At 40.6% G+C, this 144,179-nt stretch overlaps 1 protein-coding gene across 3 annotated transcripts; it reads left to right on the top strand.

Moving 5' to 3' along the window:
* The first annotated feature begins 23,360 nt into the window (after positions 1-23,360).
* tafa1b (TAFA chemokine like family member 1b) lies at positions 23,361-135,616 on the top strand. 3 transcript variants are annotated; one of them, XM_030729591.1, is made up of 6 exons: positions 23,361-23,901; positions 26,113-26,249; positions 112,080-112,220; positions 125,910-126,034; positions 128,803-128,894; positions 133,643-135,616. In XM_030729591.1, the coding sequence occupies exons 2-5, from the start codon at positions 26,126-26,128 to the stop codon at positions 128,827-128,829; spliced, it is 417 nt and encodes a 138-aa protein (XP_030585451.1). In that variant the 5' UTR covers positions 23,361-23,901; positions 26,113-26,125; the 3' UTR covers positions 128,830-128,894; positions 133,643-135,616. The 3 variants fall into 3 exon arrangements, with proteins under 3 accessions (XP_030585451.1, XP_030585450.1, XP_030585452.1); XM_030729590.1 differs by lacking the exon at positions 133,643-135,616 and adding an exon at positions 130,087-130,263; XM_030729592.1 differs by lacking the exon at positions 128,803-128,894.
* Positions 135,617-144,179: the final 8,563 nt, after the last annotated feature.

The raw sequence follows: 144,179 nt of genomic DNA, 5'->3' as shown, positions 1-144,179 counted from the left end.
CTGACATTTCAGCTCCACTGATATGGAAACCAGAAGCGCACAGATTCCATTAAGTGTGCTGGGCACGTGGCAGTGGAACACGGGGCACCCATGGGATTCCTTAAGTGCCATTTTCTCGGCTTGTCATATCTTCTCTGCAAATAATGAAATCAGTTTGGTTCTTCTGGTCCTGGCTCGTCATATATATTGTGCGGTTTTAGCTCAGAAGAGAAAAAGAATATACTTGTTTGATGTGCAGCAAGGGCAGCGCTAAGTTCAAAAAAGTTTAAATTCTGATTTAATTGTTGCTTTTGAAGCACACAGCTTTGATAAGACGGGAAACGCAGCAGTTGGCTAATTAAAGAGATGTTTCCAACATTTCCACCAAAGAGACCATTCTGTCTCCTATTTTACAGTCTTGTTTATTTCCATGCAGATAATATTCAAAGCATGCAGGCTCCTACAAAGTTCAGCACACCTGACTGAGCTTCCATCATTTCTTTTTCCCCCACCTCATTAGAGAGATGCTTTCCTCACAGCTTGCATTAAAGGTTAAAATGGCTTAATTTAGAAAGTACTCAATCCTTAGTGCCAGAGTTTTAATATTTTTTCTCAATAATGTTTTTTTTTTACAAGTACAGTTTTAAAATGTCTGAAACCTATATGATTAGTGTTGCTAAGTAAGATAGTGAGGCAGATCATAGCATAAAACTAATTATCCTCAGTTGCAGTTTTAATCAAAATTAAGACCTGCAAGAGATCTCAGTGAAGTGAACAAAGTACAATGAAGACATTCCAACTAAGACCTTGGAAAACAGTCAAAGAAGCTTTAATAACGCAGTGCAATGATGCAGTTGAGTGATTTTTGCAAACACAATGTTCAGCTTACTAATAGCAATGAAGCTAAATAAAGTTTTATGTTAATGCCCACGAGCAAAATGATTCCACCCCAAAGTAAATATTTATTATTACTTGGATTTTTAGAACCTTTATTATTTTCTCATAAGCTTTGTCAGCCTATTCTTCATTTGCAAAATCATATAGCTTACCAGTCTTTGATTCCCATGCTGCTACTGCTTTCCTTAATTTCCATTAGAATTCACATCTGAGGACTGAGGTAACAACGTAGGACCATCCCTGGAAAGATTCCTGACCAAAGGTTGACTTGGACATGCATATCCTTTAAGCCAGTACAGCAATCACCAAGCTTCAGTTACATTGGGGGCATCACATCATTTAGTGTTCCAGTGAATCTAACATCATTATTAGCAAAAATCCCTACAAGTATATAATTTAGATGCCATTATTTGCAAACTTTTGCCAGTCTATCTGAGAGTGACTGGTTTCTTGATGGCCACCCTTCCATTAAGACCATTTCAGTGGACAGTAGATGGATCAACTGAAGGGCCTGATGCATGTTTCAGGTCCTTGTTGGATTTGTTCTAACAAAGTACATGCCTTTCAGATGCTGTTAATCAGCTGTAGGTAGTATTTTTATGCCGGCCACTTTGTCCTTCATTTGCCCAGTTTTCTGTAATTTTTAAGGACATACTTCACATTATGCTGGAAGATGCCAAGATTTTGGCTGATAGCTCTTTGGGACTCATCTTGTTGGCGCAAAAATACTATTTTATGTCTGTCAACTTGTGTTGATTCAATTAAAGAAATGGAAATAAATTATATGCTTTTGAAAAAAATTACAAAGTGCCTGAAGATACAATTTAAAAGTGGTGCTTTGTTAAGTTGCCTGTTATGTGTAGCCATGCTTGAGAAGCAAAAAAGCATTCCTCTGAAAATGTTCAGGTACGAGGACTGGACTGAAAATGAATGAAAAAGCAGCCGATGTCCAAAGAAAAAAATTAGAAAGACCTTCAGAAATCCTGGAGAACTATTGCTCAAGACCACTTTAAAAATGACAAGAAGGTCTGGCTCCTTGGATGCAGAATCTAAAGAAAGGAAGGGTGACTCATGACTTTTGCACAGGATGGCACATTTAAAATACCAGACACCTACATAAGATTTCTGAAACGAGAATACTCTGATAGCATAAAGTCTCAGAAATAAATGAACCCCAACAGCACCATCCTCAGATAAGATAGCTGTATCAGCCAAGCTGTCAGAAGAGCAGCTGGAGTCCCTCAGAGCTGAAAGTCTTGAAGACAATTGAACATTTTGTGTGCTATCTCACTGGAATGAAGCTTGAAGTGGGATTATCTGGTTATCTGCTTATGCCCTTGATATCTGCTATGTCTGACTCTGCTGCCAAATGAACTGATGGCTCCACACAGAAGAAATGGTTTTGTGCTGCCTCTGAAGCAAAAGCTAAAGAGAGGCTGCTATATGGTGTGTAAAGATAAATTCTGCCAAATCTTTCTCTAGGAAATACAAAATAGCTGATGCTAACTACGCGAGCACATTTTTTCCGATTTTCCAAAGGCAGACAAAGGAATTTTATTGCCATGGGTGACGTGTGTGAGACACACTATTTTACATCTTGATGTCCGGGGTATATGTACATATGTAGTCCTTACACATTTCGCCAAATAAAGGATGTCAGTCTCATGAACCTGGCGCTTACTGTCGGACGCATTTTCTACAAGGTGAGTTCAAATCTATCACTCTGTCCCATTTTTACAAGGAAAAGCTCCTGCCAGGATAAAAAAAAATGTCTGCCAGCTCAGTGTCCTAAATTTCACTGGGCCTTGACAGGTTGATGCCATATTTACTGTGTGAAATATAATGCAATGAGATGTGGCTATTAGAATGGCTGTAGCTCTTTTTGATCAGAGCCTGCAGCTGCACAGAGCTGTCAACGGAGTTCCGTGAGTTTTTTATTGGAACGGAGACGCACAGCTCATCAGGGAGCTGGAGTAGCAGATAGATGGATCCTGTGGGGATCGTGTACAGCAGTCCAACACAGACAAGCTCAATAGGTATTTCTGCAGTGCTGCTTTAGTTATTGTTTGACAAGTCTTTCCTGCATGTAAACGGTGATGAACACACTCTAAACTTTGTCCCCGGTCCTTTTGTGCTCTTTGAACAAAAACAAGTACCACATGTAAAGAATTTCGTGCAGTAACAAGAGTGTGTCTGCAGTCTGAGTGGGACAGACATACAGATTCAGAATTATCCTAGAAATGTAACATCAAAATTGAAAACAAACAAAAAAAACAGTTTTAAACATTTGTTGATTGGTGGTGCAGAAAATAAAACATGGTGTTATGATATTTCATACAATATTATAATATTATTACAATATTGTTCTAAATGGATAGACCAGTGGAGAAATACATGCAGTACATGAGCCAAGATCAGAGCACTCCTAATTAGCATAACTGATTTGTCACATGGCACTGACAGCTGGGGTTTTCCAGATGGAAAAGCGAAAGTTTATTGACACTCAGCGTTTTTTCTTAATTTAAATTTTGTGCATTTCTCTGAAAAAGCAGGAGGCCAATTTATAGTTTTTCATGTCAAGTGTATACAAAGCAGTGTTGTAGTCTCTGGGTATCACTTGTAAAAATGTGATGAGTTTATAATGTTTCTAATGGACAGCAGAGAGTAACTCATTTGGATGCAAAAGAAGATCTAGAGAATTCTATGAAAATATTACCTATATGCTATGTGATTTATTACCTCAGAAATTATTTCCTAATGTGTTTATTGTCTTAATTGCTTTTGTTGTTGTTTTTAAAAATAGCATAAAGTTAATTTTGTAACTATTAGCCCATTTATAATAACACAAGCAACAAAACATGATAGGTTTTAGGGCATGACTACCTTGTGTTTGACAAGTCACTATATTATATGCATGCAGTGTTCTCAAATTGTTTTAAGCTAATTTTTCTTTTCTTTTCTTTTTCTTTTGGCCAAAACAAGCACCCCAGTTAAAATCAGAGAAGAATAGATGTAATTTTGCTAACTAAGCTAACTCATTAGCAGTAGCGCTCACAAATCACCTTCATTTTCTTGTACAAACATTGCCCAGGTTTAACCCTCTATACCACAATATAATTCTATTTAAATGTTTCAGATTCATGAGAAGTGTGACAGAAAGAGGAAATCTGACAAACACACCAAACACCTAAATTTTGCTAAAACTATTGAAAAGTACTAAATTTGTGGTATTTTTCATTTAAAGATCACAAGTAGCGCTTTCAAACTATATATGACCATTTAAATTTTGTACATTCTAAACGGTCTCACAGCGTTAGATCCACTTCAAAGAACGTTTCAGTAACAGCGGCTAACAGCAGCAAAAACAGCAGCAACGCTTACTGACAGAAAAGTTCAGGATACCCTTAACAACTCACCTCAGTATCACTGTCAAAGGTCAGAAGTGAGCTTCATTAACTCACTGACCCTTAGTGGACTCCTTTCACAAAGTTTTACAGCCTTCTCAAAAGTAAATAGAGATGGCTGCTTCACACCGGGCATGCTGATTACTGAGCTAAGCAGTGAACTGACAGGGTACACTTAACACAGGTGATTACTGACCAAAGCATTTGAGGTGTCTCAGAGTTAAAAGTATTGCTATTCTTCAAAAACATTCAAATATAGTCTGTGCAAAAATGTTTTTATACACAGACAATAGAAGCTTGCTCGCAGAAATGTCAGATTAGAGGTTTTCAAACAAAAGCCCATGCCCAGTATGACAACTGGGTCAGTTGCCTAGTGTTTTTGAGGGTTTTTTTTTTCTTTTTTTTGGGACTTTGCTTTGAAACTATTCTAATGATTTCTGGTTTGCTTAGTGTTTATATTATTTATTGTATGTTTTCCTCTTAAGTATATTAATTGTGTTCTGGTTTGAGTCGATCAAGTTTAGGTTCTCCCCCAGTGTTCCTCCCTTCTGTGTCAAATCTCCTGTATTGTTTATTCATGTGTTTGTGTTTTTTCTGCACTTCCTGTTTTATTTTGCTAGTCTCATCTCTTGTGTGCTTTGTATTCAGTTTTGCTTCCTTTGTCTCATTAGTTAGATTCCTGTGTCTTGTTCCCCCTAATTGTTTCCACTTCCTTTAATTACCTTGTGTGTGTATTTAAGCCCTCAGTCTTCCTTAGTTCGTTGTCATGTCCTCCCCTCTTTTCTGCATTCACCTGTTTGTCTCTGGAGTTTCTGTATTTCTGGCTCTAATCCTGCCTTGTTATTGTATTTAATTTTTTTTGGGAGTGACTTCAACATTTAAGCTGCTTTTTGAATTTAAGTCCTGTCTCCTGAGTCCTGTGTTTAGGTCCACACTCTACCTGACACACAGCCGTTCCTTGACAAAGGATCTTCTTAATTATTCTCTGTGTATTTGCAAGTGGCTAAATTGTTGTAGATTTTGGCTAGACTACTTTTTTTTTTCATTCAATTTTGGATCATTTGAGGGCACTATATAATAAATAATGTGACAAGTTCAGAATTCACATGCTCTAATATAATACACAGTAACAATGATTTCTAACTCTTTAATTATAGGGACAATAATAGATTAAAAAAGAAACACAAACATGTAACTAAAATGCATTTAACAAAGATATGTACAAAACAGTAATGCCAAAAATGCTAGCCAAGTTTAGATCTCAGTAGAGTTACAAATTATAAAAAATTTTAACAGTCAAGCACAATTGTTAACATACTTGAATAACATGACAGGAAGACACACTGTGAGACAGAAAAGGACAACAAAGCTGCACCTGTCATGTCTTTGGAGATATATATATATATATATATATATATATATATATATATATATATATAGCCAGAAGAGAGAGAAGAAAAAAAAAACATAGTCTGAACAAAATAACAATGAAATAATTGACGAATTCTCCAGCCCATCCAGCTCCATTGTGCCAGCTGACATTGACAGAAGCCCCAAGCCTTCCTATAAGAGGAGCTTCTAATACCTTGCAGCCTGCTGATGACTGTGCCCTTTCTTCCCCATTTCCCCATTGTGTCCAATCCACAGATTCGATTTACAGGCCTTTAAAAATGATTCAAACTTTTATTGCACTACTCAGTGAACACAACACCACTAAAATGAAATATAGGAGGAACGAGGCAGACATATTTTATTTGAAAGTTTTACTTGCTTCTAATGTCACAGCTGGTACACAGTGTGAGGCTGGACTTTCATTGTTTCAGTTTTTATGCTTGTTTTGCACAGGCTTTTTAAATACATTTTGCTATTTTAGAAAGGAAATGGGCAGCCTGACTTTTAAAGGACACTGATAAATGTTGGCGGTCATGAGATATTCACTGTGTTCTTTATTTGTCTCACAAGTTGCCTAGAAAAAATGAACAAAGAAAAAAAAACAAGGCATTCACTTTGTCTCAGAAATAGACTAAGGCCAGATAGAGATTTATTTAGGCCAAGATGCCAATAAACTCAGTTATGATGCATTTATTTATTGTACAAGTGAAGGCAAATGGTTTGAAAGTTACCTCTAATGGCATTCTCATTATGTGGTCAGACACATCAAGTCATTTTTTTGCTTTTAATGATTTCTTTGAACTGTTCTTTTTCCAGGCTGGAATGATTGTACAGCATACATTTCAGTTACTTTAAAAAAACAAGAATTGGGTGACTACATTTGAATTTATTTTGGATTTTCTCTAATCCACACACACTAAGCATAGTCCATAAAGGTTGAGGTCCAGGCTTTGGGAAGGCTATTCCAGAAGCTTAATATCAGCCTACTTTATCCATTCCCAGACCAGTTTTGATGTGTGTTTGGGATCGTTTTCCTGTTGGAATACCAAACTGTGTCCAAATTTCAACCATTTATCTGCTGATTTAAGGCAGGGATTCTCAAATCCAGGCCTCGAGGTCCAGTGTCCTGCAGGTTTTAGATGTGTCCCTGATCCAACACACCTGAATCAAATGCGTGAATTACCTCCTCAGTATGCAGTCAAGTCCAGAGTCTTGCTAATGACTTCTATATTTTACTCAGGTGTGTTGAATCAGAGACACATCTAAAACCTGCAGGACATGGGACCTCGAGACCTGGATTTGAGAATCCCTGATTTAAGGTGAAGTTGACTAACGATAGTAGAGGTAGTCCCCCTCCTTCATTAAACCATCCACTTTGTGCGATGTACCAGCACTACTGGCAGCAAAACATGATGCTACTACCACCACCATGCTTGACAGTTGGTACAGTGTTCATCGGTTCAAAAGCCTCACCTTAACTCTTCTTGTCATATAGCTCAATCTTTGTCTCATCTGACCATTAAACTTTTCTCCAGAAGGCATTTGGCTCGTCCATGTGGGCAGCTGCATGTGGGCAAATTTCAGTCAAGCTTGAAGGTATCAATTTTGGACCGGGGGCTCCTTTCTTTGTCGGCACCCTCTCAGTCCATGGTCATGTAAAAGTTGCATCATGTTGAAAGTGATGCTGTCTCAAGCCTTTCCAGTTCATGGCAGGCTTGAGCCTCGGTGGTTCCTGGGTTGCTCCTGAACATCCTGACCAATTTCCTTATTACATGACAGCAACAGTTTGGGGGTTCTTCCAGATCTTGGCGATCAAAGTGGTGGTATATCCAAATAACTTGCACCAATGTACAGTTGTTTGAAATGATGACCATGGAATCTGTTAACAGGCCTTGGCCTTGTCAAGTTAAAATACACTGTAGAACCTTCAGCACCACTTATTAAAAGATTTAAGTGAGTGTCTGTAAATATTTGAGCCTATATGTTTAATATTGACTCTGTGCGGATTAGAGAAAATCCTAAATAAATTCAAACTTGGGCACCCAATTCTTATTTTTAAAATCATTAAAAATGTATGCTGCACAGTCATTCCAGCCTGGTAAAAGAACAGTTCAAAGAAATCATTAAAAGTCCAAGTTTACCATGATATCCGTGGCCATGATGGGTGTATGTAAGCTTCTGACCACAACTGTATATTTAGATAATTATTCAGTATAAAAAAACTAAAATTATTTTAAGAGCAACTGATGATACCCAGCCTTGCTCAGGGGCACTGCATTATTTCTATACTATAGCTGATTAGCTATTCAGAAATATACAGTGAGAAAGAGGTGTGAGTAGTTTGTTTAACTGGGAGTGAGCAGTAAATACATTTCAGCACCTTCCAATGTAGCATTGCAGTGAACTCATTGATCTGCCCACTTGGGAAATCATCTAGGATCTAAAATGCCACCAATTTCCACACGTTAAAACGGGCAGCTGAACCGAGTGTTAGGAGAAGAGGACAGCCTTGAGAGGATTGTCAGCATGAATTTCCTGGATTAGTGTTTGGGGGCAGTGGTGTGGAGTGGCTGAGGCAGTGTTGATGGCCACAGGAAGGTAATTAATTAAAAATGCTTGTAACGCTCCTACTTATACTGTTTAATGCAATGTATCTGAACAGCACATGTCCAGAAACCCATTACATTACACCGGCACAGTCAGAGAAGAAGCCTCTTTTCTTTGCATCTCGATTACTCTCAACACATCTGTCTGTTGTAAAAACTCTGGACCAATTGTCTTAAGAGCCTCCAACCTCCACCACTTAAGATTTATCCCATTAAAGTCCAGAGCAGTCAATTTACCAGCATGCCTTAACAGATGAGTCAGGACGCAGGCCTTAGCAGGAGATTGGAGCTGATTACGCCCTTGTTCTGTTCATTTGCAAAGACCCTCGTTAATTGACTCCTGAGCAGCGATCCACTGGGCGCACACTATCTGCTGCCAACCTTTTCCTGACCCCACTCACGGCAGAGAACAAAAGAGCAGCACTTGTTTAAACAAACTGCTTGTTTTCGTCTGTGTGTATAAAACAGAGACAGGGACAAAGAGAAAGAGAAAGAGGCAACAGAATGTATTTATCTGCTGCTGGAGAGGGCTCAAGACGAGTTAACGGGAAGATGAGAACAGCAGCAGAAAGTGAGAGAGCGAGAGAGGAGATTGATGTTAGTTGGAAAATGTGCTTAATATAAGTCAGCAACTGATTCATAGCTCTATAAAAGGGGGAAATATGCAATGAGCATGTCTAATTCTCTGGTGATACATAGACAGCTACAGCCTCTTCAGTTGCAGAATCAATTGCACATGTGACAAAGACAAAAGATGCAACATATGTGCAACATATGTGAAAGCACTGGTGTAGACCAAGGGAAAAAGGGTAATTAACTTTAAACCCTGGTCCTGTTTATGTTCGCAGTAACTTTGCACAATCCAGCGTATAAACTAAGTAAAGTGAAAATGAATTCAGTGGGACTAGCTGGTGACTCACTGATGTGACATTGTGCCATCCGTGCTATGTAGAAATGTTCATTAGGATCAGGTTGCTTAGTGATACACCATCTATGACACATGCGCACCGTCCTGTTTTAAGCGTTTTGACTTTTTGATGAATCACTAAAAAATAAGGACACTGAAAAAAGTTTTGCCATAATTAACCAATGAGCATAGACTCTATTTGGGTTCTGCAGTCACGTGACCGCTCACCACATGATCTTGCTGTGGGGTCCAGAGACTGATCAGTGACCATCTGACAACCACCAGTTGTGAGAGACAAATGTGTGTTCCTCATCTGGATGGTGAAAGGTGAACTGCTGGCAGTCACAAGGTGAAAGAGGTATACGGTGCTGCAGTGAAAACCTCCTTGTCATTGCTTTGGTCACTAGCAGATTACCACAGTCGCCCATAGTTTGCATGGCAGATGTTGTTTGTCTGCAAAAACCTGCTAATTAGTCTCTGAGTGGTAGTGAAACTGTGGAAAGCACAGCACAAGCTGGAAATGGAGACTTTTCATCTTTAAATAAAAGCTACGTCTTTTGCAATATGCTGGCTGCAGCGCCTGGGCACAGCTTTTACTTTGAAGGTAAATGTTCTCATTTTCTGGTTTGCATCACGCTTTTTCAAGTTTTGCAACCTCTTGGTTAGTAGTTAGGGAGTGTTTGCAGACAAATTGGCATCTTCCATGCAAATTACAGGTAACCAAGGCAGTCACAAGGAGGTTTTAGGTGCAGCATCCTTTTTGAGACTAATTTCACCTAACAACCTCCAGGAACCACTTGCCAGCCAGTAGAGCAATGCACATTTCTCCCTTGTGTTTGCCAGATGGTTACCAACCAGTACCTAAAACCAGTACTGTGAGTGGGGCCTAAGTGAGAGATAAACCTGCCAAGCACTAAATGTAAACAAAATAAACTATGTCAACCATGTGTGAAAAAATAAGCATACACACCCTTTCTGACAAAGTAAAACACTTGCAGGCTGAGCATTTTGCCCATTTTGTGATGAAATTGAGCACAGGAGGGCTGATGTCAGACGTCTGCTTACTGTCGCCAGGTTTGTTTACTGATGCAATGAAGTGCAGATCTGATACTCTCCCTTGTGCCATTGACAACCCCTCAGATTGTACAGGACAAGATCTCAAGGCCTGTAGAGCATTACATTTTGACATTGGCATGTCTAATATGGTGGAAAACTCTTGAGCAATGTGTGTACAATGTCACGTCAGAAGCCTGAATATATAAAATAATAATAACTTAGATTATCTAGCCCCTTTCAAGGTAACCCAAGGTCGCTTTACACATACACACGTAAAAAGAGTCAAAGGCCGAAGGCTTCTGGTGCAGATCTCAGGGAGCTATTTTGGGGGGGTTTTCAAAAGTGAAGCAAGGAAAAAGTGCCTTAAACCCGAACTCTGATGGCGAGCAGGGGGCAAATCCCCAGGTTGCAAAAAGAAGTCCATTTGCATTAAACATTTGACTAATGAATTTATAGTCTCGAATGTTTGTTTCACATTTTATTTATCAGATTTCTTTTTTCAAATGAATTAACTTAAAAGAAGACTACAGCAACTGATAATGTCATTGTGATCACTGTGGAAATGCACTTCACTACATCAGCGGGAGCCCCGTGCTCAGTCCTGATTGTAAATGTCTTCATTTCAGAGGTATGCTCTGTCAGTTGACTGCCCAGACTCAAGTATTCAGTTTAGCAGAAAACGACATTAGCACGGCGCATAAGGTTAAAGCTCAGCAGCCTATTATTAACAACTGAACTATATTATGACTATTTCTATGGCTTTCATGGTCTTTTAATAAGCTTTTAATGAGAAGGTAATGTACTGTGGCTGAACTGACAATGGTGCTCTCAGTCACCATGTGAGGAGAGCTGCACTGTTAAAAACTATTAATTAGCTCAGGGATGATAGTGACAAAGGTAGTTTGATTTAAAGAGTCAGTGTTAAAGGTGACTTTGTTTTAATAGAAGCAATCCAGTTAGGTGTGAAGGCAGTTCAAGTCTTCATTAGATTTCTCAATCCCATCGGCGGCTAAACACGACTTCTTGGTAGTTCTGCTGCTGACTGCAAGCCTGTCAGGTACTATGGTCTTCACTCTTGCTTTCACTCTGAAATCACATCATACAGCAGAGACAGATCTCAACAGCTGCCGAAAATCCTGCCAGAGGTCAAAGGTGACAGATGAGCTTGTGACAGGTGAAGCAGGCACTTGTCAACAGCTGTGCCACAGACGCAGAAGCAGACCGGCATGAACATGTCAGCTCTGGAAGCTCTGAGACCCACTGTTCCTACTCTTTCATTACTCTGCTATGGATATGCCAGCTGGAGAATGTGCAACACAGTAGCCAAACAAAAAACACAGCACATCTTGTAGAGTGATGCTGGAATCGATGTAGCTGTGCTGAGTCCAAACATTTTCCACTACTTTTTAGCATAAAGCATAAATCTGCACTCAGTGCCTCTGCTTAGTGACTCTCAATTTTAGAAGCGGGGCATTGGATTTCGCTCATAAATGTTTTAAAATCTAGCAATATTTATGATCATCCATTTTTATGGCTAATCTATAGTAGAACCATTAGGCATGCATTAGTGAGTGAAGTATATCTGACCTAATCCTGGTCCTCACTGAGAAGTCAATAGCCTGCATTAAGCCTGCCTAAATAAAAACTATGGCCTGGCAATGTTTTTGAACCAGGCACTTGAGTACCACTTTCAGGACCCTCTCCCTCCACCTCCTGGTAATTAGGACATTCATAACTTGAACATGATCCCTCTGTGACTATTTTAAACTTCAAGGACTCAAACGAAGAGGTGGGAGAGATGGGGCGGGACAAGAGACACACAAACAGTGAGCGAGACAAAGAGGACAAAGACAAGTAAAGACAGTCACATTAGAAACAGATGTATCGCCCGTACATCCAGTCCATTCCACAGCAGTCCCAAGAGCACCCATTTAACCACATCTCTTTCACATGATCGTTATATGGCGACTGATGGACTTTAAATATTATTTCAGCTAGACTACTGCTGGACTCCTAAAATACTCTGTAAAGTCTTATTAAATTTGTGTTTAGATAATTACGTCAAAGCAAGGAGCCAGTGTATAAAAACTGGATTAGTGGCGCCACGGCAGCTTTTATGAAAACAGCCTAATAGGCAATTTGGCATCCTGAGTGCACTTCTAAGGTACAAACTAAAATATGAATACAATTGTTTTCAAATGCCACAATGTCCCTTTCGAGTGCTTACATCTGAGTCACTCACAGCTGCGGAATATAACAAAAGTGTCCGCCGAAAGCACTCACACACGAAGGAAGAAATCTTCTCTATTAGCTTCTGATTTCCACTCCGGAGAAAAAAGCGAAGTCTGCCGGCTTGGTTCCATCACGTCTGCTTTGACAACCGAGCTGTAACAAACCAAGCTTGGTGTAATATTGTAGCTTTGGGCATGTGTGCTGTGTTTGTGAGATAAATGGCGACACGTGGAAGACTCTCCACAACACTCCACCTCCTTTGTCACCTAGTCAAACTCTGAGGCTGCTCTGGATCAGCTGTCTGGCTGAGGTGAATGCAGACATGAGCAGTGGGACAGCTGTCAGGAACTGTTCCCAGCAGCCCTCAGCCATTGTAGATTATCACACCCTCAAGTGCTGTATATCTCCGCTGCTCTCATCATGCCCCAAGATCTACTGAGAAGTACAAAGAAGAACCTTCAGCAAAATTATTGCATCACTTCAACTAAAATTTCTCACATGGTGGCCTCCCAAGAAAATGCACCATCTAGGTTTCGGTTATGCCAGCACTGTCAAGCCGGACTAATGAGAAGAGACACATTAAACTGCTTAAAATGCAAATATGCTTTGCATTTTCCCCAGAGTATTAAAATAGTTTCTCCCAGTGCTTTTAAGTGGTTTGAAATGTCATATGCCCACAATCTGAATCCAATTTATAGACATATTGACCCTTTAAAATCACATGCAAATGGGATCAGTTGTGCACAGGTTAAGTGAGCAATTTTGGCAGTGGGTAAGAACTTTATGGCTTACAAACAGCAAACGGATGGCTGATCTCGCTCTCTTTCTCTCTCTCTCTTGTCCCTCAATAACTCAACCCTGACATGAATATAAATGGAGACCGGTGAAGAGCAGGGACTGGGTGTCAGTGAATGGCTTTCTGCTCGGCCTCCGACAGCAGCGCACCCCTAATGGGTTCAGCCTGACTGGATTCAATCATGTCCCCTGATACCCTCTGAAGAGGATGCAAATTGTCAATCAGTCCTCTCTCTCCTGTCCACGCTCGCCCATCTTTTGCCGCTGTCTTCACCTCGTTCCCCGTGATCATCTTGCCATCATTCACCTTGCTCCTACTCCACCAATTCATCTTCTTACGGTATTTTGCATATTACCCCCGCTTCCTGCTTCTCTGTTATTTCTGTTTTGATCTGCCCCAACATACTGACATTAACATCATTCAGTTTCAAAAAAAGGAGCGCAAAGAAGGTCATCTTCAAGCAAAATTCATCAACTTCTTTTTTTGATTGTGCTGCATTAATGCCTGTGTCATCCTTCCTCTAAGAATGAGATGAACAGAAGATTTTACGTGGGCATTTCCATTTAAGAGAGCGTAGTAACTAAGGGGGCCACTGACTCAATAAACAATAGGCAGCTAAGTACATGTGAAAAAAAAATATAATTATGTTCTGTTTAATCCAACCATTTTAGGCAAACAGCACCAGCTCGAAGGAGATGACATGTTTTGATTTGTAAAGGTTAATGTATTTCTTGGATTGGTTCATAATGCAATTGTTTTTCATTAGCTTCATGTGAAAGCAATCAGACTGTGAAAACACTTTCTAGGGGGAGGGGATTGGGGTGGGGGGTGGCAGCCACATTGGGAGCAATTCAAACGTATTTCCACAACTTCATCCAGTCTGTGCACTACAGGTGTGCTGAGCTTCTCATAGTGGCAGGATTTCATCATGAGTGTCATTAGCAAGCAACGAGATATAAAGGGATGCACATGCTGGGGTGTCCTTGTGATCTAATGGACTAAAACGAATACCGACATATCTAAACACAGCTGGATACCAGCACGTACTTTAGTTTCCAGCATGTTATCATATCTAATGAATACAACATGTAATCCCTTAGGACCGTTTTAAACAATTACTATGTGTGTGATGTCCTTATGGCATCCTTATATCTCTAAGATAAGTTTGCCGAAGCGCCATCGTCCATTTCCACAAACTAAGCATCACTACTGTTTGTCAGGTCTCTGGTGTCACAGGCAATGATTTAGAAACCCCGAATGTTTTCAGCCTTCTTCCTAAAAGCAGAATTAGATAAAGTCAAAGCCTTTTAAAAATGTCTGTTGCTAATAACACTTTGCTATTAACTAAGTAATCCACGGTGATCAAACTGACTGAAAGCTGGTGTTTGTCTAATGGGGGCAGCTTCGTCTTCTAAAGGTTTGATTCTCATCAAACATATTTCCTCCTTGATTGTGATTGACTGCGACGTGTCAAAAACATGTTTGTGATCAACTTGCTATAGCTTTGCCATTTATTGTCTCGCTTTTCTGCTGTCACTCCCTTTGAAAGGTCACCAACAAAATGGGATGAGACTTTGGAACCTCAGTAAATAAGGCTTGTAACCTATTCTAGCCGACAATTTGATGATCTTTTTCCAAACCAAAAGGAGAGAGAGAAAGAAATCAAGCTAAAAGGTGAATGAAAATGAAATTTAAAAAGTCAGGAATTCACTCTATCCCCTGGGTGAAAGTCTTAGCATAGAGATCAGCACTGCATAATACTAAAGACACGAGACCCCAATAAAACTAGTTTCTATTTTACTTTATTCTGATATATAAATAGTCTGATGGCATGACAGGTCTTATTAAAATGCATTTCCACAGCACAATAAACAGCGTGAAAACAACGACTGCCATCTAAAGTACAAATGATTGATGGATTTTTTTTTTATATCATGTTTGGGCTGATGAAAGCTAAACTGCTGAGCTCACTTTCCACCATTTCATAGCTCAGAAACATTCGCCACTTTTCTGCCACGTCAAAAAAATCTGAAACAGAACGAGATGGCGCTGACATGATCCACGACCGCGGTGATGCACTGAAATTGGCTATGATGAATTGTGAGACTCTTAGATACTCTGTAAATAATTGATTTTAAAGAGAAACATCAGATGTAGGCATTCCAAAACTACAAGCATCAGTGTCAGCAGGTGATGTATGGAAGCCCAGTTAAGAGCCCATTTCCCTCCCATTCCACCGGGAGAGGAGAGGCCGCAGTAAATAACCACTACATTGCCAGAGGGAGAAATGGAGAGAGCAGAGAGGAGAAAATCCCCCTGTGCTCTCACAACCTCTTCTTTCTCTTTCGGCTCCCTGCTTACAATACTTCATGCATTCATTCTAGCCTGCTTCCTTCTCCTGCACCCTCATCTCTCCTCTGTACGTCTCAATCTCCTTTACTTTCTTGCCCTCTCAGTCCTGCTTCTTTTATTCCTGCGTGCCTGGTGGGTGATTGCTGAAAGGAAGGTGGAATTGGATGCCTCCCTCAAAGAGCTTTCCTTTGAGACTTGTAGGAGATTTTGTTTTGTTGGAGTGAGTTGTTACAGCTCACTGGCTCACCATCATCCAAAACATCAACTGTCAGTCACAGTCAGCTGTGGTCCTTAGGAATACAAAGAGTTCAGGACACGAGTGATCATTTTAGTGTGTAAACTTGTGATGTGATTAAGATCATTTCCACGTAACATACTATAGTGGATTTTCACTCCTTCTTCCAGGGTTCTGATTTAAGCATGAAGAAAGTATGTTTCTATAATTGTTCTGCAGGTTATACTCAATTTTTGAGTTAAATGGCAGTCATTATGTAGATCTGGTGAGTCAGTCGCTAAATCTGTGCACTATAACAATGCTTTTAAATATGGCTGAGTCATCCTTAGTATCTTTCAATGAAGAGTTGGAAGTTCCTTTCCAGCTCCCGTGAATCACATTGGAAAATGCAATGCTTTGTGGGTGGAACTCAGGACGTTTGGCATTCAGTGGCTCTCCTCAGGCTTCTCTGCCACTTTTGATAGATTATAATTGTCAGCAGAGGGAAAATGTTGAACAGCCTTGTCTCACAGTTGATGAAAAAGGTCACTTCGGTTCCTCCATATTACCCTGACCCACTGAGTCACCGGCACAGACGGTGGCAGCTGCAGTTTCTGACAACTCAGTTGCGGATCCCTCCCTTTCCCCCCCACATCTCTCCACAGCCAAGCAAAAGAGGGTTTAATCCCTTCCCACAGGTTGAAACCATCTCCCCTCTTATCTCTCTCTCTTTCTGCTTCTCTTTGAGTGACGGACAGGCGGCTTGAGCTGTTATGGAAGGCAGCCAGACAGGTCAAAGGTGACTAAGCGGAATAATCCGTTTATGAAACCCTCCTCAACTGCTGAAGTAAAGCTGGTCAGTGTGTAGGCTCTGTCCCTCCTCAGCATCAGCCAAAGATTGTACTGCTCTATTCACTCTCTTACCTTGAGAAGCACACAGCTGGCTTATCGCCCCAGAATTGCCTGTGCAGCATGAATGCAGGAGAAGAGAGAAGCCAGATGAATGTTTAAATGGGGTTTGAGAGTGAATGCCTTAGCGTTTTTTACTCTGTCTGCCTGCAGCTTCTCTCTATCTCTTGTTTCTTCTTCTCTGCACTTCCTCTTATCTCTGTCTGTTCTTCCATACCTTCATCAGCCCGATGTGCACAGCGTTGAATCCGTCTCCTGGCTGTGATCCATGTGGGACCTGAGTGACTGTAACTGAAAGGGATCACACTGTAACACTGTGTCCAGATTCATACAGTAACAGACAGACAGAATATTTGAGTAACGTGGAACTCGTCTAAGGCACCTCTCACATCAATTTTAGCTTTGCTCCTACATTTAAAAAGGGAAGTCCTAGCAGATAAGCTTAAAGATAGGAAGACATAAGCTTCAAAGCTGCACTAATCAGGGTTTTTACATCAACAATGAATTAATTGTGTACACTGCAAAAAGGGCCTCCTGTTTTAGATACTTTAAGCTCTTTGTTTTCTTTGCAACTTTTTTATGGCAGAACTAGCAAACTAAGAAAAAAAAAACAATAATGTGATATTTTTCAAAAATGAAAGCAGAAAATCCCTGTTTTAGAAAAAAAATACCTCTGTATGTGTGAGCATAGTCTAGATTGATAATATTTGAAATCAATGTTAGAGCACATTTGTGGAGCATGTAGCACTTAAATTAGCTGGTATATGGAAGTGTGATGTTTTAAAAATGATTGCGTAATGTGACTCACACTCCCTGAATAAAGAAACAAAAACAAAAGCCAACCTTGTATTTTTTTTAAATCATGTGACCATGCCATCTAAAGTGTAATTGATAAAGGTAAGTTCATTGTTATGTTTAGCAACTTGGACTGTCCTGTTTCATTGCTAAACAAAAAGCTTGATGATAAAACCCAAAAAACTATCTGGCACGAAAAAAAAAAAAATTCTCATTGATGCCATATTTTCATGGGAAAGTATATTTCTTTCAAAAAAAAATCCCACTTGTTGCATTCAAGTGCTTTTTAATTTCATTTTTAATTATTTTGAAATTGGATTCAGATCTGGATGATTGCTCTTGTCACTACATAATCCCAGCCTGTACTGGCAGATAGATTAATTTCAGTCCACTCAGTAGTTTTGTGGAACTCTGACAGCTGTCAGTGTGAGTAAGCACTGAGCAGTTTTGTTGTAGTTGTTTTGTCTCCTTGTTCTCATCAGCATCACTCTTTTTGCCATGCTTTCTTCTTTCTTTTTTTTTTCTCCCAGTGAGTCCCCTGCCTCATCAGCTTAATAGTGGTGTATTGAGCAAAGCATTTCCACAGGTGGTCTCCTTGGGCCAAAGCCCAACCCCACTGTCCCTGGTCCAATTACAGCAAGAGGGAGAGGACATTTTTATTGGTCTGTGAGGGGACATTTCCATGGCCGTCGCCGTCTGCAGGAGTAGAGTCATCTAGTGTTCAATTACTCCTCCATCCTGAAACAGCAAGAGAAGGAAACAGTATCCTGCTGAGACCTGCTGAGTCCCATTGCATCACCAGCCCAGATTTTCTGACCTACTTCAAAACACAAAAATCTTATTATTATTTTCACTTCTACCTGTAGTATATGATTAAATACAGTATGTGAGGAGTAATATTCCCCAGGAGTTTGACCACAGCGGCACTAACTGAAAGTCTTTAAAAAAGGAATTTGAGGTTAAGCACGTGGATATCACTGTAATAAATGATCTGTAAAATGAAAGCCGATTTGGTAACAGCATTAACGTTCATTTGTAAAACAAACCAAAGCAAGCCTGCCAAAACTTTTTAGATTCAAAGAAACAGACAGCTTTGCTGAATCTATACACAGCTGAAGTTTTCTGGGGTATTCAGATCATTTGCTTATGTTGTCTGATGTTTCTATGTATGTATATGTATGTAAAGATGGTGCTGAACAAGCTTTAGTTATAAAGTTATTATATTAATACAAGCGTTTGTTTGTTTGTATTTTTACCAATATCATTATCTTTAATGTAAAAGCCTGCTTTCTCACAACTTACTCCTACAAGTAGCTACAGGGAATGAAACTAACTGGTCATCAGTGATAAATGACTGCAGTGCCAGTTTAAGGGAATTTGACTATGGATTATTTAGCCCAGCAGCAGCATACAAATGCAAAACTGTAGAAGATTTGGAGCAAAAACATAAACAAATCCAAAGCTCAGTGTCAGTTTTACAGCGATAGGGGATCAATCACTTGACAGGGATGTTTGACTCTCCCTTAAAGTCTCAAAGTCAAGTAGAAACGAATCAGATCCCTCGTCAGCATTAGATCATTAGTTAAACAGCACAGAGTCCAAATGAGGTCACGCTGAAGCATTTGATCAGTTTTTAAAGTTTCTGGCATGGACCACCAGGTTGGTATACTGTATATACAACAACAGGGCAGCTGTGTATATACATCCAGCAACCAAACCCAGGGCGCTGAAGTGACAATGTTACGCTGGCTGAGAAAAAGTGGAGCACAGGCTGGTACCAGTACCACAACTGAGTGAGGTGCCACAGCACATCCCTTAACCTGCCAACAAAGGCCAAATAGCTGTGCAAGTTCTCTGATACCTTTACACCAACATCAGTGAGGTCTGCTGTCCTGCTTTCAGGCGTCTCACAAAGGGGGTTCATATTGTAGTAGAGTGCGCCTTTGGAGGATCAGATTGAAGAGGCCCAGATATAAAAAGGAAATTAGACAAATATCAGGTGCTGGTAGAGTAAAGTCAGAAAAATTGATTGAAAGCTGACTCATATGTTTGATAACAGAGGCCATGTGCCCCGAGAGTCAAGATTCATCTTTTCAAGGGAAGGAATGCTAAATTGTGCACACAATAGGCAGCTAAAAACTCAGATAAAAAAAGCTCCAGAAACAGGCTGATAAAAATCAAAAACCTTAACCTTAAACCTTTAATTAGTCTAATCTCGCCTTCAATACTGTGTTTTTGGACATGCCTGGAAGTGCCATTGATCAACCCTGTAATTATGTCTCTGTGCACTGCGTCTCCTCCTGCCAACTTTAGTGAAAATGCAGAGATGCAGATATTGTGAGATCGTGCTGATTTGGCCAAAAAAAAAAAAACAGAAAAAAAAAAAACACACCCACGCTTGCCAGCATATTATGGCGTGCTGGCTGTGAGCACCTCAGGAACTCCAAACTGATGGCCTCAAACTGCAAAAAAAAAAAAAACTGGTCTTGATCCTCGACTGACCCATTGCCATTTGGGCGTGGAAAATTACTACTCACACTGCTGGAAATACAAAAACAGTTACAGCTGCTGAAGTCAAAAGATTTCTAACAAGCAGATAGGCCGTAATAAGGGTGTCAGGCAAACACAGCTTAAAATAGAAACTGAATTGGACAGATGATGGTTATTTACTCCAGTCTCATGCGTTAATACACCCTGATGTTTATATAACCTCCTCATTACAACATACAGTTGCAGTTGTGTCTGCTACTGAACAGGAATCACCAATCAATAAAAAAATAGCTCCATTTCACAGATTTAAATGTGTGTCAATGACTAACTGACTCGAATTTGCCTAGTAATGAAAATGAGAATGTAATTAGGGACATGACAAAAAAAAAAAAATCATTTATCTTTGTAGCTGTGGAATAACTTGCCTGTGTGGAACAGTATCTCTCCTCCTGTCAGAGTTCATACTTACATTTTAGTGTTTACTTCTCACAGGTTCTGCTGACACAGGAGAAACAGGATAAACCTAATGCTTTAAAGGCTTATGTTTGGAAAACTGTATATCCACTAACCTGATATTTGTACACTTTGCTGTTACAGCGAGGTGCCCATGTGAGGAAGAGCACACAAAGGATGCTCTGATAAATGTGAAATAAATTATTACTATATATCAGATTTCTTCATTTCATTAATCATTCCTTTCCCATTACCATCCATCAGTGAGCAAGAGTGCTGCGGCATAGTTCCTCCAAATGAATTTTCCCGCTTGCCTTAATCTTCACTTATTTTTTTTTTTTTTTTTACTCTTTTATTTCACTCCTCTTCTCTGACTCTCTGTGTCACTCTAGAATAACTCTGGAGAAAAGGTTTACTAACACAATGATGTCTCACATCAGATGAAGAAATTCTTTGTTTTTCCAGTCTTAAATGATGAAAAGTACGAGGCTCATTTAATAAAGGAAAGCAGAAAGCTTCTGGGGTGGGGGGGCTTTTTGGTACAGCTAGCGGGTACATATTGAAGCTTGTTGGCTGATCTGAAAGGAAGCTTTTTATTAGCTAGAGGGAAAAAAAACATAAAGGGGAGAAAAAAGAGAATGACAGAATGAAAAAAGAAGAGGATTGAGAAAGGAATACTGGCAAATGCTGGTGTTTAACAGGTCTGCCCAGATCCAAACACAGAGTTGGCCAGTGATTGGTCGGTTGTGGTTAGGTCTTGGCATGGACTGCGGCGACAGCTGTTTGGAAATGATGGAAACCCCTGAGAAGGGAGACAGGAAGGAATGAGGCTGCGACAACAATCCGGAATTACTGTGAAATTCTGTTGTCCCAGTCCATTCTTCCAACACAGCTCAGACTGACACAGAATGAGAAGCAGGAGACAACAGCAAAAAAACACCCACAGAAAAATAAAGCTATAAATGGGAAACTTGTGTTGCACAGTGCTGAAAAGAAACCCACAGTAACTGGATGCCTTCAATTCTAAGTTTTCCACTGAGGCTTGTTTGTAGGACTTTCATTTCACGCCTTCAATTTAGTCCAGTGGGACAGATCATAAAGACATTAAGTAAATGAAATCCAAGCAAGCATGCTATAAATACCCCAAACAAAAAAATAAATAACCTAATACAGAGAAGTACAAATGAGCCTGTTTATTAGTAATCAAGCCGTTTTGTGCAAGTGTGCGTTTACAATGTAGACGCACTAATCATTGTGGTAATTACTCTGCAGTTTCTGCTTAATGTGAATCTGGTCACTTAACATGTGGTGTGCTTTACCCACCAGAGATCCAGATGGCAGCGCCACTATTCATAACTGTCTTCCCAACAGATTATTATAGAACTATGGGAAAAAAAACACACCAACACATGGCTTAAAACACAGCCACAAAACGTGTCTGCTTTGTGACGTTTTTCAACCTTTAGAGGAGGCGTCTTAACAGCTATTTTACCCACTCAGGTACTCGCGTCACATGTTCACCTGCAGAAATAATATCCCCGTGCAGCATTTTGTCACTCTGTGTTTTTCGACTTCAGCCCCTTTCCTGCAGACTTTAACTCTGTGGGGCTGAGTGCATCTGGCTGTCACATCCCACTATGGTGTGTAAAGAACAAGCAGAGGTGATAACACGGCAGCACAAATAAGCCCAGGATGCTCTGTATCATGGCACCCTGACCAGCAGTTAAAGCAAAAAAAAGTCCACCCTGTATGGATGAAAGCTATATATATATATATATATATATATATATATATATATATATATATATATATATATATATATATCAAAGCTCTTATACAGAGAAAGACATGGTTTCACTGAATTCACACATCAGAGAATGCAAGGTGTAGGAAAAGATCTGAGACAAGAATTATCCAGATATTCATCATCAGGTTCACCTGTATTACTCCTCCACAGTGCCAACACTCTCTTCACTGTCTGCAAGTTTATTTAGCCCCTCAGAGTATTCTTGTGAGTAGCATACGGTTGATTTGAAATATCACACTATGAGTGAGTCAGTAATGGCAGGTGTGTGGGATTGGCATATACTGTAAATCTCTGGTTAACATTATGATGAGTTAAAGGGGAGCTTATCCTTGCAGAAGGAAACGCAGTATGTTGGAGGAAAACGTACTCCACACAAACAAGACTGACTGCTACACATGACCCGTGCCAACTCACATGCATACAAAAAAGAAGAAGAAGAGATGAGTTTCCTTTAAAAGCAACAGTTTTAGCTTTTGAGCAAATGTCAGAAGGCTACTCAGAGACTCTTTCAGATGCAAGTTTGTTTCAGTGGTGGGAAACATTTTCTAAAGGGTTCACGGTAAAAAAAGAATAAAACAAACCCTCGCCAATCACTGTGAAAATAGGTAAAGAGGAAAGCCAGCTCACAACATATAATATGGTGATTGCAGAGCTGAGACGAGGCACCCTGCCTTCTATTAAAAGTGCTGTGCTTGGAGCATTTCACTTTCACCCCTAATTTGCTAGAGGCTGATGACTAAAACAGACACACTCTCTCCAACTCACATTCATGCACGTGCACACGGATACAAAGAAATTCAAAGTGAGCTGAAGGCTAAACTTGCACATCTCCTGATGCTGTGGATGGGAAGCTGGGACGTAAAGAGAGGTGGGTTAATAAAGCGCGCCTCATTTGCCAATGAAGTCTTGATGCAGAAGCGGGTAGTCTTGCTTTAAGACGTGTGATCTGACTCTCTCAGCTCACTCTCTCTCCCTCTCCCTTTCTTTCCAGCTGGGCTACATTGTAATACACACACACATGCACGCTCACTCACATTCGCTCTGCCTGTCTGACACAGACTCTCTACTTAGAGCGCTGGAGAGAGGACTGAAGCTCACACTATCAGCACAGCTTCTCAATGGGGGGATGCAGCCAAGAGCAGACAGAGCAGTCATTCCACTTCCGCTGCACGCGTGAGAAGGAGACGACAAGTGAGGAGGGTAAATTAGCTCCCTGTCAACAGAACATAGGAGTTTTACTGACGGAGAAGAGGCACTGAAGGAAGGAGAGCAGATCTTGACGAATGTGACTGATACAGCAGTGACATGATCAACCTTCCATCCCTCAAATCCTGGCCAGTTTGTGACAAAGACCCCTGGGTGTTTTGCTTTTGGTGACTGTTTGTGTTGTCAAGGATTTCAAAAGACTCCGAGCAGCAGGGGTCCAAAGGATATATAGGAATTGAAGAACAGCATTTTAGCCTCTTTTGTGCAGCTTTTGGCTTAACTGGCAGTGGAATTTCAGGCTGAAACCCTGGCTCCCAAGTATGGATGGATTTAAGACTGAGGAGTGAGTCTACTGGGCAGGCAGTGATTCTGATTGAACTCCTTTGCTTCTGAACGCAGTGCTCAGGTAAGGGTGTGGGGACTTGAATGGAGTACCTTTGGTGTTTGGGGATGGGATAGGAGGGGTGGGGAGTTGATTTAACCCACAACAGTGCACATTTCCCACAGTATGCTGCCTCCTGAAAAATGCATCTGGGTTATATGAAGATGTGTCCTCCAAGTAGACAAGTATGAAAAACTGTTAAAATAATCCTGCAGCATATTTATTCTCACAAATACATTTTAAGCTATATGCTAAGTTTCCTACATGTTTGTAATTAAAATAAACAGGTTCACATTGATCTTACACTACACAGCAGTTAGTTGTATTCCCAAATAAACACTGCAAGAGCAGTGCAGGCTGAACGCTAAATAAATACTGTTCTTGGAAAGATGCGCCTATTTATAAGTGAGGGGGTGAATGATTGAATGATTTCCTCCTCTTGTATTACAATCAGGTAGATAGGGCTGTGTTTTAGGGAGTCGCTGCTTAACTTGTCTCCGCAGCAGAAGACGTGCGGTCTCAAAAAGCGCCTTACTTTGTTAAATCCACGCTGCACGCAGGTGCATCAGTAGGTTATGCGCCCGCAGGTGTGTCTGCCGCTTCTACTCCGACCGCGCTGAAAATCTCCTGCTAGACTTTAGCAGTTACGCACAGACGAGCTGTCGCCTCTCGTTTTAGGCGACATTATAAAACTGTAAGCTAAATGGCTTTTATTCGTTCTCTGTTTCCCGCGAGGAAAACAAGATGCACGTGAGTTTTCCTGTCTGCTTTTCCTCAAAGCTGCTTTTTTTTTTTTTTCTCTCTCTTCTTCAAGTTCCTTTAAAACGATGCTCCTGCCTCCCTTTCACTTCTAAGCTGTGTGCTCCTGTCAGGTGAAGCGTACCCGGTAACAGCCCCGTTTCAGTTTCATTAAAAACGTCGAGCTTCAACTCGGTGCAATAAGCAGTAAAGTATGCAGGCGCAACCTTTCATTTTAATATATAAATGCAGGCCGGTAAGGAAAACACGCTGCTTTTTTTTTTTTTTTTTGTAAATGAAGGAAAACAAACCCACAGGACCAGTTCACATTTCCACCAAACCGGATTATGGTGGATTTAGTGCAGGGGTGGGGATTTACAATGTGCTGCTAATAATTATATGCTTAATTTTTCGCTGAATATTAAGCAGCCTCAATGTCACTGAGGGTAAAGAACACATGGGTAACATTTAATATCTAAATGGCTTTAATCTCACATGCATATCAAAACACACAGAGGGCAGGCAAACAGTGGCTTTGCTGCTCTCTGGAAGTAACTCATTGGATCAGACCAGATCATGCCACTTAGTCTGGAACATTGGAACATTTAGATTTTTGTAGATCACTCTGTTATTCAGTCTTGTAGAATGTATAGACAGCTGGAATCAAGCACTGAACGAGCACTAAATTCACAGTCACACTAGAGTTAAGTCATCACCTCAAAGCATGTGATACAGTATCTGAATAATTTGGCTGAATGCACTAAATTTGCTCCTGGGGTTAGTAAGTGTTAATCTTTCTGAAAAGGCAGAAACATCTGAGGCAGGGAGCCTGAACACACCAAGCCACAGTTTTTGTTTTGGATGAGGAGGGGGCGGTGCTGTGGAGAGAGGCCCCAATAACACCTGGAAAGGAGGAGAGCCTCATTATTCAATAAGGGCTAAGGCGTGTCTCCATATGCTGGCCCTCACCAGCCATTAGGCGGTCGCTGAACAAATCTGCAAGAGGGCTGTCTGTGCTTAGAAACGCAGTCTTGCTGTTGTTTTTAATAACTCTAGTTTTCCATAAAGGGGTGAATCTTGCAGTCTAAGACTGTTATTTTCCTTCTTTTGTATTTCATTGCTCTTCTTTTTTGTGGTGCAAATCTTTTTTAGAATACAGCAGGTTTGGACAAGGCAGAAATTGGCATGTTAAATTTTGTGTTTGATCATTTGTTTGAGTCACTTGTCCTCAGGGATTTCCCTCTAAGCCTCTTTGTCGTCCTTTTTCTTCCCATTAGCTGTGTTCTAAAAAAAAATAAAAAATAACAGTGCACACAGGTCTTAATAAGTGACAGTACTGGTCTCAACATGTATGATTGATATGAGCATTGTTTGTCTTTTTTGGCACATGAAATAAACTGTGTTGTAAATGTGTTGTAAATACATGGAGACATGCTGTAATACAACTCTGCCCCCCGTCCCCCTGTTGTTTCTCCCCCGCGGTGTGCCATCCTGCAGACTCGGCCTTACCATGTCCTGGTTGTTAGCCATGTGGATTAGCCTCGGCTTCCTGCTGTTGTGCCAGGCAACTCTCTACCAGACCATCCAGCAGCACCATGTGGCCCGGCCTGGTCGCACTGACATTCTCACCCTGGGTATGTGTTCCTCTTTGTCAGATTTCAGCTTCACAGCACCACGTTACAGTGCAACATGGTGCCCTCTCCATGGGGCAGCAGTTGTCAGCTTTGGCTGTTTAAAGGCAACAGCAAGACGCTGCTGCAGTACGTCAGAATGATTTGCCATGGTACTGTACGAGATGATTCACTCTGCTCGCAGTCACACAAGAGAAGCAAAGACAGCTACTTCTAAAGTCCACGTTACCTATATTAATTTAGTCACATCTATCTCTAGCTCTCCATAGACATTTTTGCTACTTATTGCTACACCCTATGCTTCTGTGTGGACCTCATCAAGGACGATGTCTTTGAATATCGTCAGTTAGCTAGTGGGAAGATGATTCACAGATGCGATGTGGCATTCTTGACTACTGCACCGTGAATCTTGCTGGCATACTGTTACGAATAGGGCAAGCTGTAGAGAGAAAATCCCCATTACTGTGCTTGGTAGCCAGGGGAGCTTTGATCACTGTGGCGTAGATAGAAATGACAATTATGTTCCCCTCTTTTATGCTGGAAACGTTTGGCAATTAAGCCCAACGCCTTGCTGCACTGTAGGGGCAAAAGGGGAGGTAGACGCAGAGGTGAATCTAATTCACTGATTATGGAAAAGCTTCCCAGAATCGCTTATGGTGTATGTAGAACTGTTACATGGGAGGCAAAGGTTTTTAGAGCAAAGCGAATGCTTTCCTTAAGCTTCTAACAGTAAGTGCGACTTCTGTGCTGAACTCTTGTGCAGAGTGGAGCTTTCCGTGGATGCCAGGCGGCTGTTAAACATTGATGCTATCTTCTGCTTGGTTCCCTTTTGTGTGTGCGTTGCATTGCCAGGCAAAAAGACAGTAATTGAAGCACAGAAAGGGGGGGGGGGGGATCCAGCATTGAATTCTCTATGCTTGTGTTGAACATTGGTGACTTTAAGCAGCATGTCAGAGAGTTGGCTTACTTCTGCTGTGGAACAGCTGACACATGAAAATCCCAGCTATGATAGATAGAAAGTTCTCAAAGTATCCCGGCCCCCTTAATTGGAACAAGACAGTAAGGGATGAGCAACAGAGAGCTCAGAATGAATTTTTAAAGGCTGGCTTCTTTTTTTTCCCCTCTACTTCTTCTATTTTTTTTCCCATTTTTTGGGTTTGACTGGTTGGCAAGTCAAGCTTGGTGCCAAAGATGTACAAGGAAATGCATGGCTCAGTAAGTGTCTTTTTTGAATAATGCAGTGATCCCAAAGGGGCTGAGGGGAGGAAAAAAAAATAGTGGTTGGGCCCACACCCTCCCTGTACATCTAGAAGAGGCATCCAACCAAAAGATGGTGATGGGGAAGGGCTTCTCCTGTCACACAGATCGACTCACGCGCTTACTGCACTGAGGAGGGATGTAAATGAAATTTTCCTCTTTAAGGCCGTGTTGTTACTCTAACACAAGTACTTTCTAGAAAACCTTTAAAGTTAACAAACTGAGACAAATGGAGAACAGTGCGTAGGCAATCTTAGTCTGCCAATATGTTATGAAATTTTACAGTCTTAATCAGCAGGCTTCCCAGAGGTATCGTTCAATCACATCTGGCTGCTCACAGAATGCATTTCTGCCCCCCCCCCCACCCCTGCTGTTCTGTGACTGTACAATTTACTGTATATCATGTTTTTTTTTTTTTTTTTTTTTTTTTTTTTTTAAAGAGGATTAAGCCGACATCAATCTGACTCAGCCATGAAGTGGCGTTAACCGATCTAACCAGAACTCCTCTCTCAGAATTGAAATGCTATGATGAATATTTGAATTAGAATTGATTTTATAATTTGTGAAACTCTCTGGTTTCATTGAGGCCAGAACCCTCAGATATAAATAGACATGGCTATGTAGGACGTGGCAAAAAAAAAAAAAAAAAAAGAGATGTCTTGCCTCGAAAAATCCTTTGGCTTTCACGCTCTGCTATTTTCCATAATCAGATGTTTCTGTGTTCCTAAAGAATGATATTATGTGCTGCGTGTCATACTCTAAATTAAGTTTCTGAAGAGTTTTTCCTAATGATGGATTGAAACATGTTTTGTGCAGATGAGAAAAGATGAATAGGAATATAATTTTATATATTAGACTAACATGCAGTCTGTTTGCTATTTATTCGCTGTTATTTAAATTTCACTGATAACGATAATGCTGCAATGGGGGTGGGGGTTGGTACGTTTAAAGGAACCATGCCCTGAAATGATTTTCTGTGGCTCTGTGAATGCAGCATGGCAGACAGCCTGAGAGACTGCGTGGTACAAAAGCTAACAAACATAAACACAGAAGGAAGGGGCCTATGTGGGTATAGTTTGGAAGGAGGGGAAGTGAAGGTCATGTTATCTTCCAGCCTGTTGAAGCATCTAACAGTTTTTGAGGAATCAGTTTTTCTGCCTCCTGCATCAGTAAACAGACAGTATGCTAAAAAAAAAAAAAAAAAAAAAAAAAAAAAAGCGTTGTGTACATAAAGATTTCAGCTCGCACTTGTTTATTTATTTATTTATTTTTTTCCCAAACGTTTCCGTGACAAATCAGCACGGTCACAGCTGATGCGGAGATTGAGTAACGAGTCGCCTGACTGCTTCGTCACCTGCTCGGGAAGCGGCGCCGCTCTCCTTCCCGTGAGCCTCCGCTTCACACAGCCTCCCCGCGTGTCCTGCGCGTGCGGCTGAAGATTGATGGCGCCCTGATTCTGGGAAGCCAATTCTGGTCTCTCAAGAAATAATCCACTACATTGACAGATGAGCTGAATGTGACATGACACACACAAGCATGGCTATGCGCTCTCCCCACCTGCCAGCACAGTGAGCACAAGTTCTCACTGCCAAGAGTGCTGCTGAACAAACCAGGCCACTCTTGATGAATAGTACTGGTTTTCAGTGTAACCAATTTGCATTTACATTGTCAGTGCATTGCTGGCAGAAGTTAATGGAGAATTTGTGTCTTCTAATGATAAAATGGAAGTGCTCTCTAATGTGCTGTCTTATAAGTGTTCAGTCATTAAGTTATACTTAGCAGGTACTGTACCTATTTACCCTTGTTGCATTCATGAAGTAAGCATACAGTTCACAATGTATCAGTGCCCAGAGGGGCAGTCTCAATATAACAACGCCTTAGCTGCTGTTTTGTTTTATTGGGACTCTGACAGGGCAGTTTAAGAGAGACTCAGATCTAATAGAGCAGGCACAGCTGTAAAACTAACTAGACTGTTACACTTTGACAGCATTCTGTTTTGTTCTACAAATTCCTTGTCAGCCACAGCAGTGCAGCATATCTGCATTGTTACAGAGCTGTACTTGTTACTATGTAAGTTACCTGGTATTCATTAAAAAAAAAAAAATCATAATCAAAAGCTGAAATCAAGTGTGACTCAACTGTGAGTGTCAGCCGTAAACATACCGATTTTTTTTATAGACGTGAAAAATGTTACACGCGACAACACAAAAGGGGGTTATGAGATAGCTCAAAAAAGGTTGATAAATAATGCAGCGGTGCTGCTGTTATGCTTTTATTCATTGATCTGAAATGGCCTGTAAAGTCTAATCCCAGATGATTGGAATGCATTTTAATGAGCTCATTGTTCAATGTGGCATGATGCTCTCTCAGTGCAGAAATTTTCTTTGAGGTGGAAAAAACATGTAATTACTTTGATTAGCCAAGATGCATCATATGGTCAAATGGGAACAACAGCATAACTGTAAGCAGGGATGTTTGTTAAATTAGGAAGCACATCTTCAGCTTTAAGAACAGAGCTTAACTCTAACTTTATATAACAGTAAGGTCTATGGATAGGAATTTTTTAGTGAGATGAAAACAGACCAGATACAGGGTGTTAAACCTAAACTATGAAGTTGATTTAGGAAACCTGCCATTTTGGTAAATGAGGATAGCGTTGACATCTGGAAGCCGTATTCACAGTATGAATTGATTTTATTTAATTTTTTCTTCAGAAGATTTATGATTCCTCTTACAGCGTTTTGGAATGCTAAGAAATTAACTTCACAGATTCACAAACTAAATGCACACACATTCTCAACTTGGAGCTCATTTCCATAGTTGTCATGCTCCTCATTACAATAGCTCAGTGTCAGCAGCAGAAACATGGTAGGGAACACACACTTCTTCTTCACAGTCATCCTCGCAGTGGTAATTCTTGCTGCTTTTCTTCTTTAGAACAGCCGATGCATCCATGCTACTCACAGGAACATAGGAGCGCATGGGCTGTATTTTTGTCATCAAATCAGCTTTATTTGCATCCTCATTAAACAGTGGGGACTAATTAGTGTGAGAATTTATGGTAAAAGAAAATTCAATTTAATTACAGTCACTTGAATGGATAATGCCTTAATCGTATTTTTGTAAAGTGGATGAAAAGGAATTGTTTGATCTTCTTGGCAGCATTGGTGCATTGGTACATGTTGAAATACAACATAGTACAGTATAAGCCTCAATCATATGTTTACACACACACGCGCGCGCGCACACACACATTTAAGTCAGTAATGTGTGTGTGTGTGTTAATCCGTGAATTTTTTTAGTGAGTGAATATTCAGTTGCGTGTGTATTGCATGTAAAATCACCTATCCTATATTGCCAAAAGTATAAACTCAGCTGCCTTCACACACATGAACTTGAGTAACGTCCCATTCTTAATCCATAGGGTTTAATATGATGTCGGCCCACCCTTTGCAGCTATAACAGCTTAGGAGGGTTTATGGGAATTTTTGACCATTCTTCCAGAAACACATTTGTGAGGTCAGACACTGATGTTGGATTAGAAGGCCTGGCTCACAGTCTCCACTATAATTCATCCCAGAGGTGTTCTATCAGGTTGAGGTGAAGACTCTGTGCAGGCCAGTCAAGGCATCCTGACGTATTCATTAGAGTGTGAATCTGTGAGCAAATGTTAGATAGAAAAGCACTTTGATGTACAAGCAAGTGTTTGTATGAATGGGTGAATGCAAATGTGTTATATAAAGTGCTTTGAGAGCTTAAGTAGAGTAGAAAAGCACTATATAAGAACTAATCCATTTAACATTTACTATGCGTCTCAGCATCCACTGACCCCGCTGTCATTTTACGTGGCCTAACACTTTGTGGTGGAGTTGCTGTCATTTGAAATCGTTTCCACTTTGTTATAATATCAATGCCAGTTGACCAGGGAATATTTAATAATGAGGAAATTTCATGACTGGACTTGTTGCACAGGTGGCATCCTATCACGATACCACACTGGAATTCACTGAGCTCCTGAGAGCGACCCATTCCTTCACAAATGTTTGTTGAAGCAGTCTGCATGCATAGGTGCTTGGGTTGATACACCTGTGGCCATGAAAGTGACTGAAATGCCTGAATTCAATAATTTGGATGGGTGAGTGAATACTTTTCGCAATATAGCGTATTTAAAAGCTAAATTTAACTACTGGTGATGAAAATCATAAATTACATATCACACAAATTCAATTAGAAACATTCATTTTGTGAACATGACACCTACAAATCCGGCCTTTTGCCAACAAAGGAACTGAAATCCTATAATCTACCTCCACATGGGATTATAATTGCTTTGAAAACGGCAGGCTTAGGTGGAGAGCTCATCAGCACTATGTGATCACTCACATTTTATCACACAGCATGCCCTTCAAGGTAATGAAAGCAACCTTTCTAAAAACTAGGCAATAACTGCCTGATCATTTAGGTGCCGAGCAGCACTCTCTTCACACTAGTCTCTCCCCCCACCCCAACTCTTCATCCTCTTGCCGACCATTCCCCAGCCCCTCCTTCATCTCCTCGTCTCTATCGGCCCCTCAGACGATTTGTCATGGATCAGATGAGACAATTTGTCATGGATTAGTGCACTTAAATGTCTGTGTGATAGTGGAAGCAGTCACTGGAAAAGCTTAGGAATCCTATTACACTGCGTTTTATGGCCAGCAAGAGGGGAGAAAGGACTTGAGGTTGAACTGGTGCTTTCTGGCGCTCGTGCACCGTTTCTTGACTTTTTCCTCCACACATAATCAGATATTCACTTAGAGGTGAGCTTCACTAATATGTCAAACTGGAAAAGTAGATGAGCATCTCTGTGTTCTTTCTCAAGTAACCACTTCTGAAATGACCACCAAGTGTCAAATAACTGTCAAGCTTTTTTTTTTTTTTTTGCACAGCACAATTGCACTGTACAACGGTGATGGACCGTGCTTACCCGTTTCCCACTGATACATTTGTCACCAGCTGTGGCTGCATTTTAAATGCCACTTTGATCTGTGAATGAGTGAGTGAATGTTCACTGCTTCGTGCGCTCTCTTGACAAACAGAGTCAGATTCACCTGTGACAGTGCTGCCGTGTCATTGGGATTTCTTTGCTCAGCGGGCGGTCTTTCTCATCTTAAGCCTTTAACTGCATGTGCTCTGGAGCATTTTCACAATCCTTGAGTGATTAGGTGGTAGATTAGATCCTGTTCTTTTCTGATGTTAGATAATTGTGACACACTGAGTGAGCAGGTGCTATTGAGCATAGGTGGCTCACTGCACCAATTATTTTTAAGAATGTGAAGAGCGTTAAAATAGACAAGTCTCACATTGCCCAGCTGTCTAGCAGCGTGATGAGAATGTGTCCTCTCCTCCCATTTGAACTTTCCCATCTCTGAGTAGTCAAGTTACATGTAGCACATCCATTTTATTTATATAAAACACGTATTTACTATACCATACATCACTGCCATCTTTATTCATACAATAGCTACAGTATATGCGGTTTCTCGATTGCCTCCAGGCTCCTCAAGCCCTTCAGCAGCATCTCACTGAAGTCAAACAGCTTGCTTATGCTAATGGAGCAAAAAGACACATTGCCAGGTAATTGTAATGCAAAAGAGCTACTCCGTGGCATCAGTTAAAACCACTGCAGGGGACAAATGTTACTCATTCAGTGTTTTGTTTGCAGAGGACTCACTTTGCCCGAGCAACTCATTTATCCAGTGGCAGTCCAATTAGGTTTGTCTTAACCATTTTACAGGTCTAATTTTTATAAGAGATCTTAGTGAGGCTTTTAAACCGTGCATTGCTTTGCAGTTTGTAGTTTGTTTGTTTTTTATCACTGTCCAGGAAATGTGAAAAAAACAGCAACAAGAATCTAAAGACATCTTTCATGATATCATATCATTACTGTTTTAGTCATGAACCTGAATGGGTTATAATGTACACAGATAAAAACATGGATTCTGAAACAATTGATTCTGTTTGTGTTTCATTGTGGCGATAGGGGTGGGGGAGTTTACCTTTAAACACCTTAAATAGTTACACTTGAAAATCTTGCTTTAAAGCTAATCGTGAAATACTTTGAAAGAATTATTACACAATTCTGCAGTTTCTCTGTGCTCAGTAGAGTTTTACATGTTTTTTTAATCCTATTTTTCCATTTTACTGCACCTTTATTGTAACTTACTAGACACTTTATTAGGTACACTTAATAAAGGGGGTTGGACCCATTGTCTGAACTCATTGTCATGTTCAGAAAACCAGATGGAGATGATTTGAGCTTTGTGACATGGCGTGTTATCCTGCTGGAACCAGTTATCAGAAGATGTGTACACTGTGGTCATAGATGGATGGACATGGTCAGCAACATTACTCAGGTAGGCTGTGGTGTTTAAATGATCCTCAGTTGGTACTAAGGGGCCCAAAGTGTGCCAAGAAAATATCCCTCACACCATTACACCACCAGCATCCTGAACCTTTCAAACAAGGCAGGATGGATCCATGCTTTCATTTTGTTTATGCTGCAGAAATCAAGGCACATCAGACCAGGCAAAGCATTTCCAGTTCTGTCCAATTTTGGTGAATGAGTACAAAGTCTGTAGCCTCAGTTTCCTGTTCTTAACTGACAGGAGCAAAGTCTTCTGCTGCTGCAGCCCATCTGCTTCAAGATCCGATATGTTGTGCATTCAGAGCTGCTCTTACTGTATGTATACCTTGGTTGTAACGAGTGGCTATTTGAGTTACTGTTGCCTTCCTATCAGCTCGGAGCAGTCTAGCCAGGTTCCACTGACCTCTGGCATCCACAAGGCATTTTCGTCCAGAGAACTGGCACTCACTGAATATTTTCTCTTTTCAGACCATTTTCTGTAAACCCTAGAGATGGTGTGATGTGTGGGAAAATGCCAGTAGATCAGCAGTTCCTGAAATACTCAGACAGCCTCTTCGCTGCCAACAACTTAAATCACCTTTTTTCCCCATTCTGATACTCAGTTTTAACTTCAGCGGGTTGTGTTGACCATGTCTACATGCCTAAATGGATTGAGTTGCTGCGATTTGATTGGCTGATTGGATATTTGCATTAATAAGCAGTTGAACAGTTGTAACTAATGGAGTGGCTGGTGGGTGTGCATTGGGTTCATTCTCAGGTTTCTAATAATGTTTTCGCATCAGGAAACAGCTTAACTACTCTATGCTACTTTCCCTGCACCAGTAAACAAACAGTGTTTGCTGCCAGCTAGTGAATGCAGTGAAAAGTTGTCAGCTAAAAAATAAGATATTTCCTCCAGGTATTGGAGGAAACCAAAACACAATGAATATTGGACTTCAAGTGGACACGAACGTGACTCCAAATGAAAGCTATCGTGTTGTACCTTTATAAGCAGACCTTACTTCTAGGCACTCACACCGTATTCATATTTAGACCTTCTATGTTTCAAAATAGTTTTCACACTTCTATTAACATGAAATTTCAGATGCATATATTCAATTTGTTGCCAAGGAGACTCACTTTTTCAGTCCAGTCTAGTGAATCACTCATTCAAGCCCTGACGGGGGACGAAAATGGATTACGGGGTTGGAATTATGGAAACAGAAATCTCTTGCTTGAATATGTCCCCACATGTCAAACGAATGATTGAAAGTCTCTCTAAATTTTCCACCCGGGGTGCTCTGTCAGCATTAGCTGAGGTCTATTTGTCTTGTCTGATGTGTCTGGATGAATCTATGCGGCTGCTGGACCGAGGCACCACCGTATTGTCTTATCACAGCTTTATCTGACAGCAGACGCTCTAATGATGGAAGTTAGGTTGAGATGTCACAGTTAACTGTTTATCACAGCTATGCATAGTAAGACACAGGAGATGGACACAGTCAAATGCTTGTATAAACAGACAGGAAATCATATTTTAATCTGCTTCAGCCACCATGTTGCAGAGTTTTCCCGCTGTTATGGATCTTGTATTAATATGCCAGTCACTCATACTGTACGCAGTAACAATGGTGACAGACTGCTGAAAAAGAAGGAGGAGAATTAGTGTCCATGGGCCCTGTAGTGTATCTTCATTTGCCACAGTATCTGCAGCACATGTCAGGTTCACTGAACATGGCTCAATACCCCAGTGCCTTTTGGCCAGGAGAGCAAGAGAATGAAGGATGAGGTGGCAATTGCATGTGTCTGTCTCTAGCCTAATGACCCAGAAGAGCTTCGTATCTCACCCTTTTTATTTGTCCTGCGCTGGACATCCTGCATTTGTTTATTTGCTGTATAGCTCTGCTTTCACTCTTATTAGTTTTATTCTTATACACATCAGTCTTATTTGTATACACATAGGCTCCCCTATATGTCAGTTTCACTTGAGGTATTATTAAAAAAAAAAAAAAAAAAAAAAAAAAAAGTATATATATATATATATATATATATATATATATATATATTAGGGGTGGGACTCGATTAAAAAAATTAATCGAATTAATTACAAGCTTTGTAATTAATTAATCGAAATTAATCGCATTTTAATTGCATTTCAATATTTAACATGATAAATATTAATTTAAGTTTAGTTGATGAATGAATCAATATACATAAGCTTAAACTTCAAGATTTTGTTTATTTTCCCACCAGTCTACTACACAGACCAATGAAGGGTGGAAGTGCTCCTGTGATAAACTCCTGAAATTAAAGTTAAGCATCATAACTGGATAGTTTTAATCAACATTAATGTCTCACTTGTTATAGTTGGAAATTAATCATTCTCTCAGCTGTATTCCTTGATGTTGAAATGTGTTCTGCTTGTTTTAACAGCTTATTTTGAATTAAAGACTTAAAATTAAGCCACAAAAAAGGAGAAAAAGTTCGTTCTCCGTTTAACCAGCTGTTTTTACACAGCTGTGCTTCGCACTCACGGTTGCTAGGCGACATGAGCTACGCAGAGGTGAGGACAGGTGACGCTGATATGAAGGCTAGCTGCTCACTTCCGGCCTTTGTGGGCTGCGAAAGACGTGGGCCGGGTCCTTCGCAGGATGCAGCCCCTAATTTGGACATTGTGCGTCGATATAATCTGTATGCCGGGAACTCGCGCACTGAGAAACGTTCCACAGTGCAAAGTGCGATTAAAATGCGTTAAAAATTTTAACGCGTTAATTTCCCCATAATTAATTAATCGAAATTAACGCGTTAAAGTCCCACCCCTAATATATATATATATATATATATATATATATATATATATATATATATATATGCTTAGCTCCAATTATCTTAAAATTGGCAGTGTGCATTTGCAAGGAAATAATATTTAGAACCTCAGGCAACCAGGCAGGCTATGTAGGAGTTTCTCTTCCTCGTCTCACATCCCAGAGGTTTAAGTGGTTTAAGTAACTGAGCTTTTCCAACAAAAAGACCTTTTGACCTGCTTTCTGTAAGTTCTGTGAGTCGAGTTTAAATGAGGATTAATGCCTGCTCCAAGGAAGTTTTTCTGTCTTTTTCCCAAAAGACATCAACAAAAGTGTAAGGTTGCCATACATGTGTATAAAAGAAGAGTGTTATTGGAACCGAGCTAACAGAATGGAATACCTTTGTATGCTGTCTTTGATCATAACATCTTTTACCCATCCTTGAGGGTTTCAGCCCTCTCCGAGGCATACACCGCATGGCACACATGCATGCTAAATAAAGAGAGCCGGAACAGTACCGATGCTTTACAGTTTTCCCTCACCTCATCTTTTATGATAATCTGTTTTGTTTTGTTTTTTCTGTATGTCCTTGTGGAGTCCACATCAAGGCCTGTGAGCTTAAGCTCCTTCGTGAAAGACAAACAAAAATATCACCTTTTGTGCTGGCGCAATGTTGCAGCTGAGTTGTTGTGGCATAATCAAGGTATGTTCGGGTACCAAGTTATGTCATCGCTTATATCTACACAGAGGATGCATGTCTGTGTTAAGGATTTGGTGCACAGGAATACTGTGCAGGTCAATGTATAGACCTAAGGTTAGTAACTAAACCAATGTAGTACCTATGTTAGATATTCTGGTTTTATCCCAAGATTCAATTTAATGTTCTACCTGTTTGATGCTGTAAATACGAGTTCCTTTGACAAGCTAAGTGCTGTTTTAATTCTCATAAGCCATTTTGTATTTCAGCCATTTTTGTCCTACATTCTTGTATATGTGGGTGACTTGGCATAAGCATGGAATGAAAATTCTACTCATAGCTGAGCCAATGTGCTCTGCTCTTGTCAGGAAAAAAAAGGGCTTTAGTTTCACTCTCAGCAGATCCAAAGAATCACCGTAACTGTGTGGTGCGGTGTGTTGCTGAACAGAGAAGAAGAACCTCTGGCTAACTTACTGTACCTTTTTGTATTACGTTCCACCTCTTCCCTTGTTTTAGTGAGTACAGTCCTTGCATAGAGCTACACTCATATCTCAAAACAACTCCCCCTCTTCTCTTGGGTGCAATCAAAGCATCGGTTTTTGAATTAGACGAATAAAATACAGAAATGTTTTGTGATACACTCAGTGGAGTGAAAAGAATTTGTCTGACTCGATGCTACATTTTGCTATTTTTTACAGAATGCATGTCAGGCAGAGAGCTGGCAGAAAGGGATAAAACTGGCCTATTCAATCACTATCTTAAGCCGTTTTCACACATGAAAGAGGGAATCGAGCCTGGGCTTTGTCCGAAATTGCCCTTTCTCAGATGTAGCACGCAACAGGAGAGTCTCAGTGTCAGATACGTTCATACTGGAAAACCACTGCTTGGTTTAGCCAAGGGGTAGTGCCTAGGTAGAGCGTGAAACCAGACGGCAACCTCCAGGGCTGAGAAATGAAGCCATGGCCAGTAGAGACTGGCTCCAAAAGCAAGTCGGTCCCCATATGGTAATGTCTAGCATGTTAAAATGCCCACCTTTATAGCAGAAATGACTCTGCTTGCTACAAAAATAGTTGCTAATTTCTAGTTTAATGTCAACTTTACTTTAAACCTGACCTATTTGAATAGTATTAAGGATAAAAGATAAACTGTATTGCCAAAAGTATTCACTCACCCATCCAAATGATTGAATTCACTTCCATGGCCACAGGTGTATAAAATTACCTAGGCATGCAGACTACTTTTAAAGATTTGTGAAAGAATGGGTCGTTATCAGGAGCTCAGTGAATTCCAGCATGGTACCTTGATAGGATGCCACCTGTGAAACAAGTGCAGTCATGAAATTTCCTCACTACTAAATATTCCACAGTCAGTTGTTAACAGTACAGTCGTCCCTCACTATATCGTGGTTCACTTATTGTGGCATCACTGTATGGTGGAAAAAAAAAAATCAAATTCTGTATTGTGGAGTTTTCGCTATATCACTGGATTTTGCGTGTATTTCATCAGCGGATGAATATCATACTGTACACAATGGAAACGCAGTACTGTACACCACTACCTCTTGCGCAAGTTTGTCAATGTGAGATTGTTCACGGCACACTATTAGCTGATGGAATGGAAGGCGATAACCACTGCTCTGTGTTCTGTATCCTGGATAGGCTCAGTGACCGTAGCATCAGTCTGTTTGCTCTCCTGCGCTGTGCTCATACGTTAAGCATCTCCACTTCACATCAACGTCTGATCGCTGCACATAGTGTAGCTCTGTGGTGTTGTGTTTTTGTGAAATTTTCATGTTTAAGAGGATAAGAAGCCACAATAACCTGGTACTGAACGCCCAGAAGACAGTGGAGATTATAGTGGACTTTAGGAAGCACACAGCCCCTCTACCCTCCATCATCCTGACTGACACCCCCATCACCACAGTGGACTCTTTTCGCTTCCTGGGAACTACCATCACCCAGGACCTCAAGTGGGAGCCCACCATCACCTCTGTCATCAAAAAGGCCCAGCAGAGGATGTACTTCCTGCGGCAGTTGAAGAAATTCAACTTGCCAGCAAGGACCATGGTGCAGTTCTATACTGCCATCATTGAGTCCATCCTTACCTCCTCCATCACTGTGTGGTACGCTGGAGCCACCACTAGGGACAAACAGAGACTACAGCACGTTGTGCACTCTGCTGAGAAGGTGATTGGCTGTAACCTCCCATCTCTCCAGGACCTGTACACCTCCAGGACACTGGGGCGTGCAGGTCGGATCACAGCCGACCACTCTCACCCTGGGCACAGACTTTTTGACCCTCTCCCCTCAGGCAGGAGGCTACGGTTCATACGGACCAGAACCTCCCGCCATAAGAACAGTTTCTTCCCCTCTGCTGTTGGACTCATGAACAATTACCCTAAGACTGTTACCACCACCCTCCACAAACGCTGATGACCCTATGTCTATGCACCTGTCTGATTGCACTGATGTACATATTAGTGGAATATAGTCTACATTCTTTTATCTTTTAATTAGTCTCTGCACTGTATATTTTGTAATTTTGTAATATTGTGCTATAGTTATAGCTCTAATATCTCTGTATATTTGCAATTTGTATACTTGTATATTGTCTTATAGTTTTTATACTTATTTGTTTTTTTCTGTAAGCACGAAGTACCGCAGCAATTTCCTAATGCTGTGAACCTGTTCACCCATATGGCAATAAAAACCTTCTGATTCTGATTCTGATATAAAGTGGTTATAGAAGTGTGGGAAGGGTTTATAAAGCCTTAAAATATATATAAATAAAATAAATATAACGCCACTACTTTCACCTATCGCGGGGGTCTCTGGAACATAACCTCCAACGTAGGTGTGGGATCACTGTATTATAACAAAGTGGAAGCGATTGGGAATGACAGCAACTTAGCCACAAAGTGGTAGACCAAGTAAAATGACAGAGTGGGGTTAGTGGATGCTGAGGTGCATTGAGGTCACCAACTTTCTGCAGAGTCAATCACTACAGACCTCCAAACTTCATGTGACCTTCAGATTAGCTCAAGAACAGTTTATAGAGAGCTTCGTGGAATGGGTTCCCATGGCCAAGCAGCTGCATCCAACCAGTACAACACCAAGTGCAATGCACAGCATCGGATGCAGTGGTGTAAAGCAGGCACTGGACTCTAGAGCAGTGGAGTCATGTTCTCCAGATTGATGAATCACACTTCTCCGTCTGACAATCCGATGGACAAGTCTGGGTTTGGGAGTTGCCAGGAGAACAATACTTCTAAAGTGTGAAGTTTGGTGGAAGGAGGATTATACTGTGGGGTTGTTTTTCAGGAGTTGGGCTCGGCCCCTTAGTTCCAGTGAAAGGACAATTTTGTGCTCCCAACTTTGTGGGAACAGTTTGGGCATGGCTCCTTTCTTTTCCAAGATGACTGCACACCAGTGCACAAAGAAAGGTCCATAAAGACATGGATGAAGACGTTTGGTGTGGAAGAAGAGTTAAAGCTGTTACAGCTGCAAAGGGTGGGCCAACATCATATTAAACCCTATGGATTAAAAATGGGATGTCAACTCAAGTTCATATGTGTGTGAAGGCAGATGAGTAAATACTTTTGACAGTATAGTGTATGTATTACTAGGGTTTTGCGCCCTTTTACTAATATTTGAGAAGTGGTACAGGCAGCTGTAGCCAGTAGCTATTCGCTGAAAGCACTCAGCTAATTCCTGTCCCTGTGCTGGAACCATTTTTGTGATGTTAGTGCCTTTTGGAGCATTTTAATGCAATTATCTAACAACTAATATGGCCTATTATGTGGTTTATTGCAGTAAAACTCTGTTTTCAAATACAGATTGCTTAGCTGTTTCTTAGAATACATGCATTTCAATCATCAAGTTAGCTAGTGTTAGCAAATAATTTAGCACTCCACACTCTCAACCAAATATGATCAACTCCAGCTTAAAAAAAAAAAATCAATGGACACTGTATTAAACTTGAAGCTTCAAATTAAGTTCTAAAATCAATGGTGCAGTTTTGCTTTTAAAGATTAAGTAAGCAAGGTAATTAGTATAAAACTGTTATTTATTTTCATTCTCAATACAAAGCACTCATTTTGTTTTGTGGTATAAATTGAGTGCACCTCTTTCCGTTACAGTGCTGTGTTTTCGTCCCTCCTAAAAGCTCAAACTCATTCACTGTTTGATCATAGCCTTTGATCAGCAAGCTCTACGCTTAAGGAATGTGAGCTGTAAAAACCTTTGATCGGCAAATGTGTGGAAGGACAATTAACAGTTGCAGTTGCCTTTCTCTAAGGATTGCTGAGGGTCTTTCGTGCAGTCCACTTTCAGCGGCATGTGTCCAAAGTGTTCTTTGGTTGCTGGCTCTCTCCCAAAGTGCATGAATCTGATGCCTCCTGGGTCTCTCTTCACACCCCCTTTAAGAGTGGCTGTCAACCACCAGTGCTTGTCCTCTGGAAATGGGCTTTATGTTTAAAAACCATCTGGACTTGCCACTCAACAACACTGGCTGCATGCTGGATCGGTTCACATCTTGTTAACAATATACTGTATTTTCTTTACTGTATTTCTTGACTGATAATAACCTTAGTATTAAACATGGCTTAAGCAAGGGATGCTGCTTTTAACAGTTTGTTGGTGTGGTGATGAGCTGTGTTCGTGCTGGCAGGGCAGTCACACCAGACTCTGTCTCCGTGCAGCAGAATGTTGCTATAGTGATGTTATTACAATTTTGGATGTTTCACATGAGAGGGCAGACAGCATTTTTTTCTAAACTGTTCAGCAAATGAGAAATGTCACCTAAAGCAGCAGCTAGGGCAGGATTAAGGGGGTACAAATCCAAAAAGCTATAACTATTTGTTACACTGGCGTAATGTAGTTGGTGGTATATACCAAAGGCTAGACGAGTAAATGCTAAGAAGGGCAGTGGTAAAGCAATCCTTAGGTAATAAAGGGAAACTAAAGGAAGAGTGGCAATGTAGAAGAAAGCCCCTGAACAAGGAATTAGAGTTGGTTGAGATGGAAACAGAAAATGTATCCTTTCCACTCAGGCACCCACTGACTTGCAGTAAGGTTTCACAACCTTGAACCTTCTGTTAGATAGTGCCCTTTCTGTTGATATCTAGGTGTTAAGATGTGTGTCATACATTTTCCAGTTCTAACAAATACAGTTATCAGGAGCTTCATGGTATGGGTTTACGTGGCTACAGGAATTAGCTTGTCTTAAACCTTAAAATTTGAGGCAGATATCAGTCTCTCACAGATAAAGATTTCCTGTCTGTGCATATATCGGTGCATATGCTATTCCATATTCACAAGGGATTTTATATTGTGAGGTAAAGACCGTACAAAGTAAAAAAACTAGGATGAGGGGGTTAACACAAAAGTAATAAAATATAAAGAAATATGTTAACAGTCAATTTATTGGTCAATAGAAAAAAAAAATAGCCACCTTGATCATTTTAAGCAGATATGCATTTTAAGTTTCTAGCTCCTCACACTCTCACAAAGCCAGCATTGTGCATGTGATAAATGTATCACCATCATTGTGTGTAGGAAAAACACACCTGGAATTAACCACGTCATCCCTCAATCAATGAGGGGAGCTTTTCAGGATCTGGAGGAGATAAGCCTAACAGATGTAACTGCTTTCTAGCTGGAGGTGCAACGTGCTAACGTTAGCAGTACTGGTGACATTGGCAGGGGAATACAATTTGCTAGTAAGGAGTTCCAAGCTTTTGTGAACAGACCTACAGCTTGAATGTGATGAGGAATGACTGCAGATTTCTTAAGTCCCTTTGAGGTGTCACAGCTCTTTCTGCAAGGACACTTAAACTACATGAGACAGCTGCAATAAAACCACCTATGTAAGGGATTATGTAACCTTAAAGTAGAAATGTGGCTCTCGTACATGCTACCCGTGTGAAAGATAGAAATCAAAATAAGACGCGGAAGTTGTAGGTTTAATATTGATAACAGTGTAAAACGTTTAGGAGCCACGAGGGAATTACTTGCTAATTGTGTTAAATTCTTATTGCTAGCTAGGCGGAATGCTTTCTCTTGTGCTTTCAGGTTGAATACAAGAGTCAATTAAAATTCATGTGGCTGTGTGGGTCTTGTTCACGAGTGCCAGCTGGAGGAGGCAACAGTGTATTTTAACAGAAAATTCTGACAATTTCACGTGCCCCATCCGAAGACTGGACCACCATCTATCATCATTTACCACTTACCTGTTACATGCCATTCACAGAAAGATCCCAGTTGCCATCTTAAAACATTTTCCCCTGGACATTCGCAAGGCTGAATTCACCTCTTTGTGCATGCCTGTGTTTGTTTGTGAGAAAGAGTGGGATAAGAAAATGAGCTTATGTGTATGCAAAGGAACGAGGTAGGATGCGTCTGGCTGAGCCAGCGGACCAGCTTGCTGTAGTGCTGTTGCTGAACCCCGGCCAGACAGATGGCATCCATTTGATCAGGGAGATACTGTAATGGTGGGCCAGGAGCAGCTAAGAGAGGTTGTTATAGGGTCTTCATGAGCAGGCCATGCTCCCCATCTGCCAGACAGTGAAAACGTTAACCTTTTTAGAAGCATATCTTATTTTGCCCCGTCGCTTCACTGTTGTGTTTGCTGAGGGGCCAGATCATTGTCTCAGAGCATATAAATGTATATTCATCAGTGTTTCATATGAACACAGCCTGTGTGTGTGTGGATAGGTGTAGGTGTTTTTAAATGGGTTTTTTTTTTACCGTTTAAACAAAAAATGTGTCCTTATAGCCACAGTTGTAATTGCTAAATTACTTTCACAAAATAATGAAGTTCTGTGTCAAAGTAAAATGTCAGTGTTGGACAGCTTTATAAAACAAGCTGGCTTTGATTATTTCCCCACCTCCCCCCACACACACCTAAGGGAAGTGTTTATTTAAAAAAAAGAACAAAAAAACACCACGCACTTAAAAAGAAATCACATTAATTGCAGTACCTATTGTTGTTACTTTGTGTTCTGTTATTATGTGATATGAGATGAAAGGAACATCTTAAGCACGCCATGTTTAATTTTTTACTATAAAGGCTCTAATGGACTTCTCCTCTCTTCTCCTCCCCCTCCCAGTTAGTTGTGACAGGGCAGAAATATTTTCAGGATCACATTTGGGGCCCTTATCTTGTCACACTTGCAAATTAATTTTTTAAAAGGTTAGACGTTAATAGCAAGAATCCCCACCTTCCTGTTCCTGCCCTCCCTCCCACCTCTCAGATACGGGATTACACATTTCACCCCGAGCAACAGACAGAAACTAATCCAAGGCCCATGTGAGATGCTAGTTCAGAGCCCACTGTGAGGCGGACAGTTTTGCAAGACCAAGTTCTGATATTGGGCATTTAACATGCTACTGTAAAAATCCAGCTTCAGTTAGGCACTAAACCGAGCGCAGATGTACCCACCCACACGCTTGCTTTTGCACTATTCATGTGCTTAAATAAAGGCACAAAACCCCACAAACATACAAACATATGTTCAGACCATCTCCTACAGTACCACACACACACATACACACACACACTTACACACACACACACAAAGCAGATGTTTCATTGTAATTTTGATGAAAAACTATATTGTGTGAATTCAAGTACAGCAAATGTTAAATAGCGAGACAAGCATTAGGCCTATCACAGTAAGTGTGATAAGTATCCCATTAAGTTCCCTATGGCCTGCACATTCTCTCTGAATCAGTAGATCCTAAGTGGAGAAATTAATATTTAATACCACTGGTAGAATGCTACAGACACTTCCTGGGTAATTGCATCAAACTTGCAGTAGCTTTGACAGTATCAAACTAACCCTTTGACTTTCCTTTTGCAAGAATTTAAAACTTACATTTAAAATCAAAATCCCCGCAGCGCTTTGCCAGTTCACTTTATTTTTCAGTGTAAATATGAGTGTACACACATTTCAATACTTATGGTATTCAGGTTTGCATGCCCAGTGCTAAATGTGTGTTCAGTGCAGTACAAAAATGAGGATCCCACATAAGAGACTAAATACAAAACTAAAGGCAAGCTTTAAATACAAACCTGACCAAGTGAGGAAAAACATAACTAATTGTGTCAAAGACAAATTTGACACATGGTGTGAGGAACAAGGCCAAAAAGCACAGGTGTAGAAGACATGCAATACAAACATACGCAACATCACATATACTCGGGGGTGATTGGCAAACAAGATACAAGTGGAAACAGATAAGGAATCACAGGAAGGAACGACATGCACATGGAACGGCAATTACCAAAATAAGACACAAAGCCAATACAGAGTTGGACAAAGACACAGAAGCACAGGAAACATGGGGAAAAATGTGAAAAAAAAAACAAAATTTACAAAAACTACCAACACTGCAACACTTTAGACCAATTAAAAAACGGATTGAACTGAATAGCCTGCTTTTACTAACCCTTCCTTCACCAATAGTCACAGTTTGAGATATGACTAAAAGTACAGTGGGGCCATGCTGATAGGGGATATTACCAATGATGAAAATATGTATAAAAACAGTTTAAAACATAATTGATTTCAGTTGTTTTCAATTAAGTCCTTTTCATTAGGATAGAAATAGAATAGAAAACCACATGAACATTTTGTTCGCAGTTTTCCACTGGCAGCTTTTCTTCTGCAATCTTAATAATTCAAGCGGTATCAAACACACCCTCGGTGTTTTAAATATGTGTATCTACTGTTCACTCGGCTTCAGTGGAACGGAGACAGGACTGCACTTTTAAGAGCCAGGAGGGAATTTACTCAGCATTTATCACACGTATCCAATTCATTAGTAGCTCACGCTTAAGAAGGGGGATTGCAGTTCAATTTTAGATCTGAATTTTACCATCAAGACCTTAGCCTTATTATTTACCAACATGTGGTATGCAGCACGCTCAAACAAAATATCTGTTGAGTCGATCATCACAGGGTTTTAAGTCCTTGTCGGCTTGGGATGTGAGCATTTGCATGACATTTTGTGTGGATGTCTGGTTTTCAAGGTAATCCGAATTGTAATGTTGAAACGATGAGTTCTCTTTTCTTTCTTTTTTTCACCCACTTGGTAGATTTATGCTTAGAGCAGCGTGTAACACTTCCACAGCAATAGGCTTAAAGTGTCAAGCACTTTCCCATTCTTGACTTTTAGATTAAAAGCTGTTCACGGGATGTGCGAGCTCGTATTAGCAGAAAAACTCGAATTTTGTCGCCCGTGTTTGGTTGAGACCCCATCATTCAGTAACATGCTGATTAAGATCAAAGTGTGCTTTGTCTCCTCACCAAATACAATGCTCCCCGCGCGAGCCTTTTGCAGCACGGAGTAGATGTCAGCCGGCAGACAGCCGAGTCGTGTTTCTGTTGTGAATACAGCCGTAAGCGCTGGACTATGGAGCTGTATGTGCGTTTGAGACACTGAGCCAGCATTATTCACAGAGTTGCACAAACGATTGGGGAGTGGGGGGGCTGTCAAGCCTGTGTGTTTAGACCGCCCATTCACACCAGTTTGCTGGTCTAAATCCAATTCATCAGCCCTTAATGGACTGCACAAATTGTCTCTCTAGGATCTTAACTCAAGGAGTGGATGGACTAAGCAGGGAGAGAGTGAGCACATGTGCTGCACAGCATAGGAGCGCAAGGGCTGTGGAGCAGATCATTAACATGTGAACACATCAAAGTTTGTATGTTTTTGTGTCAATTAAAAGTGATTTTCCCCTAAAAAAACGAAGGGCATTTCAGTTAGATTTAGAAGTAGAAGTCTTCAGTTCAATCTGCTTGCTAAAGAAGTAGCATCATAAGTTTAGTATGACCATTCTCTTTAAAGCCAAGATTCAAAGAAAGGTGTGTCTGCATTGCGTGCCCCATTCGAACCTGTGCATTTGTCACATTTTGCATTGTTATCACAGTTTGGAAGAGCTGTGCAAATGTGTGTATATGAGCGGCGGTGTTTGTGAAGCTGAATGCCACTTCACACATTTTCAGCATACATGCAACTGCGACTAAAATTACAGGTACCACTTTTCAATATGGGTGCGAATCTCTCAAAGAGCAATTTTGAGTGGCCTGAGGCTTCATCTGTAAGTGTTGCACTGGAGATCTGAGAGCTGTCCTTTCTCCTGAAATCCTTTTGCTCCCCTCCACTTCCCCGCATTTTTTAACATGATCACAAGGGCTCAAGAGCAGCAGCAACAACAACACCGGTAAATTGTCACTCATTTATTCAGGGGCCGCAACACTTATTGGGCACTCTTTCCATCAGATCTTTGATCCCATTTGTGAATGATGTGTGTTTATGTCTGTGTCAGTACATAGCAGCAGATAAATTGTATTTCCCACAAAGAGTCCAGGAGTCTCCCGAAAGGTGCATATCGGAGCTTTTAAACGGGAGCATTTACTGTGGAATTTTTTTTACTGCAAAACTCACCTTTAACTCTTTCGCCCCCACAGTGTTTCTTTTTTTTTTCCTTTTTTGTTTCACAGTTCAGTTTGCCGGCACTCTCTCCAGCTGTCAAATTACCATCCCTTTGCTACAACTGATTACTTAGTACACTTTAGGAAGGAGGCTAACACAAATGGTAGGCTACCTCACTTTGTCGCTCGTGCTTCCGTGTGTGCATTTTAAATGGAAAGGAGAGTGGGAGAGAATGAGCCCATCTGCACCAAAATGACTCATCAGTCCCTTTCAAAATCCAGATTTGACCACCTTTCACACACAGACTCATCACAGCGCTTTTCCAGAGAAAACATCTCTGCACACCCTAATATTGGATGTAAAGTTAAACTTATGTGTTCCAGCGACTAAATGTACATCTGCATTTGCATGTTTTTTTTTAAACTGTTAATTTTATTACGTTAATATGAAGCATCCACACTACTAATATTTTTTATATTGTATGATCACTAAATGTGAGCATTTCAGGAAATGCTGCTGACCCGATACCGTCTGGAAACTCTTGGATTGTGAGGAAATGAAGGCTTTTTTAAAACAATGACACACACAGCCATGATTACATCATGATTGGGTTGAATCAGTAACAAAAATTAAGTCAAAAACATTAAAGTTAAGCTCACATATGATTTGTGATTTCATCCTTCTTGTGCAGGCACTTAGCTTCCATTGCCATGTATCTAATAAGCTACTAATATTTTCCCATTTTGTTGCTACTTACTTTGCGCATTCAGTGCTTTCTGCCACCATTGCTGGATTATTGTATACTTGTGTGTTCATTTTATCGCCGTCTTCTTTTGTAGTATTTTCTACAATCTTTCCCATGCATACCCAGTTAGTATTCACTGTGATATGTATTTTAAGCTACATGCAGTTCATTTTTAAACCCCATTTTAAAACGGAAACATATTAGTGTGGATGCAGAGTATGTTATTAGAATTAGCCTAGGATGTGGGAGTTCTTCTCTTAAAGTGATGGAATGAGGGAACCTTATCCTTACTCACCTCTTCTCTGCACTCTTGCTCGCAGCTCTCCTGACCTTACTTCACACTCTGCTTGGCAGGAACACTTTAAGTTTTCTCTCCATCCATCAGAATACTCTCTCACACCTTTGTGTTCTCCAGCCCTGACATAACTGAGGGGGAGTGAGTCTTCATGATTTTTTAATATCTACCACATCTTGAGACTCCATGGTCAAGTGTTTTGTGTGATCAATGTCTTCCAGACTCTACAACACGTTTTAATCAGGATATCATCTCCCCACTTGGGGTTGCTGAGACAGGTGTTCTTTTCACTTTCCCTCTATCACCTTTTGTCTTGCACTTTTCTCTGCACCTCTCACTTTCCCTGAAGTGTGAGCATGTTATTTAAGTTATCCCAGTGAGAGATTTCCCCGGGTCAAAAGGGAGAGAGAGAGAGAGAAGGTGCATGGTGTGAAAAAAGATAGCTTTGACTCAGAGGTCAATGATGTGATGCAGAGTGGAGGGTTATCCTCGGGCAATGCAAACAAATTGAGCTGAGCAAATCATTTGCAGAAATATAGATCTTTGCCAAATCACAGCTTTCTCTTTTACCCTTGTGGATGTGTTTTTCATTCCGATATCCACCCTGACAGAGGATTTGACACCTGCGGAAAAAAAAAAAAGGCATATGGCTTAGGATGCTAAAGAAAAAGACAAGCATGATATTTTAGCTTATGTTCACACTGTGCTGCTATTACACCTCATTTAGAGGTGCAAGAATGTCATATTAGCGCTTCACCAACAGTTCAGTAGGACAGAAAACAAACAAACCTAAAAAACCTTTATACGGTTTTGACTTTCCGTCTCTCCTGACTTAGTAGCTTTGAGCTAAATGCTGTGATTTTTAGGGATCAGAGTGGCAAAGTACATACAGCATTGTCTGTCAGGTCTTTTCCAGGTATCTTGAAGCTTCATTGTGGGCTGGATCAAAAGTGATAACCAGATGAGACGGATTCCAGAGTCAGGCCTGAACCCACACTGCAAGGGTCATGGTTCACTCCATTATTCATCGGGCTCCTGTGCTAAAGCTGTGGAATGTTAGGAAAGAAATAAGAAGGAGAGAGACTGAGAGATGGATTTCAAGAGGAGCTTCTCTTTCTATACACGCACTCCCGCAGAGACTCGTGCCAAAAGTTGCCCTTTTCTACTCTCAGAGCTCCAGCTCTCCTGTGCTTAAGAAACAAAGGATGGAGATAAAAGAAATGAAGGAGAAACGGAAACAAAAGAGAGCTGGAGCCCGTCCCTCTCCCCTTTAGCCACTGCCTAAAAGTCCCCTTCTTTTTATTAAGCTGTGTCTCCTGCATCCAACAGCCCCTGAGATATGAGACCAAAATAGAAAAACATCTTTTATGTCCCTAAATATGACACCTACTCTGCCACCTTGATGACCACAGCTCAGTCACTGCCCAAAATGAGAAGAGTTTCCAAGAGTAGAAATAAATTTCATTGGAATTGTACTCCACTGAAACACAAGCAGCAGCAGCCATGAGGTCATCTCACCACTCTCAATAAACCGTGTACCTGCTATACTCTGTAAAAAACACAAAGGTAGCTGAAAACGATTTTTTTTCTCCCCATCTCCAAACCCGAAGATGGAGTGAAAGCAGAAGAACTTCACACTTTCCAGCCCGTACAGGTCTCAAGCTCTTATTGCACATTTTGTTCAGCATTGTGTTTTTACTCCCTGTGGAACATATCCTGTTTGCTGTAGCTCTTCCGGCTGGTTTTATTTGATTTTTTTTTTCTATGTCAGCATGAGCTTAGCAATGGCCATCAGTGAAGATATCAATGAACAGTGACCTGCACTATCCAGCCTCTCTAGAAATCCTGGTGTCCTAGCTTCCCAGGGGAATGTTTCAGGAAGGGAGCGCGAGAAGTGAGATCTATAACTGAACACATATCACTTTCTTTTCCCCAGCTGGCCGTGCTATCTTTCTTATCCCGTCAACACACAGACACACACTTACACACTGTCTCTGCAGAACAATGAGAGAATTCTGTGATCCCCATTGTAAACTTTTTTTTTTTTCTTTTTTAATAGCAGCATACAGTATCAGCAGAATTACTGCAGCTTGGATTCAACACTGCAGCAGCCGTGCTAGAGTGTGTCAAGCCCAGAGGGGTTTATAGCTTTGATCTAATGCACAATACCCTGTGTGTGAGTGGGGAAAAGTGTGCATACATGCACGCACACCCATACATACTTCTGCCTCTAAATTCTCATATAAACACATATACCTCCAGACACACAAAAGCTGTCACACAGAGAAACACACACACGCACATATACACACAAATCCCCTTTGATATAGTTCCAGGCTTTTAGCGGATGATTAGGAGAGGCGACCGAACTAAGGTCTAGAGTGATAGGAGGAAGCAGGAGCCTGGTACTCTTTAGTTAGAGGAAACCAATACTCTGTCTGTAGATAGAGGGGTAATTATGCTCAAGGGTTGAGGAGAGAGAGGACTGAGCGGTTTGGAGTAGGAGCCGATGAGAGGCGGAGGAGGACAGGGTTGAGGAACACTTTGCTGGAGGGTTGATTTCAGATGTGCTTACCGCGTCAACCCCACAGACAGCAATTAAAAATTCTCTAGAGGAATTTTAGTCTGTGTTTATTGTTTGTGCACGTGTGTGTGTGTGTGTGTGTGTGTGTGTGTGTGTGTGTGTGTGTGTGTGTGTGTGTGTGTGTGTGTGTGTGTGTGTGTGTGTGTGTGTTATACATGTATTTGCATTATGGTGCAGTGTGCATGATTTTATTCAGTGCTGCATTAATGTAGTTGAGGCTGTGACACTTGCGCGCACGTGCATGAGAGGACAAACTCCTGTTTCCACTCAAACACTTGGTGGTCTAAGAGCTGTAAAATATTAATGCTCCTCTTCTCTTAATGATTCATAAATTGTATTCCGATACTTGCACTCTGCTTCTCCCCTTGGCTTGGTTAAGAAGACAAAAAAAAAAAAAAAAAATATGAGTAAGAGGGAAGTGTGGAGTGAAGTGTGGCGCATGCAGTGAAAATGAAGTTTTCCTCCCATATCCCGCACTTCAGCATGCTGCATGCAAGTGCTAAGGGATCATAATGTCAGTAAATAGTATTCATAAACAAATGCTCTCCAAGGGGATGTGTTTTTGCATTCATAGCGACACTGAGCTGTGCTGTGTATTTTGCTAGAAAAACTGCTGCAGACTGCCTGTGACACCTTACAAAATATCAGCTTTAGCTGACAGAAAACAAGGGATTGTTTTATTTACTGTAATAAACCCACTATGATCAAAAGAAAGTCCAGCCCCCCCCCCGGAGATACAGCGAGGCCCCATTTTAATGATGGCTAATCTCAAAGAAAAGAGATTCACATTATGTTTCTTTTATTTATTTATCACCCTGCATCGATCGGAGCTGCAGAATCACCACTTGGGACTAAACGAAAAGAAAATGAGCTTTTTACTCGATGGCTTCTTTATCTACACCTTTTCTTAATCCCCGGCTCTACACCTTCCTCGCTTTAGATTCAATAGCACTTAATAAGATGACAACATTAATATTAGGATAGGAGAAACTGCCTGCTTAGAGACTCTCTCGCTACCTTTAACTTTGTCAAGTGGGCAAAACTGAGTCATCTGCAGGACCAGCTGGATGTCTGTTTACGATAACAGGTGAAGTAATAAAACCTGTAGTATAAAAGAACATGTCTACAATCCGTGAGAGCATACATTGGTGCTTTAAACGAGCTTCAACATGATCTCCCTCACATACACACCTAATGAGGGATAAAGTGCAGAGGGATTTTGCAGCAAATGGGCTGGCATTGCAAAAATAGAGGAATCAAACAACCATAAATTCATTAATGAGATACAGTGACATCAATACTGTAATGTGCAATATTTGTCTTTTTATGTAAAGTCTTACACAAGTATTTTCAGTTGTACACATATACTGTAAAATTAAATGGCCATCACCACCTTGGCGTTTTGGAAGTGGATGCAGTAAGCGTGGGGTGTGTCTGACTGAGGAACTGAGGGACACTGCAAGCTCATATGGGAGTGACTTTTCAGTCACAGGATAGGCCTGTTTATATGAAAGACACATTACCATGCAGTATAATCATGAAAAGAGACAATAACTGAAAAATCAGCTGAAGGCTTTACAAGAATCACTCAAGCCAGGGTCAATTGGTTTCTAAATCAGACCCCCAACCTTAATGACTACAGCAAAGGTCACTTCCTCTGTGAATTTATTGAAATGATCGGGTCTAGATTTTTTTAGTGACAGGAGTCTTTTTTTCCCCCTCTGCCTGATCCTACGCTGACCACTGACTAATGAAGATTGATCCACTGTATTACAGGCATAACGACTTTCAGGAGCTACTAAATCCTGTCAGCAGGGTCGTGCAGACAGACACAGACAAGCAGATGAAGTGAAAAGAAGTAAAGTGAAGAAAGTGGAGAACAGGTGCTGTAGGTTTGATCCACCAATTCTCCACTTCTCATGCTGCAGGTGTTTTCCATGGGTTGGAGGCCATTACTGAGGTTATGTGTGATGTAAGATGGTAGTCGCTGCAGGCTTGAACATGAAGTGTATTTCACAAAGGAGAAAATGGAAAGAAATATTGGCATGGTCTGTCATATGGATGTAGCATCCGCACACGGTTGTTATAATGAGCACATCACCAGTCTGTCATCGCGCTACACGTCACTGCAGACTGAGCCTCCCACGTGTTCGGTGTCTTAATAATGTCACCCACACACAAGCATGACAAGGGAGGGAAAAAAGTAATGGAAACTACTGCCTACATTAAAACATACAATTAATCTGCACATTTAATGCACAGATGAAGAGGGAGGTGAAGGTGAGAGTCTATACATGCATGCAGATGGACACAGTCTCCCATTCCCATCATTTACAGAAATTTAGTCTTTTTAAATACACTTCATTGTAATTGTTTTTAATCAGGCCGAAAGAGAAGCTGGCAACGAAAGAGACGAAAGAGCCAACAGGGAGATAGCTTTTATCAGGAGGACAAAAGCAAGGGTTGGCTGGCCACCAGCGTGATGCAACATGGTGACATTTTTTATCATCTGTCCTTACATAAGCTGTTCCTGTATATTGTAGATACAGGTCCTTTTTTCTGTTCAGACAACTCACCAAACTCTTACTTAACTTCACAAGTCATTGTTTTTTGGGGGGGTTTTTTGGGAGGGGGGTTTGTTTGTTTTGGTTTGCTTTTTTTTTATTTCTACACAAGAAAAAAAAATCCACAAGATTTATGTTAACTCAAGTGCACAAGTCATTACTAGCCCACACAATTTCCATCCTTTTCTCTCAAAGTCAGTCAAAATACTTTTGGAGTCATATCACTTGTTTCCATCTTTCTGCTGAGTCTCTGACTATATTTTGATGGACGGAGATGGCCACTAGGCCACGCCACATCTGGAGAATGCCACTGCCACCCTGTTCCAGCAGGATTGTGCACTGCAGTTGTGACCGCTACTGGCCAGCCCTCATCCCATGTCCCTGTGTCTGCCATCTCCTCCGGGCGGGAATGGGTACATGTGTGCCAGCTGCCACAAATCATGTGCATGTTTATTTATGTGCTGGTTTTAATAATTTTCACTTCATTTAAATGCTAGTGTAGACAGGGGTAGACCCCCATAATGCAACTTGTCAGTCTGCACTATGGCTTCTCTGTCTGCAGCAATTTTGCAATGCCAAAGCAGGCATTGACTAAGCATTCTCTGTTTATTCTCTCGCCTGAGGGTGTTCCAGCACAAGCTGCTGTATAGACTGTAAATGCCTTCCCTACTGTTCCTGTTGCTGTCTCCCACCACCAGCCGTAGCAGGATGTCATATTTAAACAATGCACTGCACGGGATAATGGCAAGTGCTAGCTTTTGGTTATGTTGATGTCTCAGAGTAACATACTTGATGGTATGTATAAAGGGAGAATATAAAAAGGACCAGTCTACCAAGATGTCCTTCATCACAATAGTTAGTCTGGACTAATGTTTTACCCCATGTTTGAGATATCAGAGGAGTGGGAGGAAGAGGTAGGAGGGTGGGAATGAGAGGCACACAGCAGAAAGGAGCAGAAACCTAATGGTGAGGGACAGTTCCGTGATGTCGCCCTACAAAAAGAGACAGCCCTCCATCTCACTTATCTCCTGTTTGCTCAATTTCCTCTGTGTACGACAGTGCACCTGAGGTCTAGTTGTAGCCTCCCGAAGCTCCTCGGCAGCAGCCCCTGCGAGATAATAGCCAATCCAGCTCTCCCCACTCCCAAATCAGACAAGGCCAAAAGACCTTGTGCTTTGTTTAAGATTTCAAATGAACAAGCCAATGTCCCTGAGGCAGCAAGCCATTATAAAACCAGACAGACTCATATCAGACTCCTTTTTACACAGCTAATGGCACAAAGAAAAAAAATGTCTTTGGTCTCAGAGGTTGTGTCAACCAAACAGGGCTATTTTAGCTATTGTGTGCACTACAGGATTATTACTCTATGGAAGACTTTTTTTTACGTATTCTACTGCGATTACTTTGAAGTCAATAATCCACACACTCATCGCAAATGAAGGTATTTCTTATGGTATGATTGGCTGGTAATGGTGTGAGTGTTTTGTGAGTGATACAACACTCACGATGACAGCAGTAGCAAAGCACCTTGTAGACAAAGTTGCCGAGCTGCCATTAATGCCTTGACGTCGTCTACGATTATCTTCCCACTCGACACCTTGTCTTCTTTGTGTTTGTTGAAGGAGTCAGATGCAATTATCAGACAGCTCTCGCGGCTGTGTCAATCAGTCTGCCGTCTCCCAGATACCTAATTCCTCTTTCAACTTGGACGCATATCTGTTATTATTAAAACACAACAGCTGCCTTGCATGAAAGGTAGTCATGCTTCGCGCTCAAATTCATATGACTGCTGACGACCTCTGTGTTTGCAAAAGGCTAAAACACAGTAAGTAATTGGATTTTTTTTTTCTTTGTTGTAGCATTTATATTCAGAAAAGTTGTAAACAACAGAAGTGATTGGCAAGCATGGATTCTGAATTTGTTTTCTTTCTAGACATGGTCAGCAACCCCTTTTGCAGATCGTTTCATTAACTGATATAAAGCGATGACAGTTACATCCTGTTGGATAGCAGGGTGGCAATTTGTGTACACAGATTTGTATTTTACAGTGTCGAGCAGTGCCTGGAAGACACAGCAGCTGGGATAGGCCAAACATAATAGACTAACATAACACACAGTTACATCCCGAGGGAACGCTCCTCTTCTGGTCAAAGAGGGAAAGAACCGCAGGTGAATCGTTAGGAAATCCTACCTCTTAAAAAGCCAAGCACAAATCAATGGGCCCGTAAGGAGCACCCAACTAGCCTTCGACTTCCCGATTGCTGCACTATCAACATTTCACGTTGATGTGACGGGATCAGCAGCACGCTGGGAAAACCACTTGGGCACTGTCCATCATGCCGAAGACATGGGAGCTGCTAAGGCCCCTTAGAGATGAAAACAAAGATGTTACCTATTTGCAGTCAGACACATGCACTTGTGCAAACTGCACACTGGCACCCAAGCACATGTTCATATTGTGAGCAGAGCTATCAGAGCTTGTAAGCTGCAAATCCATTTGATATGAGAAATCCGAACAGAACAACAGGATAATCAGCAACACCCTGATATGCAGCTCCTCTTTCAGTACTTCCATGTTTTCTTCCCCCGATCCTTGGTTGTCTGCAATAAGCCTCACTCTAAAGGAATCCAATCTTAATATGTAGCATACTAGTGAAGGCTTTTAATGTCTCCTGTTTCTGCACTCTAGAAGGCCAAATCATTGCTAATATACTTAACCCTGCACCTCCGGAAAAAAGGTGAGAGATTACAGCAGGCAGACTTTTATCCCTCCAGTAAAGTAAATAAATAAATAAATCAACAAATACAGCAGATCCTTTTTTTTTTTAACTGATCGATTTAAAAAGGAGACAACTAGTAGTACGGTCAGAAACCACAGTAGTAAAGTGGTGAGAAGTTTCAAGAGATCCATGAGAGGAATAAGAACCACAGTCAGAAAATGTAAGGGAGATAATGCAGTTTGAGGCTCAAAAACTACAAGTCTGTGCAACAAAGAGACTCATATAATGCTTTGACAAATGCAGCTAACTTATAAAAGCATATAGGGTGGATCAACATCTCGGCTTTTATGGCACAGTGGATATGTTTCTTTAAAAGGAGGCCTCAGTTTCAGATTTGTCTCTGGAGAGCGGCCGTTAAAAGGAAGCAAAAGGAGATGGCGAGTTAGACACAATCAAATCAGGGATCGTTAAAAAAACAACAACAAAAAAAAAAAACAGATGGCGTTAGACTGCCTGTTTACACAACTAGTCTTAACTGCTGCGACATTAAACACACCCACAGTAGTATACTCACTATCACTCACATTACCATGACTCAGACAAGAGAACGGGACAATGTCAAGAGAAAGTCAAAAATGCTTGTTAGCTTTAATGGGATGTCATTGTAAAAGGTAGCAAGGTATCATTTAATATATATATTTTTTTCCTGGCATGCGACTAAGTTTAGAGACACCCACGCTTTACAGCGGACAGGAGGTGTAAGCTTTCTTGTAGAAGAAAGCCACTTAACACTGATGTGTGCATGCTGAGACATTTGCTGGTTCATTTACTTGCAAGTGGACATGCTGCGCTCTCTGGCTTGTGCTATGCTGCGTAGTCTGAATGTGGGTGCGCCTGTGCGAGGATGCATATTCGTGGTAAACATTGTACATTTTTGCATGCTACTGCATGCACGCTTAGAAACAGCAGCATTTCTCTGCAGCAAACACGTCTCTTAACCTCCCAAAATTCTGTTCTCATTTAGTCCGTGGCTCTCCGTCTGTCTGCTCCTCCCAGCTCATTAATTGTGCCAGTCTCTTTTTCCGTTATCTAAGAGATGAGCAAACACACAAATAATGACTCATCCACATGTAATTATACTAGATTATTGTCATATTATAGTCATCACATTTGAACCCCTGCCTACTTGTTATCATATGCAATCTATGCAACTGTCTGCCTGCTTTTACTTTAAAAGGCACGCCTATTGACGCAATGTTATATTCAATTAGTCATAATTGCAGATGACTTTACCCTCTTATTGCGACACATATCTGTTAAGACATCCAGCCACTGTGCCTGAATGTCAGAATTCATTAGTCAGTCTAGTAGTCACACTGACAATCCTCCCACTCAAAAATGCACAAATAACTCCTGATTATCCAGAGAGGATACTACTGTATGAATTTTCTGATTCCATTATGCTAAGATGAGTCCTGTTGGTGACAAGAAAACTCTAGAGTAATTTGGTTCCTGATTGACTGGGACAAATTATAGGAGTAAAATGTTATTGGATATTGGGGTAAAATAGAAAATAGCTAAAGGAGACAGATGCCAGGGAAAAGAGAGGGCGCAGATTCAGGAGAAAGTAGTTTAATGCAGTTCAGAACAACTGATACTGATACTGATCGAATGTTTCCTTGCCTGTGTCGCTGTCACCCTGAGTGAGCGATCTGCTTCACCCAAACATATTCCAAGTGCCGAGCGTCAGCATTATAAATTATCAGCATCTACAGTTTATGCTGCATGCTAGGCTAAAAGCGAATAATATGTCACCGTTTTCTTCTTCACAAAAATAGGTGAAAAACTCCCAGACGTTCTGTGTATCCAAGATCAGTTAAATATAATACTTTGGAAAACAAAAGTGTTATTAATCCCTTCTGTGTTTTTGAAAGGACATGCGTGCCTCAGAGGGCAAACTGCGGCTTTTGTGATAGTTAAAATCAAAATCTATTAGACAGCCGGGCCTTGGAAGTGTAATTAGGCAGCTACCTGGCAAAATTCTCTCTGATGCCAAACTTTTCAAAGCCCACCCTGCTTCAAAGCAAAGGACCCCTGAAGAAAGGAATCAATTAATTCATTATTTGTTATTTACTGACTATACACCAGGATAAACAAAATCTTTTTTTAAGCACCTAATGCAACCTCTAAGCTCGGCTCCTCAGAGAGTAAACAATGGCTGGTTTTAGCCCTTCATTTTTGCATCACGTTTAAACACTGTTTGCTGTTTACTGCATTCTTTCAAGCCAGGTGTTAAAATATATGTGCAGCAAAAGCAAAGAAATTTGTCTTCTGCTTGCAGTTATATGACTTATTCATAAGAGGAAGAGATGGAATTGGAAGAAGGAAGATGGGAAAGCATTAAAAAAAAAGTTGGGGGAAGATTAAATTACTAGGACCATGGTGACAAGTGGCAGCTTTGACTCTGAATCACCTTTGGGTGAGGGCCCAGTGGATGATGTTAATGTTGAAGGACATGTTAGCCCATTGGCTATTGGGAGCTCAACAGGGCTCCCCTTTCACTCACATGGTGACCGACTGAATTAAAATACTCCTTTGATTTTATTTCTACTACGCGTTACAGAAAGAAGACATTTTCATACAGTGCACATAACACAACAGAGTATAACAGGATGATAAACAAAATATAAATCTCCAGATTTAAACAGCAGCCGAGCACCGAACCAGACTGAGGTGAGGCAAACTTTGCCTTCTGACTTTGCAATAAGGAAAGTCAAGTGAACCCTTTTAAGTCAATCGATGCTTTCTCAGCACATATTTCTAAGTCTGTTTGAAGATTCAGCTAAATGAAGTCATAGGCTGTGAGTAAATGTGTGTAAGTTAACCAGCACATACACAACTTTCATTCACTGCAGATCACTTGCCAATTAGACAAGATGAGGGCGCACATACTGTATGACTCCCCATATGTGGGTAAATATTTTCATTTCACACTGGGGCTTAAGGGTTCATGCTATAGATACTATCAACATATTTTCATAAATACTCTAGAGACAGCAGGATTTGACAGAACTGCTATCAATTGTCGCTGTAGAGGGCATGCAGTAAACTGACACTAAGGAGTAAATCACTCTGTATAGATCCACTGATGATACTGATGATGATTCAACAGCTCAAGGAGAGTGCTTTTATTGTAAATAATGACTGCATCAACCCCCTGCTTTACAACCAAGAACTGTTCTTCATGGATTACACTAAAGGTCATGTTGTTAAACTGCAAATAAAGCTTCCTCTGACAGATGTGCTCTCCTTCTAAAACAATTAGACGGAACCTTTTTTTTCCCCCTGCCATCTGATTTCAGCAGCTATACGCATTTTCCGAAGAGTTTTGGATCACTGGGCTTGGAGAAACACTGCACCATTCCCACAAGGAGTCTAACCCCTATGATTTACCGAGCCAGAAGCAGGGTGAGGTCCTGTGACCCACAGGAAGAATGTGAGTGTGTGCAAATGACTCCTTATTCACTGAGAAAGTGTGTTATAATTGTTGCCCTCACGTGCTAAGAACAATATGATACTGAACAGTTATACAGATTATATGCACAGGGGCTGAGGGTTACCATGGAGACAAATATCTGGACTTCCTAAGTTCTGGTTTATCTGAACACTCTCAGGGATGTAAAAGCTCCTAAAGGAAGAAACTTCACACAGAGCATTGGTCAGTCAGTATGTTTGTGACGGATTGCGGTTTGATCAACAGTTTAGCATTTTTGGTATCGTGGGACTAAAATGAAGGTGACGCCCTTCCAGCTGTGAGCTATACTATATGTTCAAGCAGCTAGCATGACTGAAGTATGTCAACACTTTAAAGTCAGAGCAGTGGCTAATAATAGGAGAAAAATCTGTCTCGACTTTTGGAGCTCAAGGCGGCTCAGGGGGTGTAACCCAAGTGAACTGGAATCATTGCGACCTTTTGGACCTGGCTCTGCAGAAATAAAGCTCCGCACTCAGAGCTGAGGAAAAGAAGGTCGGAGGCCAAATGGTGTCTGGGGAATGGGTCAGTGATTACAGTAAAAGGCCCAGCCGCTCATCGATTCCTTGCCTCAGCCGAGAGCAGGAGAATGACCGGTGTTCTCGCAGACACTCTGAGACAAAAATGGAGCTGATGCAAGAAAACAGGAAGAGATGGGGGCCAAGGAGAGGCCAGGGACACTGAGAAGCAGAGGCAGGCACTATGAAGTCTTTCTAAATGAGAGTAGGAAGGGCCATGTCAGCAAGTGTTGCGTAGAGACACAAAATGTGTGAAGTGAACCTGAACCGAACACCTCTGGAGAAATACTGTGTTCTTGGTCTCAGAGTAAACAAAAAAATAAAAAAAATCTTAAATTTACTATATAATATTTCCTCCATGGATTTTTTGTTTTTTTGTGTGTGCAGTTAATTCTCCAAAGATGCACAAAACTTTACTCGAGCACATGGCCATGATTATCTAGCTCGCAGCCGTTTCTTTGTCAGAACAACAGACTAATGTAGTCCCGTAATCACAGTGAGTAGGGTTTATTGTAAAGCTAATTGCCTATTAGGTTCAACTTGTTGCCTTGGATTTTCTTATCACAGTTATGAGGCTGAGGACTAGAAGGCTTGAGAAAAATATGAGGCGATGTTTTCAAACTTCAGAGAGAAGCTGTCAAAGCCGTAATGGAAAATGCCAAGTTCTGCAATGATGGTTTTACACAGTCAAAGGAACAGAAAATATTTGTAAAGTTCTGTCATGTTCTGCCTCCATGAAAAAAAAAAAAAAAAAAACAGTTTTAGAACAAAAGTGCAACTTAAAAATAAATAATTTTATATAAAAGCAATTTTTAAAAAGCAGTGTCAAATATGCCGGCGCTTAAGAAGAAAGATGTATTTTAGTAATGTTTTACTTTTGGTTTTCTAACCCATATTAGTTCCTCCTGTCAGACAGATGGTTTATTTTGTTTAGTCACAGCAAAACAAAGAGTCTAGCTGAACTCACGCACATTCATACACACACACACACACAGAGTGGACAATCTCATCAAATTGTCCACCCACTCTCCCAGCCGGACCCACTTCTTCTCTGTACTATTATTTTCCTTTCTGAGCCCTCTTCATCCCAGTCCCCATGCAGCTCTCACAGTCATTTTCCCCCCACTGAGTTAATCAGAGGTGGAGGCTGCAGCGGTATACACTATAATCTGTCTAAACGCACACATGCAACAATTGCACGACAACACACAGCCATGTATCAGTGACTTTAGGGGACTTTACATTGACTTGCATTCATTTCCTGTGTGCTTACTCATAACTGCTACTTGACTACCACTTACCCTAAATCGACCCTTACCCTAAGTCTAAAACGTGTCCATTGATTCATGCTGTGAGGACGTGGCTTGTGTTCCCATAAGAAAGCTGCGTCCCCATAACTACAAAGATTTAGGTCCCAGCAACATTAGTAATACACACACACACACACACACACACACACACACACAGACACACACACACACACACACACACACACATACAGGTTATAATCAGGCTGTTGGACTCCCTCCAAGGGTGAGTACAAGAGTAGGTTGGAGCAGACAAATAACTGCATTGACGATGGCCTGAAAGATAATTGTAACCTGATGGTATTAAAAGGGCCCACATAAGCCTTAGGTTTTAGGGCCTACGCCTCAGTGCTGAACATATTTTAAACACCCCAGCCACATCTAGCATGAAAACAAAAATTGATACACCTCCACCTCCTTTTTGTTTTTTTTTATTTCATACCCCAGGATGTCGCTGGCATTTGATTCAGTGTCACTTAAGGACAAATAAGCAGTTTTTGAAAATGTAGATTACCATGCCTGTCAAATGATGGTGTTTAAAAACAGCAACTATGTTTCATCCCAGTGCTCACTGAAAGCAACACGAGTTTGAGCCAGAGCCACCCCCAACCAAATGCTCACGGGGATGCTAAAAATAGAAACCATTTTCCATATTTCTTTTCATCAACACTAGGGCCGTTGCCCGGCATATCATTTTCTCATCATGCAAATTGGCAGAAACTTGTACCATTTGCGTTGTTCATCTATTTGGCAGAGACACCCTGTTCGCTTGATGGGACAACTTCACAAAGCTAACTGGAGATTTCTGCTTGTTTATTGGACTTCAAAATAATGCATTGTAGTGGAAACTGGAATGTATAAAAGTAAAAGATGAATCTGCAGGAAGTTTGCAAGGATGATGAATATTTATAAACTTAATGATGCTATGGCACGTGAAGAGTTGAGGAGGATACAAGAAGTTGAGTTTATATTAAAATAGAAATAATACATCCCGTTGGTAAAGTCGGCTTTATAATGAGTATAAAACAAAACCGCAAATGATCCAACTTGAGCAGTTGATATAAAGTCTACTGGCCTTCATTGCTCATGGGTGGAGGATACTTACTTAACTCATAAATGTGTAAATAATTCATGCTTCAGCTTCAACAAAAAAATCCAAATACTTATACCTTATAGCCTTTTCACTTCAGGGAAAGAAGACAATCTCCCGCCAAATTGCCTGAGGTACTGAAAAGTGTTTGCATAGTCTGGGCACTGTGGGGAAATTATAAATATATAAAGAAAAATAGTAAATAAAAAAGTAGCTGTTGAAAACAGAGTGATGGGAAACAGAATAACAAAAAGAGGAGGAGTATCTGTTTGCTATTGGTGGGATCTGGCAGAGTGAAAGAGGACAGAAAAATGGAGTGAAGCTGTAGAAAAAGAAGTAGAGGAGTTCTTTGTTTCCTAATGGATCAGATCTGCTGCCACTAACTGCACCAGTGCTGCCACTGCCATTTCTCTTTAAACCTCTAAGGAGAGAATAGGCAGTCCAGAAAACTTGATGAAAGGGTCTAAACGTGGAGGGAAAGCAGTACAAGAGTTGTCCTTTCTTGCTCTCTAATGGCTCTGAGGTAATGTGCTGGGGGCACTTTAAGCAGCATATTAATTGTATAAATAAGGTGCCTTAAATATTAACAGATGCGGCAAAAGTATTGCAGTTAGTCTGGGTCACGCAGTGTTTGGGGAGCTCCTCATATGGCTATTTGTTGAGTTTGTTGAGGCACTGGTAGAAAATTCTCATAAGGTTAAAGTGGCAATAATACAGAATAAAGTATATATAACGTCTTAAAAGTAATATTTACCATTTTACAGTACACAAAGTACACAATATTGCTGGCACAGCCTTTAGCATCAAAGTAAAAACTTTTTTTCGGCTACTCTCTCGTCACAATGGGTCGCTCTGAATGTTTGATTTGGCAGTTTTTTTATGCCAGATGCCCTCCCTGCTGCAACCCCAGAGGGAAATGCTGTCTCCGTCTGGAATTGAACCAGCAACCTTTCACTCACCAAGCAAATGTGTAGACACAACACTACAGTGTAATGGATGTGACTGAATAAAACTGATAAATGTGTGTCATTTTTATCAAGCGATCAAGTGTGGCACATTTACTGGCCCTCCAGAGACGTAACTCTGTTAATCACAGAGTAGCATAAACTACAGAAGTTACAAAAGTAGTCAGCAGGGTATGCAGCAGGCTTTTTCTAGCTTTACTTTTATCTGTCTTATCAAATGTTGGATCACAGTCTCTGAGTTAGATTTTTTTTTTTCCCCCACTGCAAGTACATTTTTGACATGGGTAAGTTGTTACAAACATCCAGATTTTCAGTGCAGAAAATTCCAGCACAGAAAGAAATTTGTGTGCACTCAAGTGGGAGAAAAAATGTCTCCAGGCATATTTTGTGAGATGAATGATAAAATGATGCCCACCGGAAACAACGTAGTTTCACAGAAAAGCCCAAATTATACTTAAATTCAACCAAAATTGTATTTTTTCGTTCTGTGGTGGGTCTTAGGTGCTCGTCTGACACTTAATCCGCAGTGATATGCTCGTCTTTGAATATTTTTTTCTACTCCTTATCCTCATCTCCTACCACTCAGAGAATTCTGGGTATTTTTGGTCTTTCACGCTCCCTCTCTCTTTTTTTTTTGTTCTTCCTCCATCTCTTCACTCTTAATTACTTTTGATCACTCGTCTAATTTCTAAAAAAAACATCTATTCACAGAGCCACAGCTTGACAAAGACAACAACAGAGATGATGCTCTTATTGCAAGGATGGAGGAGAGAGGGAGGAGCAGGAGTGTATGTGCGCACTTGGTGTGTCAAGTCAAATTGTTTTTACATTTCATCTTGTTGGCTCCTTATCTATTCAACTGTTTATCTGCATCTCTGCTGGGGTATGTGTGAGCTCCTGGCTTGCGTCTCTGTGTATGTTTGTGCGCAGCAACTGCCAAAGTCAGGAGGCAGGCAGCTTGCTGTGTCAAGGGCTGTGGGGGAATGTTCAAACCTCAGTCAGCGGGGGATTGTGTGTGAAATACAGATGTTAGAAATGGCTCCACTGTTTGCCTATTGTTATCACTGCTCTTTGGCTCAGAAAAGAAGAGTCTTGGGTTTTGACTTGACAAGGGAGAAACAGAATGATAAATTGTCCCACCAGCTTTCATCCAACCCCCGCCCCTCACACACACACACACACACACACACACACACACACACACACACACACACACACACACACACACACACACACACACAAACTTCCTCTATACTGCTGCCCCACCCTGCTGTAGATAACATGAAAAAAACCCAACATATTACAAAGTAATACACAGACAGCTACACAGTGAGCAGAAAAGATAGCAGTCCCCACCCTCTTGTCTCACCAGCTGCCACACCAGAAAGCAGGGCATGAATTAATAAGGCAAAAAGAGGGTTCCAAGCATATTTTTTTAAGTATGTGATTCCAAGGTGCTGAATTAAAAATGGAAGAAAGACTGACAGAGACAAAGAAATGCGAAGTTTGCGTATGTACGTAGAATCATAGCAAAATTAAGACATCACGGTTACGCAGAGTGGAGCCTGCATGAAATAATCATCCATTCTGAGATTTATGGGCCTCATGATGATGATTTTCATAATACTTATTTTCCACTGCTGTATGTATATATATATATATATATATATATATATATATATATATATATATATATATATATATATATATATATATAAACACACATAATATACATACTAATTAGCCCAAAGAACAAAGACGGGAGCTCTCTGATCTCTCCTGCTGAATGCTGACGATGGGCAGTTTGGCTACAGCAGTAATTAAGTCGAGCTTTTAAGTTGCTCAACAAAATAACTTGGAATGATCCTCTGTGAAATGAGGACTGTTTATAAAAAACAATCAAGCAACACACATTAAGGTTTCAGACACATCTTTAGCATTTACTTCGCTGTTTGAACTGTTTGTGTGGCTTCTGTGGCGGCTGACACGGCATAAAAGGGAAGATAACAAAACAAAAATGTTTGGCAGTATAAATAGCCGAGAACAGAAAGCCTCTTGGCTAATTAAAGACTTGGCACATAACTAGAACAAAGTTAGGTGTTAGTCTGAAGGTGGAGATGTCTGTGCACTAATTAATCTGTAGAGACTGTTGACACGGTTGTGGCCAGTGGTACTAATGAATCTATGTATTTGCAGAAATAGCATATATTATCGTGTGGATATCGTGTGGTGCTTTTGTCGTGGTCTTTGCTTCAGGAATAAGTCGGAATTAATTAACTTTCTGTGAAAATTAGAGTCATTGTTGAGACTTTTAATCTCACGTACCCACAAACAACACGCAGCACAATCTTACCCAATAACTTCACCCAAACACAACTGTCAACCAACAACCACCCCTCAAAGGAGACATTAAACATCTAAATTTCTCCACGCTGTGCTGCAGGAGCACTCCCGCTGATGTGTAACATTAATTTCTCATGATGTCAGTCAGCTTTCATCAGCGTTAAACTTTAGCTCGCCTATGAGATGACCGTCTGGGCCAGACGTGGGAAGACTCCGGAGGGCTATGTGTGAAGATGAGTGTCCCCGCCGCTCCCGTGGGTGGCGTAGCCCCACCCTGCTCTGAACTGCCGCTGCAAAAAACAAAAAGGTGAAACTTATACATTTTAATATCTTCTGCCTGGATGCTTTCCTCTGACTACATGGTCATGTTTCCCAGAATGCCTTCACTGCCTTTCCAATTACATCGGCGAGCAAAACAGGAGATGGGAACAAAAGTGTGTAATGGAAACTCACAAAGTCTGGGTGTGTGGGTGAAAAGGTTATGTAGGTGTGAGTCTGGGTTTCGTAGTTATCTGCTTCTTTCGCTCATATCTAGGTGCAGTATATAGGTATGTTATATAAAATCATGATGTAATTCCTTTATGATAATTCCTTATGGAAAATGCGATTACACACCTACTGTATATTGTTATTAGCTTTAAGGTATATAGTTATAAAGTTTGCTCTCTACCAATGAAGTTTTGTTCTAAACTCAATCAGAATTCAATGAGCACGATCCAGCTTTTCCCACTCTGATGTGCACAGGCAAAAACTCAAAGCTGAAATATTCAGCAGACATAAATTGTGTGTAATAAAGCCTATTGAGCTGCATAGCACTGTGCAGTTAGAGCACTCTCTTCTGGGTTCAATCATAATAGGTTTTATTTGTCTGCACATTTAGGAGTTAGGGAAACACTGACATAGAATTTGACCTCGATCTGGAGTTAGCTGATAGTTCCCGTAGGGATGGAGGGAGTGGGGGGAAAAAAAAAAAAAACATTAGTCGATAGCGAAGTGGTAGATAGAACTTAAGATGCCGTCTGCAGGGCTTCCTCTCCTCACAGTGTTCAGTCTTTGAGGCCAGAGCAGCATTTCCATCCATCATGCATCACCTTTCCATGATAGCATGGCTTCCACAGCCAACTAGTTTTACATTATGTATTGTGAGCCAAGTGGTCTACGCAGACTTATTGCCACTAAAGGAACTGCCAGCGCCTCTCATGCTAAAAGGATTTTTTTTTTTTTTTACTTGTATGACTTGTTTGCCTTTTTGCATTTCTGTGAAGAGGAAGATGCTTTTAATCCGCCTAACACATTCTAGTGCTACATGGAGAAAGACTCTTCACTTTTCTAGTTTATCACTGGTTTAGCTAATCCAATTTTCCGTGGCTGGCTCGACAGGAGCAGGAACATCTCTGTGTTATCTTACAGCACTTTGAATTCTGAACTAAAGTGATTTAAACTTTTGGGTTGTGTAGGAGAGAGTACTTTCATCTACCCCAGTGATAATATTCACTTATTAAGAGCCTTAATAAGTAATCCTTGAAATCGCTCAAAGATGCACCATCCCCCCAACAAAACAGAAGTCTTAACTTGAAGAGTTATTCCATTTTTTTTCCCCAGATGATTGATTCTTTCATATCCTTGTTTCCACAGCCGAAAAGTTATCAATAAATCAAACGACATGGGAAAACATCTATTTGTTTGTTTAAAGCTGCTGTTTCCAGAGTCTTTGTTAAACACAGAGGCACAGTTTCAGTCCGTGACTCAGAAGAACATGGTTCACCTCATAGGGTATAAATATTCAGTCAACGCGCACCCACCCCCATAGGGATCTATGTGGACTATCAATATGATGGATTAGTTTTTGCCTACTGGAGAAAAAAAATAATTACTCAAAGCAATAATTACTCCAGCCCCATGCTGAATTGCACTCAGTCGGTTGATAAGATTTAATTTTCAAAGTGCTGAAGTGAATAACATGCAACTTGAAGGACAAAGTAGAGAGCTTCATAGGTCAGCTCTGTTTTCTGTATCTGTCTCTCTTTATTAAAAAAGAGCATGTGACAGCTAAATGGAGCTTATAAGCTGAGGTTACAGAACAGATTTGACTGGAATATATCTCAGACATCTGATTTGGGGTTTCCACGAGGGAATGCAATGTGGAACATACTCACACAAAACACTTCTAGATTCCCAATTGCCCTGTAGAAGCCCATCTTTCCCGTGACAGCCCAGGGCCAAATGTTGCAAACACAAATCATCCTGTAAGTCAGTCGGGCCGATTATTGTGCAGCAGCCCTTAATTTGGACAAAGTTGTGGCCGTTGGATAAATGAGTAAAAATGTAAGTGCATTCCCGAGGTGAGCTGTTGCATATAAATGGTCACCTCACCTGTATTTTATTTCAGTTCACAAACACACATTTATTGCATTTATTCAAGGAATGAAATCAGCTAATTCTCCTGTTTAATGAACTCTTTAATGGAAGAGAAAGCAGTTTGATTATGACTTTCCATCTTTTACAGTGCCTCGCACCTCTGGGTGTTCACGTATGCATGCATGTCAAGTTCTTTGTATGATGCAGTTAAGCCTGTAGCTATAGTGGAGAAACTAGCAGTACTCAAGTAATTAATTTATCATTGAGTGACAGTTAAGCTGTGGGGCAGAAGCCTGGCCATTGTGGATAAACAGATAGGAGTTGATTTATGTTCGAGGCCGGGGCATGTGCGCTTATCTCTGTGTGTTTCTGCTTGCTTTATTTTAGCTGACATGCATGTGTGTGTGTGTTTATACATAATGCAGTCACTACAGCCGCTGCCTGTAGCTATGCTTTTATTTATCTACTTGGGGTCTTTGGAGTCTTCCTAAAGTTGTCTCATAGTGAGGAGATCCATCAAGCCAGTGCAGGAAAAACAACAGAGAAGCAGAGGTCAATTGAGAGCATGGAGCACATCAGAGGAAACAATGGTTACTGAATTATTGAGTCCTTCCTGTCCCATCAGCCATTTGTCCCAGGCCTAATGGGTTTCTTCTCTAAAAGGCAGTGTGTGAGAGAAGGGAAAGAATTTACTTTCCCTTATTTTAATTTCTTTTCTTTTTCTTTTTCTTACCTCTGCGGAGGAGGTCGTGTTTTTAGTAGCATTTTCATGTGTGTCATTCTGTCTGTTAACATCATAACTCAGATAGTTTTGAATGAATCCTGATTAAACTGTAGGGGTGCAGAATGGGGTCATGTTAACAATTCATTAAATTTTGACTGACATCCACAGAGGTCTTCAAGGTCAACTTAATGATTTATTGGTTGAAAATTGACCAAAAAAAAAAAAACCTTATAACTTAGAAACTATGATTTTTACAAGTGTGGTGTGTATTGCCAACATATAGAAAATACTGTATAAAGATTTAAAAAATGTCACATTTGACCTCTGACCTTTGCTTCAAGGCCAATAGATTGATCTGAAGGTCAAAGTGATAATAATGTTATATAGAGTAATTTAAAACTGCATTTCTTACTGCCTTTGTTTGTAAGGACATCAATTTGTGCTCTTGCAGTACTTCTTGTTTTTTTTTGTTTTGTTTTTTTTTTTTGGGGGGGGGGGGTTAGCTTTAAAAAAATGTGCTTTCATCCTTAAAACTGAGGTAGGCAGCATGTTTTTGGTGTCACTGGACATAAAATCCATAATAGCATATAGTAACTCAAGGCATCCGAGAGGGAATTATATTCCTACAACTTGTCTTGGCGCTGTTTTCGAGCTTTAGAAAATATAGCACATGATGGCAGACATCTCCTCAAACCAGATCAGTTGATGGGTGTGAGACAAAAAAAAAAAAAATGGAAAGCTAGAAAAAGACAAAAAAAAAGTAAACACAGGAAGTAAGCTGTGACTGTACGGTGGGTTCAGCAGAAGACTTCTAACTCTGAAGCATTTAAATCCTGTGTGAAGTCAAATGTCATGATTGTCTTATATTTACTAGCATATGAAGCATATGCACATCCTTGGCTGGTGGGAGCTGCAGATGGAGGGCTGCCTTGTATTTTATTTTTTTTTAATTACTTCTTACTGCAGCTAACTAAACTGAGCCTCCTAACATGGCTAATTTAAAAATGCTGCACTGGCTTCAAATTTAACTTTGGGTTAGGTATTCAGAAAAACATTGCCCGAGCTGGTCTAAACACAAAAGTTACAAATCTATAATTCAGTGGGATGAAGGATACAAAGAAGTATGTTGTGTGTACTGAAAACACAGAATTGAGTGACCAGCTGTCTGACTTGGGTTGTCTGTAGCTGCAGAGGAATTTGCTTGCCAGCTTCTTCGATTAATCCACACTTCCCTGGGCTGCACAGATTTAACTCTCATCACACTGTTATTAATCGATGGGAATTGAGCACACACAAACATGTCCATATCTGCACACGCTCATCAGAAATGTGTGAGACACACACACACAGTTGGTGGCAGCACAGCCATGTGCAGAGACACACATACAGATTTAACACTTTTCCAGAGCATGCGTGATCCACTGGGGTTTTTATTGGGTGGGCTGCCATCCAGCCATGAGTTCAGGAATTTGGTCTGTCAGCTAGCAGTCAGGACACGGCAGGTGTCTCCTCAGCACAAAAGCGTCAGTCAAGGGCCAATAAACAATCACAGCAGGAGAACCCGGGGCCAAATCAATAGTGAGACGTGTATTCGCCCTGCTCTGGCTGCAAGATCTTCTTAATCACATAAAAACTTGCCTGCTCCTTGCTCATGGTGTACATTCACACGCACCTCCGCCTCAGCGCCATGGAAGTGACATGCCGTGGGCTGCAGATGTCTCCTTGGGAAGCCATTACGTCAGTCGGTACGCTTGCCCAAAACTACAGCTGTTGTCTCCCAGTATCTGTTTGGGCGTGATTGCTGTCAGGTCATTCAAATCAGCACACAGAAAAAGAAGCCCTTTTTACTGCACTTCCTCACGCCCAAGTGTTAACCATTCATTTATTTGCTATACCGGTAGCATGCAGTGTTAAATTAAAAGTGATAAATTAAAAGTAAGCATGTACATCTTGTGGGCAGAACGGGCAAAATCTGCTACCTGTCTGTTCCTCGAAATGAGTGACGTACATGACTGAGCTTTAAGTGGCTCTTAGTGAATCCACATGCACTCAGGATATGTGGTTACTGTGCTCCTTTAGCACTCTGCATGTTACCTCTGTGTTCTTACAGAGTATATAGTGTGGTTTATCCATAGCATAATGAACCTTGAAGCTCTGAGGACAATATATCAAATCGATCATGCTAACAATGGGGTTTAAATAAGGCATAGCGATTGTTTTATAACCACTCTCACAGTCACCCAGCAATTAGTGGGCCAACTAAGGTTTTACAGCACAGTAAAGCTGGAAGCGTAAAATAAGAATCAGTGAAAAATGTGCAGCCAGCTTGTGGGGCTAACGATTGATTTTTACTCCATGGTTTATTTTCACACATCCTTAACGAATGATTTGCAGCATGCCATTAGCATAACCTGAATCTATCAAACTTTACTTAATAATCAGGATATTACAGTGTATTACAATTTCTCTCTTCACAGAGTTCTTGTTGTTAGACACTGGAAAAATTATTTTACTGCAGCCATTAAAGTTGCCTCTCTGCAACAGCTTTTAAGGTTGCACAAAAGTACTATACTTCCTGTGGCTGTTACTGTATTCCTGCTTAAGAGGTTAATACACTCGAGTTATTGGCACTGGATGCATGCACACGCACGCCCCTTCAAAGACACATGCTGTCCACGGCAATCAGTATAGATCGCTCCCCTACAGATTCCAGTAAAAATCAGCACAGAGCCATAATGATTCTGATTGGTGTTTTCTCAACTGCTCGAGCAGTCACCAGTCAGTCTTAGCCTAAAGCGCAGTTGCGTCAGAGAGTTGCACATACAGAATCACTGAATAATTCATTTGTGTATGTTGTTAGATCATAAACATGTTCATACTGTAGTACACCGCTGCAGCAGCTGTCAGTGCTGCCTTGACTCATGGTAGCTTTGATTGATTCTTATACATCTTTAATACCATTATAGTAATGGGGAAAGGCTCTGTGCAGCAACCAGGTGTACACTGTGTATATATGAAAAGTATCTGGAGTTAATTTAATACTTAGTTTTGCAAACAACTATTGAGTGAATACTGTGTCAATTCACAATGTTCAGGGGAAACGACTCCATTATTTCAAAACAACTATGCTGTGCTGCACTTCAATTAGATACCCAGATGAGGAGAAAATGTTCTCTTAGTGGCTGAAGTTTGCCTTCAGGGCTCTCTCCCAGAGAGCTTTTTTTTTTTTTTTGTTACATTATTTAGACTTTTCAGTCCCAGTTTGGTTAAGTTTATGGACAAATAAATAAATAAAATTAATTAAAAAAAAAAAACCTACATACCTGTATTTAGGAAAAGATCATCATGGTGCACAGTTTCATCAGCTTTAGCCACATCCTACAGTGCCAGTCTGACAGGAAGCCCTGAAGGCAAATATTCCCATTGCTAGGGACATTGCCCATAGGTCCAAATCCTTCCAACCACAATGTCTGTCTCCACCTGAGCTGCAAAACCTTTCTGTTTCTTATCTTATATAAAAAAATGTATGCATTTTTATGCATGTTTTTCTTTTTGTTTTGTTTTTAAATAAACCTACTGTATATTACAATATAAATGTAAGGCCTTGTAACATGCACTTATATATACATATACTTAATTATGCCCCCATACAAGGTGAGGTACATAATCCAGGGCTACTGTGCCTCATTTTTAACCTAGCTGTTTCGACAGTGCACCACATAAATCACAGAAATAAATAACATCATCCATTATTAAAATTTTTAAAAGTATCTGTTAAATTAAATAGTAGTGCTTTTAACCGTAAGTGCAGGAAAATATCATTAGCATCTACTGCAGATTCCCTGGACATTTGTAAAACAGCATTCCTTTCCCTTTTTATTCAAGGAAAGGCCACTTGAATGGAAAATCAATTCCCATTGAAATTGTGACATGAAGAAGCTGATTGGAATTCCCAATGATTTCCACTCCTATATATTTGACAAATTCCTGCTTATCTGAACTCCCAGGGTCTCTCCTGCTCTAAACGGTCTATATAATTGTTTAAACATTACACTGATTGATGCATGTGTTAAAGTCAAACTTTTAGCTGTAAAAAAAAAAAATTTAGCTTATTCATCTGCGTTTCTAGACAAATGTTGTTTAATTGGTTATGAGGCCACACTGACTCATCTGATCTGATCCAACATGACTCATTTTGAATAATCAAGTGTCAATAGATTGCCATCATTTCTAACCTTCACTGAATATTCAATATTAGTATAATGCTTCATCCTTTCTTGTTAGTGGATGACCTATCTAAGGCCTGGATTTACATGATATTTACACAATAATCAACAATTTAATAAATGTTATTTATTCTGTAAATTAGCATTATCCTTCCAAGCAAGCACTGAGCTTTTAAACTGAAATTAAAAAGTCTATCTGACACCCACCACAGCCAAGAGAAATGAATAAGTTACACCCTTTCATCCATTTTAAAGGCTCTGTGTCAGTCTGAAACTCTGTAATCACTCTGTGATTAAATTTTCAGTGTCAGTTCCACTCTTTAAGATTAGAACTACTTGTTAGGAATTGCTATCTACGCGCTTGACATTGGAGAAGGCCTTAGTTCCTAAATTTAATACCACGCAGCATATATTTTTTATGTTTTATATACAGTATTTATGGGTGAGAAAATGCTTTGTGGATGTGAGCCAAGAACTTCTAAGATGGCCCTCTGTAGAGGGAGAGGAAAAAAACACACAGGAACATCCCCTGTGTGGGATCAGTTTTACACATCATTTAACTGAGAAATTGTGTTTCTCTTTTAACATATCTCAGCAACCATTAGTGAGGACCAGGTCCCCACTTGCTAGAAACTTTGGTACGCCGGCATTACAGCCAAATGGCTAACCAGCGTTATCATGACTTGAGCTCGAACAATTACAAGGGCCCGTGTTCTTGTGAATATGTGTCACATTAAATTTGCTCTGACAGCAAGGAAGGAGGGAAGTGAGGACAGAAATGCTGTAGGGATTAATGTTGAGCTCGGGAGCCCATTTCTTCACAGCATTAGCTGCCTGGTGGAGCACTAAAGGCCTGACAGGGAACTATGACACAGCGTGTTGAGCCATTTGGGAGTGTTTCAAGTGAACACACACACATTTTCTTCGACCCCAAGTGTGTGTGTGTGTGTGTGTGTGTGTGTGTGTGGTGGTGGGGGAGAGGGATTGGAGAGTTGAGGGGGAGTTGAGTGTGAGCTACTAGCCAGGTTCCCTACCTAACACCTCAGAAACAACAGAGAGCTCCAGTTTTCCTGTGCGTTAGCTACATCAGCATCTAACACGTGCTTTCTAAAGCTGAATTTCCAGAGCAAAAAATATGAAACTAATTCATAAATGGGAGAGGACATATTGCAAACAAGACCCCGGGCCACCAAACATAGAGTAAAAATGGAAGTTGATAAATGATGCTGGAATGCATATAACTACCTACACCCCTCTGTGCTATATGTAAATAAGTTTGGCCTAAAGGTCTGGCCTATTTGAAGGGATGGCGCTCTAAAAACAGGCCAGAGAATTTCAGATTGGTGTTTTAACGGTGTGACCTTTGAGTGAGTTGAATACATGTAGACAGCAGCGTGGAGCCTGATGAATAGCTTGGGTCTTTTCCCAGCTGGGAGAGCAGATGCTGAGAGGAGAACGTGCTTTTATATCCTCCTGCACTGTCTTTTTCTCACTGCTTCTAATCTTATATTGGAGATGTGGGGAGGGGGGGGGGGGGGGGGGGGCAAGTAGTTGGTTGGAGATGACACATTATTAACTCTCCTGGCGTTAATCTTAATGCCTCATGCTAGAGGACTATACACAATCCATTTTAATGCAATTAGCTCTTGCCAGGAAGGATGAGTTATTCAATGGGAGCATAATTGCATCCTCAAGTTTTTACACTGGTTCATTCCAGGGATGTAATTACTTTCATACATGGTTTAGCACATGGCATCACTGACACAAACATTATGCACACATACGGAAGCACTCATGCAGACACATCCACATTCATATGGAAGTTAGGTGGCCAACAATTCATCACACAATCATGCAATTTTACCTGATTATACAAGCCAGAAGAGCAAAATTGCCCAGGATCAGGTTTGATCAGTGTTGGCATTCATGCAGAATTCCAAAACAGCAGACCCAGATGCATCGGGTCTGGAGATTGATGGGCTGACTTCAGATGTCTCACCCTGAGGGGGACAACTGTGTCTTCCTGCTTTCCTACCAAGCCATCTAGCTGCTTTGTATTAAAGCCAGGATGACAAAAGCTCCAAACATTACCCTTTGATATTTCAGTGGAAGATAAAGTAGGATGCACAACATACACTGGATTTTTTTTTTCCCTCAGTCTGTTTACCCCCTCCTCTCCCTTGCCATCATCACATTTTTTGGCTTTAAAGTCTGTGCTGTCTAAACTGTTTCCAAGAGACTTGGCAATGCCGTCCTTAATGCATCCCCTTACTCCACCCAGCTTTTCATCCAGAGAATTTTATTTAAAAACTTTCCGTTTTAAGGTTTGTTATAGTTACTTGATTATGTTTTTGTTTGTGATATCTTTATGTGACAGATGGACAATTTCAAATGAAAATCTACCACAATTAGTTAAGGTTTTAAGTTTCTTTCTCAGAGGTGATTTTGCTCTCCCTTAAGGATAATCGACTTTGAAAACACGAGGACTTCGCAAGATGACGACATCTCGTTGAGAGCTATTGCAAGGATGAAACACACAAAGAGTGTTTTTTTAAAAAAAACTTGATAAATTCTCTTGATGCTTACAGTGAATAGCTCAGACACTAAGCTGCCTTTCCCTTTCTCTCTTATTGTAATATATTAGACAGAAGGCAAAGAAGGACAGCTTACAGAATTGTCCCTCTGAGGCCAATGCCTAACCAGTGATGTCTGTGTAAATAAAGGTTCTTTTCAATGGGACTGCAGGCAGAGAAATAAGCCCAATGAGCTGCCGCAAGGGAGACTGTTCCTCTGCTCTAAGTCTATAAATAATGGAGCTGAAAGAGAACTAGGGCTAGAAATGATCTCGAGTGGCCCAGGGCAACCCACGGGGCCCTGTCAGAGCCAGGGGAAAGCAGAGGCCCTACATCCACCCACAACAGTCCCAAGCATCCAGTTAAATTTGGCAAGACAGCAATGCTCAGCCATTTACAACGAGGGGGCTGATCAATTGTTATGCAACTGTTTTATTTCTTCTACCACTGCGCTGTATTGAATAAAGGATGCGCAAAGGGACCAAAAGGCCTTTGCTGCTCTTTGAAAAGTTTGTAGGAGTTGATTTGCCGTTCAGGAGCAAACTTTGGCCAAAGATGTTAACAGTTATGCATGATATTTAAATCTGGAATGTACCTAACCTAAAAAAGGAACTAATGCAGCTAGCTAGGTTATGGTCATTTCTCCCACACTTAGAAAACAGTGTCTCTCTAGTTGTCTGACAAAGGCTTTGTGAACACTTTGTGTTCTTATGAATAACAGTGTGCCCTTCATGTTGACTCACTTGCACCCCCTTGATCAGCAGCAGCACCAGTCCAGATGCACTAACCTCTCCTCCATGTAGCAAACTCGCTGACAAGCAGCTTTTCCAGCCAAAGGTAACATATTTCCCGATGATGATGATGTGATTTTTACTGTCGCGACCCACAACCCCTGCTGCACAAATGACCTTGAATGTAGAAATTTTATGTTTTCTGGTATGGACAGATGTCAGAGCTGTCATCAGGGAGATGTTGTGGCAATAGTGTTGTGTGGGTGAGAGTCCAAATGAAATCACATTATTGGGATTGTTTTTTTTTTCATGGAGTGACTATTTCACATATCTTTGTAATGGCCAATATTCGTTATCCATATATACACATTAATATAATTAAATTAATCCATCACTCTATTTTTTGCCACTGATCTACACCCGGGTCATGGGGATTGAAGTCTAAGGAGAGAAGCCCAGACCTCCTTCTTTATAGCCACCTCCATCATGTCATCTCAGAGGGAAACATTGAGGCGTTCCCAATCCAGCCAAGAGAAAAACATGTCCTGGTTTGCACTGGGGCCTCCTTCAGGGCAGACATGCCGAGAACACCTCACCTTGGTCAGCTTCCAGTAGGCATCCTAGTCAGACCCTGGAAACACCTCAACTGGTTCGTTTTGATGTGGAAGAGCAGCAGTTCTTCTAATATTAAAAGGGTAGAACAATGAGCTTGTTTTTATTAACTCTGTATGTTAAAGTCATTATATTGAGCTGCTCTTACAGCCATGTTTCACCTTTCACTGCTGAGATTATTCAGATATGGTCTACCAGTAAGCTGAATGTTTGCTGTACACATCCACATACCGTAAGGGTGTGCAAATACGTGTGCGGGGATGGGAGCATCTTTCTTACCCATTATTTCTTCGAGTGCCATTGCATTTCACACTCAAAATTGGCACAGGGGCTCACCACGAGGAGAAAAATTTACATGACTGGTGGTGTGATTCAACATAATAACACTCACCGTAACCCACTTCACTAGAGAAAACTGAAGCCGTGCCAGAGCTAGTGTGTCTATTTAGCGTGCTTTTGCAATGCTCAGGCACGTCTTGTGATGCAGACATCCCGCCAACTCATTTATAAATGATCTGAGAGTATGATACAGCCCTAGGAAAAAAATAGAAAAAGTGTAGCTGTCCAAGTGAATTTCACTGACATGGTACTTTATATAGAGCAGACTGGACTTCAGAGTGAAGAGAGCGAGAGTGAATTCCGTTTGGTGTTGAACTCCACTGTTGTACCTTCAGGGTACAGCCGTGGACACACAGGTCCAACTGTGACATCCATTTCATTGACTTGGTCCTGCAATATTTACCATTCTATTCCAGCACACTGTGTCAAATGCACCCTTTTCCAGTACTTGTCTCCCATTTCAGCACTCTGACAGTATATTGTTCAAAGTTAACTTTCATCATTTCCCATCTCTCACTCATGTAGCTGTGTTAATTTATAGCAGGGCATGTCTGCATAATGATGATGATGTTAACACCAGCCTTCTCTAGAGGAACTGAGAGTGAAACATTCTGCTTGTGTTTTTCTCTGAATGTCCCAGGGAGGTCTATCAGAAACTGCTAACCCATAGCTCCAGCTTTGGCAGCTATTTTAATAAACAAGCTGATACATGCTTTAGCAGTTGAACAAGACCAGAATAGAAACAGAATGACAAAACGATGAGCATCAAAGTAGAAAAAAAAAAAAAAAACAGGTCTCTGATGTAAACATCTTGATGAAGTATTAGCAGGCTCGCAAGAATACTAGACTCCAAAATGCTCTTCTACTGTTATTGCAAATTATTTAGCACATATTCTGAATATTTAAACCCATAAAATCCATCTCCATTTCGTTTGTTTATTACCTGGAGTATTCCGCTCATCGGGTCTGCAGCTTTTAATTTATAGGCTCCATAATTCTGCAACACTTCCACCTGCTCTTTAGAAAATTCCCGCTACATTCTACAATAGTCGAATGCAGAATTAATTCCACCATCCTGTCAGTCAAACATACAGTTGTCTAGCCGCTCTTTACAGGATGATGTTCTGCATCCCTAATGAACCCCAACTGGCCAATAGTTTCTATATTTTGTGCTAAAATGACAGAGATCTGAAGTTTTCAACCTTCAGCTGAAATTGTGTATGTTGCAACCTTATTTGAAACATCTCGTTCTCATTGGTTTTTCACTTTCTATGCATGAGGTATGATCAAAGAAATCCATTCTTAGAAATTAAATACATACCTAATTCAATTTTCATTCTCCTCTTCAAGGTTGCCCGGAAATGAAGCTCTTAACTGATTTTAGCATTGTAGCTATTTTTTAGATCACTTCTTAGAAGTCCTGTTGTGATCCCTTTGTGCTTGTGCCTCTGAAATGTGTGCTGCATTGTCTCCATTGTGTAAATACAGCAATCCTTCAACTTGGATTTCATTTTGGAGAAGTGAACAAAGTCACATGGACCCAAATCTGGCAAGTAGGGTGGGAGGTGACCAAAGATTGTGTTTTTGTGGCCACAGACCTCAGTGTACTGTGTGCTGGTGCATGATAGCAATGATGGCAGGCGCCACAGTTCAGGCTGTTTTCGTGGAGTTTTCTCCCTCGTGTTTTCAGGACAGTAGAGTAGAGGTCTTTGCTGACAGTGGGGGGGAAAAAAAGAAGGAAAGAAAAGAAAAGCAGCCTCCTTTTCAGTCTCCTGACCTAACATGCCATCTTTGGATTTGGAAACCGTAGACTTTCAGACTGAAAACTGCTATTTGGTCTCCTAGTTGTAGGTGGAGAGCCAGTTTTCCCCACCAGTCATGATCCTTGGTTCAGTCTAACAGAGAAGTTTATGTTTGAGGTTCATGGTGAAACTGCAGACCCTACATCCTAAAATGGCAGCTATGCTGAAATCAGTCTTGAAGTGCATGAGAAAATAACCTTAAATGTGATATTGGACATCTAAACCAGATATCTTAGATTTTCTTGAAAAATATCAAAGTTATAAACCTGTCCAGATATTTCTTCGTCTTGAGCTGTCCTGTGTTAACTTTTGGCAAGGCAACGTACCCCAGAGTAAAGTAAAGCACATTAAGCAAACCTATCCTCCTGGAGCATCTGCTGCTGGGCACCCTCCATCAAGGTTGCCCTTTAACCAGCGGTGTGACAGTCCCTGTGCCACACCTCAGCTTCACAATGTGTGCCAAAGATGGATGTGTGTGAGCACTGTGGTGTTGCTAACTGCTACCCCAGCTGACCACTCTAAAGCTGACAGCTAGCTTCGATAGGCACAAAGTTGGAATAGTGAGGAGGGCACTTGCAGGTCCCTTGTACTGCTATTGCCACAAGCTTTACCACAATTACTCAGCAGGTCTGAGGTCTATAAAATGTAGCAGTTCAACCTAGGAAAGCTGCCATGTTGTATAGAAGTTGTCCACCTCAGGTGAGTCCAAGGTGGTACCCCACTAGCTACTGCTATTTACAGGGAGGAGGCTGGATAATGAGCTGGCCTGAATGGTCACAGCCTGTAGGCACATGTGCTGGAATCTCACCCACCAGTGGAGCTGGACTTAGACAAGAGCTATGGGATATACTGTATCATACTGCTTATTCCTTTTGAAAACCAAAGCAAGATGATATAAGAATTTTTGATCGTTGTTGTTTCCAAGTGTCTACATTGCTGCATTTTCAAAAAATTGAGACTAAATCTGACTCTAACACTGCAGTCTCAGTGTCCGTGTGGTAGCAGTGTGTTGTATTGTAGTGTAACATGTCCCAGTTTGCTGAATAACTTGTGTGATGTGGTAATTGCATGGAGCCACAGAAAATAACAGCATAGTTAAAGCAGAAACACTTTTTTCCTTTGTTTCCTTTGTCAGCTCTCAGATGGCTCCTTTTGCGCCATTTTGGTTTTTGCCTCTGTTGTTCTCACACTTTTATTGTGTGTGTGTCTCTCAGGGGTCTCTGTTCATAGACACCATCAGATTCCCTTTAAGCATGCTGCTGGTCTCTCTTGGTATGAGAGACTTGGCCCTTTCCCAGCTCGCCTGGTCACCCATTCCCAGCTGAGTAGCAATGAGGCTAGGCAGCAGTGGAAACTTAAGCAGGCAGATATGACAGGGAGCAGGCAGCTGTGAATATGGATGGAGGCGTAGGTAGTGTTTGTTGGAAAAAGAGGAGGAGAGGAGCCACAAAGGCTTCAATCCAGGGACCATTGCTCGCCTGTCATCGAGGTGGCAGAGCGGACAGACCGCCTCTCTGCTGAGCTCACCCCGATCAAGAGCCCAGAAACCCTTAAACACCGTGGAACATCCAAAAACGTTACTGCTCAGTGACTGTGCAGTGCAGGACTACTACTGAGACATGGCCCTGAAGCTAAGCAGAGTAAAGTGCAAGTAATATGGGATAATAAAGAAATGTACCCAGTACACATGTTAACTGTAGCTGGATTTGTTAGCATTTTGTTTCATAGACCACAGGTAAAAAAAAAATAAATCCTTGAATATTTACTTTGAATATTTTTCTGATAAAAATAGGAGGCCTTTGATTTTTATTTATACCCATATGACAGAAAGGTATATTATTTCAGTCATCCATTTACATTTTGAAAACTGATCATTTTGGTCTTGGCTTCAATTATTTTTAATGAAAAGGTTCATAGCAAATGATGTTATTACCAATGACAGCAAAATTATAATTCATGTCTCAAAGCCCCAGCTTTGGATACAATCTTTGTGAATATACTAGGACTATGTGACTGTTGCTGGAGCTCTTTTCTGTGTTAAGCTATTTGAGTAAGTGTCTTGGATTTGTAGTTGATCTTAGCTCCCAAGAATCAAAGTGCATACCCAGCCAATTATTGCCACAAGTGATGTAGCAGAGCAGCATATTAGGGTCTAGAAAAAAAAGGCAGAGACAGGAGCAGTAGTCAGAAAAAGACAGAGAATATTCTAGATTACAGTCTCAAATGTTGTTATTCTTCTTTTGTTGTTGTTTCCTTCATCTTGGAGATTTTGATACCCGTCCATTTAATATACAGTCAGAATTGACCCAGGATTCCTTAACTGGAGAGAAGCACAGCGGCAAGACTCAGCTTACAGGGAGATAATAATGTATACTGCATGAGCATCCATGAGTTTCTTTGCTTTTTGTATGAAGCCTTTCTTCTCAAAGGTTAATTGAATCTGTTCACCCCAGAAAAACTTATTTTTTCTATTGAGGAAAAACACAATACTCTCACTTCCAACAAAGCCCCAAAATAGACAGACTTATAGCAATATACCAACATTTTCAAGTCATGTTAGAGAGGCACTTGGTATTGCTTTAGACGGAAGGTAGAAAAAACAAGTTATGTACTTTTTTAGTTTAATAAAATCATGTCAAATAGTATAAAGGACTTAACGCCCCCCATGACTGTGTGTGTGTGTGTGTGTGTGTGTGTGTACAGGAATGAACACATTTGTATGAGAACATTGGGTTTCCCTGAATTATGCTCCGCTCATCCCTTCCATCGATCAGCACCTCTGTGTGACAGCAGGAAATCACATCATATTACTAGCCCTTCGCTAATGTCGTTAGCGGATATTGTTCTGAGGCGAAGTGTGGACTCGGCCCAATGTGATTAGTTCCGATGATGAATTTGCCCTGTTGTTTGGGGACCGTTAACTGACTAGAATGATTGACCTGAACCGAGAGCCTTCTGGGCATTTATTGATGCTCCCCGAGTGTTATTCCTTTAACGGCTGTACTCCGATCATTGCCAGCTTTATGGCTTGAGGAAAGCCAAGTTGAGTTAGCAAAGTTAGACTAAAGAGTCTTAGAGGCTGATGACCATAACATAGACTTGTTGTGTACACATATGGTTTGACAGTGCTTACTGCAGCTAGGCCAGCTGAGTATGTATCCTCTCAGTTGCTGTTTTTGGTGAATATTTCTGTAGTACTGTAAGTACTGTAAGGCTTTCAGATAGGTAAAGGGGAGCCAAATGCCTGGAGGGTTTAGCTTTCTTACATCTGTGGATGTCAGGTGTCTCCTGGGGTAAGGGGCTGGCAGGTTTAGATCCAACAGAGTGGTCAGGGTACACCATGACTCCTCAAGGTTTATTTTCAGCAGCCTTGAGAGGTCCAGGAAAGAAATGGAATAGGTCAAAGTGTTAGAAATTACTAAGAATTTCTGAGGTTTGTTAGAGAGCAACCCTTCGTTTTTCTTACAGTATCAGACAGGTTTTTGTCATGCCTTGTAGGTAGACATAGGGAACTGCTTGAGGCTAATGATACATTTAAATCATTTGAATTTTTTACTGACTTCCGTAAACCGTTAATCAAGAGCCAGAAAAGAGCTCAGTTTATTCCGTCATCATGCGCCGTCTGCACACATATGGAATGTGTGATGTAAACTTTAATGTAATTTCACTTTGTATAACACCGCCAGAAGTAATCTGTCTTATAAAAAGATGTTTAGATGACTCATACCTTCAGTCAGAACCCATAATGAGTTTTTTTTTTATGTCAGCAATAATATTGTGTGATTAGTTGTTTTAAGTGATTTTCTCATATATCATCACTTAACTCATTTTCAGTCATTCTTATAAAGACAGAAAACAAAGAAAAGTAACTTTGCTGACAATCATAACTGGTTTCTTGAGTCATTTACACCCAGAGTTTGATTTCTCTCCTTTATTAGCACTTTGCAGTGACAGCTGGTTCCTGCAGACAGAACATCACACATGCTTCCCATTATGGCTTTTTTTTCACCGCTTGAAGTCCTACAATATGAAAACTTATAAGCGTTTTACTTTCTCTCTAGTTGTAAATGTTTATATAATTTGTGTTGTTTGTGAAAGTGGCCTCTATTGGATTGTTTTCATGCAACATGATGTTTGTTTGAGTCTTACTTAGTTACTATAATTATGTTGCAGAAAGAAATGTAAAAGGAGACATTTTAGTGAGTGTAGTCATTTATTTTTATCTAAACATTTGGTTTGGTAACATTCATGTTCTGATGCTGTTCCTTTGGCTAAAGTATTCTATTATGTAAGGTGTTTAAGCTTTCTCCATATTTGCATACATATTTGTAGATTAAAAAAATTCCATGAAGAGTTTCTGTCGTGGATATTCACTCTTCTATATCAAGCCGTCACGCCTCATACACATGTAAATTTGACTCTACAATGGCCAAAGTGTTTGTGTGTGAAGACTATCCACACACAGGTGTCTGGTGTATTAGATGCATGCAAGCCTTCCTATCATGTCCATGTTGTTTTCACAACCTGCGATCCTCCACCTCCACATGCAAACTCCGTTTATGACAACCACACAGCGTTCCAGGTGCACGTGTGCTCACCAGCGGAGGAACGGCAGCTGATTGCACCGCATGCTGATTTGAAAACAGGCACTCGCTACGTGCCACGCGCCTGCACAGTTCAGTTAACTCCTGCCTACAAGTTTGCACCCAAGGTTGGGAATACTCTACAATTTTGCAGTTATCTGCAAATCCAAAAAAAAAAATAGACCAAAACTAACAATGGATTCATCCAGTGCAGTAATTAAAAGATTTATGTGTTCTTTTGAGTATATCTGATACCAGGTTGGAGTATGCTCTGTTGACTCAAAACAAAATCCAGTGGCATCATCTCTTCATAATGAAGCAACCCAGTGTAACTGTGTGGCTCATTGTGGTGTAATAGTGACAACTGAGGCCTATGGCTCAAAGCAGTGTGCTATATTAGGCATTTAGTTAACATTAGCGAATACTTTCTTGATCAATTAATTTTTAGTTTTGGTCTTTTTATGATGTATTGTTGTAAACAGGACTGATATAAAACATGAGCAAACACACTCTTTAAGAAGGCTTTAAAACTGAGAGCAGATGAACCATGGTGACTGCCAGGGGGGCTTTACTGTAAAACTTGGATTCAGCAAGATGAAAAATTAGAATTGAATACTAGACCTCAACACTCATAAGCAAATTATTATTTATTACTTGCATTCAGAGTTTTTAAATGTGTATTAGTAACCACTGTCCAATTCAGTACACAGTCATTTTTGCAAAAGTCACTGAATATGACACACATTATGTATTCATGAATATATTACACAGATGATGAATGCTTAAGATGTTATTTGATTACGTTGTATCACAGATACTGTCATTTTGTTCCCTAAAATATTAATGTTAGAGTTACACTCTGTGTGTTTTTGCATTTTTCTCTGTCACTTTCAATTGTTGCACACACAGCAGGAATATTATGGTTACTTTAACAATGTTGGAGAATCCATGAATACTTAATAAGTGTCTGGTAAAACTGATGTAATGGTGATGTAAGCCACTGAAAGCCATTAGTCAGAACAGCTAAACCTGAAGCATTTTTTTTTCCTGCTCCATTTCACCTTTTTTTGATAGCATTCTTACAAGTCTTACAAGCTTGTATATAAACCGTATAGATTGTGCGTGATGTAAAGTTTAATTACCTGCATTTGCATCAAGAACTCTTCAGCTGAGTATTTTGGTGTGTACCTCATCCTCTGCAGTGGGAGAGAATAACTTAAATCCAACTAAATGTCTCTTCAACACTGACAGCAGTCTTTACAGGCTGTTGGAATAAAACATCGATCCCTCACACAGTAGCCCTAAAGCTCCGCCATACATTTTCATACAAGGATCTGAGCCTTAATGGAGCTGACACTATCACTTCATGGCTCACTGTATGCACAGGGGCAATCCTTTGATCCCCATCACTTTGAGTGCTGAATGTGAGAGATACACATATGCAATGGGAGGCATTTGGCCCCCACCGCAGGGGACGCTGATGCACTCAATAGAGCCAATTAGAGCAGGAAGCATTTAGTGATTCATGCAACATTTGACACATCCCAGTGGATCCCTCCCTTCCCATCCTTTATGTCTTTCCTTGCCTCTCTCTCTCACTCTCCTCCCTTTCTTTCTTTCTTTCTCTCTGTGCATGTGTGTGTCTCTTTCTGGCAAGTGAGAATGAGACTCCTCCATCCTGTTCAACTCCATTAAACCGCTAGTGTGCCTCAGTTCACCACAAATCATAATTTGTTCATGGTGAGAGAAGTATTCAGCATCAATGGGACTCAACATCAGAGAGTCACATTTAGTTTAATATGTGTTTCATACAGCGAGATAGTCAACCTAGATTATTAGCACCCATCACAGCTACAGTCCCAGTATTCCAGGGCATCTAGTGAAAACTTTGCATAAGTCATCTCTTGCACCGCACGTGTATCACCATCATCATCTTGCCGGAGATGGGACATTTCTTGATGACTGCTTTTTCAATATTTTCTACTCCGATCTCCTAACATGAAATGTGCCTACACTTCTCCCCCACCTCAGGAGTGTACAGGGTGTCAAATCAAGAGTGAAGAAGGTGCAAGGCAGGTTAGTGTGACTTACTGAGTCTGTGGTCTGATTCGACCCCGGGCAGATCCGCCCCCTCCTACGCAGACCTCACAGTGTCAGACAGTGCTGCAGCACATGTTATATTGATAATTTTTGCCCAAATTCAGATCAGACAGGCCAGCATGTCACTGCGGCAAAAGCTATTCCCCACATCTCCCAAGTCAACAAGATGGATTTGTTGCTGTGCTGGTTTAGTCAAAATCATTCATGTGATTTCCCTGTTTTCAGAAGCTTGTTGCTGAATTTTTGTTGCTGGCAAAAAGAGTTCCGTTATTGACAGAGAGCAGAAACATGCAGAAGAAAGGAACTGAAGGCAATACTGAAGCCATTGAATTATTTGACATGTTTGCCGTCTGTTTTTTCTTTCTTGCTATTACCATCTTTCCATCTCGCACGCTCTCAGAGGCCATTATTAGCATGCATGAGTCTTCTATTCCTCAGTGCTCTTGGGGAAGCTCTCACCCGGCGAGTTCATATTTAGTCTCCTGAATGAAACATTCATAACTCAGGTATGTGGTCTCAAAACAATGAGTGCTCCTGCCTTGGAAAGACCTGCATCAATCACGGGCTCTGAGAAGCCAAGCACCAGATAAAAGCAAATGCCCTTGTCAAAGCAATTTGAGCTCAACTTGGGGACGGTGTGTGCGGGTCACGGGCTCCCGGTTCCACAGCTGGAACTGTAGAATTAACAGCATCATTTGCATTTTCTGGGACCACCCATGTCTCAGTGGGATTATTATTTTTGCCTCTGTGCTGTTTTATCTCTTAAATACACAGAGCCAGTGAAGCCTCGTGTTAGCTCTGCCTGGTTTATTTTCAGACTTCAGCCTCCCTCAGTTGTGTAACCTACCTCTCATCCCCCACTATTTTTCTAAACACATTGTGCTGAATTATGGGTATGCATCATGTAATTATTGAAGTAATGCCCACAGAAAAGGCTTTCCCAAGAGGCTCAACTGTTGTTATTGTTGTTATTATTATCATCATTAGTGCTATCAGTATGTCTGCAGAATAAATATTCTGGCTCTCCATTGTAGGACAATTGCTGATTAATCCAGTACAAACAAGGCCTTGCAATTTGTGCCTCAAGAACAAGCACAAACAGCTCCTCTTCACAGTAACCACCTCTATCTCATACCACATCGGCCCTTTCCCTGCACCCCCCCACCCATCCTCTTCAGTGCCACTGAATCTCTAATTAAACCACTAACAAGAGGAAAGGGAGCACTCTGGGATGCTCTGAACACCCAGTGATAAACCTCTGTGGGAAGCTAACAAGAACCCCCACCCCTCTCCGTCATCCTCCATGCTTCTCCCATGGACTCCAACGATCTGCTTTGATTGTACTAAGTATTGCATTTCAATTTGTCGTCCAGCTGAGATTCTGTCAGACCCCCTACCTCTTAAAAATTTTCATGCCTGCAGGTTTCTATGCATCAAGTGGAGGAAGCTACGCAGGGGGAAAATACAGTTTAGATGTCCACTATACCTAAAAAAATAAGTAAAATCCACCCTCAGTGGATGTATGCATGGACTGGTGATCAAGTGAAGGAAAACATATCCATCCCGATAGGAATGGTTTCTTCCGGAAAAATAATGCTCCCATCCATGGGACACAAAGAGTCTCTGAATGGATTGAGGAGTGTGAAAATTATGTGACTCATACACTGCTCAAAAAAATAAAGGGAACACTCAAATAACACATCCTGGATCTGAATGAATGAAATATTCTCATTGAATACTTTGTTCTGTACAAAGCTGAATGTGCTGACAACAAAAATCACACAAAAATCATTAATGGAAATCAAATTTATTAACCAATGGAGGCCTGGATTTGGAGTCACACACAAAATTAAAGTGGAAAAACACACTACAGGCTGATCCAACTTTGATGTAATGTCCTTAAAACAAGTCAAAATGAGGCTCAGTATTGTGTGTGGCCTCCACGTGCCTCTATAACCTCCCTACAATACCTGGGCATGCTCCTGATGAGGTGGCGGATGGTCTCCTGAGGGATCCCCTCCCAGATCTGGACTAAAGCATCCGCCAACTCCTGGACAGTCTGTGGTGCAACGTGACGTTGGTGGATGGAGCGAGACATGATGTTCCAGATGTGCTCAATCGGATTCAGGTCTGGGGAACGGGCGGGCCAGTCCATAGCTTCAATGCCTTCATCTTGCAGGAACTGCTGACACACTCCAGCCACATGAGGTCTAGTATTGTCCTGCATTAGGAGGAACCCAGGGCCAACCGCACCAGCATATGGTCTCACAAGGGGTCTGAGGATCTCATCTCGGTACCTAATGGCAGTCTTGCTACTTCTGGCGAGCACATGGAGGGCTGTGCGGCCCTCCAAAGAAATGCCACCCCACACCATTACTGACCCACTGCCAAACCGGTCATGCTGAAGGATGTTGCAGGCAGCAGATCGTTCTTCACGGCGTCTCCAGACTCTGTCACGTCTGTCACATGTGCTCAGTGTGAACCTGCTTTCATCTGTGAAGAGCACAGGGTGCCAGTGGCAAATTTGCCAATCCTGGTGTTCTCTGGCAAATGCCAAGCATCCTGCACGGTGTCCCCATCTGTGGACGTCGGGCCCTCATACCATCCTCATGGAGTCGGTTTCTAACCGTTTGTGCAGACACACGCACATTTGTGGCCTGCTGGAGGTCATTTTGCAGGGCTCTGGCAGTGCTCCTCCTGTTCCTCCTTGCACAAAGGCGGAGGTAGCAGTAGGAGCACTGCCAGAGCCCTGCAAAATGACCTCCAGCAGGCCACAAATGTGCATGTGTCTGCACAAACGGTTAGAAACCGACTCCATGAGGATGGCATGGAGTCATCCAGGATGGCATTGATGTGCCACCCTGGATGAGCTGCACTACCTGAGCCTGAGAAGTGGTCTGTGGTCCCCACCTGCAGAACCACTCCTTTATTGTGTGTGTCTTGCTAATTGCCAATAATTTCCCCCTGTTGTCTCTTCCATTTGCACAACAGCATGTGAAACTGATTGTCAATCAGTGTTGCTTCCTAAGTGGACCGTTTGATTTCACAGAAGTCTGATTTACTTGGAGTTATATTGTGTTGTTTAAGTGTTCCCTTTATTTTTTTGAGCAGTGTATTTTTTGGCCTTAGCGGTCACCAGATCTCAGCCTAATTGAATATTTTTCAAAGATTAAAGACCACTCATCACTCTCCTCCAGCATCATCCAAACACCAAAGCAGACGATCTCTTTTTGGAAGCCTGGTTTTGTAAAGTCTCCAGTAAAGTTCCAGAGATTTGGAGAATCAGTGCCAAGACACACTCAAGCTGTTCTGGTGGCACTTTGTGGCCCAGGTTAGCATGCGGTACAGGTGCTGCTTGGTTGTCTAAAGGCTCCCCAGTGATGGAGAGGAAGCAGAGCCTCAAGGTCTCCTTTGCAATAAAGAAAGAGAGCAGGTGAAAACAGAAATAAAAAAGGAAATTAGTAACACTCTTCTTTGCCATGTACACGCATTGGCAATTGTTGCATCCCAGGAGATTCACATTCTCCAAATTGTTTGGCTTAAAAACACAATTCTGAACAAAGTGGAGCAAAACAATATTATACATGCTTGAAATTGTCGGCTAAAGTGCCAGCTGGTGTATTTAGCTGAGCTCTTCTTCCAATAAAAAAAATGTGCTCAAAATGTGTTCAAATGTGAAAGAGATGGCCTGATTTTTTTTTTTTTTTACCTGTCTTGAATACTCAAACACTGTATGCTGAAGACGTTTGTACTGTGTTGTATTTCCCTACTTCTCACATGGGCCATGGTGTAATCCCTTCATTATCCATCTTCTCCAAATAGTATATCTATGCAAAGCCACAGCACAGAGTTCATCTTGGTACTGTAGGTGCACATAGGACTACCTAACCTAACAGTAGCTTCAGCTGGCTATTTAGTGGGCAGCAAAAATAAACTAGATTAAAACACCGACACAACACCTTTTTAAGTTGATATTGATAGTAAGCTGCTGTTCAGAAATGGCTTTTTATACTGTATCCAGCTGATACGTTTGAAGTTGTGTTTCTGCCCACCTGCTAAATCTAAGTCTAAACATTCCCTCTAAGTTTAGCTCTCTTTTTCCGTGTCCAGCTTTTCAACTATTTTCCAATGTGTTTACACTCTAAAGCTAAGATTTTTTTTTCTTTCTTTTCTGTTTGCTGCAAAACATCTAGCTTTTACGAGTGTGTCTGTCTTTTTCTCCCCCTGAATAAGTAACATTTTGTTTACTTTTTGATATAAGAAAACAGCATTAAAACATGAAAATACTGAGCCAGCCTTGAAATCCTTCAGTATATTAACAAAGGACATATCGTACACCCACAGAGTGCTGCTTGTTATTTTCAGAGTCTGCCTATGCAAAACCTTACTCAGCATCACTGACCATGGCTATTTCCTGTCTCTGTGCAGGTTGCATTTGTGATGCAGTCGGATGTCACCTTTGAATGAGTGTAGGTGTGCAAGTGTAGGTGTTATTGATGAGAGAGAGAGAGAGTGAGGGAGAGGAGGAGGTGGAGGGCTGGATCAGTTGTGACAAAAGTGAAATGGAATGAGAAATTGGGTTGGTTGCTTCATTCCTTCTTTCCATCCTTGCTTCCTTCCTTCCTTCCTCCTCCTCCTCCTCTTCCGCCTCCTCCTCTCTGTAACTCTGTGGGTTCTCACTCCTATTTATCACATAGTTTTGCATGATACAGTAAATGAGCAGCAGCAGAATTGGACAAACAGAACAGAGAAAATGGATTCAACAGTAAAAAAGTTTCCTTATTTCCACTCTCACACCTTTTATGCTTGCCTTTCTTTGTGTGGAAAAGTTAAGTAGGGTAGGTGACTGCTTGGAGGTTAGAAAAAAAGCGAGGGGGGGCATTTCTGTGTCTGGCTAAATGGAAATGTTGAGAACTGGCACTCACATACTGTACCTGCTCTCAAAGAAGAAAGCTGTAAAAGCCGCATCCCTACTGATGCCAGAAACAGGCTCATTTTCTCACTGAGATGAAGGGGAAAAAAATGTCTTTCAACCTGCATCCGCTCTTCCATGCTGAGAACAAGGGAACTTTTCACTTGAAGTGAAGTATTCAAGAGAAAGAGAGAATGGGAGAGAAACAGAAAGGGAGGGAACGAAGGAAAGTAAGCGAGGCAGTGAGATTCGTTTGGGAACCATTTCATCACTCATTGTGTTGTGAGACTGTCCCACTGCTCGGGCTCAGCGATGCCAACTGCTCGAAGGAAAGCATCCTGCTGAGTGATGTCTATGGGCTGCCACTCCGAGAAGATTTGAGGAAATATAAAATGGGTAATTTTGCATAATGCAGTCTTCATTTCTGCTGGAGACATTTTTTTTAAACTTCTTTAAACTCTGTACTGAAGTCAAGCCCTTAAGAAAAACTGCCATTTTCAGGCTTTTGGACATTAATGATTCTGCTAATGTGGCTCGGCACCTCTGAACCGAGCTGAAGTTGAAAGTGCATTGTCAAACCTGCCATTTGAGCGTGTTTCAGTTCCAGTCCAGTTTCTGACTTCAATTCAAATACAGGACATTTTAATTGAGAAACAGCTTTTCCACAGCTGACCTACCGTAGTGAAAATTGTGTTTTCAACGATTCAAACAGAAAGTGCCCAGCTGTGTCGAGGCCCTTTTTCTCCCTTTTTCTTGCCCCATATTCAACATTCTTTTGTTCACCACTCACTCATCTACAGGGAGGAATAATACCTGATTTAGTCTTTCCTAAAATGGCTCTAAATGTTTCCTTATAAGGATTTTGTATGCAAGCAAACATTTCTGTTCGTGAGGGAGGGTCTGTTTGCTAATTACCCAAGAAAAAGAGATTCCTTCACAGCAAGAACTACAAAGGGTCACCAACACAAGACCTTCATTATGCCACAGCACCATACATCAACCACGCTGGCAATCTCCAGTGTTTCAAAAAATAAAAACCATTTCTGAAAAGGTTAGAAGGGGCCCCCGTCTGCCTGCCTCCGAGTCGCCCTTTTTTCAAGGTGAGCTCCCCAGCGTCATCATAATTGAAAATTAAGTATTTGCCGCAGTATAATTAAATGCTGACCTTTGAACCTAAACGAGACCTCAGATGCATATTAAGAGATTAGGGGACCTGGATCCATTTGCATACATGCTCACACTATGCACATCGTCTTCAAGCACACATGCAATGAATTAGTTAACAAACAGTGACAGTTTCTTAATTATCACACCGCCTGAGTCGTTAAAGCAAAGCCTTCTACATCACCTTTCGATTTCTGCAGCCTATAAGTCTGAGGAATTTCTCATTTATTTTCAATTAATGATAAGATGGCATCATGAAGGTGATAGTAATGACATGGAAAGGGGGCTTGACGGCTCTTCGGGGGCTAATTTGGAGGGCTTAATTTGTAACTTTGAGTTTTGGTGAAGAGCCATTAAGAAAGTTGTTACCCTGTGACTGTTATGAAATAAGTCAGGTAAATTGTGAACGCTTTCACAAGCTTTCGTCTAGTAGAGTCACAGACAAATAATCCACAAACTCTTAATCTGATTAATCAGGTCGACACCGGACTGTCTTTTAAACTTGCTCGAGAGTAATAATTCCATTTTCTGACCACCTTTTAGTCTCGCTCTGCCAAAAACTGTGAAATGCTATTATTACTTTCACTTTCATAGATCCCTAATGAGCACTAAATTAGAGTTGGAGGATATTTTAAAATGTGGAACCAGGAGAAGGATGCCACAAGCCTTTTCCTATGTCAGAAAATAGAATAGTCATTGGAGTTTGGTCATCATTTAGAAATGTTAATATAAATATGATTAACAATAATGGATATTGAATTATTTTTTTAACTCATATATAATATATATAATTATCTATTAGTTTAATGATGTTCCTTTTAATTCAGTTCAGTGTATTTCATTTCTGGTCTTTTGCCCATTAGTTTATTCTGTTAGGAATCAAACCTTAAGTTTAAAATTCAGTGTAGCCAAAAATAAGAAAAAAAAAGTTTGAAAGTAGCAACACTGTGAAAATAATACACACTGTTATGTGCTACTTGCCCTGCTATTGATGTACTGTTTTGATTGCTGCAGGTCAAATGGCAGATAGTCTTTGTTAGTAATAGCATCACTTAACAGGGATTATCACGAAACCATGACACTCACTTCAATGCTTTTACAGAAACTGTGCAGAGATTGTTATGCGTGATGCTTTGAGCTCAGCAGTGGTTTAAATTGATTAGCACACAGAGTCTCCTGCAAAGCCAGAGAAGAGGTCTGCATTTAAAAAAAAAAAATCACAACAGCTCTTAATCTTGGCCCTGAACAAAGGCAGGGCAAAGAAAATCAATAGCATTAGAATGTAGTTCTTACACCCACTTATCTTTCTCTCATTCTGAAATATAAGGAGAAGAGAAGAGGAGCCTTGAAAAGCTTAGTGCATAATATAAGCCAAATGTCAGCAAGCTGTATGAAGTCAGGAAATGTACCTTGGCCCAAAGGGACCCCTTAGAGCACCAAAAGACCAGCCATTCTCCCAACTTTCTGCCTCAATCAGAGATTGAGTGAAATCTTATGATATCGACTGAATTTTGAACTTAAGTGTTTTTTCTGAAGCGCAACCTTATTCACTGACTGCACGAGAAATATTTCAATGACATATTACACTTCATTTTGTATCTCTCGCCTCTGTCCACTGCTGTATATAGCTGCCTGTGCAACAGGGATAAATCACTTCCCAGCGAGCTTATTACATGAAATGAAGGAATTCATCATGGTGACAGTTGGCCGTTGCGAGGCGTTCACTGTGATTTATCTGGGAGAAATTGATTGATTCATTAACACTGAGTGAACAGTGCTTTTGCTGCGGGGGCAGCGTTGCGTACCTTGCTGCATGTCGCTCTATGTGTTGGAAGAACTCATTTTATGGAGGTTTCGGCTGGGTGTCCCCTGCAGCAGCATGCGGGGGCTTCTGCATTGCAAGCTCAGCTCATTACCTGGCTAGTATGGTCAGTGGCCCAGAGCTGGGAGACGGTACTTTGTGGGGAAGAACACAGCATTCCTAATTAGTTCATCCGTATGCCTGCCAACATGATGGCCTGTGTGTTTTAATATGACAGGAGATCCTGCAAAGTAAAGCATACAGGACCACAAATGGATCTGCTGGTCTGCTGCTTCTGCTAGATTAAGTTTTGCTTCACTCTGGGGAAAAATTCCTGCATTCAGTTTTCAGTGTGCGCTTCAAGATTTGTTTATGTCCCTTCGTGAAGAAAGTTTGTGTACAACTCCAATTCCAAGAAAGCTGGCATGTAAATCAGAACAGAATGTGATGGTTTTTAAATCTCATAAACCTGTATTTTATTTACAGTGCAACACAGAACATATATGAGACATTCAAAACTGAGACATTTTACTGTTTCAAGACAAATATGAGCTCATTTTGACTTTGATGGCAGCAGCATGTCTAAAACAAATTGTGCCTGAGCAACAAAAGGCTGAAAAAAGTAAGAGGTACTAAGAGAAACAGCTGGAGGAACATTTGGGTTAAGTGGCAACAGGTCAGTAAAATGATCAGGTATAAAAAGAGCATCTTAGAGAGGCAGAGTTTCTCAGAAGTAAAGATGGGCAGAGGTTCACCAATCTGTAAAACAAAAAAACAATCATGGAACAATTTCATAATAATCCTTAACCTAAACTTGCAGTCTTTGAACATCTCATCAACTACAATACATAATATCATCAAAAGATTCAGAGAACCAGGAGAAATCTTTGTGTGCAAGCGACAGGGTATTGGGTGCCGGTGATCTTCAGGCTGTTAGACAGCACTGCATTAAAAATGGGAATGATTCTGTCATGAAAGTCAGTGCATGGGTTCACAAACACATCCAGAAATCATCGTCTGTGAATGCAGTTCACTGTGCCATCCACAAATGCAGGTTAAAGCTCTACACTGCAAAGAAGAAAATGTGAACATAATCCAGAAATGCTGCCATCTTCTCTGGGCCAAAGCTCATTTAAGATGGACTGAGGAAAAGTGGAAAACTGTTCTGTGGTCAGAGGAATTTAAATTTGAAATGCTTTTTTGAAAACATGGATACTAGAAACTAGAGGAGAGCAATCATCCAGCTTGTTATCAGCACTAAATTCAAAAGGCTGAATCTTTGATGGTATGCTGATAAAGTGCACGGTAAGAACAACTGTTTCTGTGTCTCATTTGGATATCTTTCTCTCACATTCTTTTTTGACTCATGCAAGAAGCTTTAGCCAAAAAAGGAAAAAAGTGTAACTGCTTCACCCTCCTTCAGTTTAATTGTAGCAGTAAGGGGGGAAAAAAATTGTATAGTTTCTGGGTTTTTATCTAAAATAGTTAGTTTTGAAGCAAACAGCCTTCTTTGCAGTCAGACAGTGCATCAATAGTTCTGTGATTGAAAAATTTTAGTATTCCAGCAGGACTTGTCCACAATCATGGCCCGCTTTATCTCTGAAAAAGAAGCAAATAACACAGTGGCAAAGGTTTGATTTTACTTTTTAACTGTGTCCTCTAAAAAAAAAAAAAGGCTTTAGACAGGAGGAAACACTGACATTATTGGCCAACACTAGAAAAAACAATAGTTACTGAATTCCTTTAAAGAGATTAACTGATTAACCTTTCAGCCTCTTCTTTCTCCCCATACTTTCTTCTGTAAGGTGTGCTTGGAGTAGGTACCGTACATTCATTCTGGGGATTAGAAACCAGACTAAAGAACAGACCACATGCTGTGTTCTCCACTTTTATCGGAGCCCTCCAGCTGATGCTAACAGCGGTGTTTAGGCCAGAGAGGACAGGCCAACATCCATTTGTGACGTCAGCGAAAAGCTTCAGTAGTCTCAGGAAGGCCACATGTCACGTTCGAAGGTGATTAATTAAATTCCAAAGAAAGTAGGTGGGTCCTGAGACATTTCAGTTCAGAAAAGCGTTGGCATCTGCCTCAGCTGCAGCAGTTCTGACAGAGAGCGATAGGAGACGTTTTAAACAAATTTCAACAAGCTGCTGTCTTGTGCAGCCGAGCAGCTGAATAAATCTGCCTTTAAAACAAATAATACGGCATTTTACTTTTACAAAATGTCATCAGTGGAGAAAATGGGTAAATAATAGAGCTCTATCAGAGTGTCCATGGAGATAAACAGAGGAGTGTCATAGAACAGTACAGTAACTATTGAGGATTTACCTCCTGTTTATTGTGATCAACCATCTGTTGCTGAGCCTTGAGAGCTGCACTCTAATTTGATTTGTGTGCAAGAAACAGCTGGCAAATATTGTTATTGCATTTTCTTCCATTTAGAGTGCATAGGTGTTGACAGAGCAGACCAATAATGTGAAAATTAATATACAAATTACCTCATGATGAAATTAATCAAAAACACACTTCTTTGCAGCAGTCTCAACCAGAAGACAACAACAATTCCATTACTTGACACTTGGCACTTAAATGACTGATATAGAAAAGATACAGACAGACAAACTTGTGATGGCTAACCAACCGGATACCATAGTGGTGGACAAACAAAGGAAGTGATGGCAACATCAAGAAGAAGGCTCGAAAAATACCAAGAGCTCAGAGAAGAGCTAGTGAAGATGAGGAAGGTGAAGATAACAGTGGTCCCTGTGGTAATTGGAACACTCTGGGCAGAAACCCCCAAACTGGGAGAATGGCTCCAACAGATTTCAGGAACAACATTTGAGATCTCTGTCCAGAAGAGCGCAGTCCTAGGAACAGCTAAGATACTGTGCGGGACTCTCAAACTCCCAGGCCTCTGGTAGAGGACCCGAGCTTGGAGGACAAAGATTTTATATAAAAAAATAATTAAATAAATAATCCCATCTCGCCCTGTGGACGAATGATATATATATATATATATATATATATATATATATATATATATATATATATATATATATATATATATATATATAATAGATAAATAGATAGATAGATAGACAGATAGATAGATAGATAGATAGATAGATAGATAGATAGATAGATAGATAGATAGATAGATAGATAGATAGATAGATAGATAGATAGATAGATAGATAGATAGATACACACACAGTGCACTTTCATATATGTATATGAAAATCTAGTATGTACAACCACAACCATACATTTTCTTTGTGAGCATGTTCTTTATTCCATCCAATCCTAATGCTTTTAAGCCTCCTGCCTGATATAAGGCCTACACTTTGGCTGTATTTATCTGAAGTGGAGCGTAAGCAACACGGAGGATTTCAGGCCTCCAAATGAGTGCAAAAATAGTTTTGCAGAAAGTAATAAGATGTCTGCTGAAGGGTTTTCTATTATGAAATAGGGCTGTAATATTATTCAGACTTAAATTTATTTTATATTTTTATTAATGGTCGGAGTAATGGGTCTTGTTTTTTTTATCTCAAAGATTTATTTTTATTGTGACTCCTGCTAACTAGAGTGGAAACTAGACCTGACTGGCTTATAGTCCCTGACCTTGAGAAATGAGAACCCATGCTTGCTGTTTTCAAGAACGTCACAGTTCAGATGCAGTGTCGCTGTATACGCTTATACACTCTGCTGTTGGAGATGTCTTTAATGAGAGACTTGAGACATGACAAGGGAAGGCAGGCAGTGAGGAAAGTGGAATGGAGACATTCAAAGAAAAGTATTAGAGTGAAAGATGGTACTGCATTGTGTGTGTGTGTGTGTGTGTGTGTGTGTGTGTGTGTGTGTGTGTGTGTGTGTGTGTGTGTGTGTGTGTGTGTGTGTGTGTGTGTGTGTGTGTGTATATGTGTGTGTGTGTGTGCTTGAGAGACTCAGAGAGGAGCTGATGAGTCTCTAACAAGCGGCTTCATCAGAGTGAGGAATGAGCTGCCAAGCAGGATCTTTCTTTTGACCTACCTTGGAGAGCAGCAGATGGATGGATGGACAGATGGGTGGATAGATGGATGGAGAAACACAGAACAGAGAGAAATAGGGAGAGGATCTACTGAAGTGCAGTGCTGAGGCTCCTTTCTTCATTGCCTGTCAAGGCAGCGTCTGTGTGCCGGGAGACAATCACTTATCTCCTTGCTCTGATCCCACAGTCACAACTTGAAGCACCACCAGTACACAGGCAATGACCAGGGAAATGATGCAGCAGACATGATGGATAAAGAGGATGCACACTGCTGCTTTCAGCACCATATCAGCTATACCTCTTCCAATAACTTGTCCAGTCGAGGGATGAAAGGTAGATTCCAGTTTGGAGAAGTAGTTAAGGTGAACCTTTATGTACCTGAAAATTGCGCTTAACCTTTTTTTCCCCCCCCGTGGATGAAATATTAACTAAATGTCAGCATGATTCAGTTTTTCCAATATATTTATTTTTCTTTGAAGAGAGCTTTTCTCTGGCAGCTGCTTTTGCTCTCTCCCTCTCCCTCTCCCTCTTCTTCCTCTCTCTCGCTCCATCACAGAGCTCAGTGCATGCACTGCCATTAGTATGCACACTAAGTTCAGCCTCAATTTGATGTGCAGCCACATGATTTCACAGTCCACCCCAGTGGCACAGATCAAATTTACAGGTATGTAGAAGCAAGACTGATGAGGAGATTCAGGTTTTCATTTTATCTCTACATAAGGTTTTCACAGTTACAGTGCAATAAAATGCCCAAAAAACACGCACAGTATCTGAACATTATGTGTTAATATTGATACAATGACTCAAAAACTATTTGGTCTTTTGTCACAATGACTAAGTATTATGCAAATTTGGGGGCAACAAAAAATGCACGAAAAACAATTTTCCAAGATTTTATTCACTCTATTTCTGTTTCTTTGCACAAAGATCCATAGTCAGTGAGAATGACCTTGAGAGTCCACGTGAGCACAAGTTCAAAACAAGTCGTGAGTCTAATCTTTATAATTAATGGGTACGAGAGCCTGTGTCATTCATTACAGCAGATGTTTAATCTCATAGATGGAGAATATTTTCTGTCACTGAATCAAAGCACATTTCAATCCATGAATGATTCCTGTAGAGGATTGCTTTGGGAGATGAAGTACCCACTCTCACTCCAAAAGGGAAGAGTGAAAGTTAGAGCGTTTGCTTTACATAAGTTTCATTCAGCAAGTCGATTCAGTCAATTCTGACATTTCACAGGAAGCCAAAAGAAGCAAAAAACATTTGATTGCAAGATTATCTCTGCACATGCATGCGATAAAACACTGTATTTATATAAAAATACTTAAAAAATATATAAGCATTGATTAAAAAAGGTGTCAAGTGTTGGGAAAGTTTCTGTAGGAAGTGGAGATGGCAGCTTGTTAAGGATCTGCTCATCAGTCTTTTTTGTAATAAATCATCTCACTTATTGCTCTGGTACATGGCTTATTTTCTGTGTTGTGGCCTCAGCTATAGAAGCAGATGATACTGAAGCCATTCTCCCACTTGTGTTACCACATCAAGATGTTATCTCCCGCTTAAAAGCTTATCAAGCAAACAGTAATGATACTGAGTGACTGAATTGTGTGTTTTGATGGATATCACTGTGAGTAATCTGATACCAAATTGTGTTCCACTTCTCATATTGTTCCGATTTCAGAGTCTGCAAACAGCTCCACTGCCCTTCGCTGCTAATTCACCCCACCCCCACCCTCCAACCCCCCCGATCCCTTTGCTCGCTTATAGTCATTTGTCATAGCTTTGAATTTTTTTTCCCACAGGTAGAGAAATGGGTTGAAAACCCATTTTAGTGCTCTGTGACAGAAAAATAGATCATCATTGTCCGATGTCTGTTTGGCCCACAGTTAATCTGTTGTACAGTGTGTACTGTGCTGTACTTTCAATAGGCTCCATTTTGCTCCATGATCAGACTGAGAACCTGTCTCTGAAGTATCTGCTAAGCTTTTATGAGAAGGATAATTAGCATCTACAGTGGAAAAAAAAAAAAATCATAGAGGATGATGAGTAGTAGCAGCGGGGATTCGTTTCATCTTACAATTTCCACACAATCTGTGGCTACAATTACTGTAATCACTAGTGTGGAGACTGTATGGAGAAGGCATTTTCTTTATGATGTCATTTCTACTGGAAATTTAACGTGTTGTGCTGAAAAATAATAACGATAATGATGATGACAATAATGAGTCAAAAGGTTCAAGTTTTCTAGCTTTTACAAAATGGCCATGCTCAAAGGTAAAGGGAAGCGCTGACACAGAGGGAAATGTTTTCAACATTAGCAGACAGACAGTTTGTTCACCTGTTTGTTTTTAAATATAAGTCTCTATTTTCAGGCAGCCTTTGCTATTAGACATTTAATTGTAATTTCCGCATTGTGGGATCAATAAAGTATCATCATCAGCATCATCATAATAACTCTTTACTGGACACACAAACTTAATAGTACTATCTTAAAAAATCTTAAAAACTGACAAAATAAAAAATAAAAAATTTGTCAGAAATTTTAAAATATTGTGAGAAAACACTACTGCAATATACAATATAACTGTAAACATAAAGGGATGGCTATCCCAATTTTTTTTTCAAATTTACATAATTTATCACATTTTCAACCATCACATCTCTGTATGAAAAAGTAATTGGAAAAATTAGCACCTACATTTATTTATTCAGAAAACTGTCACAATGAAAGTGGTATGAGTGAACGGCCTTTCATCTAACAAACAGGTATGGAAAAACCGCTCTTACCGGAGTAACTTAAAAAAAAAAACTCCATGGTTGTAGCTCTTTGTGACAGCTTCACGTGCCTGTCTTTTTCACAGTCCACACACTCTCCTGTCCTCGCTGCCACCGTGTTCAAGGTCAGCAGCTAAATGCCAATTCTGACATCATTATTCTGCATTGTCATTCAGGACAGAAGTGGTTAGCACATTGATTTTTTTTTCTTCCTCTTTTGCTCTAAGACTGAGTCTCACGTGAAAATTGGTCTTTGTAAAAAACGATTAGTGTTTCACCATACAGTTATCACCTCGTGAATGTATCATTTAAAAGGCAGCGTTTATTTAAAAGGTGTATGAGCTAAATAGAAAATGCAAGTTCTGCGTTGTAGACTATGTGAAAGAGCAGTACGCGTAGATTGAAATGCATGTAATACATGGAACTGATTGTGCAAACATGCCAGGAAGGAGGCCTGTTTATGCAAAATCATACAAAGCTCAGCTTCATAAAAAGTAGGCAGATTATTTGCACAGTAAAGTGCTCTTTTTCTGCATATGCTACTCTGGGAATTTTTGCATGCATCCATAATTTGATGTTAAGTGCCCGCTGATGCATTATGCAGATTAGATAATGCATTATGTGTAATTCAAGCAGACCTTAACTGAACCCAGGATGACATGCAATTCAAGGTCTTCATGCAGAAATCCCGATATGGTGCGACTGCTGGTTGAGCCAGCTACCATGCTCTCTGCATCACACCTCCACCACTGCTCACTGTGTGTCACACCTGACCGTCAGCAGGTGCACCCTGTGTTCTATGAGACAATCCAACATTGAATTTTGCAACTTTACTTTTAGCTGTTTTGTTTTTATTCTTTTGTTTTCTTTGCTTTCCCTTTTTGGGAGAGGTGAACTGATTCTTATGGTCTGCTTTCAGGTCATTCTGCAGGGATCATAGCATCCAATTGTTTTCTCTGAGTAATGCCACTTTTTGAAGGCTACTCTATGGTGCTGTTCACAAAGGCAGTTTTGTGATTTTGAATGGACAATTTAGTTGCTCATTTCACCATCCGACTCTCATTTAGAGTGAGCAGTGACCTGTGTCATATGGGCACTGAATAGAGGTCAGGTACCGCTAACTGTACTGCAGGGTGCAGTAAAAGACAGAGAGGTGCAGCCACACCTGCAGGTCTAGTCTCAGTGGTTGTGTTGACTTGTAATGGCATAGGTTTAGACACATGCAGGGACACAACTGACGAGAGGAATAAACTGGAAAAACAAGAAGTGATAAAGCAAGGTTTGCTGACTTTACCCAATGCACTTTTTCATAGGCACGCAAACACAGTAGCTTCTGTTCAATAGCATTTCTGGCACAGCGCTATACTATTTCTGGCTTCACCCTCCTGTCATGGAAATAAGATAAGCAGGATATAAGTGAAGAAATACAAGCCAACTCTGCCCTTCTCCTTACAAATTATGAGTACCATGTAAAAGAGTATCCAGCAAAGATATGCTTAAAACCTGAAAGACCAGAAGTAGGCTGCGTTCTGCATATATTTACCATAATCATTTCCCCTTTTTCCATCAATCTGTACGGTAACTTTTCACAACTTTTAATGTGTTTTCTTTTGAGATTTTTTTCCCCCTTTTCTTTTATACGTAACTGCCAGCTATTAGTTTTCACTGTTTCTCTCAACAACCATGTGGGTAATAAAAGCTTGAATTGACATTTAGGCAATAATGGTTGTCAGCCATCCCTGTAGTAACACCCCACCCCCCACTTCATTGGGCTTGAGCTTGGCAGTGGGTCTTCTTGCGGCGGTCCATGACACGGAGAGTTATATATGCCAGGGTATTACAGAGCCCTTCTTAATCCGGTTTGTCATGCTGCTCCCTCCGGAGTGGGGTAATTTCATGGTGCTGAACTGGTATTGATAGAGCCTTGGTAAATGAGGCACGCAGCAATCGTTAACTTTAATAACCATAAAGATGTGAGCATTGGAGTCATACAGGCCCACGAGAGGAAACCCATACAGGTGATTAAGAATCGACCTGGGCCGTGGCCAGCATGCACCTTGCATCTCTTATTTGTACTAATGGAATTACCTGTTAAAGATGTCAGGACTATTACCACCAATGGTGCAATTGCTGCAATATACTTTTCCTATTCAGTAAACTGGAGCCTATTTCAGTGGTGCTGAGCATGAAGAATGTCTGTTAATAGCAAAGTGCATAAGATATGTCACTTTTTCCCCCTATGTTTCTACTCATTTATCAAACTCCATCCATATAGGGTTTCTGTAAATTAGACCTGTGGTAGAGTGATATTCACTATTCTGTGAGGGCGTAGCTAGACTCAGAAGTAAGCCGTACCAGCAGAGGGGAAAGAACAACATTCATTCATGTGACTCGAGTGTAACTGGGTCAGTGGTTCCGTCAGTCAGCTTGAGCTCTAGAGCATCTTTCCCCCCTCTGCTACCCCTCTATCCCTTAGGTTTGTGGTAGCTCCAGGCAAGACTATAGCTGCAATGTCCACTTGTTTGTCTTCTCCCATTACTGTGGGTTATGCTGCCTCAGGAGGAAAGTGAAATCCAGGCCAGAGACGGGTCAGTGAAAACCAGCCAAAAGCCTTCAGACTGGCTGAGGTCAGACAAACTATACGGATCACTGCAACAGGCACTGATGGGCACTTGATAAATGGTGAATGCACTCCAGCTCCTGATGCATCAGTGACACGTAGGTCAAAAGGTTTTTAGACTGGAAAAACAATAGTAAACAATGGTTAACAATGCCTGATATTAATTTCTTTGTAATGTTGCTCCATAAAAGGTTTTAAAGCTGGCACTACCCCCACTGCTTTATGTGCTTAATGGTAACGTGTACAAGCCCCTCTTGTAGCCTGCCTTCTTGAGGCAACCTTTATTATTCATTGGTAAAAGTCTCATTGGCTTTCTAAGAAAGTTGCTAGGGCTCAGCCATAGCTGTACAAGGTGCGTCCAGATGGTTCCATGACTGTGCCTATAAAAAGTAAAAACCATGCCTCATATAAATTTAGCTGCTATCTCCTTGGAAATAGTTAGATTGTGCAGCTATGCACCATTCTCAGTGCCCCTACACAGCACAATCTGCAACATACTGCTGAGGAACTGAGGAACTGTGATTGTGAGGCCAAAAAAACTCAGACTACGTCATGACAGACCACCCAGCATATCATTTCCATGTTTCATAAGGTGTGATTCAGACAGCCGAGGCATCACAAAAGTGATACTGCATCATGAAACTATTGCAGTGAAGTCCAGTTCACTGCCAATTATATCTTTTTCACACACGGTTCATTTTACTTGGAATAAATGAGGGTTTTCCTTCCTTTTTCCTTGTCCAAAGGAAGGACATAAATTGTTCCATGGCACTGCCTCTTAGGCCTCCATTTGAAATACACTTGACAGTATTTTATAGTGCGTTTAAACATTACCCTAAGTAAACTAAACTTGATGTTTAAGCAATGAAAAGAAATTCTGCCAAGCATCATTAAACATATATGCAGAGGGACAGCTGGCCCACAGCCACTTTAATGCTTTTGCTTCTTGAAACAAGTCATTAATAGACTCATTTTTCCTTTACTAATGAACATAAAACAAATCAAGACAAACAAAGCAGAACTTTTACATTTTGAACACGTTTGACAACTTTTAAATCTAATGAAATGCAACTGATTGAAAACTGTGCATCAGAAGGAAAAGAAGAGGGTTATTTTTCCATTATGCATGATTCAACTGAAAGAAAAGTTGACAGAAATAAACCAACTCAGCAACCAATCTGCTGCTTAATAAAACTTTGCGGGGGTTTGAATTGACTTCTCTGGCTCATAGTACAAGGAAACTTTGTTCACTAGTTAAAAAAAAAAAAAAAAAGGCAACTGTGACAGTCTCAATTTGTCCTCCAAATGTACATCATTTTCAGCACTAATTTGAAATGCAGCTCTCAACTCTGCTTCATAAATAAGAACTGAGTCTCAAATTTACATTTTTGTTCTACATGCATCTACATTTATTTACTGACAATGGGAACCATAATTCCTTCTGCCACCTGAGATGTAAATTGACAATTAAAAGTTCTAAGACGGTGGATAGCTGTCAGCTACCTCGAAGCACCAGCGAACAGCAGCAAGCTCAGAAAAAGGAAAGAGCTGAGAAGAAAGAAATGTTCAGGATTGTCGTTGATGCAACACCTGCTTGACAAAACAAAAGAGGCGCTCCGGCACGCAAGCCGAAGAGGCAAGAGTGCACTGATTAAGTTGTTATGACGAGTCCTTGAGAAGCTTAAGGGACTGTTGTGTCCCTTCACTGGGCCGTATGTTATTACTTAATAACTGTAGCAGTGAGAAAAGCAGTGTAAGAGAGACATCACGAGAGAGGAGGTGACAGAAATGCTTGCTGATGGTGAGCCAGTAATTGCTGCTCTTTGCTACTGCATAGATGATGGTTGTCAAACTGAAACTGAGCAAAGGTGTAGTGTGAAGAGGTTTGTTTTGTGTTTTTTTTGTTTTGCTTTTTTTAAATCTGGCGGGGACATTGTTACAAGTACCTGCATTTTTCTGTCACAAAATTTCCAATTCAGTGTGATCAAAAGACTGTCAGTTGCCAGCTTTCTTTGTCACTCTGAATATAAAAAGCAACTGTCGCTTACTGTGAACTTGAAGCCTTTCGGTGTTGCAAAATAAGCTGTCATGCCACTGTGACCTTGAGAATATGCACAGCAAGATGGTAATCACGTGGGTTTAAAACATTCAAAGTTGTGCCTCCTTTTTAAGCCTTGATTTTAGGTTGACTTTATAAAGTATATGAAAATACTTTTAAAACACAAGGTAACATGAGGAAATACCATTTACAGTATACCCACATAGTCTGATGTTGCATTTCTTCCGTAAAGCCCTCGTTTGCATGCAAGCCCGCTTCCTGCTCTACATCTGATGTGGCACGGGGAAACGTGTTACAGGTCCGCACCGCTAAAGACTATTTAATAAAGTGAAAAGCTCGGTTTAATTACTTGCAAATTGTTCGCACTTTAAAGGTCGGACGCGCAGCAAAACCATGTCATTGGTAAAGAACAGCATAAACGCACAGCATCTGTAAGTGGAAGCACTCCAAATGTTTTTCTGTCAACAATGCCATAAACTGCAGTGTGTGTAAAATTTTATGGCAGAGTTTAAAGTGTTTATTCGATACAGGCTCATCACGTTAGAATGATATGGATATCTGCCACCTTTTGGTGTCATCTGTGGCACCCTCCCTCATCTGTTGGGCACACACTGAGCGGCTGGAAAAGACGATTATTTAACTGAATGATTATTGGTTGTTGTTTACTTTCATCACTGATCCAGTGTTCTTAGTTTTTGATTGTCGTTAGATTTAGGTTTTGAATCCTGATTTCATCATATCCCGTATCTTGAGCTTTAGTTCTTGTTGAATTTGAGTTTTAGCTGCTGTTTAGTGTTTCGTGGAGTTTGTTGTTGATGTTCAGCTCCCTCTGTGTTTCCCTTTGTCTTTCTGTGTTTATCCCTGAATTCATTCATTCATTCAGAAGACTTATTTTTGTGTTTCATGTCCTCTTGTATCAGTTTCTGTTATTTGTTCATTTTCTTTTGTGTTTTGCTGTGAGTTTTGAGGCAACATGAGCCTGCCTCCAACGTCCTGCCTTTGGGTCCGCACCTCTGTGCTCCCCGCTGTGACACACCTACACTTGGTTCTGTAAGTGCATTAACCTTTCATGTAAAAACCTGATGAGCGTAATTTTCAACACCACCTGCTCAAAAAGCTTAGACATGTAGACATTTTCAGCTGCTTCTAACCCTATGTTGTACATACCACAGCTGCAAATGCCAGGCCAAAAATAATTCACTTTGAACACCGTAAAATGAAAGCTGTCTGTATGTACTCAAAGCTAATGTTACTGTCAAGATTTATATTTATATAGATATATAATGTATTGCCATTCAGCCTAAAATTTAAAAAAATTTGATTTTTGGTCTATATCATCCAGCCATGCTAGAGCTTAAACAGATGGTTAAGCTCTAGCATGGCTGGATGATATAGACCAAAAATTTGATTTTTGGTCTATATCATCCAGCCATGCTAGAGCTTAAACAGATGGTTAAGCTCTAGCATGGCTGGATGATATAGACCAAAAATTTGATTTTTGGTCTATATCATCCAGCCATGCTAGAGCTTAACCATCTGTTTTAAGCAGAGTACCCATCCTTGGAGTCTTTTCTCTTGTGAAATTAAACATGAACTATAACCAATAAAGTAGAACTTAAAATCTACAATTATTAATTAGTCAATCAGTGACATAATTGCAATCTCTCATATGTGATCTTCATCATCTGTGACGAATAATTCTATGCTGCGTGACGGATGATGCAATCCACAGTCCGTTTCTGCAGGAAATACGTAGGAAGTCAGTTTTGCCCTGTTTTTACTTGTGTATTTATTTCCTTTACAGCAACTTTACACAAGCCTCAGAATTAATCTGGCCTAATGAAAAGATTTAGGCTTGATTAACACAACATCATGCGCCAAATGTTCTTAAAGGCACTTATTAAGGCTACACACAACCTGTAGCAAAGGACTCTCAGTAGGAGTCGGTGTCTCAACTCACTGAAAAGAATATTTGATGTTCTGACATTTAAACTGTATATCTGTACGAAGTTCTTTTATAGCTAACTTCAGAGCTGTTTCCACAAACAAACTTTCATATCCAGAGAAAAAAATCAAAAACTTATGTATATGATGCATGGCTTCTTATCTCACCCTCCCATTCTTTCTTCTCATATCTATTTACAGCCTTCCTTCATTAACACCTCCTAATTGGCCATTGGGCTAAGCTGAAAACAATGAAGCATTGATTTCCTTAAACATAATCACCTCATCCACTCATTTAATGACTGCTGTCACTGTAGGCTGCTGAGAGAAAAATGACCAGTCAATGGTCCCATCGATACCCTTCACCTTCCCTCACCAAAGGCTAAAGTGCACAGCCACCCACTCCATCTTCGCAGTTTGTTTTAACCCCTTTAGTTGCCTGACATGCTCCAAGCACTGCATCCATCAAACCCACAGTCATGTTTTAAGTCGTTCTGATCCCATATCGCACCAGAATGCGCGCTGATTACTGCCGTGCACATGAGCAGAATAAATCTGCTATGAAATACCGCACAAGATATGCATAAACACACAAGCCATATAGATAATAGATGGTCGTTAACCTCACTCTGAGCTCTTAGTTACCTGAATGGCAATATGGCTTGTCCAAGTGGCCATTTGTCGTCTAAGTGGCACTAGTGACTGGCCCAGAAGAGTAATGAAGCTGCTCTCTCCTCCACATACCAGATGGTTCGTAGTGATCATGCTTAATGTCGACCTGGCGGATTGTTGGAACTCACCCCATGCTAGACACACACGCCACAATGTGTTTGTGTGTTTGTTAGGGATATTTGTTGAGTATGTTCAGGGAGTATTCACAGAAATGAATGTGGTAAATATGAAACACTAAATGTGTTGTATTCTTTCAGAGGTCTGAACCACACAGCCGTATTTCTGCTAAACATCATTTATGTCCACATTATTGTTTTTTTGTTTGTCTCTTTTCTTTTGGTTTTTGGCTTTACAAACTTTATCCTGTCAATCCTGTAATTTCTCTGTATTGCTGATCATTTTGCCAGTCATACTATATTTTCTGTACCAAAAGACCCCCTCACAGTAATAGCACTGTCCTTCCAGACGACTATTGCTTTTTCATTTCTTTTACAGAAGGTGCAAAAACAACTGGGAGAGACAAAAACGTCTTAACACTATGGATTTTCAATGCAGTGAATTTATATTGCTCAGCTCTTGTCTGAGTAAATATAACTTAACAAGTGATTGATTGGGCAAATATTCCTAGTACATCCTGCCCTCATGCTGAAACAGCTGTCAAGGTGATTCCTTTCAACATCTGTCCAGGGCTTAACTTTTCTGAAGAGACAAAATGTAGAAATCTGATCACGCGGCATTGCCCACATTAAAAACCAAGTGTACAAGATTATTACTAGTCTACGATGATCTCAGACAACTTACAACATTTAGACAGGCAGACATCGCATCACTGAAGTTGACCTGAAGTTAACTGTTGTTTAATCCAAGCCGGGAATTTGTTGGTTCATTTTGGTTCTGTTTAGTCAGCTAAATAGTAACATAGTGTAAATCCCAATAGTTGCCTTCATAACCTCGTTATACGAATACGAATACCTTTATTAGTCCCACAATGGGGAAATTACAGTTATCTTTAGTTATGTGACTAAAGCTCTGCTGTACTGTGTGCGCTACAAACTAAGTTCAACATACTCAGGATATCTCTCAGTTATCTGGCTTCACTTGGCACTCAGGATAATTGGCCACACAGAGGTGGTCATCAGATTGAATCTGATAGATTATAATTGTAAACAGGCCCACAAGTTTAATCATTCTTTCTGTGCAGACCCATTGGTGTTTAACAGAACAAGTACAGAATAAATACTGAAGAATAAAAAAACAAAATTCAAAGGTCGAGTCTATGTGCAAAATTTGAATTAGAGACAAAAAAGGACAAATAGGTGCTCTGCTTTACAATTATATATTAACATTTACAGAACAATGAATTTGTTGTAACTTTGTTTGCAGCCAAGATGAAAAAAAAAAAAACAAGGAATATTGTGGCAAACTAATGATCTACATTTATTACTGGCTCTAATCAGGGAAAGACAAAAACTGTAGATCCTTTAGACCCTCTTGCTAGGAATGAGCTTCCAGGAATGATGATGCTGTTTGCTGGAGACGTGATTGGTCCTTAGGTGGTGATTTTGTACCTGTTAATCCCTTATCTACAACATAATCTGCTCTGGAGCAGGTTTGGTCCGCAGCATAAGTTATCATGGCGATGTACACCGATAAGAAGTAAACTGCTTTCATAATACTGAAAACCCAGAGTTAATCCTGAAGTTACCTCAGTAAACCCAAATTCTGCTTTATAGTACAGGCCTCTGGCCATGCAAGCTCATGGCTGTCCTTGATGTTGTGCTATTTTTTGATTCAGATTGTTTTCCCTCCTCATTGCTTTTCGACTTTTGTGAGAGCCCCAGAAAGTACACATTTCTATGATTAAATAAAACTGTACCTAGCAATATCATGAAGTGGAGCAGCACAGAATTTTAGCTGTACTCCCACTGAACTAAATCCAAAGACACAGATCGGGATAAATCTCATCACATTCAAGTAAGAGATGTGAATATGATGGAGTTTGCTTTGGGTTGTACTTTGTCATATGTTTGCCAGTTAAAGCCTGGTAGTGCTAACCTGCAGATCATGTATTGAAATTTGCTGTGGGGATTCATCCAATTCTGTATTCTATAATGCAACATAAAATCCTCACTTATCTAGTGATCTGCTTGGACTTAAAAGTAAGTCTGCAGGTCGGGAAACTCCTGGTAAAATATTCAACAAGGCAACATATTGTGGGGATTGGGGTTTTAGCATACTCGAGGGATTGTTCTCCTCACTTTTATAGTCTGTGTTCTGCTTCCTCCTGCCTAGAAATATCAAGACAAGAAGCACAGAGAGAGTGACATTAATTCTGCACGACAGCACAGTCCAGCAGGACTGCAAATGTTTGCCTTTTAATCCAGAACTCATCGGCCTTTGGTCTGGCCAAGGCAGACATTGATGGGAATGGGAGAAGAAAACTGTTGCCAAACTCATCTAGGCTGCTGGGAACTCAGTTCTGTAATTCATGACCCGAGCCATTTCAAACATTTGCACAACCAGCCCAGCCAGAGACAGACGCACCGGTTATTGTCATGCCGCAGAAGAAGCAAGTGCATTGTCTGAACGCAGCAGGATGTCCTCTTTAAAACTTAGTAAAGCCCACTAAAATAATGCACAGACAAGATTAAATGTGGCATTTGGCTGTCTGCCTCCCTTTTTAGCACTCTTTCTATTCTGTGTGTTGGATAGAATAAGTTAAACTCTCCTCTCCCCTTGTCCTGGGATGAGCTCCAGTTTAATTGCTGGACGCTGGTGTCTGTTGTGGTGCCTGTCAAAAGAAGATAAAGAGTTTTTCCTGGGGCGTAAGGAAAAGGGAGAGCAGTGATGGAGGGCCTCTCTCCTGCAGCTCCGCTGGCTGCATTAGCCCCACGCTTTATAATTGTGTGAAGGGGGCACTTCCAGTGGCTCTCTCATTACTCACTGGCATGCCAGGTCCCTGGTAGCCAGACACACCTTGTCCTCTAGCTTTCTCTTTCTGTCTGTCTCACTCATTTCAGGATGTCCCTCAGCTCCATCACCCCTTCAGCCTCCCCATTGTTATTTTGACCTACTACCTCTATTGCTGCTTATCAGCTTCTCTTTCCACAGACATTCTCCTTTGTCAGACTGGGACCTATTGTACAGCAGTTGGTCTGACTGATGTCACCTATACTTTGGAATTAATGCTTTAGTGCGGTATTGCTTATTATTGTATTGGCACAGTCATCAGAGTCAATCATGTGCTGATTGGTATGAAGTGAGAACAGCCAGCACCAAGTGAGAGGCAATTAGATGACATTATTGAGATGCCTTGAGGGCTAATTTGCTTCATATACTTACAGTGTAAGTACCCAGTGATTGTACTGCAGCTTGCCACACATGATATCCCCAAGTTGATCTTTTATTCACATTATTGTTTCTGGTGTGCGATTTTAAGCTAAAAATGCAGTCAGTTAATGACAATTTACAAGAGCTTCTATGGTTGCTTCAGATAATTTTCTGTTAAATGTTCCTCATTAATGTCTCACATTTACTGACGGTGTGTCTGTTTGTCTCTGTGCAGAGGGTGGTACGTGTGAGGTGATTGCTGCCCACCGATGCTGTAACAAGAATCGTATTGAGGAGCGCTCTCAGACAGTCAAGTGCTCCTGTTTACCGGGGAAAGTGGCCGGGACGACACGCAACAAACCCTCCTGTGTGGATGGTGAGAGCATCTAATGTGTATTAAAGTAGTGCTGCTGCTGACTATTTATTACTAAATGTTGGTCTGAGAGAAAACCTTTGTCTGTCTGATACCTGCTCTAACCAATATACTACCTGTGCTATCCCAGTATAATTACATCTGGAGACAACGTGCAATAACAACACAGAAGGCATGTGTCCTGCATGTGTGCCATTTCAGTCGCACAGTTCACATTTAAAAGGACGGCTTTATTACAGCAGCAGAATACAAATATGATGCAAACAGAGAGTGATGAGTAAACAAACCCCTTAGCCAACAGCTGGATGCTAGGCTAGAGTTGAAACAGCAGGCAGTGATGCAGGGCAGGTGCAGGACTGACACGTCAGAGGGAGGGAAATTCTGCAGCTTAAATAGACTGCCAAGTTGGGAGGATGTGGCATGGGAAGAGTGAGGCATGTTAATATGCATGACAGTGCAGCTTGAGTTGCCTGCCTCAGCTAGCTCACTAGATCGGCTTCATTTTTGCGGTATTGTAAGGGTGGGCTGTGCAGCAGGCAGGAGATGGACCCACAATGCAGGACTCAAAAACAGAATTAAAGTTAAATTCAGTTTTATTGCTTGAAACTCACTAACAGAACTAGATGGGGCCAACAGAACAAACTAAGAATTTCACGATACAAGGCACTATCAAAATAAGACAGGAAGTGACAACACAGACAAAGTCACACCTCTGAACTGACACAAGGACAGACAGGTAAACACAGAGTCAAGGCAAGGACAGACTGGATAAGGGAACTAACATAACATGAGGAACTAAGATAAAGTCAGAGCTGCAAACCAAAAGAAACTAAGAACCAAACAGAGGTATAAAGAAACAGAATTTAAGGGTCAAAAACAGAAAACGCTGGGTCAGTGACCCAGGACCGTGACAAGTATTTGCATTATTTTCTGGGGAAAATATCATTTTTTTTATACTAGAAATAATTCCACAGTCTATTTTAGCTAAATTAGGAGATGAACAAATTTAGTTCACAGAATTATGTCAGATTAAAAGTTAGAAATTTCACATGGAATTCAACTTTCGAGATGCAGTTCTGCTACTTTATACTACACCACATCAGAGGAGGTAAATGGTCGACTGATAAAAGTTCTGTACTTTTACTGAGATAAAAGGATAAATACAAGGTTTCTGCAAATAATGAATTTTTTAAATTATATTTCTATTATTACTTAAGTAAAGATGTTGCAAACTTCTGCTACTGAACTTTACTTACACATTCAAAAATTTTCAAAGGTGAAATTTAACATCTGACATCTGACTGAATTGTTTCATAAGTACTTCACAGGCTTTAATAAGCACTTCAGACCAAGGCGCACAGTATATTCAAACACAGTTTCTCTCTGTGATGTTTCACGTGGTGAAAGTATGTTTAACTGTGAAGAACCCAGTAGTGCTGTGCTGCTGGGCATCACAGGAGTTAGACGATGATCCAGTTGGCCCGCAGAATAGGGAGAACGTTGCAGATCACATTGCCCAAGGCGTCTCAGACTCACGGAAATGAATAACTAATAAACACGAGTCAGGGACGCTTCAGGCTAGTGCACTTGAATTACCTCAGCTGAGAAAAACAATCAGGCATAGGCAGCTCCATGGAGGAAAAAAGTGGAAAAAGCTGACAGGAAATCACACGTCTGCTGAGACAGAACTGCGATGCCCCTTGATTCCACATAGCTCATTTATAGCTCCGCAGTTTCGATCTTTTCACCTTCACCTTCAGCTAAGATCAAAGTCATCCATCCGCCCTCTCTCAAAGAAGTGACACCAAAATATCTTCATTATGAGATATTACATGAGGGGGCCAGACAAGCATGGACAGTGGGCTTCACAAGGTTAGTCAGCCACAGCTGAAGCTCAGAAAGATCTTTGAATATGAAATGGAACCACTCCTCTGCAGCATCGCACAGACAAGGCAATCATTTTATATTAATGCAGATTCTGTCTTTCTTTTTTTTTCCCTGTCCATGGCCTGCAATGTGCAAAACCTGGAAACCTTAATGTCAGACTGAGACCTTTCGTTACCTGCTACTGCAAATTACCCCATAGATCTTAAGATAAAAAATGTTAGTGAACGCAGTCTAAAAGGTGAATCTAGCTTCATGGATTTTTTTTTTTTTTTTTTTTTTTTTACACTGAGATGAAAAAAAAAATCCAAAGAAGTTTTTAACCAAAGTTGGACCAAGATACAATTTTTGTTTTAAAAAGTATAGATTGAGACGCAGGGGTGAAGAAATATGGCCTGGTGTAAACACTTCATGCCTCTGTGCTTCAGGCTCCTACAGTGAATCCTTGTTGTTAGTGTATTGATTAACAAGCACTTACAGAAGAGGTGGTGATAAAAATGGAAATGACAGGTCACTGAGCAGCACCGCTGCAATATTGAGCACCGCTGCCCCTTTTGAGTTATAGTGACCTGACCTTTTAATAATTTGACTTCCTTTATCTTGCCTCGCCTCCCTACTTGGATAATTTTCACCTGCTTGAAAGTGAATCTGGCTTTTTGTTATTTATTTAACACCCACCGAGGGATAAAGACTGAAGGGCATACAAAATAATTATGTGATTATTCATAAGAGCTCATTTGCAGTCAGAAGTGTCAGGTCCTCCAAACAAACATCATTAAATTACGCATTTATTTATTTATTTATTTATTGAGCGTAACACAGGAAGAAGGAGGTCATTTCGTTCAAGGGTTTTGATTATCTAGAAAAGCTACACCTGAAAGTTGCGTGTTTGTCAACTTAACCCCGGCGGGCCTCCATTGCGCTATGTGAGGGATTATAGACTTATGGAGTCAGTGGCCTGTCCCTTCAGCATTGCACCAGCCTGGCCCAGATGGAGCTTTCTCCCCGGGTCCTCATGTTATTAATGTTCCATCCAGTTGAGGAACGATGCTGCTCATCTTGCCACCCCCTGGGGGACACCTGCTGCCACTGTACCATACACAGGTTATATATCCAAAAAAAAAAAAAAAAAGAAAGAAAAAACATACTAATATATAAAAAGAATAACCAGTGCTCTGATATAATAAGTCAAAATCTTTAGAGGTCATTTGGTTTGGACACACATACAGAGCCCAGAGGAATGAACGCGTCCTTATCTTTAGCCAAATTTGGAGAAATAAGCAGTCTCCTTGGTTGCTGTATTATTGGTCATTAGCATCAAACTCCAACATCAAAGCCCACAGTGAAGATCAGTCCCATTGTCAAGTGTTTATTGACTTGTGGAGACAGGCTACATGGGGTTATTTCAGTTGCTACTGGTAACTGTTTTGGCTGTTATTAATATGTGGGGAAGTGAGGACAGCTTGCGTCATCCTCACTGGGGGTCTACTGTCAGATTATCTTCATAGTGGGAATTGATTATTAGTTTTGACAAGGAGAATTATGTCCCAGTTATGTCAGGGCCAGCGAAGCTCCAAGTGAAGAACATCCCTTTTAACAAGTCAAACGCTCATATCTCTCCAGCCTCACCGGACCAATCACATGCACTCAGATTAGGCGCTCATCACTGCACCAGTGCTTTTATCCCCGTGTATGAGACAAGTAAGCCCTCAGCCACAGCACTGGCACACACACATACATATGCACTCATTTAATAAACACATGCATGCTGACGCCTAATTATGCATACGCGTGTATTGTCATGTCGCTGTTGTAGCAGTAAACTCATTCAGCAGGAGACGCACGCAGATGCCCGCTCGCTGCTGATCACTGGTGGGGAATGAACCCTTCTGTTTGGCTGCAGGCGCGTAGAGTCGAGCATAACAGGTTGTCATGGTACATTTGAGCTACATCCTGCGGGGCACTACTTGAGGGGAGGGACAGTAAGTGCTGCAGGTTTTTCTTTCTTTCTTTTTTTTTTTTTTATACTTTGCTTGTGAATTGAATAAAATCAGAATGTTATAAACACATTAGATTAACACGGACAGTTTGATAGTCTGTAAATCACACTTTTTTGCTTTGCTCATGTGTGGCACAGACATGTATGGTTAACTTATCTTGTTATTCTTAATATCTTCTTTATACCACTGTGTATAGTCAGATCACAAAATTTTGTTTGTTCATTAAGTCTTAACAACAGGATGATATATACATGTAACAATGACATTTATTCATCTTCTTTGCAAGATACACAGAAACCTGTTCAGTTTGAAAGACAAACAAAACCTAACCTGTAAACTTTGGGTCTGATGTTTATGTGGAATACTGTAATGCTGGTATGGCCAGTGATAAACACCAAAAAACATACACATTTAACCCGTAATCTTAAAAGAGACATTTAAAGGAAATCAATATATGTACAGTACATATAGGTACTGTACATTGAACGTGAAACAATTGCAAACGCAGAACATATCACATTCACAGGGGGATGATGAAATGAACATAATATCTATGAAAAACCAATGCTATATACAGCCATATATATATATACATTCATACACTACAGTCGTTATGGTACTGTAAGATATCATCTTCTCACAAGCAGGGCTGTTATCATTACCAACAGGATGGTGGTTGTTTTTCAAACAGAGTACATCCATGTTGGCAAAGAGTGTCCTTATATTAATTTTGTCAGGGTAAAAAAACATAGTAGTCAGTACTGACTACAGCACTTTGTTGCGTGGACAGGACAGTCCAACCTGATGACACCCAAAAACAGCAAAGTCCTAAGTCCAAAGTTATAAAATCTCAGCTCCCAGAGTTCAGGTCTCTCTTTTCCACAGACCCCCTGCTACTGTATTGTATGTAGTTGCCAAGATACAAACCTTCTGCAGATAGAGCCTGAGGGGATGGACAGAAGGAGCATATTAGAGTGTACTGTACAACAAAAAGATATATATATTATAGTACACACACAAGCAGACATAAGGCGAGACTAACAAACACTGAAATCCTGCTGGGTCAGGAAAAGATGTTTTTTTGGAAAAGCTGAAGATAATGATTGTGAAGAACATTTTCTCCTCCATTGTTATCACATCCCACTGAGCTCTCACAGCACTGATGATGTGATTAGACTGTAACCTGTAACCTGCCAGGAAAGGCTCTGACCCTGAGTTGGGGTTGAAAGGTCACCTTAGTTTTCTTCCTCCTCCAACCACTTCTCTCAGTTTTTCAAGCAACACGGCACCTCCTTTCTTGGTCTCACTGCCGGAGTAACAAGTCTTCCATGAGCTGAGGGAGAAGGGACCCACAGCAGATCTGTGTCAGCTGTGTGGGAGCTGCAGTGGATACTAGAGTAAATAAAAATGTAGACATTCACATACACAAACATGAAGTTACACTCAATCATTGATACTCAAAAGGAAGACACAGACACACTCATGAAATATTTAGAAACTGCATTGCTTGTACAATAGTTATAGTAATAATAATAACTTGAAGTTACTATAATATAATGCCAATTATATAATATTTGGAGTAGTTTTGTTATACTGGCCCAACAATTGTCAGTAGTTTTGCGTTAACCTTTTGTTTGCATGTATAATTGTGCATTCCAGTTTCACTTCAGTGGTGAAACTGAGTCCCATCATAGAACAACAGTTTGTGGCATTTATGAGAATGAATTTGAATTTTAAAATCCATGCTGAAAATAAAAACATGGAAACCCTGGACTTTTTTGGTGTGCAGGTGCTCATGTGCCAGGGTGTCCATTACAAATTCAGAAATTCAGAAAAGCTGTGATTAGAAAGCTAAACAATATTTTCTGAATAGCTAATCAAATCTTGGCTCTCTCCTTTCAAAGGGGGGCAAAGATTAATGCAGAATAATGACTATCTGAAGCTGACCTCAGGTTCAGGGGTTCAAGTCTCAGTCCTTCCATAATTATACATTTGCTTCATTTGTTTCATGCTCCTGTGACCCTTCCAGTACTTTACTGCTGCAAAATCCTTGCATTTATAGCGCCGTCTCATTAGGATGAAAGCAGGTCCTCTTAATACTTTCAAAGTGAGCGAGGGATAATTTGATTGACTGTTTGCTTGCCTGCATGATTATATGAATGGATGACTGATTGGACATTTGTTTTGTTAATAACTGAATATTTAAGGCACTTGAAGAGCACTGGTGGGAACTTAGTTAAACGGGAAAACACACACGTGCACACACAGAAAAATATCGGAAAGACTCAGTAAAGGAAAAGAAATGAAGCCATTTATAGTTATAACATCATGCGATGGTGAGACAGATCATGCAGCCCAAACTGCAGACGCAACCCCACAAAATGGTGTGAGAATTTAAAGCCTAATTGGTCTCTGCTCCAGATTTTGATTGAAGGTTATTTAAGTGACACATCTGGAGGGGAAAGAACACTTGACATCACTGGAAAGCTATCGCTTTTGCTGTGATTAATTTAAAAGTCTACCAAGCAAGTAGAAAAAAAAAAAAAAAACATTAACTATTCATTGAACCCACAGACACGTATTCACATTTTGACACCGACAGAGATCAATTCTCTTCCTCATTCGTCAAGGTGTTCAAACATTCTGCTACCTGGCAGGGACGTGTCAGCAAGTTCAATCCATCACAGAACCCGCTTACAGTGATCTGACAGATGCACTTGTAAAAAGGTCCATCGCTTCATGTTTTTCAATCAATTCAAGTCCCATTCTCAGTTGTTTGTCTATCAAAGCTAAAGACTCCAGCTTGCTACATGGCTGACATCTTGAATCAAACAACCTTCCAGTGTGCTGATTATTGGAGGCCCAGCTGTTATCTCTGACATTCTAATGCAACTATTTTATGATAATATGTGAGGATGGTTTTAATTTGCATTGGTGCTTTAAATCACATTGAGCGCCTTCATCTTGTAAACAGATGGACCTGAAAATTAATGGGTGGCCCCAAGGATGATTTAGGACAGTGGTCCAGCATAAGCCCCTCCCTCCTCCTCCTCCTCCAGTCCCCGGCCATCACAAACGAGGAGTAAAGTTTGCTGATGTAGGAACAAAGGTTATACCCTCTATGCTGATGACTGCATAGAGAGCAGTTAAGTAAAACGACTGTTGGAGGTCAGTAGTCACCAGAGAGTGATGCATGGATCCCAGCCCAGAGATTCCTCTTTTTCATTGGTCAAGGTCAAAGCCAGATGTCCTGGCCGGTGTACAGCCATGTACATGTAGTGCCTGTATTCCCATTAGGCTTGACACTGTCTGTTTTTTTCTTTGTGTGGCTGTTGTAAGGTATGTCATTAAGAGTGCTTTTCAGGTTTTCTTGGGCCTACTGTCATTCCCATACAGTAAAAAAAAAAAAAAAAGATACTGAAGGCAATAATAAATCAGAGCATGAATGTTAATAAGATGTATTTCATAGTCACTGCTCATTAATTTTTTTTTACTTTTATCGCAAGATGGGATGCTGTCAAGATGTTAATTAAGATTATGATAAAGTGCATTTTTTTTAAAGAGATGGGCACATCAGGTGGTCTGTGCTGTGGAATAACTATAACAGTGTTTTTTGTTTGTTTGTTTTTTTTTTAAAGCAGCTCTGCAGCATTGCTTCAGTTTACAATTTCTGGATGCTGATATTTTTGAGCACTCTCTCTGGCTGAATAATTTATTTTGAAGCTAAAGAAAAGCAATGGATACTTAAAGTTAGAATATGAAGCAGTTGTTGGTGACTGTAAATACAAACTTGGTCTCTCCTCTTCTCCATATAGGAAAATGTTCATCTCCCCTTTGGTTTGTTTCCACTGTGTGACATTTAGAAGCAGAAACCTATATGTAGGACTATATTGGAACAGCTGTGCTGGGAATTTTACAGTAATAGATGTGAGCAAAGAGTAGCAGTAATAATAATAATAATAATAGTAATAATAATAATAATAATAAAGATTCACGTGAAAAGTGAGCTACAATAATTGAGACGGGAGTAGGAAAGGAGCTCACAGGTGTAAATGGCTAGCAGAAAGTCCAATGAGTTTAGCTTGCAAATCAAGAATATCCTGTCTTCAGTTGTTTAAAATCAGTCTTAAAGGTTTCTGAATTTACATTTGCCCCTCAGCATTAGAATTTCTGCATAGCTCATCTCATCTCAATTCAGTTCAATTTAATTCATTCTCACAACAAAAGTTAGTCTATGGCACTTTATATTGTAAGAGAAAGACCCAACAACATTAGAGAGAAAACCTTGACAATCAGGCAGTCCCCAATGAGCAAGTACTGAGCAACAGTGGGAAGGAAAAAAACTCCCTTTTAACAGGAAGAAGCCTCCAGCAGAACCAGGCTCAGGGAGGGGCAGCCATCTGCCATGACCGAATGGGGGTGGGTGGGGGTGGGGGGGTGAAAGAGAAGAGAATAAAAGGAGAACATAGACAGGAAAAACGCGGTTTAAAAAAGATAAAATTTAATGACTTGCAGTAGGTTTAGGGTCACCTATAAGCTTTATCAAAAAAATAAATAAATATCAATTTTAGAGTTAACAGTAGCAGCTCTTGGGGAACATAATAATTGTGGACTCAAGGTTGGACAGTGGGTATGGGTTGGCTCTGGTTGTCGACAGTAACTACATAGTCACATGATAACTTTGCAGAAAGCTTGATGGCAAATTTACAGCCACAGTGTCTGAATATAATTATGTCCTTTTCTCTGTGGCTTGAGCATTTTGATACTTGGACACTCTGTGCGGATATGGGTGTTAAACACAGTGATAGACACAAGAATGTCAGATCTCTGTGTTCAGTTTCACTGTACTCGTCACTGAAGGTTTCAATATGCCGCATGTTGAACCGTGATTGTGTGTTAAAATGAGACTTAAGTGAGCACAAACAAATTTTCAGTATCAGTATGGAAGGTCCCGGTGGAAGTTTAATGTGCAGAATGATGTTTGTAATGTAATAATATAAAAAAATACTGAGTCAAAGGGGCCTTTCAGAGTAAAAATAGATATCTCACTGACTATGTCCATGTTCAGTATGTACACATGTGGGCTTTTATGTGTACAGTAGTTTCAATACGTTCAATCTAAAACAAGTAAGGGTCATTTTAAGAAAGTTAGAAGATCTTATAATGAAGCAACTAACACACAAAGAAACAGAAGGTGGAAGGAGAGGTCAATAATATACAGTACTTTGAGCCACCCTTTATTTCTTTATATTGCTAGGAAAATGGGAAATAGGTGAAACAGTTTATTGAAACATGCATAACATACATGGGAACACAGTTTATAAAGCAAAACAGAGTTTGTACACCTCTAACAAGCTTGAAAAGTCAATGTAACCACTTTATTCTTCTCTTTGGCAGCTCTCTTGTCATTTCTTTAAGTAGTCTTCAGGAATCGCTCTCCAGGCTTCTTGAAGGACATTCAAAGCTCTTCTTTGGACATTGGCTGCCTTTTGTTCTGTTGTCTGTCAAGATGATCCCACACTGCTTCAGTAATGTTGAGGTGATAGTTTGACTCACTGAGTGTTTTTCTATTCAGGTATAATTTAACTGCATTGGCAGTGTGTTTGGGATCATTGTTGTGCTGAAAAGTGAAGTTGTTACCAATCAGATGTTTTCCACATGGGATTCAATGGTGGATCAAAATTTCATGCTACTTTCTGCATTCATAATTCCATCAGTTTTTACAAGATCGCCAACACTGCTGACTGAAATGCAGCTGTAGACACTCACTGTTGGACCTTTCTCCTGACCTCCTCCATACATATTGAAGACAACTTGAACCAAAATTTTCAAAAGCCTGTTGCCACTGATTTTGAGTCCAGTTCTTGTGTAATCTTGCATACCTCAGCTTTTCCTCTCAGCTTACCTTCGTTAAGAAAAAGCAGACAATGTCCAAATAAAAAAACCCAAAGAACTATTGCTCTTTGTAAAGACCACTTTAAGAAGAACAAGAAAGTCTGGCTCCTTGGAAGCCAAATATAAAGAAATGAGGGATGGCTCGAGACTCTTGTACAGTACTGTAAATGATCTGATCAAACTACAGATTGTTATTGACTCATTAAAATGCTTCAAACAAAATGTTAAATGCACTTCAACATAATTACTGAAACAGACTACAAAACCATTACAAAGAAATTAACAATCAACAAGAAAGAGGTGTGAACAGTCAGCTAGAATTATGGCTCTTCCCTAATTAGAAACACTGCATCAAATTTTTACAGTAGTTGTGAATGAAATGGACGACTTTTCTGCTCTAGCTGTGTACTCAACCGGTCACAGCAGATGACTGCCTGTTAAAGTGGAGTTTTTCCTTCTCACTGTCGTCAAATACTTGCTTATCGGGGGTTGTTTTGATTGTTGGGTTTTCTCTGTAATTATTATCGGGTTTTTACCTTACAATATAAAGCATCTTGAGGTGACTATATAAATAAAATTGAATTGAATTGAATCAAATGGCTTTCTTCTTCAAGCTTCATTCACCTATTCACATAGAATTTTATTTAATGCCTTCAAGTACTTTTTCTAAGATTCACACACACACACACACACACACACACACACACACACACACACACACACACACACACACACACACACACACACTCCATTCCATCAGGGCCAACTTGGGGTTGAGTATTTTGCCCAAGGATAGCCAGGGATCAAACCACTGACCTTCTGAGCCACAGCTGCCCCTAAATGAAATGAAAAGAGTGAGGAATGAATAATTGTAAAATAAATAAATAATAAATAAATAAACCCTGATGCATATAATGCAGGTTTTATTTAGACTTCTCTACTTTATGTAGAAGCATTTCAGGGCATGAAAGAAAGTGAATTCACTGCTGTAGTACAGTAAATAACATTCAACTTTCATGCTAAGCAGCTCTCATGTGAGGCAGCTTTTTAATCTCCTGCCTTCGTTTTTGCCTTCTCCCTTTTCTTGTTTTTTTTTTTTTCTGGTTCAGTTTAAAGGAATTGATTTTTGTTTTGCAGGTACTCCTTTACCATTCTCCAACTTCAAGTGAACTCAGCATTCACATTGTTGGCTATAAATCCTCTTCGGTTGCTGGTATATTGAAAAACAACTTCTTGGTTCCCACTCACTCAGGACTAGCAACAGCACGGCACATCATCATCACTGATGAGCTGATTAAACACATCTCCTCAAGCCTAGTCCTGATTTGCAACTTAGCTTCCTGCATAGTTATAGTTTGGCATCTAGAACAGGTCAATGTAAACACAATGAAATGTGGGAAATATGTCACACATGGAGAAAGCCAGGAACATGGAATCAGTGTATAAGTTAAGCAGCCATGGGGGAAGCCAAAAGGCACATTCAGAGCTGGTTAGTGGATGCTCTCATTCCTGTATTTAGTATTCTTGGGGCTCATGGAGGGAAAAAATGAAGGAGGAAATAACAAAACATGGCGAGTTTGCTGAGCAGCAGTGGGGATAGCAGTGGTCCAGTCTCTCTGGTGTGTGTGTGTGTGTGTGTGTGTGTGTGTGTGTGTGTGTGTGTGTGTGTGTGTGTGTGTGTGTGTGTGTGTGTGTGTGTGTGTGTGTGTGTGTGCGTGTGCGCGTGCGCTCATGTGCATCGGCTCACACTGAACTGCACACTCTGTGCTGTGAGGGACGGCACTTTAACAGTCTTCTTCCATCAGGTAGAGACGGCATGTTGCTCATGCTCACAATTGATTGGTGGTTGGTCTGTAACCTTGGCAACACATGCTGGAGGGTAAAAAGTATTTTTCCAAATGGTTGAGAAAAAAGGTTTGGAAAAATGAAATGATGCGACTTTTAACTCATTTCGCTTACCCAATAAGTTGACCTTCACGTCGTTTTTGTGTCAACAAGATAAAAGGAAAGATGCTCTTTAAAGAGTAAATTTAGGAAAACACACTGCATGCTGCAAAAATTCTGTTGGGACAAGAGATCACTTATCATCTGAAAACCTGCTTTGAAGTTTTCACTTTTTCTGTCAAAAAGCTCTAACGGAGGAGTGTTAAAAAAAACAACAAGTTTGGGTTTTTTTCCCGAGCTTCATGGTTAATAAATGAATCACAGCTTGACTTTGAAAGACTGGTTTTGATTTGTGCTGAGATTTACTGTAACTTGAAGATCCGTTCCCACTCAGACTAATTGTAAGTGAGAACCTAGAGTGGATTTTAAAAATTAAAAAGACAAAAATAGTACAAAAGTACAGATCAGCTGAATGTAAACTATGCTAGCCACGGCTGTTTCTGATATTTGATGATGCATTGATTTGTTTGTTGTGTTGTGTTATAAAAACCCATTTCAATTAATCAAATCATACCAAATACTTGGGATTTCATTATTCACCAATAAAAGAAAAATAAACTCTATAAACAAGCAGCTTCGCATGATGGCCATTTAAACATTCTGGATTCTGATTGGTTGTAAAGTGTAGAGTAATCAGACACCAATGATGTATAAAGCGCAGGCAGAGGAAGCAACAGCTGAGCCTGAGCACAAGTTCGAGAGACCTAGAGTTATTTGTGTAACCATCAACAACAAGTTCAAAAAGGGATATGAAGCTTCTGAGTGAGAAACACATTTATGCAGTTTGTTTGATATTTGGGAGAACCAGGAAGGTTTTAATCTGGAAACGTAGATAAAAATGAGCTATATTTGAAAATGAATAACTGATATTTTTAGTTGTATTTTTAGTTGCATTGCATATGGCAGTTTGTTGGCAGGTATCAGTGGCATGAGCACAATAATACTCAATGACGCACAGGCTATGAAACACTCAAGAGAAGGGTGGTGTGCAAGTATAAAAATATAGGGACTGAAGTTACAGTAATTCAAAGAAGCAGCAGTTTTTTTTAATCACTACATTAAAATATTTTCTTATGGGATGAATAAACTGTGTTCTAAAGTGTGTTTAACATCTCAAATATACCTTTGGATTAAAAAAAGAACACATGCATGTACCTGCAGACACACAAAGAAAGAAAGGCACAAATGATTGGAGAAAGGAGGGAGGGAGAGACATCTTGATATGAAGATGAGAACATATTTGCTTTTGTCAAATAGCTGGAGGAAGAATTCAGTCGATGTAATGAGAGGCAATTAGTTTTGATTAAAAATGAGATTGCTCCCCTACATGCAATGTAGCTATATCAAAACAAAATAATGATTAATTTCTGTTGATATAAGACATTATTGTCAACAGCTAAAGTACCCGTGCAGCAACGATGCAATTGCTCTGAGGCCAAAGAGGAGGTAAAACATTAATTTAGAGACACTGCTGGATGTTCCTCTGGAGATGCCCGTAATATAGTGTGTGGCTGCTTGTGTGTAAGCGCTCACAAGTCTGCCTGTGTATGTACACTAAATATGTTTGTGTGGGAGATTTCTGCATATGTGATTCTGCCCACATTTTGAACGCTAATCTTTGTTTTTAAATTGTATGTTACTGTATATTTTCATGTTTATTTGAAAAATGCAGCCTTGAGAACAACTATTTTTGATTAGTCATTTTAACTGTGTGTGTGTGTGTGTTGATGGGGCTTTACACATGGTTCACACCATGAAGCAGAAATGCATACATTGAAACAGAGAGCAAAGAGCAGAGGGAAACAGCAGTAACGCCTGCGCTAAAGTGGAACACTTGCGAGCACAAATAAATTGGGAACATCTTAAATGTTGTTTTATCTTTCTGTATTTCTGTATTTCATGTCTTGTGTGGGAAGGGAAGTTCAGTTTGGGAGTGGCTTTGTTATGAATCTGTGCTCGTCTTTCACAGCGTCCATTGTAATTGGGAAATGGTGGTGTGAGATGGAGCCGTGTCTGGAGGGAGAAGAGTGTAAGACTCTGCCTGACAACTCCGGATGGATGTGCTCCTCTGGGAACAAGATCAAGACCACAAGGGTGAGAAATCACACACACTTAAGTTCAACTGGATCCATCAGCATGCACACACATACTCTCCTGATACACAGAAGCAGTTCCACATATACTATATATGCGTGTGTTTGTTCTTTACGTACTTTGTAGACATGCACGCTTAACCATAAAACCACACCATACATACACCATTTCCACACAGGGTGTTGCAAATACCCAAATGTCTTTAAGTTTAATCTTTGTGCTTGAACTTAAAACTTGAATTTTCTGTCAACTGTCTCCTCCTGCTTACATTGAAACACACATTTTCAAACCCATGTAAATGTGCTGCAATAGCACTGAAAAGAAATTCATCCGAAAGCCATGCCATCTCTATAACAAGGTTGGTTCTGCTCAGCGTAAGCAACCTATCTAATGGCCCATAGTAGTCAAAAATAAATAAATATAAAGCAGGCGGTAAACAAACAGGTGGGATCTGCCTCAGGCCACACTTGTCAAAGACATAAAGTTAATGGCTGCTCTGCTTCTCCACTGCCTTTTCAGCTTTGTCTACTCACTTCGATTGCAGTATGCAAAAATAATGCAGAGAGTTTAGTCCTGGAAGCCAGCAGTCCAGCACTGTGACAAGTTGATCACCTGATTTGTATTCACTTAATTGACCCCCTCTCTCCCTTCTAGTGCTTGGTGACAATGACTTTGAATAGAAGCATAGGCTAATGTGATGGTAGGGAAACAGGGAACAGCCAGTGAAGGCTAGACGTCATGGGGCTTCCCAAGGTTGTTCTGTAGATTTATGTGCCAGCAGACAGACATAAAGCTTTCAGAGAGGCCCCTCGCAGCCACCGCAGGCTTAAAATTTTCAGAGAGAAGTTGATCGAATGGGGTCTTGCCAGCCTCTCAAGGTAAGGTGCAGTACTTGGTTTACTCTTTAGAATGCATCTATAAGTATCAATTCAGCCCAGTGTACAATGTGAAGAAAGTTCCCATTTAATATGATGATTGTCTTATGTACAGTACTGTGCAAAGGTCTCAACGCCGCCCCTCATTTCTTTGTATTTTGCTTCAAAGGAGCCAGTTTTTTCTTTAAAGTGGTCCCGAGCAATAGTTCTCCAGGCTGTTCTTTGGATATTGGCTGATTTTTCACTAATTCTTAGTGCAGTCCTTGTACCCAGCCATTTTATTGGTTTGTTGAAACAAAACCACTCAAGTATAAAAAAGACACCTAACTCAGGGATGAACCAGTGTCATGTATACACATAACAGACAACTTAGCAAAGAACTGATTAGAAATTGTATCTTTAGGTATTTTCTTACTAGCAGCCTTTTGCAAATGCATAGAATTTCTACCCATTTCTTTAGTTGAAACTATGGAAAATGCCAAAGATAGCACAGTTTATATTTTTGCACCAACAACATGAGTCCTAAAGTATTATTAGGATCATTCCATCTCAAATCATTGAATTTTTACAGCATTTTCATATACTGTGATTCATTCTGGTGGTAAGAAAGGCCAGTGAAAATTTCAAATTTCAAAAGCATTCATTTTCAAACACTGGTTCAAATTTCAAAGTGTGAAAAAATATTTAAAGTACTTGACATTTGTGACCTGATCCAACAGAATGAGTCGCAAGTGGCAGGGGCTAATTCTTAGACAAATAACATGCAAAATCAGCGCTGTATTGCTGGTCATTTCCAGGTCCAAAGTAATTTTAATGATTTTAATGATAACACTGGCCACCAGTGATGTCATCACTCAAAACAGCACCCAAAACATGTAAGCGATCTCCCCCTTGTTGCTAACAAGAGCAAACCTGGAAATAACTCACAATACAGCGCTGATTTCACGTTATTTGGCTAAGAACTAGCCTCTGCCACTTGCAACTAATTTTGCCAGATCAGGTCACATATGAAACTAGAATTTCACAGCAATCATTATATATCCAAACTTTGGATCATAACATTTTTAGGCAAATCGAAGATGTGCGAGTAGAAGGCCCACGTAGATTTGAGATGGAATGACCCATTAGCCAAAAACTTGGCATGTCTCAACATGATGTTCAGTGTGTCCTTAAAAAAAATCTGAATAACTGGACAATTGGCAGACAAACAAAGAAGTGGCAGACATAAAAAACTATCTACAGCAGATAAGCAGTACCTGAAAGTCATGTCCTTATGAAATAGAAAAAAATCCAGCAAGGACCTGACACAGAACCTTAGAGATGCATCTGACCCTTCAGTCGATCCATCTACTTCTCACTGAAGCCTCATCAGAAATGGTCTCAGTGGAAGGGTGGCTGTCAAAAAAGCCATTCTTGAGGAAGGAATCTTGTTAAAATTGATGCAATTATGAATACAGGAAGGTACCATCAGATTTCAATCCATCATGCAGTACCATCTGGAAAGTATCTGATTGGTAACGGCTTCATTTTTCAGCATGACAATGATCCCAAACGCCCAAACTATTTTTGCCTTAAATACTGTATTTCCATGTATGTTTGCACATAAATCACTGCACCTATTTCCCATTTTCCTAGCAACATTTAAAGAAATGACCGTTGGCTCAAGATTTCGGCGCAGTACTGTAGCGTCATGGAAACATTTTTTTTTCATTGTCTTGAAATGCAGAAATCGAGGTTGTTAATTTCTGCACGCAAAAGGAGAAAAACTAATACTTTCACATGGCTTTGGTCTAATGTCAAAATCTTAAGAGAAGAGCGCAAAAAAGGTCAGGCCTGCAGCTGCTTTTCTACCCAATACACACGTGTCCTTTTTTCTTGACCCTCTCTTTGCAGAACACCCAGCCATACTCCCCTTTTTAGCTTCCGGAAGCAAAATGCAGAGGATGCGTCAACAGAAATTGAGCTGCATTCTTGCTTCTGTAAAGGTTAGTCTTTTTTTAAGCTGTTCTTTTTTTTTTCTATGTTTTCACGTCTCTCTCACATCACTGTATGCATTTGAGTGTTGGGCAGTAGGAGTGGGACCAACTCATGTTCAATGACTTCCCATTAACCCAAATACTCAGTGCGAAATAATCGAGTGTGTGTTTACATGCTGTGCATGATTAGGCAGGCGTGACACAAATACTGATCGCACCGCCACCCACTGTAAATATTTATCACCAAGTGCAGGCAGCGCACACATAAATAATAAGCAAGTTTCTGCATTTTTTTTTTTTTTTTTACAGAAACTGCAGCACATGCATCAGTAAAATGTTTAGTGGGCAGATGGGTTAACATACATATGCAGACAGCATATTGTAGCATCACATTCATGGCGCACTGTAGAAACACACACACACACAGAGCCAGGTCCGCCTCCTAGCAGAACCCTGCTGTCTGTGATCAGTGTGTAATGGCAGGATCAGTCCTTCTTCCTTTCATTGCCTCCTTTGTTCCATGTCCTGTTTTTTGCTATCGGCCACTGTGTGGGTTTGATTACAGTGCCTTGCACCGGTCTGCCAATCCCATTAGGCACTAATCTGTGACATGCTACTTGCTCCTCCATGTGTGTGTGCTCCTAGTTGTGTATGCGCGCACATGTTTGATGTGTTTGATATGTCTGTGTTTGTACGGGTACACTCATGTGTGCACAACTGAGACTGGCGGGCAGATCTCTTCCCTTTTCGTTGTGTGGCTTCTTATCAGAGGCCACTTGATGTCCTGATCCCCCTCAGAGGATCTTGTTGAAGCAGCTATCAGCACACAGCATAGCCCACAGGCTACATGAAAGGGCTTTTATCCTGCACTCTGCTCTCTTTTTTAATCAACATTCCTCATTCACCTGCCTCTCAGGCCAAATTGCCTCATTTGTATTTGTTCCCCTACAAGCCAGCAAACTCACAACACAGCACTGTTATTTTTTCTTTCTTTTTTTTTCCCTAGTCATCTTATTCTACCTATAGGTTTTTATTTTTTCTTAAAACGTGCTAGTGAAACACAATGAGACAGGCGTGCATACATGTTCAGCTAAAGACAGACTTCATCATCGTTCACAAAAATTGGCATTCAAAGTAAGAAGCAAAGCAAAGCCAGTGCCTGACACCCGTGTTTCTTCTTTTCTTTCTTTATGTCTTTCAGAGAGGGAGCCCTTCATTGCCTGTTCTGTATCAGCAGACAAGGCAGGCCCTTTTGTTTGTGGAAGTCACAGTGAGAGCGAGGCTGGGGAGCACCTTCCAAAGCACTCGCCCACCATAGACCTGCATTACCCGCTCCACTGGCTAAATAGATCAATCCATTTCTGCTCCCTCCAAACAATTACACACCTTAAAAGAGACAAGCAGAATGAGAGAGGCTGTAATCTAAGCATCTTTTCTCTCACTCGTTCTTCTCCCCTTTTGACAATTGTGGAAAAACAAAAAAATTATGTTCATTTAATAACCTCATTGTTAGTGTACTAGAGTGAATATCAATATGTTGTCGCTATCAAAGCAGGAATGTGATTCATTTCTAATACGAGCGTCATCCCGCATCCGATGAATTTTAATGGCTTTTTCTAGTAATTTCACACTGCAGTAAAAATTCTCATTGATGTACAGTAGTTGTTTTAACTGTATAAAGGCACAGCTTTTCCACTATCAAGTGTTCAGATTAGTGAGTGCAAAGCATTACATTTACGTGAAGCACCATCTTTCACACGTTACAGTGTGTTCCCTCTCCAGCTACGCTGACATGATTTACTTGCTGTTCAGCATGCCACACGTCCCTTAATAAAAGGAGCAGAGGGCGCTTTTTCAAGCAAAATAACACACTGTGACAGGATGTAGCCCATCTGTGAGATAGCCTGAGAGTAAAAGTGACCTGCCAGCAGATGCTTCGCTATCTAATTTGTCAAATCGCGCTCTGAAGTTGATCAAAATGAACTCCAAACGACCATGCCACATCCAGTCCAACATCACCCAGGAATGATTTGTGCCATCTGAGCTTGACAACACTTCTCTTTCTCCTTCATCCCTGTGTAATGTCATCATGATGACAAACAGACAAATCATACACAAATCATAAACAGTGCTTTGTTGGAGATATACAATAAAGACATTCTTTTAAAAGTATGAGACTCTAAGCTGACAGATGCAGTTCAGACTGCCAAAAGTGCCCAGATTGTCATCCTTATGACATATTTATACATAGTTATGGTGAAGGAGTTCATTCCAAGTGCTACTGATTAATTTATGCTCATTTTCTTTTCTTTATTCATTGTCAATGTCACATTAAATGAATCTTGATGTATTTTCTTGTCTGGAGTCTTCTGTTTTCAGAGGGTTCTCTTTAGTGCTATTTCAAGTGGTTTCTGAGCAGGCATGATTGATTTGTTCAGCACTAAACAAGAAAGGGGAAAGGGTAGGCTATGTTTGCACTAAATTCTTTTGTTAAGGCAATTGTCCTTGGGCCTTTTTACTAACTGAAGTCTGAGTAAATTGCAATTTAATGCACCCGGCAAATTAGAATGCAGACACCTAAGTTGCCAGCAAAGATGAAAACAGGCAGGAAATCCTTGAGCGTCTCACTGCTGCTCGCTGCACTGTTGGTTTGAAGGGGACAAAAAAAAGAACAGAGGACACTTTTAGTCACTCTCACATGCATATGTGGGTTGAAATGACAACATTTGCATACAGTCCTTCTCTTCCCACTAACAAACCTCTGGTGGATTGCATTTCAGACTGAAAGTGATCCTCAGTGGTGTAACTGTTACGGCTTTTGTTCTGGCAGAGGTAATTTTTGATATGTAACCAGGCAGTAGATGATACGCATGCAAATACTGAACAGATGAGCCCTAAGAAAAAAGATTGTGTTTAAAGATCATGGTGAAAAAACAGCAAATCTATACAGAGAAAGACACGATGATGAGACCTGAAGGAGGAGATATTAAATCTGAGCACACAGAACAACAGCTGTGGTCAAACTTTCAATCAATGCTGCTGCTTCTGTCAGACAATTAAACTACTGCACTAAAAACTAATCCCTAAAACACTAATAAATTAATGGAAGTCGTGGCTGCATCTTTAAGTAAAATCTATAAAATTCTCTTTTTTAAAATTATGCAACTTACAGCGTATGAGTTATAAAAGGAGAAAAGAAAATATTAAAGTGCAACTGGATAGAAATACAAGCAAAAATTGAATAGCACAACGTAAATGTCTGGCATCATAAATATATTTTCCTTATACAGATATTGTGTTAATATCAGGTATATATGGCTTCATAGAGGAGACATGTTACAGATTTTCTTTACTTATAATGATGAACTACCTACCTCTGTCCCAGACTGTGGTATCTTTTAATACTAAACATCCCCATAAACACGTAAGAACAAATTCAACCACTCTGATGGGGGGAAAAGGCAGCGTTATAAATGATTCTTGGCTCTTGAAAATTGTATAAATGAGCTGATGTTCATTTACAACTGTGTCAGCCCAGAGTTTTGCAAAGAAATTGAATTATGGCTCAAAAATGAAATAAATGGCCTGCTAAAATTCTTACTTTTCCACTGGATTAAATTATTCTGTCACGTCAATAACAGCCTATCAGCACTATGGCTGCACTCCATTATGTTTTCAGATGCACATGTTTTCACATGTTTTCCGATATTAATCATAAGACCTCCTCGTGAATGGAATGGATGAATATAGGTACACATTTCTGTTACTCCCACAGTGGGAAAAACTAATCAAATCACATGGCTCGCTTACTGGCGTGTACAAGTTCATGGACTGTGAGCTATAGATTACAGCACCCTCCGCATACCTGGCTACTACCTGCCAAGACTGCTGGAAATGTCATGACTGCATTTCTTTGTTGAACGGGATTATGGGATTTCTAATTGGCACCGCAGTGTGCACGAAGCTTGAGGTTTCCTCACTGTAAACTCTTAAAGCAGTAAAATAACTCAGAAATGTGATGAAACTCTTTCATGCTTTTGTTGCGACGATAAAAAGAGATCAAGGAACACGACAACTGTAACTGTTGCAGACATCATGCACACAGTTTTTATTGAGCTTCAGGATGAGCAGGATGCTGAAAAGCAGGACTTTCAATAGCAGTCTCAAGGCTGCACAATACAGCATTGAAAAGTGTCCAGGTCTGCAACTAGGGCTGAATAAGAGTCCCTGAACCAGAATCACAGAGAGACAGCTCAGACTCCACAGCAGGGGCCCCAGTCCCATTTAAAAAAGCCAGCGTTATTTTATCAAGTCGTTGGAAATTGGCTGGCTGAGTATGAAGGTCCAAATGAAGGTGCCACAGCAGGTCGGGAGGGGGGGCTTGCTAAAAAGCTCTATGATAAAGTCAAAAATATGCAAAAATCATACCGTGAAGCAGACATACACAGCATGGAAACACACAAGGATTTCATATGCAAAGAGTTTTACTGATTTATCCTGGTACACCTATAAATGCCAAATACATTTTCAGTGTGGTTTCCACGCATAAAGGCTCTCTGTTTTCCACCGCAGCATAAACCAGGAGGTGAGACAGAGCTGTACAAAGCCTCCACAGCTCCAAAGACTTCCCTCGTTTTTTTTGAAACATGCGAACGAAGCAATTCCTCAGGGTCTAATCCTCACACACTTGTATGCCTTTGTTCCATCTAAGCATATGTGTGTTTTCTCTCCTCTTCTCTTCCTCCTCTGTGTTGCAGATTCATCCCAGGACCTAACAGAGAGCTCCCATCGCAGGGCTCGGCGCCAGGCTCTTCCCCTCATGCACCCTTTCTCTTCTCATCGAATGGACTAAAACTATTACATCCACGGCTGCTGACTGGATTACCTGGGACCATAGAAAGGATATCCACCCAGATAAAACAGCTTTGCCCGCGTGGTGCCAAGGATTTGAAACCAGACTAATCCCGTGTTTGATCAATGAGCTCCATGTTGGTGACTCTCCTCTTTCACACAGCTGTGGCCAGTTTCCGACCTACTCTTCCCTCACTCTGTTTCCCTCTACAAAACTGAAGCAGCTTAGCAGGGGATATTTAGAGGTTGTTAAAACATAATTTGAAGACGTTCTCCCCGCTTGCCTGAGGGTGAACAGGTTGGCAAACTTTGATAGACCTGAACATGCAATCTGCAGAACTGAGGGCACAAAGGGGGGAAATTACATTGATATATTTTTATTTCTGTGTGGAAAGCATTTGTATTTGACTCACTCCCTGAGATGGATGGCTTTGTTGTGACTGCAAAGAGGAAACTGTCAGCTGTGACTGCTAGCAGCCTATAACCAGAATCTCTGAGAGGCTTTAGAGTTCGCCCCCATGGCCTCACCCTTGTCCTCCAGGATGAACATTGTGACTTTATTTGGTGGGCACGCCCAGTGTAAATTCATGAGCACTTCTTTTCTTTGTATGTAAGATAATTTGTGTATATATACACATATATAAATACATTACATGTAAGATGACAGATCCAAGAAGCTGAAAAATATATTTACAGAGTTCAAGCCCCACGTTGGAATCCTGAATAACCCTTGAATGTGATCCGGAGGTTGTTGTCACAGTACAGTGCGTCCAGGACTGCAGGCTTTGCAGTGTACGCTTGCACTGGAAAAAGCCACAATGGAATCATAAAAATAAGTTCTGGTCACTTCTGTCATTCAGCAGTGCTGTTGGTTAATCCAGAAAATGCTTGTTGTTTCGGTAAAGCTGAGGAAAACACTGTATAGAACTGCCTCACAAAAAGAAAGCAGCAACACCCACCCGTGACCTTTCCACTCGGATACAGAGAGAAAAACTCTGACCATAATAGGACAATTCGCTTCTGCAGTGGAGAGCGGTCATGGGCGAGAGTGTCTGTAATGTAGATGTCCCTTTCACACACCAGAGATGATTTATTTAAAGTGACAGTGAGAAAGTATTAGTCACAAAGGAGAAACATAGTTATCCCCCAGTAGCTATAAGTACATTACAGGACAGCCTTATGAGAAATAAAAATGGTTTTCTATACTGATATGCCGTCTCCCATTTCTCCATAAGGTGACTGATATTTTGAAAAATGTTCCTCTTATGTCTATTTGATATGTTGTAATATGTGGGTGGAAGATCTCATCAGAGTTTCATTTATTTTATATGTTAACATTGTGAACAGAGTTTTTGCTTGAGTAAACAAGCAATCAAGAACGGCACAGGACGAGTATGAAAATGACTTACGGGCAAACACGCACAGACACGCTCACAAACGCACACCAAGAGAGACGCATGCAGTAAACACAAACGGATCTGTGACGCTTCATTTATACAATTCCCTTGCTGGCAGAGGGGATTTATCAAAACAGAGCATTCAATTCATTCATGCAATTAGAATAAGGATTTCCAATATCAGGCCAGGCAAAATTCCAGATGATTTTCAATATCAACCTCTTCTCTCGGCAGATATTAGATTTGTTTCTTGTCCCAGTGGATGCACTAGTGTACATTCATCATTTAGGAATTTGGCTAGTTTTCCAGAGCCTGGTGCCTCACTGAGCAGCCACAGAAGGTATGAAAAAGACAGAGACATCAATCTCCCAGTGGTTTTGCCAGAATCATGAGGGAATATGGAAAAGGAGAGAGAGAGAGCCTGATTTTTCCTCCTCAGTAGGTCATTTCCCTCTTTGTTTTCTCTTATTTATTAGGATTCGCTGTCCTTCAGTCTTACTGAGTGTGTGCTAAAGAAAATGAAACCATGGAGGAGTTTGTGCATACACATGAGCTGTCTGTGGGTGCCTTTTTGTTGCCATAAATTAATATGTGAAGCTATGTGTGCATTTGTCTTTTTAACCATGCCTCTGTGTGTATTTTAGACCCAGAGTCTGGGAGAAAGACATCCCACAACGACGTACTGTGAGGATTATCCTCAAATTCAGTGCTCGTGTAAGAAATCAAGAGATTTCTCCCTCCCTGCTTATGCAGTTCTAAGTGGATTTTTTGCTTAAAAGGTGCTTGGGGATCAGAAACGGAAGAGGTGCTTTTTCTTTGCTTTTTCCTATTCTCTTTTATGCACTGCTTAGCTCTATCCAGAAATGATGGAGTCGTGCTGTGGAGGGAGGTCCTGCACCATTTTAGACAAAGCAGAAAGGAACCCAGCATGAATAAATAAGCGGGACCAGGTCCTCCTCCCACACCACAGGACTGTACAATCTCAAAAGAGAGACATCCATCAAGTCCTGCCGACCTCCCGCTGAGACAGGGAGACAGCCATGACCACATCACGCTGGATGGCTAATCAACGCCTGACAGCAAGGACAACCCTTTTCATACAGCCAAGATGTGTGCACAAGATGCCGGCCGGTGTTGTTTATAAAACTTGCACTTGTAACTTCCAAGGGTATCTCAAGTAAAACCCAAACTTTTGCCCTGCATAGAAGGTAAATGCTTGGTTGATTTTAAGAGCTTTGATAAAGAGCCCCACTCCTCTTCGACAGCACTTCTGTCTTCACACTTTATCACATTCATATTCTTTAATCATTTTGGATAGCAACCTATAATTTGTGGAAAGGGCAGACTCCTTACCTGTGGGGGCTTTGTGGCCTATAATTATAGTCATTATGGCCATGAGTCACTGTGAATATCAGCTTTATAATGATCATTCACTAGAGCTGGACAACTAAGAGTGTTCGAAAATCATTAATGACACTAAAACTTCCTCTTGATGATAGCTATTTTCTGCAACTTTGGGCATTATTACCTGAGGCCCATTTTCTATGAAAAGTAATGATACAGTATCTGGCAGTCTTATATTAAAGTCGAATTAATCCTTTTAATTATTGGACTCGGGAAATTGGAACAGTGTCAGCACTGTCAGGGCTAACATGTTTATCAGACATATATTTTTTAAAGAAGTTGTAGTGATAGAAAAAAACAAAGCTGAAACTGAGTCTACTTTAAAGTGAAACACACCAATTCCCTGCTGCAACACCAGTGTTTGTAACAAATGAGCACATACTCTGATGGGTATGCAATACATCACTGTCCTAGTCCCATGACACTTTGCCATACCCACCAACCACCAGTACCCTTGTCAGCCAAATGACTAGCCTGTCTATGATTGTCAGCATCTGGCATAATGATAATTTATTTCTCTGCCCCTTTACAGTTCTTCACCTTATTTCCTCTCCCATTTCAACCCAAAACGCAGCAAACTAAAAATCCATCATGTTATACACAAACGGCCAAGTGTTGAGCATGACATTTCATGTCCCACAAGGGGCACTGATGTCGTCACAGAGCAGCCTCCCTGGGAGATTTCACAGTTCACTCTTTCCCATTAAACAGAGAGCATTTTTCATAGAACTGAATCCACACAGCGGGGCAGCTGTAAACACACAGTTTCTCAATTGTTTGCCACTTCTGAATAAACGACCAAGAGCTGGACTGGATAGCGTGAGGAGTTAACTCATTGTTCCAAGCCACAGAGTATAAGAATATGTCGCGAGTTTTTTTATGCAACATTGAATAATCCATGATTTTTTTCATGCAGACAGACAGGATTCACTCTGGGACACAGAGCAGGATGAGGACACACAGCACACCTCACAGGTTTCCACATCTGAAAACCATGAAGAGCCGGTTCTTGTTTATTTGTTTGATTGATTAATTTTTTTTTACATAGAGTGACCAGAAAACAAAAACCACAGTGTAATTCAATTTAGCACAATAAGCACAACAGTTTTCTAGTGTTTCTAGACAGATAGATAGATAGATAGATAGATAGATAGATAGATAGATAGATAGATAGATAGATAGATAGATAGATAGATAGATAGATAGATAGATAGATAGATAGATAGATAGATAGATAGATAGTACCTTGATTCTAGAGAAGATTGTACCTTGGCATTTTTAAGGAGAGGTCAGATACAATTTCATGTTGTTTGTCCAGAATTGTATAGACAGTTCACAACTGGTCTGGCCCCCAGGCTGCCTGCCAGAGACAAAGCAGTGTGCCATCAGTCCAAACCTGCCCACACACACAGTATCTGCAGTGAACTTATCTAAAGTTTGGATGATGGAAGGGCAAACTAGAGCATTTGTCTTGCCCACACACTGCCGGAAAAGTTTTGCCATGTCATCAAGTTCATGCAATTTCTGTTTCTCTCACTCTCCATTAAGTTACCTGAGTTTCCTAATCGATTGACTTTATCCTGTAAATGTGGGTTCATTTCTAACAAATAGTACTGTTAGGTGATCTCTCCAAGCTGAATCTTAAACTTATGAGGGGTTCCACTGTGTTACACTTGTGGCACAACATGACTAACAACCAAAAATATAGTCCTTGTGCTGTGCTCACACTTTCACAAATAATAAAAATCCTAAAGACTCTCCCATTTACTGTGCAATAGACAAAAAAATTCTATTAACCCATAATCTAATAAATTTAAACCCATTACCAAATTTCACGCATAAATTGCTAAGATTTATATTCATTCCTTACCCAGATGAGTCTCTTCAACATTATATCATGCCTCAAGGCCTTCTCACAAAATGTTCCTTTTTTGCTGAATTTGAAAGTGAATCTCTGTCCTCTGTCATTACAAAATGCCACAGAACAGCAAATATGCAAAATACACAAAACCTGTGGACTGACTAGACAGAAACTGAGTTGTTGCTATTCTCTCCCATGTCAGGTGGAAACTGAGAGGTCATATAGCACAGTCTCTGTAGAGTCTTTAGTCTGGGTTAATGGTAAAGGTGATTGTCTGATGGCTGCAGGACGGAACCACTTTCCCAAATTCCACTCTCAACCAATGAGCTGCCTCTTTCTCTGGTGTGCAAATTAGAGGCACAAGGGCAAGCAGGGATTGTGAAGGGCACCGTCTTTGGGCCACAAGGAGACAGAGCCACCCTGGAGGGCCAAGCATGCCTCATTTAGATTCAACGCAATCATTTCCCCTCAACAGATGAAGTACGTAGGTGCCATACTCGCACTGAATACAGTGTCAAGAACACATGCAAGCTTTCTTTAAAAAGACAATTGTGTTTCCAGTTTTGGAAATCTCTTTAAAGGATTTAATGTGAGTGATGTGCTGTGTGGACTATAAAAGCATAACTGATAGCAGCATACATTCTTCAGCAAATCACCAGAACCTAGCAACAGATGTATAAGCACACAAAGGGGGCAGAACACGTTCCTTTATCTGAGCAACCAGTATAGCAAACCTTGCTGCTAGATTGGAATGTGTAAGATGACCATGATGCAGAAATCAATTTAGATGTTATTCCCACTACAGTGCCTGGGTATGACTAGCCAGAGTATTTTCTATTTTGTGTTACCTTCCCCACCTTGATTTTTCCCCAAGCTATCATCCTAAATAGAATGGTGTCTGCACCTCAAGGCAATGTCCATTGATCCGCATTGGAAGTGAGATACTAGTGCCCGTGCCATCAGCACAACACATTTTATTGGTCAGACCTCATCAATGACTGGATATAGATGGGCAAAACTGGCTGTACACACAAATGGCTGCGTTAAAACCGGCTGCTACACATCACAACTTATTTCACTAAACTGAGGTTACAACTAGTACACAACCAGGGCGCCTGGGTGGCTTAGTGGTAAAGTTGGCAACCACATACATATGCTGTGTTGCGGTGTGGGTTCGAGTCCCAGCCTGTTGCCAATTTGCCTGTGTTTTGTCCCTTGTATCTTTCCCCATTTCCTGTCTCTCTCCACTGCCCATAAAAGCTGCTGTGGCCAAAAATGCAAAAAAACTAGTACATAACCTTTATCCTTCTAAGTATATGTTCAGAGGTTTGAAAGAAAGTTATTCAAATTAGTCTATTAATCAGTCAATAGACTCTCACATCTGTGTGCTTCATATGAAATAGAACAACAGTTTGGAGGATCCCTGCTTCTGTATTGTATATGGCAAGTATTTCTCCATTCTCATTGTACATCCTGTATAATGACAATAAAGGCATTCTATTCTAAGATGAAAATATTCCAGCAGCTGGGCCAGCAAAAAAATTCAATTAGCAAAAGGAAATTTTCTTTTTCTTTAAAAAATAAAATAAAAAGTTTTTAATCCTGCCAACTTGTGCTGGTAGGGCTTGAACTACCAACTTTCCGACCAGCAGGTGACGTGCTCTACCCCCTGAGATACAGTCAGGCAAAATGACACCTATTATCCCCCTGGTGGTCACCCATCCAGTACCATCTAGGCCCAATCCTGCTTAGCTTCTGGACACAGAGGAGATCAGGCTGCAAACTTTCTTTTAACTGTTGCTAGTACTTGCAGATGTTACATACTCCATCCATTCATTTTCCTCCGCTTGTCTGGGGCCAGGTTGCGAGGGCAGCAGCCTAAGCAGAGAAGCCCAGACCTTCCTCTCCCCAGCCTTCTCCTCCAGCTCATCCAGGGGAACATAGAAGCATTCCCAGGCCAGCCAAGCGATACAATTGCTCCAGCGTGTCTTGGGTCTGCCTCGGGGCCTCCTCTCACTAGGACATGCCCAGAACACCTCACCCAAGAGGCACCCAAGAGGCACCCAGGAGGTGTGATCTTGTTTTTTCGGTCACTACCCAAAGCTTGTGACCACAGGTGAGGGTAGAGACGTAGATCAACCAGTAAACTGACAGCTTTGCTTTCACGCTCTGCTGTCTTCACCACAACAGACCAGTGCAGCCACTGTAGCCACAGCCCCAGTCCGTCTGTCAACGTCCCACTCCCATCTCCCTCACAGGAGATGAGGGAGATGGGAGTGGGATTGTAATAATAATAATAATAATAATAATAATAATAAATTCTGCCCCAAGTGGAGGAGTTTAACACTTGACAAAAGGGTTTTGTTCATGAGTGAGGGGAGATGGGATGGGAGCCGAAGACTGACAGCTGGAATACTTCCATGATTTCATGAAACAGAAAATTTCTGCTTTTTTACATTTATTTATCTATTTGTAATTTCACAAGAATTTTTTTAACAGTGTATAGTCACGAGCTTTGGATAGTGACTGAAAGAACACAGTATTGCCAACGTAGCAACTTTTCAGACCCTCCTAGCAACTTTTTTTTTTTTTTTTCAAAAAAGCAAAACAAAGCAGTTTTTCCAGTGACTTCAGTGACTTTTGGAAATAGGCTGGAAACCTGAAATCCTCTGAAGTCGCCGTGTTTTGTGTACATCACTTGCTCCGTATCCCTTCGTATGCTTCAGCATCTCCCCGGAGCTCGCTTTGGCCCCTTTAGTGACTTCTAGCAACTTTTGAGACAGCCTACAGTGAGTTTTCTTACACAAAAGTTGGCAATAGTGAAAGAATGAGATCACAGATAAAAGCAGCAGAAATGAGCTGCCTCCGATCAGTAGCTGGCCTCTCCATTTGGGTTGGGGGTCTCAGAGTAGAGCCACTGTTCCATGAAAGAAGCCAGTTGAGGTGGTTCGGGCATCTGACTAGGATGCCTCCTAGGTGCCTCTTGGGTGAGGTGCTACCAGGAGGAGGCCCCGGGGCAGACCCAGGACATGCTGGACAGATTATATCTTTCAGCTGGCCTGGGAACGCCTCGGTGTTCCCTCAGATGAGCTGGCGGAGATAGCTGGGGAGAGAGTGGTCTGGGCTTCTCTGTTTAGGCTGCTGTCCCCACACACGGTGAGGTGGAAGTAAATGACAAATTTTTTCTCCACAATTTTTCAAGTGAACACTTCCAGGCAACAAAGCATTTCTGTTATTTGATGAAAAAATCCATGTGAAATGACAAATCCATGTGAAATGTGCCATTATGCACTCAATGCATCAGGTTTCAGATAAATAAAGGCATTCTATCCTATTCTATAAGTATTTACAACAATAAACTAGAATTTAACAGTTTTATCTTTAACATAGACATGATATATTCGTGAAATTATGTTACTCTTGTGAATGTATTTTTACAGTCCTTTTGTGTGGAAAAATAATGGAGTTCCTATGAAAACACGAAAAAAAAGACAGGTAATTTAAGGTTATTTACAGGTAATTTCTTTCACATTATTTTACATTTGACATGTTAATTCACTGCCTAATTTTATGATTTTATTGATATTTCACATATTTCAAAATAACAGAAAAATTCAGTAAAATTTATAGAATAAATTGTGGTAAATTACAGAGGGGTTTCTTTTGTTTTTGGTTTTGTTTTGTTTTTTTTGTTTTTTTACATTGTACCACAGTGTGGTTCACTGATGCTGTAGTTAGAAATGTCACTTCTTGGTTCAAACCTTCTCGAGGCAATACTGAAGTTTGCATGATCTCCCTCTACTTGTGTGGGTTTCCTTTGGGTACTCCAGTGTTCTCCTACAGTCAAAAGAGCATTGCATTAATGAGTGATTCTAAAATACCCATAGGTGTGAATGTGATATATACCAAGTGGTTAAAGATTTATAAAGTGCTCTGTGAATGGGACTTACAGAGTATTTTGAGTAATCAGGACCACCAATGCAATGCAATCCATTGATTGTGTCCATGACAGCTACAGAAAATCAGACAGAATTTGCATGGCTACAACACATACGAATCCATGCAAAACATCCAAAGAGTGCCCTGTTTGCTTCTTGTCCCTTATGGATCTATTAGCAAGAAATAGCTGACGGCCCTCTGACTCTGTGCAGTCTACTAATACATCTTGTTTTTTGTTTTTTTGTTTTTTTTTTTTATCTCAAATAATTTCAAGTGAACTGCTACCACTTCCACTTTCACAGCTAGTTACATGTCAGCTAAAAAATTAGACCAGACCATGCCTACAACACCCTCAAATGTACTGTAATGTTTAAAGTTATGCAGTATTCTGTATTAGCTTTTCTGTGAGCTGTCACAAAGTTAACTCTCGCTCTATCCTTCCTTCCCTGGTAGACAGCAAATAGAAGACAAATAGACCTGTGTATACATAATACCTGTAGATGACACAAAGCTCTCATAATGCAAACTGACAAAGTCAATAGAGCCAGTGAAATATGGAGGAAAGCTTTGTGCTTCTCCATAGCATACCCTCATCAAGAGATATTCAGTGCACACTTGACCAGTGTTGTGAAACTGCCACATCTAATCTATGGTGCAGTTTTTTCATTTTCTCACAGCCAATACAAGATAAATATGACATCAGCTGTCATGTGTGTTTTAAATAAAGTAGGTTTTTTTGTTTGGTTTTTGTTTGTTTGTTTGTTTGTTTGGTATAGCAAACCAGCAGTGCATACGGTTCAGCTAGAGAGAAGCTGTGACCCCCTGGAACAGTCCTGTAGGCTGTTACAGGAACGTCCCCTGCCACTGTTCTCATTTCATGTAACACTGGCACTGCATTTTCCTGAAGTGCTCAGAGCAAAACTACTTAAAGTCGTTCCCCATATGAACAACTTAGTAAATGAATGCCTGGAATGTGTCATCGATTAAACAGCACAGTCCTTCTCCTATGATTCATAGTCAGAGTGCGTGCACTCAGGCACATAATCTCTTTTTTTCATTTCAGCACCTCCAGAATTGCCTTCTAAACACAAATAATGACAGTGGCAGCAAAGCTCTGCAAGCCTATCCATGAGCTCATATGAAATGTGTTGATCATTTAGCTGATTCATAATTTTCCGCCACCCGAAAGCGCAGCTCTCTGCTGCATCAGACAGATATTTGTTTTACTGCATGCTAAATAGCAATATACTAGTATTTCCCAGATTACCTCTGAAGGAAATTATACCCTTTATAAAATGTATTTTGTCATGGTGTGAAGCCAATAACATGTAATATAACGTGTAAGCTTAAACAGATCATCTTTGCCTGTTTTTTTTATATACATTCAAATCTAGCCTAACAACACCCTCCAGTGATATTACAACAATTTATTCACTTTAATAAAGCAACAAAATTAATGTTACATTAAACACTAATTACTGGAAATCTAACTCAAACTTCACAAGATGATATCGTGTCTGTTTCCACAGTTATGTGTAGCCTAACTTTCCGGGTTTTCCGCCATCTTCCACCTGAACAAATCACTCCTACCCCCACCTTTGTTACATTAATCGCATGTGCCTATATTAAATGAAATCCATTTAAATACCCCTGGTTGCACAAATTATTTGTGTAGCCAGGTTGAAAGAGTTGGGAGTCAAAGGCGGCATAATTAGACGGGACGATTCTGAAACCTAATACAAGATGTAATTAAGGAAATTAATAAGGTGTCAGCCCCCTTTCACTGGGTGCTCTGCCTGATGATTAATCACAGTCTGGGCTAATTTGATTTGTGACAAGGAA

Source organism: Archocentrus centrarchus, chromosome 5 (assembly GCF_007364275.1).
Source record: "Archocentrus centrarchus isolate MPI-CPG fArcCen1 chromosome 5, fArcCen1, whole genome shotgun sequence".
Lineage (NCBI taxonomy): Eukaryota > Metazoa > Chordata > Actinopteri > Cichliformes > Cichlidae > Archocentrus > Archocentrus centrarchus.
This window is presented reverse-complemented; position numbering and strand designations above follow the sequence as displayed.

Excerpts from the sequence above, each read along its gene's own strand:
- tafa1b (XM_030729591.1), top strand. The coding sequence starts at position 26,126 with ATGTCCTGGTTGTTAGCCATGTGGATTAGCCTCGGCTTCCTGCTGTTG. Across the intron at positions 112,221-125,909 it reads CAAACCCTCCTGTGTGGATG|CGTCCATTGTAATTGGGAAA; the intron begins GTGAGAGCATCT and ends CGTCTTTCACAG. Across the intron at positions 126,035-128,802 it reads ACAAGATCAAGACCACAAGG|AACACCCAGCCATACTCCCC; the intron begins GTGAGAAATCAC and ends CTCTCTTTGCAG.